Source organism: Poecile atricapillus, chromosome 1 (genome assembly GCF_030490865.1).
Source record: "Poecile atricapillus isolate bPoeAtr1 chromosome 1, bPoeAtr1.hap1, whole genome shotgun sequence".
In the NCBI taxonomy this organism is placed as follows: Eukaryota; Metazoa; Chordata; class Aves; order Passeriformes; family Paridae; genus Poecile; species Poecile atricapillus.
In genome coordinates, this window is record NC_081249.1 from 86,677,601 (window position 1) to 86,797,038 (window position 119,438).

General features: G+C 46.6%; 6 protein-coding genes across 10 annotated transcripts in view; 2 read left to right on the plus strand and 4 right to left on the minus strand.

Moving 5' to 3' along the window:
* LOC131590420 (killer cell lectin-like receptor subfamily G member 1) overlaps positions 1 to 6,000 on the minus strand; it is a 9,335-nt gene extending 3,335 nt beyond the window's left edge. Inside the window, exons 1-3 of the mRNA XM_058860490.1 lie at positions 5,883 to 6,000; positions 1,062 to 1,154; positions 253 to 404 (exon numbers count right to left, since the gene is read on the minus strand). Of these exons, the coding sequence (XP_058716473.1) occupies positions 253 to 404; positions 1,062 to 1,154; positions 5,883 to 6,000 (363 nt within the window). The remainder of the gene's footprint in view (positions 1 to 252; positions 405 to 1,061; positions 1,155 to 5,882) is intronic.
* Positions 6,001 to 9,551: 3,551 nt separating this feature from the next.
* On the plus strand, positions 9,552 to 15,163 carry M6PR (mannose-6-phosphate receptor, cation dependent). Its single transcript, XM_058860476.1, has 7 exons — positions 9,552 to 9,730; positions 11,166 to 11,336; positions 11,508 to 11,680; positions 11,771 to 11,880; positions 12,079 to 12,209; positions 12,760 to 12,886; positions 13,418 to 15,163. The coding sequence occupies exons 1-7, from the start codon at positions 9,666 to 9,668 to the stop codon at positions 13,538 to 13,540; spliced, it is 900 nt and encodes a 299-aa protein (XP_058716459.1). The 5' UTR covers positions 9,552 to 9,665; the 3' UTR covers positions 13,541 to 15,163.
* PHC1 (polyhomeotic homolog 1) lies at positions 14,555 to 33,502 on the minus strand. 3 transcript variants are annotated; one of them, XM_058860447.1, is made up of 16 exons: positions 33,386 to 33,502; positions 29,597 to 29,758; positions 28,898 to 29,008; positions 27,637 to 27,714; positions 27,113 to 27,154; positions 26,755 to 26,904; positions 25,646 to 25,801; positions 24,208 to 24,706; positions 23,128 to 23,891; positions 21,344 to 21,491; positions 21,043 to 21,251; positions 20,344 to 20,458; positions 19,644 to 19,752; positions 18,807 to 18,957; positions 18,041 to 18,272; positions 14,555 to 17,719 (listed from the first exon to the last, which is right to left on the minus strand). In XM_058860447.1, exons 2-16 carry the CDS (start codon positions 29,708 to 29,710, stop codon positions 17,565 to 17,567), a joined length of 3,033 nt encoding a protein of 1,010 aa, XP_058716430.1. In that variant the 5' UTR covers positions 29,711 to 29,758; positions 33,386 to 33,502; the 3' UTR covers positions 14,555 to 17,564. The 3 variants fall into 3 exon arrangements, with proteins under 3 accessions (XP_058716430.1, XP_058716439.1, XP_058716447.1); XM_058860456.1 differs by having other exon boundaries at positions 29,597 to 29,753; positions 33,386 to 33,468; XM_058860464.1 differs by lacking the exon at positions 27,113 to 27,154.
* Positions 33,503 to 39,750: 6,248 nt separating this feature from the next.
* Positions 39,751 to 67,635, minus strand: LOC131590384 (alpha-2-macroglobulin-like protein 1). The gene is made up of 37 exons (XM_058860423.1): positions 67,469 to 67,635; positions 66,674 to 66,857; positions 65,410 to 65,460; positions 64,929 to 65,073; positions 64,225 to 64,277; positions 63,892 to 63,912; positions 63,200 to 63,359; positions 62,508 to 62,592; positions 62,002 to 62,113; positions 60,636 to 60,744; positions 59,987 to 60,096; positions 59,015 to 59,179; positions 58,497 to 58,721; positions 57,514 to 57,577; positions 56,930 to 57,075; positions 56,210 to 56,356; positions 54,851 to 55,024; positions 53,749 to 53,854; positions 53,087 to 53,195; positions 52,767 to 52,992; positions 52,422 to 52,548; positions 52,160 to 52,281; positions 51,934 to 51,985; positions 51,540 to 51,623; positions 50,787 to 50,963; positions 49,506 to 49,587; positions 49,250 to 49,406; positions 47,918 to 47,992; positions 47,020 to 47,173; positions 45,429 to 45,610; positions 44,813 to 45,028; positions 43,467 to 43,588; positions 42,624 to 42,714; positions 41,912 to 41,980; positions 41,555 to 41,657; positions 40,343 to 40,384; positions 39,751 to 39,955 (listed from the first exon to the last, which is right to left on the minus strand). Exons 1-37 carry the CDS (start codon positions 67,534 to 67,536, stop codon positions 39,930 to 39,932), a joined length of 4,341 nt encoding a protein of 1,446 aa, XP_058716406.1. The 5' UTR covers positions 67,537 to 67,635; the 3' UTR covers positions 39,751 to 39,929.
* A 1,562-nt stretch (positions 67,636 to 69,197) lies between these two features.
* LOC131590368 (alpha-2-macroglobulin-like protein 1) lies at positions 69,198 to 94,183 on the plus strand. Of its 3 annotated transcripts, none has more exons than XM_058860393.1 (36): positions 69,198 to 69,437; positions 72,046 to 72,232; positions 72,571 to 72,733; positions 73,164 to 73,216; positions 73,523 to 73,543; positions 74,810 to 74,963; positions 75,379 to 75,463; positions 76,054 to 76,174; positions 76,274 to 76,391; positions 77,244 to 77,353; positions 77,696 to 77,866; positions 78,301 to 78,525; positions 78,653 to 78,716; positions 79,221 to 79,366; positions 79,522 to 79,671; positions 80,490 to 80,687; positions 81,341 to 81,428; positions 82,056 to 82,209; positions 82,987 to 83,215; positions 83,576 to 83,699; positions 83,880 to 84,001; positions 84,397 to 84,448; positions 84,847 to 84,930; positions 85,353 to 85,529; positions 85,834 to 85,915; positions 86,764 to 86,920; positions 87,511 to 87,585; positions 87,747 to 87,918; positions 88,399 to 88,613; positions 88,898 to 89,113; positions 89,513 to 89,628; positions 90,285 to 90,375; positions 90,655 to 90,723; positions 91,946 to 92,048; positions 92,844 to 92,885; positions 93,989 to 94,183. In XM_058860393.1, exons 1-35 carry the CDS (start codon positions 69,367 to 69,369, stop codon positions 92,882 to 92,884), a joined length of 4,404 nt encoding a protein of 1,467 aa, XP_058716376.1. In that variant the 5' UTR covers positions 69,198 to 69,366; the 3' UTR covers position 92,885; positions 93,989 to 94,183. The 3 variants fall into 3 exon arrangements, with proteins under 3 accessions (XP_058716376.1, XP_058716385.1, XP_058716393.1); XM_058860402.1 differs by having other exon boundaries at positions 73,526 to 73,543; XM_058860410.1 differs by lacking the exons at positions 69,198 to 69,437; positions 72,046 to 72,232; positions 72,571 to 72,733; ... (2 more) ...; positions 74,810 to 74,963; positions 75,379 to 75,463 and adding an exon at positions 75,475 to 75,488 and having other exon boundaries at positions 93,989 to 94,182.
* Positions 94,184 to 94,503: 320 nt separating this feature from the next.
* On the minus strand, positions 94,504 to 116,103 carry LOC131590392 (alpha-2-macroglobulin-like protein 1). Its single transcript, XM_058860435.1, has 34 exons — positions 116,045 to 116,103; positions 115,260 to 115,443; positions 114,193 to 114,355; positions 113,600 to 113,652; positions 111,616 to 111,636; positions 110,973 to 111,144; positions 110,467 to 110,551; positions 109,047 to 109,158; positions 108,641 to 108,755; positions 108,138 to 108,247; positions 107,484 to 107,651; positions 106,273 to 106,363; positions 105,782 to 105,927; positions 105,350 to 105,499; positions 104,969 to 105,121; positions 104,298 to 104,382; positions 103,385 to 103,499; positions 102,659 to 102,884; positions 102,403 to 102,529; positions 101,720 to 101,841; positions 101,202 to 101,256; positions 100,504 to 100,587; positions 99,396 to 99,572; positions 99,177 to 99,258; positions 98,240 to 98,396; positions 97,953 to 98,027; positions 97,423 to 97,585; positions 96,812 to 97,026; positions 96,462 to 96,677; positions 96,233 to 96,357; positions 95,842 to 95,932; positions 95,080 to 95,148; positions 94,678 to 94,780; positions 94,504 to 94,544 (listed from the first exon to the last, which is right to left on the minus strand). The coding sequence occupies exons 1-34, from the start codon at positions 116,101 to 116,103 to the stop codon at positions 94,504 to 94,506; spliced, it is 4,110 nt and encodes a 1,369-aa protein (XP_058716418.1).
* Between the last annotated feature and the right edge of the window lie 3,335 nt (positions 116,104 to 119,438).

Genomic DNA, 119,438 nt, shown 5'->3' on the forward strand with positions numbered 1-119,438 from the left:
GGAGCAGTGGAGAAGGCTGTCTACTACCATCCTTCATAGGATGATTCTGAGTACCTTATAGTGACCCTCATGTCTCTTTTCTCCCCCTTGTTCCTCTGCTTCCTGCAAACTTTGTGATGTGTAACATCACAGCTGTAAATCCTTCCTCCTTTAAAACCAAAATATTGCTGAAGTGACAGCACTGCTTGTATGTCAGTCACTTAGGTATCGGAAAGGAAATGGGAGATCCTCAAAGCCAAAGAAAACCATTACCATCTCCCAGGTGTCACTGATCACCAGGAGGTGAGCTCCCTGTGCCCTGCAGGATTCCTGGCTGGAATTCCAGTCCTTCTTCTCTGTGGAGAAGGAATAGCAGCTCCCTCTGTAGGCCACCCACTGTTGAGGGCACTGTGGGTGGCAGTCACCTGTAAAGAAGTCAAAATACTGGTACTCTACCATTAACCAACAGAAACACTTGTCAGCAAAGACCTACTGAGAAACAACTCATTTGGATAGCTGAAAAGTAGAAAACTCAAATCAGGACAATATTCTGAAAATGACAGTGTAATTTCAAAATCTTACAATAGTCATGTGCACTCTGATGCTGGTGGCAAGCATGCACACACTCACCCCACCCCCAGGTTTCCACTGAACCACGCAGATACCCAGTGGCTCTCTGAAAAAAGATCACTCTCTGTGGGTATGGTGTGATCACGTCCCACCCTAGGTGGATGGATTTTAAGTAACAAACAATAAGCTCCTCCACATGGTCTAGCACTATCTGCATGTATACGAATATATTGCAGACCTATTTGTTCTACAGTTTACCACTACATTTACCAGGCAAGTCTACAAAGACTTTTCAATGTTTAACTGTTCTTTGCCGCAGGATCTGAAATGGGTTTCCTGGAGTCTGCATGAGGAATATATTCTTTAAATATTCTGCACAGGCAGTGGGTATATAAGGTTGGTAGAAATCTAGAACAGCTTCTGGTTTTAACCCCATATAATGGAGTTCCTGTGGTTAGATGTGTCGCTGTTCGTTGCTCATGCTCATGCTCAGCAGCCCTTTGTGAACTTACTCATCTTCCAAATCAAAGCAATTGCTAGGGAGATGCTCAGTGTCCCAAAGCCTATGGCCAAGCCCTTCAGAACTGCTGACCACAGACAGGGAGCTGTAAAAAAGAAAAGAAACCATAGTCAACAGTGGCCATATGAAAGCTATCAGTGGTTTTGCATAGTTTGTTTGTGTCCTGGGCATTTCCACAAAGAACTGCACTATTTAGAGCATCGTGTCTGTATACACTCTGCACATGATGGACATCCCTGTCCCTGCCCAGCCAAACTGGGGCCTCCCCATACCCCTGCCCATCAGCCCAGGGCCCCATTTCAGCTGGGTTTGGGGCCACTAGTTCCTGCCTGGACCTCCCAGGGGGTACCTTTCTCCACATCAGCCACAGCTCTGTCCCTGCCTGGCCACAGAGCCTGCTGGTCCAGCCTCTGTGGTGGCTGACCCCAGCAGAAGAAGCACCTACCACAAGTGAGCTGGAGCCACCTAGGAACCATGTGACACCTGTGCTGGCAGGAGCCTCCCAACAAATCCACTCCTACCTCAGCATTGAAGCTTGGGATGGAAACCACAGAGCTGCATTGCTACAGCCACCATGTTCCAGCTTACATGTAAAAAGAAATCCAGAGCTTTTTCCCCAGCTCTCCCAGCAACAACAACAGGTTTAATCTCAACATCCTGTTCAAAGGCTCAGACACATGGTCATGCTACATCTTCCCAAAGCAGTTCAACATTTTCATCTTCCATGGTGGGGTGGCAGGATGGGAAAACCAGCCTTGAAGACCTTGGGACATCTCCCCCTTTACACTTTCACCACCACTGTTTGCTGTTCATTGTCTGCCAGTGGCAGAGGGCAACTCCTTGGGGCAACTTCTGCTGTAGCTCAGCACAGCTTACTTTCAAAAGGCTGGCCAGGACTGGCCTGTAGAGGTGTGCTTATGCACATGTTAACCTACAGGCTGCATGTTACTTTTCCATTGTCATCTCCTGGAGCTGTGTTTGACTTGAGAAGCATTTGCTTTGCATAAAACATTTGAAATCTCAGCACTACAATCTCCTCTCTTCCAGACAGAAGAGAGGATGGCACTTACTGGCACAGATGAGTTCCAGGGGAGTTTGGTTTGCTTGTTTCATTAATCTCAGTATGATAGCTGCACAGACAACAGCACTTTCTATGAAGTAGTAAATGTGCAGCTAATTTATGTACCACATCCTCCTCTTGTGTTGTTCCAGAGTCTTCTACCCAAATCTAGTAACAAAATCCCCATGGATCTCATGAAATTTGAGGCACTTCTCTCTTGATCATGTCACAAGACCCAAAGAAACACATTTGATCTCTTGGTGGAGGTTGAAAACAAATGCAGATCATACACAAAGAATATTGTGAGAAAGACAAAGAAAGCCAGTGCTAAAACAGAAGGTGAAGGGACTCCACTTAAAAACAAGAGTGCATCCTTTAAACATTGGGAGCTTTGTCCAAATACAGAAAGTAGACCAGATCAGTAAATTCATAAAAATTAATTTATTTTGATCTTGAGCCGTTTGCAGGCTCACTTATGTTAAGACCAGTTTCTCATCTGTAGCAATACACTTAGGTCTGTGGTTTTACCTAGAAGATTCTAAGGTAACAAGGGAGATAATGAGGGAGCATTGTTGTAAGCATCATTCTTCTGATAGAAAGATCTTTTCTAAGATAGAGGTTTTCTCACATTTCCTGAAGCTTGTAGGCTTTCCTAGCTGTCCCAAGCATAGTTTTAAAATAGTAACATTTCTTATTTTTTAAAATCATTATTACAAAACCCCATCTATTTTCAGAGACAAAATGCAGAAGGACTTTTCAGTTACAACCTACTCCTCAGCTTCTCATAAAGGGACAGCAACTGAGGGACTGGTTCTGGAACTTAAACTTGACTCTGCTCTCTACTCCTCTTGTTTGTATTCTTGTCAGTTTGGGTTTTGTCATCAGATTAGGCCTCAAGAGAATGAAGTCAGCCCGAGGTTAAGGAGTAGGGTGGAGGTTTTTCTCTGCAGATTACAACTGAAATTTGGCAAAAGGGAATAAACATCTGATGAAACAATCATAACTCCTGGTTCTGAGATCACATTTTTACTTTTGTTTTCCTTCCTCTCTTGCCTCGCCAAAGAAGCTGTCTCCTGCATCCTTCAGATCACTGTTACATTTTAGGGAAAACTGCCAGGACAAGGCAATCAGGATGGCAGTCTGTGAAACAGTTAATCCTTAAATGTCAGCACCGGGCATGGAGCTGGTGCCTCCTGGCAATGAATAGAGCAGTTCACTCTCTATTGTTTCAAACCAACTGCAGAAAATAGGGAATTATTCATCGTCAAAACAAAATCCCATGGCACCTCCACAACACCAGCAGTGGGAGAGTCACCAAAGTTTATAAAAATGAAAAAAATATGGCATTAGATAATTTTGGAAGGGAAAAAAAAAAAAAAAGCAAAGTGAAGTGGGAAAACAGGAAGTGTTTGAGGTGAATTTAGGCTGCACTTGAACTGTAGAGATCAATCCAGAGAAGTGGGATGAAGTATTTCACAAATCAGGATTTTTACCTGCTGCAAAAAGGAGTCCCTGCAGTTCACACTTTTTAAAACAGGTTTAAGGGTTTCTGTTTGATCCTCAGCCCCGAACTACATGTGAAGCTCCTGTAGGAGTGGATGGGCGAAGTACCTAAGATGAGTTTGAAACAGGAGGAAAATCTGAATGGAACATCCAGAAATATTTCCATGTAGTTGTCTGATGAACTGTGGAATAGTGTATCCAAGCAGGGAAGTGGACTGATAGACATTTAATGTAAATCCAGTGTTATCACTTTCTGTGTACAAAACACCCCAATAGGTCTCTCAGTGCTCTGGAGAAATTACTCTGATGCTCTCCATTCATTTGCAGGCAACATGACCCAATATTTTTAGGTTTGTGAGTCCAGATTCAGTTCAAAAACTGAAAGCTGTTAGCATTTTACAATTCTACTCACCTAGGACAATCTGAAGAATGTCATGGCACTGTCATAGCCATGTCATGTACATAATGTCATAGCTCCCTTCAGCTCCTGCCTACCTCAGTATGGGAGCAGCATGACTACCTAGAGCCAAGGAGGAGACTTTGAGATACAAGGATTCTGTTCTTGGCTGTGGCACAGACCTGGTTATTGCTGTTACTACAAAGGCTAACACTATCTTACCTGACTGCTGTACTGACATTCTGGTAGTGCAGCATATCTAAGGCTTTCTGGAAGCCAAACAGAATAAACAAACCAGGGCAGCTCTTAGTTTTTGAGGAGTCCATAAGCACCAAAACCTGTTGGCTTGACCAGAATACAGATCTACACACCAGTGATACTGTGCCTACAAAGTTGGCAAGGGCAGGCATTTGAATAGAGGAAAAATACCTGAGAGCACACCTCTCAGAAGTGATGGAGACAGGGACAGAATTGAACATGAAGACCTTCAAAAGAAAAGTACTTAAAGTGAGCTCCTTAGGGATCTCTTTCATGCTGAAGAGAGCTGAGAAATAATCAAATAATATGCACAAAAAGTGTGTCCAATTATCAGCTTCCTTATTTTTGGCTGTCTGACCATAGCTCAAAAAGAGGAAGTTCCATAAAAGAATGTGGAGAGATGTTAAAAACAAAAATGCAAACATCTCAAGAGGGCATTGGTTACTCCCCTTTCAACAGGGTGGGGGGGTGAACAGGAATGGCAGGGAATGAAAAGGATGTTACAGTGTCTTCTGATGTGACAAAGAAACATCATTTCTGGTGAAAATGTATGCAAAAGCAAGACTGCCTTTCAAAGAGATGGAGTGTGAGGAACTGGGGAGTTTCTATGCTGGCTTTGTTTCCATAGTGAAGCAAGTGACCAGGCAGCAGTAAACACCACAGGTATACAAAATTATTCTGATGAGGGTATAAAAATCTTGTATTCCACAGTGAGAGTCCCCTTTACTGTAATACCTCTGAAAATTTAAGGTCAACCATTAGTGTTGCAGCCAATGCAACAGAACTCATCTAAAGCACACTGATATTTCATAGAATCATAGAATGATTTGGGTTGGAAAGGACCCTAAGCTCATCTAGTTCAAACCCCCCCCCCACCATTTTGCATGAAGGAAATATTTACAAAGAATGATCACCAATGCAAAGTTTGACTCTGAAGGCGGTATTTCTGAACTCAGCTGCCAGAGGAATTGTTCAGTCTGACATTTGCAGGTCTAATCAGAGGTAATGGAAAAGAAATAAAGAAAGAAAAAATTTAAGGAAAGTACTAAGAAAATCTTCCTGATAGCAAAGTGCTCTGAAGAACTGTTTCACGGCAAAAGCTGAAATTTGCTCACTGGGAGGTATGTAACACTAGAACACAGAAAACAGAAAAAAAAAACCACAAAAGAATACTGCATAGCCCCCATGGGAGACAGGCTGGGTGATCTCATATGCTTTCTATCTCTGATCTCTGATTAGCATGCGCCTCTAATTTATCTGTATTTGCATCTTGCCTGCCCTTCAAAGAACTATTGCTCACAACCTCCTGCTGCTGACAAGCAAACAACTTTAAATCAGTTTTGAAGAAAAGGATGCCTGGGTTGAATGGCCAAGAGTAGACACTGAAGGAGGTGGGTGAGAGGGAAGGAAAAAATGTTGGGTCTCTAACCTGTCAGCTTTTATCTCATTAAAATATCCACGGTAATTTTAGAACCAAAGCAACAGCTCTCTAAGCTGGCACTCAGAATCAGTGGCCAGTTGAGAGTGTTTCTGTCATATCTTGCTTCACTCAGAGTAAAATTTTTGGTTGACCTACCTCATCCATCTTTCTTTACCTCTTTTTTCCTGTGGAGCTTTAGCCCTCGGCGGAGGAGTCTGAGAGAATTTGACAGAAGTATACATTACTTCCTCGCTTTCATCAGCTGCAGAAATTTCTGATCTGCTTGCCTCCATGCCAAAGCAAAAGAAGTGTGCACAAAAGGATGTTTCGATCAGGCTGTTGAACAACAGGGCTCAACGCCTATGAAACAGGAAACCTGAGGCTATATTCAGAAGACAAGAAACATGAAGCTGCAACCTCTATCTCCAGCTGCTAAAGATAACCAAAATTAAAATGGAATGGAGAGTAGTGGAACTGCAGCAGCTTTCATTTTTGAACCTGACAGAGGATGTCTCAGGAACAGCTTCTAATGGAGAAGGCAATTAACCACAAAGTTTGGGGTATTCTAATTGTTGCCAATGCAAGAAAGTGTGGTTACACCGATGCAGCAACTGGGAGGATTCATGCTGCTCTGAGGAGCTCCCTTCAGGGCAGAAGCAGCGGGATAGTGACAGCACAAGGTATAAAAAAACGAATAGTGAGATTACCAGGTGAAAAATGGATTAGCAATGGCTATGGCAAACTGGCAGCCCAACTGCTGTCAAACAGGAAGTAGAGGTGGACGACACAGGTTCAAAAAAGAAGCCGTGTGAGTTCTGGAAAATTCCACTTTGGACTGAGAACTCTGTCTACACCCAATACCGGTGTGACTGTGTTGAGACACAAGGCAGGCACTGACAGCTGGCATTCCTCAAGTCTCTCCAAGTCAACATCTCAACAGCATCAGTACAAGGGAGACAGGGGCGTACTGGGGAGAATCTACCAAAGGGGCACAAAGAGGATAAGGGGACCAGACCTTCTATCCTGGGAGGAAAGACTGAGAGGTCTGGGACTGTTTGGCCTGGAGAAAAGACTTCTTGGTTAGAATCCAATTAATGTATATAAATATCTGAAGGGAGGGTACAAGAAGAGACAAACTCTTCAGTAGTACCCACTGATGGGACAAGAGGCCATGAGTACAAACTGAAAAACAGAAGTTGTTGCTTCTGAACACCAGGAAACACTTTTTTACTGTGAGGGTGACTGAAAACCAACAGAGGTTGGCCAGAGAGGTCATGTGTCCCTCAGTGGAGAATGGCCTGGACACAGTTCTGGGCTGTAGGTGGACCAGGTTGTAGGTGACCTGGCTTAAGCAGGGGATTGGACCAGATGACCTTGAAAGGTTCCTTCCCAACTCAACCATTTAGTGATTCTGTGGTCAGCAACAACAGGAAAGGCTACTTTTCTTTTGAAGTATTGACCATTGATGAGAAGAGTTCAAGTTGTGGCAGGGGAGGTTTAGATTGGATATTGGCAAAAATTTCTTCACCAAAATGGTTATCAAGCACTGGGACAGGCTGCACGGGGAAGTGGTTGAGTCACCAGCCCTGAAAGTTTTTTAAAAAGATGCAGATGTGGAGCTTAGGGACATGGTTTAGTGTTGGGCTTGCCAGTGTCAGGTTAATGGTTTAACTCAATGATCTTCAGGGTCTTTTCCAACCTAAAAAATTCTGTGGCTCTATGATGAGTACTGATGCTTCCAGCACACTGGGAAATCTCTTAGCTGCATGGTTGGCTGGTTTTTGTTTTAATCTACATTCTGATCCCTTCTGTTTCATGCTCAGAATGGGGATATTGGTCTAGCTCAGGCTGCACTTTTTCAGCACAGTACACTAATTTCCAGTAATTGTTTGAGCATGCTCAACAAAGGAATTGGAATGATTGCCACCTCCAACAGGGATGACTGTTCCCCCTTCTGGTGACATATTCTAAATTCGAGAAATTATTGCATGGGAGAACACTTATGTGACACAGAGTGGCCAATTTGTTATAATGCACATGTTGGGGAAGGGATTGGATGTTTCTGCAAACTTCTCCACTTGCCTATAAGGGTGGCATATTGCACCCAGAAGATTCCTTCCAGTCTTAGGTAGGGCCTGTGGACAGCAAGATAGGGAGTGTGTGCTTGAAAGGAAGGGGAAAGCACAAGACAGCAGAGCAAGACAAGAGGCAGAAACTCTCTCCTAAATGCTTCAAATGAATAATAGAGAAATCTAAAGAGAGAAAATTTGCTATACTCACAAGGGAGAGTTTAGCTGGGAATACAATCTGTATAGCTGAAAAGTAACTAACAGGATTCAGACACAGCTTAAGTGTCGAGATCTGATTTTGTCCCCGCTTTGTGTTTCTTTGGTAAATTCTCTCCAGTATGTCCGTGTTCTGTCATACTTTGGAATAAAGGTGTCTCTCCTGCCAGTTTTGTCACTTTTTAAGTGCCCAGGCTGCCTGCTGGCCCAGAGTGAGCACAAAGACAGCGCTATTTTGAAGAACTGTAGAAGTGAAAGCTGGTGAGAAAGAATTAAGAGCTCTGTTTTAATGTGATTTACCTCTTTTGGTTTTTTTTTTTCAAATATCAGCAGTAAGTTAAGACAAGTAAGTTAAGCAGTAAGTAAGTTGGACAGGAAGTAGAGAGGGAGAGATCACACTGTAGAAGGTGTGAGGGCAACTCTCAGTTATTATCTAAGTGTGAGTAAATAAATCTGACTTCTGTGGCTGTGGTCACAGCAGGACTAAACGGATCAGTTTTCCAGGAGCCAGCAGCACATCTTCCCCAGTTCTTCACTACTGAAGCAGTGTACCATGGGGAAACTTCCCAAATTTCTCTCAAACAAGTACCTTTTCCAGCATGCTGGTGCATTCACTAAATGCAGCATTTCTTTCTTAACTACAGGATGCAACAGCCTCAGAACTCTGGCAAAGAACATCTGTCCTTTCCAGTAACAGACTCCTGGAAAGTGGATGTGCTCTGGCAGCACACCATAAGGAGAGAGATGTCCTTTGGATAGGCCAGTCTCATATCTCACATTTATAGCTTTATTAATGACATCCAGGATGCTCAAGCACACTAAACTTGTGTGCCGGACCTGGAAATCCTCTTCAGCGGTAAAGCCTACAGGAGTCGGGGGAGGTCCTTTATCCCAAAGTCTAACAACAAAACATGGAAGGAATCCACCAGAGACACGAAGTGGGGACAAAATCAGAAGATTCGAGGCTACAAAGCAGGTTTGTGAAGTGGTCGCGACGACTTGCTCGTACAAGTCACTCTGGAGGCAGCTGGTGGGGATGGCAAATCCCAGCGACAGAGGGACTGCTACCGCCTCCGGCAGCGGCAGCACGGGGAAGGGTGATGCCGGGAAGCCTTTCATTCCTGCTGATGCGACCAATGCCTGCGGCTGCAGGAGAGGAGAGAGAGCGCGACTTCAGCGAGGGACAGTCAGAGAGCACTTGGGTAAGTTGATTTGCAGCCGGGAGCCCGGCGATCCCCAATCCTCGGGCTGTTCCCCGCAGTTTCCCACCGCCTCGGCACTGGAAGTGCGGCCCCCTCAGGCACCGCGCTCGGCGGCGACTCCGCGCCCGGAGGCCTCCTCCTCTCTGCCCGCCCTCGCCGTTCATTGGCAGAAAGGCGAGTGGGGGCGGGGCCTCCGCGCCCAGACTAATCTCCCATTGGCTGACGGAGAGGAAGTGGGCGTGACCGATTGCGCCCCCGGGCCCGCCCGCCTTTCCCCCGCCGCGCACGATTCGCTCCGAAGCGCTCCTGGGCGGGCGATCCCGGCCGCTCCCGCGCTCCCATTGGCGCCGGCCGCCAGTTCCGCCACGCTCTTCCCGGCTTCCGGCTGGCGGGGCGGGCGAGGAAGCCGGTCGGGACGCGGAGGAGGCCGGTGCCGCCCGTGCCTGTGGTGCCCGGGCCGCCCGGCATGGGATGCGACTGAGCCGCGGGTCTCTCTTCCCTGCGGGCGGCGGCGCCTGGTCCCGGGGCGGCCGCAGGTGGGTGCGCGGGGCCGGGGAGCTGGGCAGCGGGGCACAGCGAGGCCGCGGGGTGAAGCCGCGCTCCGTCCCGGGCGGGTCTGCGGCAGCGGCCCCAGGCTGGAGAGGCCCGGCCGGGCCGCTCCCTGCGCAGCGCAGCAGGTTCCCGGGAAAAGCTGTGTCTAGGGCCGAGGGCAGGTCCTGACTTTGGCCTCGGGAGAGAGCAGTCACGAGTCCTCGTGTCACGGGCTTCCTCATTTCAGTGACCGCGCACTGGAACAGATTGCCCGTGGAGGTTGTGGAGTTTCCCTCACTGGAAATATTCCAGAACCGTCTGGACGGAATCCTGTGCCCTGTGTTCTAGGATGACCGTGCTTGGGCAGGGAAGTTGGGCCGAGTGACTCCCTTGGTCACACCCTGTAGTCCCTTCCAGCCTTACCTGTTCTGTGATTTCTGCGCTCCTGACCTTCTTTTGGTGCCCCATGGCGAGCAGCTGCGAGCTGTCACCGTGGACTCTGCGGGGCTGTGGGGAAATCATCGGGTTCAGTCAAACAGGCTCTGTGTCCCCCTGCAGCCAGCTGCTTATTTAATGGAGGGTCTGCCTTCCACCAGCGGCTGGGGCTCTACCAGAATCTGTGGGACAAGGAGCAGAGGGGGATATGTTGGACTGCTCTGTTTGGCTTGTGCCATCATTGACCGTTTCATACGTGATTTTAACATGAAAGCCCAATCTTACAGATTATTGTTATTGTTGATGTTATTGTTGTTATTACCATTTTTATCATCTTCATTACTGCCTCGTTGGTTGGATCTTACATAGGATGCCTTGCTTTCCTCCTTCCACGGTGTAAACTGGGAAGGGAAAGAAAGGAAAGGAAGAAACTGTTCTGTGAAGTTGCAGTTTAACATTATTAATGTCTTTCAGATTTTGGAGTACTTGGAAAAAGGAGTACTGGAAAGATCATTATAAAGATTAAGGCACTTGAACAAACAGAGCTTGACTAATCACAGTGGCTCTTCGCTGCAAGCTCTTTACATGAGAGCTGTGAAGACGATTGATTAGAGGCCTCATAAATAATTTTCCGCTGACTGGCTTCTCAGTGCAACACCATAACAAACAGTGGATTATGCCTGAAATTTACTCCAGTATTCAGCCTGCTGGACTCTGCTCTGGCAGCTAATTAATGTGCTCAGCAGTAAAACTTTTTGTGATCTCAAGGCAAATTCAGAAAAGAGCCCCAAATCGGCCCAGTGAATTGTCTTTGGCTTCACAAGAGATTCAGATGTAGTGTCTCTTGTGAACTGTGTTGTTTCTAGATTTCAGCTTCTCCTTTTTGCAGTCAGGACTGAGGGAGTGGCTAATCATTGACTTCATGACCATGAAGTTAGTTTGCAGGGGGCTGAAAGTAATCCTTTGCAAAGTTAATCCTTCGTGTTCTCTGTGGCATGTGTCCAGGATGTCACCAGCTTGCCATACCTCTGCCTTGCTGCTGGTCTTTATGGCCCTGGCTGTAGCGGGGGCTGAGCAGTCACAAGAGAGGAGCTGTGATGTGATTGGTGATGAGAGCAGTGAGTCGCAGATGGAGAGAGCCCTGCTGAAGAAACTGGAGCCCCTGAGCCATATGAGGTACAGCACAACACCCTGCAGGCCTTGGGACTGCACAGTGAGCCAAGGGGAAGGGAAGGTTTGGGTCAGACTGCAGGATGGACTCCCCCTGTTAGTCCCTGATTGGCAGAAGTGCCCACTGCTCCAAGTGTTCTTTGTAATTCAATGGGCTGTCTCTTCTGTCCTCTACAGGTTTAACGTGACTGTGGAAAAAGGCAAAACAGAAAACTACATCTACCATTTCAGGGTGTGCAGGGAGGTCAACAGCACCTCACATGACTTTGGTGGCCTGGTGCAAACAGATATACAGAATGGAAAGACCACGGTGATAGGAAGAATCAATGAAACCCAGGTCTTCAATGGAAGTACGATTCCACTCACTATACTGCTTACTCAGTAGCTGCCTTTTACCTCCTGATCTGGATTTGTAGCCTGTATTGTTTCTTTCCTGGCAGGTGACTGGATCATGCTGATTTATAAAGGAGGTGATTCATATGGCAGGCACTGCAGTGGTGAGAAGAGGCGAGCTGTGATAATGATTTCATGCAAGCGGGGAGTTACAGCGGTGAGTGACACCTGGGGTGAGAGAGCATCAGGAGGCTGCCAGACCAATGCTTGGTTCTGGGCAGAAGGGTTTTGATGGGACAGTGAGCTGGCCTCCAGTGTCTGGTGTCCAGCTGCACCAAGAGTGATAAAACTGTCTTCTGGTGGAGTTCAGTGTTTGTGGGCATGTTTTCACATGACTACTTTTCCCAAATTACAGAGTTCATTCAGCATTATTTCTGAAGAGCGGGAAAAGGAGCAGGAGTGTTTCTACCTCTTTGAAATGGACAGCAGTGTGGCTTGTCCAGCTGAGAATTCCCACCTCAGCGTTGGCTCCATTCTACTGATCACGTGAGTCATATGAAGAGCTGTTTGTGCCTGAGTCATAATCTCCAGTGTTATTTTGAAACGTAGCAAATGCTATAGTAAGACTAAATTACTGCAGTATACTTTCCCACAGACACCGTTAGATGCTACTATGCCTCTGAGCTTTTTGGACAAAAGCTCTTGCACAAGGCAGGATGCAGGGCTGGTCTGTTCCCAGTAAACATTTTCCATCATAGCTTACAGACAAGTGCACTGAAACATGGGAGATTTGACTTCCTAAATTGTATGATGGCTCTTTGCCAGAGCTGGGAACTCAGACCAGGAGTCTTGACTCATTTTCTGTGCTTGTGCTTAGAGGCACTACTTCACATAATGCTGCTAAAAGATTTATACAAGCAGATTGATAACTTGGGGACCTTTTATGGTCTGGTTTCTGCTTATATCTCTGTTCTTGAATGGTGCTAGCATTGTCCAGTGCTAATGTGAGGCAGGTAGCTGGCTTGGAAGAGATTTTCTATAGGATTTCCTCAGCTTTGATTTTCCTTTTTTTTTTTTTTTCAATTCTGCCTTTTAGGTTTGTGTCACTGATTGCAGTATACATTATTGGTGGGTTCCTCTACCAGCGCCTCATTGTGGGAGCAAAGGGCATGGAGCAGATTCCTCACTTTGCCTTCTGGCAAGATTTGGGCAATTTGGTGGCGGTGAGTAAAAATTCTTATGTATTCTCAGCCTGGCCCATGTTAGGAGAAAATGGCATTGACTCTGTGTTTTGGGTAGACTTACCACCAGGGTGGAGTACCCTGAAGCAAGAAGAGGGTATCTGTTTCCTGAGTATGCCCTTTTTTAATCCTTGCTGCGACTAATTACCCACCTCTATCCTGCAACATAACAAACTAGAACATGTGCTCCTCAGGAGTTAACACTTTTCAGGTAGAAATGTTCACCTGGGGACTGTGAAATGCTTATTTTGGACTTGGTGAGATCTTTCCTTGGTCATGGTAGGCAGGGCTATTTATCCTTCATACTTGCCTTGGCCTGATGTTGCTGCATAACTGTCCAGAGTTTTTAAGACTGAGTAGGATGTTTTTATGTCAAGTTTTGGGAAGCTCTTTCAGGTAGCACAAGGATAGGCATAATCTCTTAGCCAAAGAGAAATGGCAGGATCTGCTTTGGTTTGGATGCTGAGTCAACTGCAAACAGTCTGATGCTGGTGCTGTGTCCTGTGCTCATAGGATGGCTGTGACTTTGTGTGCCGATCCAAGCCCCGGAACGCACCAGCCGCGTACCGCGGCGTGGGGGATGACCAGCTGGGAGAGGAGTCAGAAGAACGGGACGACCACTTGCTGCCCATGTGATAGGCTTTCCACACCACGATCTTTTCTCCCCATCTCCCCAGTGCTTGTTTAGCCAGGTGCCTCCCAGCCAGTTCTCCTTCTCTCACTTCTGATTTTCTTTACATTGTTTGCTTCTGCTGTCTCCAGTATGTCAAGTCCCATGGATGCCTCTGGATGTGAACAGCACTGGTTCCTAATGGCATGTTTTATAAATATAATGCTGGCTTAGGTTTTAAAACTGCAGCAGAGCTCAGGGGAGAAGAATTGACAGTTGAGCAGAAAACAGCAATATGAGTGTTCAGCACTGAGCAGGAATGGGAGGTAAATCACTAAGAGGAAAAAAGAGGCATGGATGGGTGCAGAACGGGAAAAAGGCTATGGGTTAAAACAGCTGACACTGTAAAAGGGATATTTTGTGTCTTTTTAATTTTTTCCCTAGGGTTTCCAGGATCTGTAAGACACTGGAATTACTTTCCTTTGAATGCATCTTCAGCTTTTCTAGCTTCTGCATTTCTTTCTTTATGTTATACAGCGTAACTGGCACAGAGTGCTCTATGCCAGACTCTGGGGGTGAAGAGGCATTAGCACCTCTGCAGTCTTTTGTTTCCCTAATGGCAGAGTGGTGTGTACTTCTCAAGTACAGTTTCTCAGTTTCCTTCAACAGCTGTAAAGGGATGCATGCCATCCTCTCAGACTGGAGAGGGGTACTGCTAAAAAAACATAGGAGTTAAATGGAGTCACATGACTTCAGTCGAAATATTGACTCAGTCTTCTCAATCAGTGAGAAGCAAAAGGAAAAGATGTGCTGCTAAGGAAAAGGAACATTTGCTTAAACTGAAAGCGACATCAAGACAAAATGAGACAGGTAGCTGCCACTTGAGTTCTGACATAATCTTCCTGAAGTGACTGCCCACACACCTCAGTCACTGTCAGTATTGTGATTTCATGTTCCCCAGAAGCTCCTTGTTTTGGGAAGGGTTTTCCTACAAAGCCGTCAGAATTTATTTTTGTATCAAATGAACCATGGAAGCCCAGGCTAAGAATGTTAACACACTGAGAACTGCATAAGGGACTCTTACATGGCCAGCTTTCATAAATCACTGTCCCCCTTAAGCATGGTGCAGGCCAGTCTTAAGACACTTGCCCTGTGCAGATGGTACTTAACATACTGCCACTGGCTGGGAGTGAGAAAGACCTCTTTGGGCCCTGGTGAAAAGCAGGTACAGTTGAGCTGTAGACTTAATGGGAACCTTCAGGAACTTTGCACCTCGATTCTGCATTGCTTTTTATTTGAGAGGCTAGACTCTGAGCAATCTCATTCTACCCTACTGTAGACTGGCAGAGAACTGCCCTCAGTCCGGGGGGCACAGACTGTGAATAACTACTATGTTAACAGCAGAGTACAGACAAGGTTCATGTATTTTTAAGACATTGAGAGAAAAGGGGTGGCCCTGCTTTCTTTCTGGGTTTGGAGTGGGCAAGCAATTCCTGCTTTCTTTGACTTTTGTTACAGTCTCAATCTTTCTTGTAACATGGGAAAAATAGGAAGTCAGTAAAGTCTGTTACTGTTTTCATGGTGGTGTCTAAGGTAATTTTTTTTGTACAAAACACAACTTTCAAAAATAAAGTGACCAAAAAACCTGGTGAAGTGTTGTGCTGATGTAGGAAGAGCTTACTTTGGTGCCAGAGCGTCTTTCTCACCCAAAAGTAAAGGGTCCTCAGTGTGTGGTGCCTTGTGCCTGAACCCATACTCGTAATGGAACATGGTTTTTGTTTTAGTTCATGGTTTTTGCTGTCACCTTGTTTTACTCCAGGTCCTCTCCGGCCTACAAGGGAAAGCTATCCACATCTTTCAAAACTGAAACTGTAGAGGCTCGGGTAGTTATGGACAGATGGATTACGCTCTATTTTGCTACAGCAATGGCAGTCAAAAACTGCTTAGTGATGAAGTTTGTACTTTCTAAACACTTGAGGTGAGGGTTAAAAAGCAGCCAGACCTGCAAAGCCTGATTAAGCATTTTTTTATTAAGAACACTGAACATGAAATGAAGTGAAGCCTTCCCATTTGACTGAAATAAAATCCAGTCCTCAGGAGTAGCTGGTAACAGTGGCAGGCTACCTGCCTGCCTACCCTGCCAAGGGTCAAACTAAACAGGAGTTTTATCACACCCAGCCCGCTAAGGATAAAATGGTTTAAGGGCAGCCTTCCTCTGCACACTGCTGATTCTAACCTTCCCCTCCCTTGTCCCCAGATTACATCAGACCAAACTGTACCAGGGTGCAAGCAAGCATGGGCAGCTTCCTTTGGGCCTATTTGCATTCACAAAGCCTCAGAAGTCTTCTCACATGAACAGGGACATCACAGAAGTGAGATTCAGCAGCACAGTTAAGACTAGGAAGCTGCTGCCACATTTTATCCATCTACTAAGCATTTTCCTTCCTCTTTTTCTACCAGGGGTCAAGAAAAAGCCCATTTCAAAGATCTCTAATGTTTTCCTACCTATGCTATTAGGCTTTCTCCCATGCCATTACAGCTTTTCTGCAACAGTAGGTGCTTAACACAGAGAACAGTCTTATGTTTCACTCAAATAGTCATGTGAAACTTCTGAAAACAGAAAAGCTGAGATACATGGTTTATAACACCATCTTGCTTTCAGGTATTTGGCTCTAGAGGGCACTTACCTCTTCACAGTTTGTGCAACTCCTTCAGGTATTTTGCCTGTTTGAAGCAGAGGTGCTTGTGGAAGAGAATAACTCTGCCCAGGTTTTCACCTTTGGCAATTTGGCTACAAAACTGCAGAATACCACATTTGGTTCTTAAAAAAAAAACAACAAACAAACAATCAAAGAACCCCTAATCAAACCTGGAGGGGCTGAGTAGGACAAAATCAGCCTATAACATAAATTCTAGCCTTCAGAAATGAGAAGTCACATTAAAAGATTAGTATTCAGTTCTTATAGGGTGTGTGTTTGGTTTCTTGTAACTGAGAAATATTTGTTTTACAACAAACAAACAACCAAAAAAAAATAAAAAGGCCTGAGGCAAGCAGTACAATCCTGCCAGCCTAAATTTTGTCCCATAAGCTCTCCTGAGGATAATGAAGACAGACACAAAAAGAAAAGAATACAAACTGGTAAGAAAACACACAAAACAAAACCCCAGCCCATTTCATGAAGAGCCTTGGTGCTTCTGGAGACTGCTTTGGATCTGTAAATTATGCTCTAGCACAATGGGAAGACAAGCCTAGTGCTGCAAGATTCCCTAATGTAAAACAATCCCCTCCCCTTTGAGTTTCCCATCACTTTGTCATAAGTACTCAGGAAAAATCCTCTGACTGGTTCTGAGAGGAGCACCTGGAGTGAATAGCTGCCATAACACTTTAGCTTTACTGTCTCCTGTAGACATGCAGAGTGAAGACAAGACAGCTCCTATTGCCACAGGCCTTCAAGTTTGGTATGCATGCTGGAATGGCTATTAAACCCAGTTCATGAGCAGCCTAGGTATCTTTAAACGTGGAAAAGCAGCAGCCCCTTTTGCTCAAATTCTTGTTTGTCACCTCTGTCACTTGCAATTTCCTAGTTCTCCTTGATAAAAGCTCCAAGCACAGGTGGTCCCAATGTCCATGTGGGGCCAGCTCTTCCTATGCCTTGAATTCTGGCAATGATATTCAAAGCTAAGATCTAGCAGATCTGCTGTGGCAAAAAAATTGAGGGCAGTTCCCTTTCAGCAGTCTTTTAAGACAGAAAGAGATCCCCTTAACATCTTTATGTGGTGTATTCAGGGGAGGCATATTCAAAATCAGGAAGAAGGAAAGTTGTTTAAAGGCCCCAGGTGGCAGTTTTCCTTAACCTTGTAGCACCATTAAGAGACCAAGAGATGGGCTTGTGCATGGCAGTTTCAATCAGTTAAATTCCTTCTCATTCTTCTTGAATGCAAGACCACAGTGGACTGTCCCATTCTTCCCCCCCCACCCTAGCAGGATGCTCCAAAACTGGCAGCTGCCCTGGGGTCAGAGCAAAAGTGAGACCTCTGGCTTCAGAGTGCTTAGGTCTCCTTGAGGACATTGATCTTGGCACAGATCTTGAGAGCTGGTCCCAGCTTGATGTTCATGGCACTCATGAGATGTTCTTCCTTCAGAAGCAACAGGGCCTGACCATCAATTTCCTGTGACCGAAATTCCTCAGCAATTTCCTGGCACCCTGTGAAGCAAACAAAAAAAGCAGTGAGAAAGATGTGTGCATTGGGCAGCTCCCCTCATTCCTACTCTGCACCTCTGGCAGGTACAGAAAAACAAGCTAGGAATCTAACCAACCCCTTTCTTTTCCGCCCCTCTAGTCCACAGTCTCCTTTAGCACACAGGCTACTCGAGAAATAAATCTTGAGAATTCCTCTCTACGATCTACTCCAATTCAGAAACATGTTCAAAAGCAGTAGGCACCACTGACACCGTTTTCTTTCCAGAAGGAGAGCCCAATCTCCCCATGCTACTGGATCACAGGAGTGCAGGAGAGGATCTTCACCTTGCAATGATGCAATGAACTCGTACACTTCCTCCACACTCCAACGACTAGGATTGCTGGACAGGAAGACTGGGTTGATGCCATGTAGATCTGGGGTAGGGGGGGCCATATTGGAGTTTGCCAGGTCCCTCTCTCCATGACTGGCCCTAACTGACAGGGGTCCTGGAGATGTAGGGGATAAAGCTTCATCATAGCTGGAGTTATCAGAGCCTCGACTTGAGTCTTCCTGGCCCTACAAGCCCACAGGAGAGAAAGAAAAAAAAGAAAAGGGGTTTTGTAAGAAATTCACAATTACAAGTTGCAAAACAAGACATTGGGAACAGCAGAAGTTGTCCCAACAGTCTGGAACAACTGTCTCAGGCTGTTGGTCCGGGGCAGCTGACACAAGAGCTCGCTCTCCCTCACATCAGAACTGAGGCTCGTTCAATTCTTCTATAGCCCAATTCAAGTCATTCATGGGAAAAACTGCTAATCAAATGGAAAATGGGATTGTTTTCTGCCAAGGCTGTCAGTTGATCTCACTCACTGAGACCTTCAAGATGCACACAGAAACGAACACAGAGTGCACAGAGCAAGTACAAACATGAATATACTTCCTGCGGTCCAAGAGAGATTTGAACAGCTCCCTGTACCTTGTGTAACAAGTGTGTCAGTGTGCCCTTGGCACATCCTGCACGACTGCATCCACTGTGGTACCACACCAAAGTAGTACAGCCAGCAGGGACAAATTCTACACAGACCTGCCTTGACAGGTTTGTGTCCTTACCCTGTGGCGCTTGCCCTGGATCTTTGTTCGAGCGATTTCTGAGCTGCTGCGCCGTGGTCCCCGCCGGCGCACACGGGCATAGTTGGCTTCCTGGAATTCCTTCATCTTCTTTCTCTGCAGCCGAAACTGATGGCTGCAGCTGACATTGTACCTCAGGTAAGAAGAAGCAGAGCAGCAGTTAGAAAGCAGCAACTATCTAAACCTACTACTTCTCCTTGTTCTAGATGGGGATAAGACTCCTCTTTACCATCAAGTCCTGTTCCTCCTCCTTCTAAGACATCTCCTTGGAAGGAACCAGTCCAGACTTCTGACACAAGCAATATTTAGACACCAGAGTCTTGATCTAACATCTGAAGGGTCAACTAAGTCATTCCCCTAAGGGAAAAAAGACCCATAACAAGCACTCTGCTATCAACAGGAGGCAGCAAGGGCTAGTCTAACTTCTCCCCAGTTTTTTATCCCGGTGCTCCCTTGTGTCTTTGTCTAGTACCAATGCATCAGATGCATTTATTTAGTCACCAGTATGCATTAATTTAGTCAGTCAAATGCACATTTCTCTGAAGAGAGGTTCTTTCTAGCCCCAGAATTTCCCCCTTCCCACTTCATTTCCTGAGCAAGCCAGAAATCCTGTTTATACTCAGCATCACATCCACCTCTCCAGACCTAGAAACATTTACAAATCGCTTATAGTGCTGAAGGATCACTGTGGCCAGTACATGCCACAGAGGGAGGATCAGATGTACTGAAAGGTGGTACACTATTTGGAGAAGGGGCACATGCTCAGTTCCAGCAAATATGTAGTCCGAGATAAGGAATATTACATCTTGCTGTTATTACCTTTTAGCACAGGTCATGGAACAAAACCTCTTGGAGCCACGAAACTGGCTTGCTGGGGCATACTTCCCACAATATTCACACTTCAACAAGTTTGCCTTCTTGTCAAGCTCTGGTGAGATACAGAGATACACACCAGTTGGTGATCTGAAGCACACCACACACCCAATGATTCCCCATTCCACCGCTCATCTTCTGAGCAGACAGATTCCAAGCACTATTTTCTACTGTATCTAATAAGTAGGTAGCTTGGGGAAACAACTGGGAAAAGAGAAGCACAAGCTCCACTTAATTAGGACCCTAGGATATCGAACAGAGCATTTTTTTTTCTCCTGGTCAGTACCACTTCATGAAACAAGCAAAAAATAGCATATTCCTCACATCCTACAAGCCTGTGAAAGTGCATCACTGCACTCTCTGCTCTGTCCACACATCCTTCACAGCCTAACAGTCATTAAAGACAGGTACAGCTCAGAATCCCCTGCTTAGTAATGACACAGGATGTGTTAGATCTTATTTACAACAACAACAAAAAGAAACATTGTTAATCTTCTGGCACTCAAAAAAACCAAGATCTTAGTTCCACAGCTCAAGTCTCTAAGGAGCTGACAGGAAGAGATACAAGTCCATAATGCATTAAGTTAGTAATACAGAACAGAAACTTTCAGTAACACTAGCTAGTCCTCCTGGTCCTGAAACTCACCCATGGAAGCACTATCCTCTCCCAGAGAATTGCTGGACAGGTTTTCATTCTGGCCAGAAGGAGCCTCTCCCTGCAGTGGTTTCTCAGATTCTTTCAGCAGCTGAGAACAACCCACCTGGATAGGGACAGAATGAGTTGATCCACCAGTAAAGGATTCCCTGTGTCCACCACCCTCTGCCAAGGTATATGTACCTCAAAAATCAACTCAGAAGAATCTCTCTGCCTAATAGGGAAGGAGAGATGCTAAAAAAAGTCATTCCTGCTTCCTGACTCAAAGGCTTGGTTGTTCAATTAAAGATCCCCAAGCACTATCTACCTTGAATAATGTCCAGTTCCATGTAACTCCATTTCCCCTTATTTACTTCAACTTCACTTGCTGCCTGCTCAAAACACATCTTTCCCTCATACAGAGGACAGCCTCCTTACAATTCCTGCGTTAATTATTGCTTTGGTGACTACTGGAGTAAGCAGTTGCTGCAACACTTGTTTTACTCCCTCAAATCCCTTCTCTTTAATGACACCTCTTAATGCCTTGCTTCATTCACGACACCTCCCTTCCCTTCCTCTTTACTGTCAGTGTCTCATGCTAAAAATGCTGAATTGGAATATGGGGAAAGATATTCCTATGCAAAGATGGAAGCCAAACACCCTCCCAAGAAAGTGCTACACCTCCTTCCCCCACAACTAAAAAATCCCTACTGGAAAGGGCTCTGCTCCCTCCTGGATGACAAAGCCTTCAATGATGTGTGTGAGGATCTGGGGCTTGACGATGGCTTGAGGAGGTTTGGAGTCTCCCATCTGACGTGACACCAATGCCAGGTTTGGGGTGGAAGCAGAGGTGGGGGTGGCTGAGGCTCCCTCACTTGATGTGGCATTTGGGGTTGCAATGGCAGCAGTATCAGAATTATCTGGAAAGTTAACAGCACAGGAGTCAGTTACCTTTGCTCCACCTACTTCAGGTCAGTAGCACACACAAGCAGAGCCCTCCTTTGTACCTCACCTCCAAGGCCACTCTTCTCCTCCATGTTTTTGGGGCTGTCTGTTACAGGAGAGGACCTGGCAGGCAGGAGTGCGGTGACACTGGGTGGCTCCTCCTTCTCCTCCTCTGACTCTGCCTTGCGCTTTACTGCCAAGGTCTGAGATTTGCCCTGCATGAATAAAGAGGAACACGTAAGCAGATAGAAAAGCTCCAAAGCAAAGAACAGGCCAGATCCAAAACAAAACAAAACAAAACACCCCAAAAAGCCCCCCCAAAAAAACAAACCACCAAAAAAAAAAAGCATCCTGTTCCATCATACTTGATTTCCAGCCTGGTTGCGTCTGGAGATGCCTCTAGCTCCCTCAGTACACACCTCTACTTGGGAGCATTTGCCTAGCAAGGAACAAAGCTTGAAAAGACTCACTACCATGCTACAGACTAGGACCTGGTGTCCCAAGTCATGTCAATACACTGGTATACGACCAAGACACTGTGTGAACATCAAGGATTATTGCAGAAGAAATGGAATGGCATTCACCCAGCAATTTCCAATCAGGTTTCTGGATAAATCAGGCCAGTTTCAACGGAGAGTCAAAATAGTAGGGGACACACATTCACCAAGAGCAGAATTGTCCCTCTGCTCTAAAAATCAAGGCAAATCCTGCGACACCTTCCTGAAGAAGCAGACAGAGTTTAGAAAGAGTCTTGGCAACTGGCTAAGGAGGTGTTCAAGGCAAGGTTGGATAAAGCAACCTAGTCTGAAAGGTGCCCCTGCCCATGGCAGGGGTGTTGGAATTATATGATCCTTAGGGCTCTTTTAAACTCCAATTATTTAGGATTCCATGATCTGAGCTAGCAAAGTGCTGTTGTCTCAGGGATTTAGGTAGGACCTAGCTGGAAAATTCACAACAGCACAGACAAGGCCAATGGAATTTTAATTTTCCACTGCATGGCCTGTTGCTAGGGGATCCTCTGAGGCCTAGAGTCAGTGGCTGGTACCACACACCAAGGGATCTGTAACCCAGAAATATCCACACTGGAGCAGTTAATGAAAAACTGCAGCCTGTGGGAAAGACTCACAATGGAGAAGTACTTTATGAGGGACTGTATCCCATGGGAGGGATTCCCCCATGCTAAAGCATGGGAAAACCATGAGGGAGAGACAAAACCTTATGAGCTGACCACAAATTCCAATTCTTTTCCTCCTGAACCATTCAGGGGAAGGAGGTAGAAGAGTCAGGAGTGAAGCTGAGCGTGTGAAGAAGGGGGAAGGTGTTTTTTGCATTTGTTCAATTGTGCTACACTAAACTGGCAGTAAAATAATTTCTATAACCTGAATTTGTTTTGCCCATGATGGTACTTGGCAAGTGATCTCCACATCCTTATCTCAACCCACAATGTTTTCACTGTATTTTTCTCCTCCTGTCATGTTCTGAAGGGGGAGTGATAAAGCAGCAACTTGGTGGTCATCCAGCAGCCAGCCAAGGTCAACCAAACCCAACTGTTAAATGGGATACTCGGTATGGGATGTGGACACCCACCCCCATCGGGGGCAGGCTCTGAGTGTCACTTGTTAAGTTCATGCATGCCTTTGGATGATAATGTGGAAGAGAAATGCTTGTAGTCAGTAAACCCCAGGGGTTGGATTGGAATTAGTGTTTTGAGGGTAAAAAAGTCTCCACATCCCTTTCCCCAAACCCCTTACCCATCCCATCCCACTGACCTGGGCCTGGACTGCGATTGGTGTCCTAGGAATGAACAAAGAGAATCCATATGCTATTCTCCTTCTCAATGGTATCACTTACTGGCAACTGGACAGACTGCATGTAGAATGCTGCTGGCATCTGAGCCACAACTGGAGAGGAAGCTGGGCTCTTCACCATGTGGGCTGTGCCTTGAACTTGTGCCAAATTCACCCCTGTGGTGAGAGGGGGAGCTTCCTGTGAGGATGCTGGAGCTGAAGATGATGATGGGGAAGCAGCATGGGTTTGGGAAACAGGCTGGACTACAGCTGGCATTCCCCGGGATGTCGGCACTGCTGCAGCAATCTGAGCCAAGCCCAGTGCTTGGGCTTGACCTGAGCCCTGCTGCCGAGTGCCCACCACCTGCACTGGGATGTGTGGAGGAGGCTGCTGTGTTGCTGACATTTTGGCAGGCCCAAGCTGAGGGGGTTTGATGGGGGTGACCAGGGATTTTGACTGAATAGGAACAGGTGACTTGGTGGCTGGCTGGCACGGACTGTCCTGCTGGAGCTGTAAATGCTGTGGCTGGGACTGTAACATAGGTTGCACCACAAGGGTCTGTGCCTGCTGCTGGTTTTGAGGGGGAGCCTGCTGCTGCGGAGGCTGAGCTTGCTGCTGCTGGGTCAGAGATGCTGCTTGCTGCTGCTGCTGCTGCTGCTGTTGAGCCAGCTGCAGATGGGTGGCTGTGTGGAGGAGCTGGGACTGGCGGTGCTGGAACTGCTGCTGGTGATGAATGGCTATCTGCTGCTGGATCACCACCTGCTTCTGCAGATGGATCTGCTGCTGCTGTTGGATCAGTGAGTGTGGCTGGATCTGCGTGTATGTTGCTATAGAAAAACAGAGTAAGAAAAAACAGAGCACAACAGTTAGCAACAATGCAGCTGGGAACAACAACAAAAATAAGGCAGCCACTGCAATGGTTTGAGATATTCAACTCCAAAATGACTGACATCTTACTTGCGGAGGACATGAGGGATTAAACCAACTTCTTGTGCTAACAGAAAGGGATAACTCCTTGAGACAAGTCTGAGAGGACAGAAGCTGGGAGATGTGTTGGAAAGCCGTTTATCACCAGGCTTCCAAATCTCATTCTTGTCAAGGCCCAATGATTTTGAAGAGAAAAAGAAACAGAAGAGCACTTACCTGAGCTGATCAGCGTCTGGCTGGGTGCTGGTGTAGCGGTCCTGGTGAGGTTCATGCCCACCGTTTGCTGTCCACCACTGTCTGTGTCACCCTTCTTTGCAGCTGCATTCTCTGTCTCTGTCTGGCTCCCCTGGCTGACAGTCACAGCCTGGGCAGCCGCCACCGGCAATGGCTGAACCACCCCGGTGCCCTTCCTCTGGCAACTGCCAGCGGCACCTGCCGAGGAGCTCTGGCTCAGTCCCATTGAGGGCTGGCTCCCACCACTGGCCACCACAGCCCCAGAGACACCATTGCTGCCCGCTGCTCCCTGGCTCAGGTTGAGGGACTGGCCCGCCCCGCTGGAGGAGGCCTGGGCCACCGCCATGGTCTGGCCCGTGCTGGTGGCCTGCGGTAAGCCCGAGGCCTGGGAGTTTCCTGGCAGGGCTGTCTTCTGAGCAGAGCCTTGGAGCTGGGCATTTGTGGCAGAGGTCTGCTGGCTCCTCACAGCCAAGTTCTGCACCTAGAGACACACACACCAAACAGAATCCGTTCGCTTTATACACGGTGCTTGCCAGAAGTGTGACAGACTACGCGTAAGCAACACGCCCTGCTGGCATGCAGGCTGAGTCGATGCCTCAGATCTCGTATGAGGAGCTGCTAACACTGCAGGACAAAGCTCAGCACAGCCCTCCCCAGGAGGCACATTATCCTGAACTCTCTTCTGCCTAATCTCTGATGGGAATTAAAAATCTCATGGCGCTTTGTGAACAGGATGTGGGGACACCATCTGTCTCCAGGGCATGAGATAGCCTCCAGACCTGCCTGCCATACCCTGGCATTGGTAGGATACAGTTCAACATGGCTCTAGAAGCACTGAGATACCCCTTTAAAGACTAGTCATTCCTTTTCAATTTTTGTGCCTCCTGCCTGCCCCAGGCCCACAGGTCTACTCGTGGCCCACACCCATTCCAACTTCACTCTGCATTTTAGTGCTGCCATATTTACTTCCGCTCCAAATGCCACATTATCTCCAAAATTTGATCACAGCTGAATTTTCTTCACAAAAATTGCTTCAGACAAGTCTTTGGCATCTTTACAATAATGAACCAACTGTATGAAGGAATGCTACCTCTGGCAAAGACTCTTAATTGCAGAGTGACTGAAAACTGCACATAAAACTCGAGAATTCTTTTCACACAATCACAACCAAGAAACTGAGAAGGTGGGATTGATCCAGCCTGTGATCACCTCAGAAATTTTAAGCAGAAATTAATCTCATCTCTGGAGGCAAAAAGCAAACGTGAAAACATGGTGGCAAAATCTCCTGCCTGCACAGGGACATGGGCTGGGGATAAAAAATAGCTCTAATCTGCCACACAAGGACAGCTTGAGACAAAGACCAGAGTGTGGAGTGGCAGAAGCAGGGGAAAGAGAGGACTCTGGGAGGGGGGTCACTGACCTGGTCTGTGTCTGCATGGACCCCAGGAGACTGTGTGGGTGGTACCTCCTGCTGGACAGCAGCCACAGCCCCATTGGGCATCAGGATGAGCTGGGAGGCGAGAGGCACATTGCGGCCCAAGGTCCGGTTCACCTGCAACAGGTTCCCCAGCTGTGGCTGTTGAGCATCAGGTGATGTGGAATGAAAGGAATGGAGGTAGAAGAGAGAAAGGAAGACAAAAAGACCACAAGGAAACAGATTATAAAGGATTATTATTAAAGATTATACTAGGCTGCAATGTCACACCTTGCAAAATCACCAACCCTCCCTGCACTGTAACACTGAACATAACCCTCCGAAGGAGGAAACTGGGAACAGCTTCCTTATGGAAACAAGCACTCCTCTATCAAACATAGGCCTGGGCTAACTCCCACAGACTGCCCAAGGCTGTATATCCAGAACTGGTTGAACAACAGCAATAATAAACATACATCCAAGATTAGTGCTGCTTGAAATGAAGGGGATTAAAATCTGTATCTGAAGTCAACTGAAAAACAGAAAATATTTTGCAAGTAGGTAACCAAACCCCAGACTAACTCCACAGTCAAGCCTAATGCTTTCTACCTAGCTGCACTTCAAAGCAATTAAAAGGATGACATTTGTTCACACTGATTTGTTTGTCTAGGCTTACTTGAATTCTGAGTTACTGAATCTCTGAGCTCAGCAAGCAGTAGAAGAGTAATTTACCATGTATCTGTTCCAGCACTGAACCAGAAGAGTAGCTTTATTCAAGAGTGAGCTACATTCAAGTCTAGGACATATATTTCACATTTAAACTCTAGTGAGAAGTACTATGGAACCTTTAACATCTGTGCAGAGCAGAGACACACACAGTTGTTAACATGCTCACCTGAGCCACACAATACAAAGCTCATCTACCCCATAGGCTGAGCCTGGAATCAAACTTGTGGTTTCAAGGATCAGAGCTTCCCCATGCAATTTTAAAATACAGTGCAACATCCTTAAAGCTATGTTAGTCCATAAGCGTTGGTAATCCCAAGCAGCAAAACTCTGCAGTGGCTGGTAAGCGGGGCTCATGGTCAGGACACATTTTGATGCACATCTCTTACCCGAAGGTACATCTGTGCCTGTGACTGGTTGAGGGGCGGTGAGGTGGTGTTCCCCAGGAGCACAGACTGGGTCAGCGTTGTGGCGCTCGGGGAACTCACGCTCTGGGACCGACTGATCAGCTGAGCAGCTGAGGTGGTGGCAAGGTTGACCTTAGAACAGAAAAAAGCTTCAAATCACATATGAAGAAATGAAGGCCAAGAAATTTGTACAAATACACTTAGTGGGGTACAGTCAGAACAGACATTTGACACTTTTTCCCTGTATCCCACAGGGGACCAAGAAGAAGAAAGTTCTTGTCTTAGAGGGCTTGTCCTACAGGCTACACAATCTAAATTAGCCAAAGCCCTGGATACTGACCTCATTTGTATGCTGAGCTTGACAATCACTGTTAGCATGCAACTGCAATAAGAGATCCAAAAAAATACATCATTTTCTCCAGTCTCCCAAGTAAAGGAAAAAACCCCACAAAACTCTCTCTACCTCATCTATTCTCTGAGCAAATCCAAGCTCCTCAACACTCACTACAAACCAGACATCCTCTCACTCAACAAACTACTGCTCTGCCTAAGACAAAAGCTGCTCACAACTCCTTGTTACAACTCCTGATCCTTTTCTAATCCATGACAATGTATCCCCAAAGCCTCAGCAGAGATCCATGTCTACCTTTCCAGCTAAGAGGCCTCTCCCACCCAAAAACATTATCTGGTTTCTTCAAGCCCCACCAATAACAACAGCACCCCAAATCCTCAAAGTTGTTTGTATCTTGTTCATTCCCAGATTACTAGAAGCTGTGCGCATCCTAAAAGACAAGGAAGAGACAGAACAAGGTGGGGAGTGGGAGGGAGACTTTGCTATGTGTGTGAGGAAGCAGTTTTACTTACAGAAGCCTGGGTGGTGGTGGTCTGTTGCGAGGTGCTAGTGTTGGGGGAGCTGGCCTGTCTACTGGCTGCAATCGTAGCCTGCAAGAGAGATTGGCAGAGAAATGAGTGCCTGAACAAATTTTTCAATCCAGCCCAATTATTTGACTCTGTCAGAACACCTAGCCCCTCACCCTCAGAGTGTATGCCCTCAAATCCTTCCACCCATGGGTACATGCACTACTCTTGCCCAGCTTATCATACTACACACTGCAACCCTCACCCCGATGCTGAAATCCACTGTTAACACCCAGACGTTCCCTGCAATATTAACGATTTGTTGGGCTAATTAGGCAGTTTAGTAGCAATGCAATGATAGCACTCCAAGTAACAAAATTCAGATTAGAGAGCATATGGTTTGTGGAAGAACATAAATATTGATAGATTTATTTCCCCCTCTCCGATGCCATGGGAATTCCTCTGTGTGAGTTTAGTTAGTTTTGTAACTAAGATTTGTGCAAAACTGATGAGAGGATTCTACTTCTTCTATACTATAAGACTGTAGTCAGGAATTTTGAGAACAATGACATTCTGGAGTAATTGCCAAGGAGTACAGCTACTGAGCTGTTGTTACAGAAACAGAATGTATTCATATCACACATAATCCATTTTGAACTGATGATTAAGTCTAGTAGGTGAGCAAAGTTGATAAAGAAAAAAAAAGTCACTCAACAATTATACACCATAAAATACATTGACTTATATTGATCTGTATATGTCTCAATTAGAAACAGCCTCCTAGCTGGACAGGTTTACCCTCCTGCTGGTAAAGAAAACATGGCTACTAAGTTCCAAGACCGAAATTTCAGAGGATGCTGCCTGAAATTTCATGCAAAAACAAACGTTTATTCTCAGAGAATTAACAACCTACTGTTCCCTTTAATACAGTTTGCAAACACTACTGCATCCACTGCTGATTTAACCACCAATCTTTGATTTAAAGAAGGTGCAGGGGGTAGTCATAGGCCTCTGAAGTTCAAGTTCCTTGATGGGGATGCCAAATTTTATCTTCCCCTGCTCTGTACCCAAAAAAACCCAAATTAATCTTTGCTTCAGGCTTCCAGCTGACTGGCTGTCTGTATTAACTCTAAATAATGTGTTTAAGGACTCAGTCTCATCGGGGATCAGGATGACTCGGTGCACAAGGCCCTGTATAAAAACAGAACCTCTGAATCTTCCCCAGAGAATGATCCAACTCCTCTCCTTCTGCCTCTTGGCAACTCACCTGCTGGACAGCAGCCAGGCTGTGAAGTTGGGCACTGTTAAACTGCTGCTGGAGCATGAACTGATGGAAGTACTGGGCTGCATTGGGCTGTCTCTGGAGTGCCTGCAGGGCCTAGATAAAGAAGAAAACCCATTGTCAAAAATTGCATGCTGTTGAAATGTGATTGAAAAGAGCAATGAAGAAGTAAATAACAGCCATGAAAACATCCCTAGATCACATGAAAAAGCAGGTACCAGACTAGCACGTCCAAATCTGTAGTACAGTTAAAAAGTTGGTAACACATTGAATCACAAGTGTATTCCAGGACAGTGGGAATCACACTTGCAAGACATTAATGAGTTTGAGGAATCTGGCGATGTGCGTGCTCACACAGGCAGACAAGTATTCCTGTGTAGTTTGTGTATGAAGGGCATAGAGGAACTGGGATGGCAAACTGATTTGCTCTAGAACCAATCTATTGGATCACAGTACGGATTACATCTAGGAGGTTGGACACCAAAGGAGTAACCTACAAAACATGAAGCCTCAGGCTACAAGAACTAAACATCAGGCCTAGCATAAGAATTTCTAAATATGAAAAAATGCCAGTCCTCTGAGAACGGTCCCACCTTGACACACAGCAAGGCAGAGGGAACACAAGAGGGCTCACCACCACCTTCCAGTGATGCAGTGCCATCCCAGAGCATACCCGTGTCTCACCTGTACTGCCTGTCGCTCATACAGAGACATCTGCGAGATCTGAGGACGGGTGCTTCCTCCAGAACTGGAGCTCCCGCTGGTGGAGTTGGAGTTCTGCTCACTTTCGGTCTCCATGGCGACAGGAACCCAGGAGCTCAGGCTGAGATGGACTCCAGATCTACACTGAAAGAATTGAAAACTAAGTCAGGCTACAGAAAGAACCAAACTGTATTTCACTACATTACACAGCCTTTGTACTAGAATATCTCAATACCAGGCTCCCTGCACAGCTCTGATACACCACAGAGACCAGGGAAACTGGGATTCGGAAATCACCCAGAAATCATACAGTGTAAATCTTTTACTACCACCATCAGAAATGTAATGCGTGTATTTTCATATTTTTATTGCCATGTTATAGTTGCAAGCTACAGTATCCTGAACTCCTAAAGGGGTAGTGGAGTGAAGAAGCAGCTGCAGCTCACAGAAACAATTCTGGTTACAGACCTGACCACCTCTCCTTTCAAGAGAGACTAGCGAACAAACTGAAGCAAATTGCTCTCTCTTCTTCTGATCACATGAACTTTCCAGCTACTTGTTGCTCCCAACAGATCTCAACTTGACTATTAGATTAGAAGCTGGTATCTGTGGTGGCAAGTTTCAGAAGGAACAGAGTCAGAAGCAGAATGGATGAAGTGTTCACTGGCAACACTTGAGAGGCAAAGGCTGCTGAAGAGGTCATGCAAAACCAGGGAGATCTTCCAGCAGCAGAAAGATGAGCTGCAGTGAAATGAAGGACTGAGAAAGGACTGGAGAAGGCTTTCATCAGCCAAGAGGAAGAGAAGTGAGACTGAAGAGAGTTCTTAGCAGAAGAGTAGCACACTGAGATGATCAGGGAGTTTCCTGCAGCAAGAAACATGAGCTACAAGGGAGTAGCAGCAGCAGGAGGGGCTGGAGTCAGAAAAAGAGAGCAAAAGTGATTATTCAACAGAATTCCACTGGAAAATAAAAAGCAACTTGACTTTTTAGAAGGTTAAAACTCCATGTAAGATTTAAAAAAATATATATTTCTGGTAAGTCTTATCACCAACAGTCTAAGTACCAGCCAGTTCCTCTGCAGAATATCTGAAACCTCTAAATAAGATCCCTGTAAATGAGCTTCCAGGAGCCAGAGCACCATCACAGCCCCTTTATCTAGTCATTTTTTTATCCAGAGATTCTGAGCTTTACAGCCTTCACCAAACATTTTCCTGGTGTATAAGCAAACAGACCAGTGCAGCAGAAAAGGAGGTGCAACAATAGTCTCAGCCAGAAAACTTTTTAAATTCTGAAATGGTGTTAAGGACAGCAGATGACTTTAAAGTAGGGCAACAGTATTAACACTGCAGAGGATGGGTGGCTTAATCAGGGAACTGCTGCTTCAAACCTGCTCCTCAAAATCTGGAAAATTCTTTAACTGGCAAACAGAGTGCTGCTGCTCCACTCTGGTCTTCCAAATACATCTTCACCTCTGCCCTCAAGCCCTGCCCAGGCATCTCCCTGCTGATCCAAAACTGGCTTCCTGCACTGCTTCAGCAGTGGCCACCTTCTCCTCAACTGAGACACACTTCCTCCTAGAAACAGCTGGTCAATAAACCTACCTAGAATATAAAAGCTCTTGGAGAAACAACTGCCTTAAAGATCTTCCCCAGAGGGGAAAAATTAAACGAAGCCTGAAAATAAACAAAGAGAAGGGACAGAATACAGACTTTTTGAAAGAATGAAACTGTGGTGGATAAATCAAGAACTTTAAGTGGGGATAAAATGCATGTGAAGCGTGCATTTTTACACCAAGTTCTCTAGTAGCCATTAGGAGACAATTTATGTTCTCTTGCCCACCCTCGACTTCCCCATGCAGATCCTCCTCATTCACCTCACTTCTGGTGCTCATTAGATCAACTTTCTAACTGCAGAAAAGGTACCCTAAAACCCTATTTTCTGCCAGATAACTGAGTTGAATTACCTTACTCATGATGCCACAAGTGCCCATGAGAGAGAAAAGGATGCAACTAATGTTCACCTTAGCTACAGCAAATACCCTTACCCTCAACAGCTTCACCAGGAGAAACCAGGCTTCTGCGTTGGTGCTCTGCTCCTCAGTGAGCAGCACCACCGATTCCTAAGATTTCCAGCATTTCTGAGAGTTCCATATTGATCTAGATCTTATTAAAATTAGGTCCTAACACAAACAGAATCTTACTGAAACACCTCTGGCATGAGGCATAGAAAAATTCTGGCCTCTGTGTAGGAAGGAGGCTTTTTGGAAATGTGGACAGAGAAGCATATGCTCCCTTTGCAGAAGGGAAGTAAGAATTTGAAGTCACTCACAGCAAGGAGAGTTATCCAGCAAAACCCATTCCAAAAACAAAAATGAAAAGGCACAGCATTTACCCAAGCAAGTTCATCTAAGGATGCAGCTCCATGTTAGTGTAATCCGATCCAAATACAAGCCACTTCTACACAAAATAGGAGAATTTGACCCTCTCCTCTCCTCCAACTGCATCCTCAAGCACCTTCCTCCTAAAAAAAACTAGTGATCACTGGCTTACCATATCACTTGACTCACCTAGCTGCTCAGTGAGATGGATAACCCACCAAAAATTATTAAACCATGAATTTTCCAATCAAACAAACAAACAAACAAAAAAAAACCAAAAAAAAACCAAACAACCCACAGTTACAATGTGGCCATTACTGGAAAGTAACCTTCAAACAACAGCTAGAACTGCACCCCTAAAGGGCAGACACAGAAAGATACAAAAGCTTTTTAGCACCATGGCAGGAATGACCACACAGCAGAAAGGATGGGAAGGAGAAGGGAGAAAACTGGCTTAGGCAGCAGTACAAGCACAAGAACATGGGCCACTCCAGAGCCTAATCCACACTTGCTGATCTCAGCACACACCGAGAACACCACAGGTGGCCCATCTACAAGTTCCTGACCTTTCTCAAGCACAAGGGCAGACAAAAGTCAAGGCAAACAATACTCGAATCACTGAGCACAAGGTAGGAGGTAGAAAAGTTTTACTTGCTCACCCCATCCATTCCCCTCGGGAGATGACTGCTGCCTACAGAACATTTCCAAACTTTCTAAGTGGTTTTATCACTTCATTCTTGAGAAACTAAGTTAGGAAACACATAAGATTTGAGGGTTTACACCACAGGTTTGCGGAAGGAAAATTAGCAGCCAGGACTACAGCATACTCGCTGCTGTTATTATATGTTCCTACAACAGTTTCCCAGACACACAAGCAGAGGTGTGGGACTGCCGGGACACGCTGACTCTGCTCTGGGATGCTCTGGAAGCAGCAGTGGGTGCACCGCAGGACCCTCGCACCACCTGGTCCCCACCCCTCGGTGCCCAGCCCGCCTTTCCCCGCCGAGCGCCTCGCCCGGCCGGTGGCGGGAGAGAAGGAGGGAGGGAAGGAAGGATGGAAGGAAGGGAGGATGGCAGGGGACAGCGCGGCGGCAGTCACCCAGGCCGCCGGCAACTCCGGCAGCAAAGTTCATCCGACACTGCGTGCGGGCGCCCTGTCCGCCCGTGCCGTGCCGTGCCCGCAGCCCCGCCGCGGCGGGAGGCGGGATGCGCCGCAGGATGCCCGAAGCCGGGCGGCGGCTGCCCGGGGGCGGGAGCGGGGCTGCGCGGGGGAGCTGCCCGGGGCCGGGCCGGGCAGACAATGGCTGCTCCGCCGCCGCTGTCAACTTCCATCCCGCGCCGGCCCCGGGGAACTCTCCCCGCCGCAGCCGCCCGCGCCCCGGGCCCCGCCTCACCTGCAGCCGCCGCGGCTCGGCTCTGCTCTGCTCTGCCCCGCTCCGCTCCGCCGCCCCCCGCCCGCCCGCGGGACCCGCGCTGCCGCCGCCGCACCGGAGCCCCCGCGCCGCCGCCGCCGCCGCGCCCGACACGCCCCCCGCGCGCGGGCAGCCGGGCCCGGCCGAGCGGGCGGGGCGGGGCGGCAGCTCCGGTGTCGGGGCGGGCGGGGCCGGGGGCGGGACCCGGCGGCGGCTCCGGCGGGGCCGCGGTCTGGCGGGGCGGCCCCGGGGGGGGCGGGACCCGCGCCCGCTCCGCCCGCCCCTCTCCCCCTATCCCTCTTTTTTAATCCCTTTTTTCCTTTTTTTGTTTCGGGTTTTCTTTTTGTTGGTTTTCTCTTCTTTTTTTTTTTTTTTTTTTTTTTTTCCTTTTAAATCTCGGCCTCTGGGGCTCCCCCGGCGCTCCGTCACTTCCTCCCTCGAGGCGCTTCCGGGCACGTGGTGCCTTCCCTGGGCGCCGCTTGCCCGTTGCCCGGGTGACGGGAGCGGGAGCCGGGCGGGACGCGGTCCGGCGGCGGGAGCGGCCCGGCCCCGCTCCTCGCCCGCGGCCGCTCGCTGTACCCGCGGGGCTCGCACCGAGGCGGCCCGCTGCTGATGAGAGTCGCAGACAGGGTCTTCGCCAGCCTGAGCGGGTGTCCCCTCTGCTGGGGCTGTCCGTCCTTCTGGAGGCTGATGGACTTCGTTAAACGTTAGTCGTTTTGTGTATCACGGAATCAATTCGGTCGGAAAAGACCTCTAAGATCATCGAGTCCAACCCGTGACTGAACACCACCATGTCAATAGACCATGGCACTGAGTGCCACATCCAGTGTTTCTTTAAACACCTCCAGGAACAGTGAGTGACTCCACCACCTCCCTGGGCAGCCCATTCCAATGTCTAATCACCCCTTCTGTGAAGAAATTCTAATGTCCAGCCTAAACCTCCCTTGACACGGCTAAAGATTGTCCTCTCGTCCTGTTGCTGGTTGTCTGGGAGAAGAATAGGTTGTAAACTGTTTGTCTTGATACATGCAAGAAATTTTGATGAACAAACAGGACACAGCAGAACGTTTTCTGCCTTCTACATGTGTAGAGCACATGTAGAGGTGCACAGTGGAAACATGCATTAACAGAATTTAAAAAGCAGCGCCAGAGCTTGCTGACAGCTTTTAGAAGAGAGCCTGTGCTGTGTGGGCACTTGGACCTTGCTTCTCTTAATTACTCTGAAAGAGCATCAGTTTGTTGCCTGTCAGTTGTCTGGCTTGGGGTGTGAGTGACTGATTATGGTGAATTTAGGAATTTTTAACTGTAATGTTTTCATCTTTAGATGGTAAGTGGAGAGGACATATGTATGCGTGTAGTGACAGGACAATGGGACAATGGCTCCAAAATGAAGAAGGGCAGGTTTCGATTAGCTATTAGGAAGAAATTCTTTCCTGTCAGGGTAGTGAGGCACTGGCGGCACAGGCTGCCCAGAGAAGCTGTGGATGCCCCATCCTTGGAAGTGTTCAAGTCCAGGGTGGATGGGTCTTTGAGCAATCTGATCTAGTGGAAGGTGTCCCTGCCCATGTCTTCTAGGTTTGGAGCTAGATGATCTTTAATGTCCCTTCCATCCCAAAGCATTCCATGATTTTGTGATCACCGTATTTGTTTCTAAGAAAATAAATGCCCATCGTGTCAGACCAGTGGCTCATCTTGATGAGAGCTGGTGAGTTTCCTTTCAGAAGGCCATCACGTGCATCAAGGACAAGTGGGATGCAGCAACAGACAAAAGGAATGAGTCACGCTCCATCTTCATGTACAAGGTGCAGAAACTCAAGCACCACTTAGGCTATAACCATCATAAATACTCCTTCAAATTGCATGTTTGAGCTTCATGTTGCAAGAAAGTTGCATCTGGCACTGTAATGACAGTGCTGGGCTATCAGTTCACAGGAAAAATATTGTCATTATGAATTGCAGTCAATTCCCACTGACTTAGAACCACAGAATGTTTGCTGCTGCCTGAAAAGCAGCAAAACACACCTTCCAGGCAGGCATTTGGTCTGTTACTAAACATACTTGCTCTAAATGCTGAGGGTTCTTTTTCAATTCAGATGGAAAGCTGTCTGGCTGATTTTCAAGGAGATATTTAAGGTTATTCAAAACAAAAGGTCAGACAGTGAACAAAGAAACAATGACAAGGCAGGAAACCCAGCAAACAGTAATCTCTGTGAATCAACCACGCCTAAAAGCCCCAACAACTGGATGAACGACTAAGCCATTTGTCCCAATTGCAAAACCCACTGAAGTGGATTCAAAGGAGGAAACTCTGGAATGTATGCAAACGAAGGGCAGTTACTGCAATAGGACTAGGGGAAAATACTGCAATAAAGAGGCTTTAGGACTGAACGGGGGGGGGGCGGGGGGGAGTACTTAGCAGCTGTGGGGGGATGTTGGAACCAATAAAGAGAATTTTAGGGTTTTCAAAACTGCACTGGTATGCCTGGGGTAAAAATCACAGGCAGGGAAATGGAGGGATCAAGGTGGATCAAATGGAGAGAAGGTAGGGATAAACCAAACCAGTCAAATGCAATCAGTATATTTGTCTGCATAAGTTTTGTGTCTGATCACTGGAGCCCACATTATATTTTTAATAAATTATTTTAATTGTTTCCCGTGTTATTGTGCTCTTTATTGTGTGCATGTGGTCTGCCAGTCAGCAAGTAGGATGGAAGGTTTATAGGGCCAAAAACCTGAGATATATGAAAGCGCATTTCTCCGCGTACTGATCCTTAGGAACAGGATCAGGCCAGTGACACTGTGCTGATATGGGTATGTCCGAAGTATTGTCTCCTGTCAGCATTAACCTGGGTGTGCATGTATTTTGTGGAGTTGCACTCTGCTGTAGCTGGGGTGTGAAACAAGTAAGCTCTCACTCAACTCCACTGACCCAGGAAAAAAAGGAAGCCACTGGACCTTTCAGTCCATCAGGTTCAGCTGCCCTTAATACTTTACAGGGAAAGCTGGAGCACCTGGCCAATATCTGCAGTCCATTCCCCTTGTTCTGCTCCCACATCCAAGCATGGTAGCAGGAATGGTGGAGAATACCCCACAACCTGTTCACTTTGGACAAACTTTCCATTAGTTTGTCTATGAGCTTTTGGAACCTGATGATATTTTTGGCTTCCGTAACTCCTGTAGCAGTAGGTTCTTATAGTGTAAGGTACCTTTGTATTTGTTTTAAATTGGTTACCAACTAGTTTTATCACACACACCCAATCCGCCATGGAAACATTTTCTGAATTTTCCATTCACTTTATCCATCACCTTCATTATATTTGTAAATACCAGTACTTCATCTTCTCAACAAATTCTGCTCATTCTGCTCACCAAATTATGAGATCCCAGCTTTTTTAGTGTCTCCCAAGAAAGCACTTGTTCAGTCTCATAATTGTTGTCACTGAGGATCATGCTGTAAATTGTAAGACTGACTTAGAGGGTCTGGCTGGAAACCTCTCAAATGCTTTGCCTACGTATAAGGCAGAATTCATTTCATAGATAGCTCACTTTTTAGGTTCAGCTCTTCTAAGCTCCAGGAAGAAACAAAAAGCAGCCCCATGTTCATTCCAATGATTTTTTTTTTTTCCCCATTCTAACCCGTTTTAGAAAAGGAGGTTATTCCCAGCTCCAGGAAGAAGCAAGAAGCAGCCCATTTTCATTCCAATGATTTTTATTTTTTGTTCCCATTCCAGGCCGTTTCAGTAAAGGAGGTTTATTCCCTGGAGAAACAGCATCTTGCATAGCAAGCCACGGAGCGATGGTGACACTCAGTGGCCCGGTAGGAAAAGTGCACCTTCCAAACTCGGTTATTTTTCCAATTTATCAGAGCGACAGTGATAGTAAATGAACCTTATACACAGGTGAATAAACAGCTTGTAGCATGAACATGAGCCTGCATATTGTGCCGTACAGATTCTTATAGTACAGGCATATAAACAGACATGTAGTCTATGTAACTGCACTTCTTTCCCACACCCATTTACTCACTTCAGCCTGGAAGTGAGACCATCACCTTCAGGTACCTCAGGAGGAAAACCCTGTCTCTGTGGTGGACTGTTCATTGTACAGACTATCTTTTTCATGTACAGATTTTAAATATTTTTTTTTTATAATTTTTAATATATTTATTTTTTGTAATAGCGACCTAACAAGGTCAGAATCCATTTGGGGCCATCCTGTAGGCTTACAGTCATCCTCTTTTTAAGGGGCCTACGTCCCACTCCTTTTAAGAGCTTCTCTTTGCAGAAAAATCCCTTGCTGTCTGAGATGCTGGTAGCCAGATTGCCTGTTAGATGCTGCCTGTACTACGCTCTTCTGAACCTTCTTTTTTTACAGATTAAAGCAGCAAAACTCTGCAGGAAATTTCCCAGTTGCCTCCAGACCATTTGAGCAATCAAGGCCCACACAGCTGCTTGTAGTGAGGTGGTAGAAGAAGTCTCCTGGCCACCAGCCCTACCTTTGCTTACACATTAAAAAGGTTCCTTTTTTGCTCTGGAAGGTATTTCCTATGGATGTCACCAAGGACAGGGAGCACTTTTCGACAGCCACAGAATTGAGCAAGCATCAAATTGCCCATTCAGCACAACTAGCCACTTATTGCATTCCCTAATATTTAATTCAAGAGGCTAACACCTCACTGACTTCTACTGTACATTCCTCTCTTATGAGAGCTTGCTGCACATCAGCTTTTTTTTCAGCTCTCTGCTTTGCCAACTTCCTCAGCCCCTCATCTGCAGCTGAATAACATCTATCTGATTTGAAACCACAGCCTAGAAATATCTGTTTGTATTCATACTTCACACACTTGTTTTTCTTACTTATCTACCCCAGGCAGGTACAAGGTACCAAGATATCCTATCATCAGAAGCAGAAGAATGTTGGTGGGTCTGCTTTTGTCGAGATCTAATTTCATGGCAATCTGATCCAGTGAACTGTAAAGCAGACCCTTGGCACATGTCCATTTAGAGATGGGAGAGCCTGGCTTACAGGCACAATGAGCACGCTGGGTTACAGGCTTCAGGTTTTATTTACAACCTCCCTCTCTGAAGTTCAACAGATCAGAGGGCTTTGACCCCAAAGCTCTTCCAGTCCAGCCCAAATATCTAGAGGAAGAGACTTGCCAGGAAGGCAACCAGGACAGGCAACAGGTCTCGTTTTGCTCCCTTTGCAGAGCATCACTGAACAGTCTCTGTTGATTCCTACAATGTCTTGGGAAGGGACAATGCTAGGGGAACAATCCTTGCAGGCCTGATCAGTCCTTTCCTATTTTTGCTTCCCTGAACTCAAACATGTCCACTTTTTGTATCAGCTGTCCACAGACTGTATCCCTTGGCTCCTCAGGTTTTCTACCTTCCCTAAATGCTTGTTAACCACTGCAGTGAGACTTTTATTTTCTCTTTGTCCCCATGTGGAAGGGCTGGTTCTGCCCACTTTATGGACCAATTGTTCTGAATGATCTACTACACAGGGATAACCCAAGCAATCCTTGTAACATCACCTCCTTCATTCGTGTTCCTTTTTCCCTTTTTTTGTCATTGCTTCCCAAACCACCCCCCCCCCCTCCCCGCTTATCTTGCTCACTTCTTTCACTTCTTTTCCATTGCCCCTGGGCTTGTTACTTCAGATTTTTGTCATGACTGTCCTGGTAATTTCTCTTTTGGCAATCAGCTCTGTAAAACTAGTACCCGTTTTTTCTTTACTATCCCCCTTTTCATGAGTGCTATCTTCCTGATGGCACTGCATATCCCACTGAGCCATCTGCATACACTCTGTTGTCTAGTTGCATGTGCTGCATCCTGAAATTCCTCAGCTCGTTGTCTTTTTTAGGTAGTGCCACAGGTAAGGATTAGTCATTTGGGTTAATGTCTTGACAGGATGGGACTAGGTGTTGTCAGAGTCTAAACATGCAGTGAATTTGGAGTGAGTGTTATTTTGGTTTCATGCCCTCCCTTCATAAGACTTTGCTGTACAGGCCTTTTCTGTCTGAATGAACTGGTAAAGTATTTCTTCCTCAGCATTCCCTAGCCTGCTCCTACTCTTCAGTTGTGACAGAAAAATTACTCACAGGGTCAGGTAGTAAACCAGATCAGGGTTAAAAATGAGAGGTTTTTTTCACATGGAGTTTGGTTGCAGATCAACTATTGTGTTATTTGAGTTAATAATAAAAAAGGAGCTCAGAAATGGGACTTGGGGAGGAGAGAGATTTAAGCCATTATGGTGAACAAATGCAAAGTGTGTAGCCATAACATGCGCAGTGTTTCCCTCTTTTTCATGCACTGAAATCTCCATCAGCTGTCAAGTCACTGCCTTCTTTACAGGTTCCACATGCTTTATTTTGTTTTCTCCCAAATTAATGTGTATTAAGCCAGTTTTCACATAGAAACATAGGGCAAATGAAATAGGGTGCTGCCAACACAGCAGGGAGGAGGAGAGCTGAAGCAATGTTTTCCTTATAAAGGCAGAAAACTCAGGTTGCAGTCAGAGCATACTAGGAGGAAACCTGCCTTGAGGCATCTGTAGAAAGAAAGAGGAAAGAAAAGGCAAAGTGCCTGATGAATTTGTAGGAAGATGTCTGCAGACTAAGAGATTTTAGGGGGTGAGTTGCTGCATCTTTTTATCACTGACATAGGCATTTCCAGTTAGATTTGGGATACTGTGAGGATTGTATGGAAATTAAATAATTAGAGATCATTTTAACCTTCCATGGTATACTCAAGCTTTAGTCTACACTGAGATTAATACCCAGGCTAGAAACTGTGCCCACAAGAAGTAGATCCCAATTCAGCCTTCAGGAAGGCTCTAGTTCACATGACAGGATGAAATGCAGAGAGAGGTGGGATGCTTTGCCTGCTTACCACCAGTCCTCTGCTCTGTTCCAGCTGGAAGCCTGTTAACACTAACCTGAACTGCAAGGGAAAGCATATTCTCTTGCCGTGCGGTCATCTGTAGAAACAAGGGGGAAAGGGTGGTGAGCTGCAGGACTGCATGGTAGGGTAGTGCCAAATTTCTTTCTCAGCAGCACAGCCATCTCACTACCTTAATTTTTCACTCCTCAGACTGTGAATGCAGGAAAAAAGACACATCTCTAGTGGGTCAGGCCAGGAATCTGTCCCCACAACATGTATCCCCATACAGCTACAAAAGATCACTTTGTGCGCTGTGACACCTTCTAATGCAAGGACACGTTTTTTAAATAAAAAACCTTTCCCCAGTGTGTCCTGATAGCCTTGCTTATTTAGTGATAATTAGTATTTTCATGTCAGATAGCACTCTTTAAATTGTATGTACTAAGCACAAAAATTATTGTACAGGATGAAATAGCAGAGAAAGAACATATTAGGTGACAATATTTAATCCAATTAATAGCTGGATTAAAAAGTGTCCTTTTCTTGCCATGGTGGGGAAGGAGCAACAAGAATGGAATTTAGTATATGACATGTTGTGCTGCTTCCTAAATCTCCAGCAGCAGTTTTTCCATTTTGGTCTCAAATTAAAAAAAAATTAAAAAAAAAAAAAATCTTAATGTTCTATCTGCTGTTTTGTCTCATACTGAGTACAGAATAATTGGAGAGACTCAAAATATCATCAAGATCTCTCCTCTCTGTGCTAATAATTCATTTAGAGCTTTAAAGAGTAACAAATTATTTTCCTATGATCCTCTGATACACGGCAGAACACAATGGATGGTGGGATTTTTACAGTATACATGAAACGCATACTACTAAATTCTGCCTTCTAGTGGATCAAGGTAGCACTACGTAACACTGATTTTAAATAAATGCCTAAGTATTCTCAAGAGAGCTAAAAAGCTGGAGAAGTCATGGCAAATTGTCAGAGAAGTCTTCTAGCTTGAAGCTAGAGGAAGAAAACAAACACAGTCGTGGAACACATAACACCCCACAACATAATCTTAGTGCCAGGCAGCCTTGTTTCAAGAACTTTTCTAAGCAAGTGCCTACTTGAATATTGAAGTTTTGTACAGAGGAAACCCAAGTTTGAAGTTGCAGGAGGACGTGCACTGGAATAAGGGAATTAAAGGGAATTAGGGTCACAGAATTATGTCTGAGTGGGAGGCACAGTAGTTACTTTACACCACTGTCAGTGAAATCTCACCTGGCTTATAGTAGTCATAGATGTGCACTGTTGCAGCTTTCAGATTTTGCACTTCAACATCTTGTTCCACTGAGATGTTAAGCTTCAGAGAACTCTCACCCAGCTGGAGAGAAGGATGGAAGTGAGCAAAAATGCACTGATCATCTCAAAATCACCTACATACTGACTTTACTCCTTCTGCATCAGAGGGGTTTTCTTCTATCTTTCCAGGTTCTTCCACCCTCTTCCTCTTCTGTGAAAAGTTTAGCCTACATGACCAGCCTAGAGATTTGTATTTCTAATCTGCAAAAGTCCCCATGCAAAAGTACATCAGTTACTACTACTTGAATGGGCAGTTCCCTGTGGCCTTCCTCTTACCTCCTCCAAGTAGATTGTGATTATGTCTGGTTTTACCTCTGTCTTTTTCACAAGGGGTACCTTCTCCAGCTGTATAGGAAGCAAGAGATGAGCTTGGTTAGCATAAGTTTATTGGCCTGCCCTGTTTCACAGCAGGTTTGGTATTGTCAGTGAACCACTGTTGACAAGAGCACTTAGCCTAGCCTGAGGACTAGTCAGGTCTGCCTTCCTCGGCACTGAGATTGTTGGGAGCACATCAAGCCTTAGAAAATATTTTTCAGTTTTGGTACAAGTGTCCTTGGGCCATGTTCCTACTTTCATCACTTGGAGCAAAGGGAAAACTGGTTGGTACAAGCCTGTGTTGGGTCTTCCTTCTTTTGAACACTGGAGCATGTAATTGAACAACTCTATGGGATTCGACACCATTTTATGGAATATCCCTAAAAATGGCACTGGTAACTGCAAAGGGGCCCAATGCACCCCAAGTGATTCTAACTAGGTGCTTTTTCATCTTCTCTCTAACCTCTTCCTGTGTAGGCAATTCTGACTATGAATGTGAAACACTGCACAAGCACTGGTGCAAGTGGAAAGTTGCCTTGTGAAATAGCCTGTTATATCTGCACTTGTAATTACCATTCTCTGACACTTCTTAAATGTTTGGAAATTTCTGACTGAGATACTTCTGGAAAATAGATTTTGATATCCTCAAGGGAAGCTGAAGGAAAAGTCTTACCTCTTTCACAGAGCTCTGAAGAGGAATGAACCCTGACAGCATCTCCACCTCCACCAGGGCCATGTTACTTGTCCCACGGTCCCCTACATATCTGAAGGGGGTCAAGAGAGAAGCACATTAGATGTGGAAGGCTGCACAGCATTTCTAGGAGATACTAATGGGCACTTCCAGACTTTGCTCTGCCCTACAATGATATGAAAGCTCAGCAGTATGTCTAACTGCTAGGACAAAGGGACAAAAAATGGTCTCCATCTACTCAATATGGAGACAGATTGTGCAGCATATGTGTATGGTTAATGTGGAAATAATATGGCATCCTGTTGTCTTCTCCAACAGGTGGAAATGACCTTTTGCTGTTACAGGCTGAGTGGTAGTGTTTGTATTGTTCTCTTTCAGTAAGGACAGTAAGGCATGCAGAATATGGATCAAGACTCTCATCCTAGACAGAAGCAGGCAAGTGAAATGTGGATAGGGACTGGAGCTTCCACTAGTCTAGTTCCAGCAGAGGTTCTCAGTACAGAGGGAGGCACCTCAGGGCTGGTTCAGCCCAGGATGCCAAGCATCTCCCAAAACGGGAGTTCAGCTGCTGGTTGCTCTGGGGACTGCTGAGCTGCTCTGTGCTGCCTGAGACAGTTGCTGTGGTTCTGCAAGACACTACCAGTGCACTGCCATGTTTCTCCAGGCCTTAATTCTCAGTTAACTATCTCCTTGGAATGTATGGAGAAGAAGAGGGTCATCCTTGTGTCCCTGATTCTACAGACAGGAGGCTTTCATGGGGTTCTAGTCGTACAACCGGGTTAATGCTTTTTTCCACTGAAGAAAGAGCCTCGAGGGGTCTCATACCTGACAGACATATGGATGTCAAACTCTTTCCTGACACCATCACATTCTCTTGGTACTGTTTCCACATCCAGGACAAGGACCTCTTCTGTTTTTGGTGGTGGGATGTTGTAATACAAAGTAGTCTGGTGGGGGAGAAAACATCTCTGTGAAGTGCCCCAGAGTTTCCCTGAGTAAAGGACTACCTGTGCCTCCAGCTTTAACAGGTTAGTAGCCAGTGGCTAACACAGGTGGACTCAGATGCACTTTCTGTTCAGAGATGTGCTGTTTAGCACACTGCATCAGATACACCTGCCAAATGAAACCCCAAACCTGGAGACTCAGCTGTCTGTGCTTCAAGGCCTTATTCAGCCTCATTAAAAAAAACCACTGTTAAGGTTCAAGGTAGCACATTAGCTAAAACACTGGCCCATAAGGAGAAAGAAGTTTAACTGCTAACTCTTGACATGCTAATAGTCAGTAGTTCTAGGTCTCAAGGGGAAAATACTGGTAAGACATTTGCAGTTCTCTTAAGAAAGAAGAATAAAAGATTGGAAGACAGCAGGCAGGATGATCACATTCATCCAAAGAGCAGCACAGACCAATCTTCGTCCACCTGCCTGGTGACTGACTGACTCCCCAGCATGTGCTCATCAGATGTCTTGTGCTCATTGACTGTATGCAAGTGTAGCCAAGCAGTGAGGTTCTAGTTACCTCCTACATGCATTAATAATTAATAATTGTTGTGTTCTCTCAACTAGACACTGCTTGCAGAATCTCTGTGTCATAAGATTCTCTGTGGGCGTCATCTGAACAGAAGTGGCCCAGCAAAAAAGGTTTTCACAGGGAGTGACTTGAGTTCTTTGCTGCATGAATGGCTCACAAGTGAACTATCAAAACTGCCAGAAGAATAAGATGTATCCTCCTAATAGATCAGTTGTGTTGCTGTACTGGAATAAGAAGACCTTGGTACCACATCACTTCCCATCTCTGCATGTGATAACAACCTAAGAATGTTGTGTCAGAAGACTTACAGTGTGCAGCTCCTGAAGCAGTGACAACATACAACCAAAATTGAAGTATGTACTCTTTGTCTCTTTACTCCTGACTTCAGATCTACTGGTCTCTTAAAAATGGCATGCCTCTGTAGGCTAGGACAGCAAAGCTGAGACATTTCTGAGAAAATACCAGAGATGATTACATGAAACCCTGTCAACAAAGTACACCTGAGTACCTTCAAGCTTGACATGATTCTGCCTAGAAGGCAGAATCCTAGTCAGAACTTGAAGCTATAGTACCTGCTTAAAGCCAAACTTCACTTCAGCAGTCAGAGGCAAAACCTGAGAGCTCTGTTCCTTGCACATACATACCTGGACGTAAACACAGCCACTGCCTGTCGCTTGCACTGTGTAGGTCCCTGTGTCTGCAAGGAGAGATGCCTGATGCAAGACCAGCTTGTTGTTCCTGTGCACATGGAACTGCAGTGGAGAAGCCCCCTTCCCTTTCACTGCCACCTTGACATCTCTGATCTCCTGAGGAATCAGGGCTGCATACTGAGCGAGGGCCTGCAGGCTGACAACCGTGTCCTGGAGGGAGAGTCAGAGTTGCTTTGCTGCGGGGCCACGCAGGACAAGAGCCAGCACACCAGTTCAGGGACTGCAGGGAAAACCACAGTCCTCATGACCCTGATTCACCCTCTGACACAGGCAGGCTCTGTAACATTAAGTGCATAGGTAAGGGTCTATGCCACTGGCAGCAGGATGATTTCTGTTACCTGGAAAAGGCAGCCTGTGAGCTCCAGACTTAGCAGTGCCAGAGACCCTGGCTAATCCCAATTATACTACACAGAGTTTTCTGATGGCACTCCCCTTCCCAAACAGGGCTCATAAACCTTTGCCTGCAAAGGATGGGTCTAGAGTGGCATGCACATGAGAGATTCAGGCACAACATCCTTCTCTTTACCCCATAAATTTCCAGGTTTGTTACCTGTGTGGAAGCAAATCCTCCAAAGGCATTTCTTTGTCCACTGAGCCAGTGCACAAGCTTGCTCACAGAGGCTTCACTGTGTGACAAGTCTGGTTTGGAGATATGAGCCAGGATGATGTAGGCTACTGTCTCAATCGTGGAAGAGGACTTTTCATCATCAGATTGTGGTGTCAGTAGCTGTGCTGATTGCAGAAGAAATATAGGGATAAGAAGAACAGTAGATCCCTGTGTATATTCTAAGTTATGTCTTCAAGCTTCAGCATTTTTGCTGTTTCTGCATTTGCCTACCATAGAGTAACAGGATCCCCTATGCTGAAAAGCTCCAGGACTCATTTCCAGTCACTTGCACCTATTGTAAAATAATTGCTCAGTCTTTAAGGGAGAATTGCTGTCAGGCTACTGGAGGAGAAGGACTACCCAACTTTGCTGGCATCCAAACTTGTGCAGTGCATGGTGAAGGGCAATTTTAGCAAAAGCTGGGCTCCCACCTCAGGTCCAAGCTCAAAACTACTGAATATTTTGCCCCAGTGGTAGTAGGGAACTAACAAAAATTCAGCTAAGGATTTAGCTAATTGTTCCGGGCTTAATTGTGTTGGAATCTTCTGCAATGGTACAAGTGTGAAAACCTGAAATGCTTTTGAATTCAAAGTCAGTTTTCAGAACAAATCTTCACTTTTGAAAGAAGAACCACCAAATCACTTGTTTGCATCCTACCAGCCTCAAGACTTCAGAATTTAGAGTTCAGAAGACTTCAGAGAACTTTCATTATGTTTATCACAGTGGAAGGTTTTTTTCCTTGTTCCATGTGTATTATCACAGAGGCCACTCTGAACAAGCACTGCACTGAATATGTGCAATTCTACTCTTTCCTGTTCCAGCTTGAGTGGCTGTGCAGTGAGCAACACCCAGTAGCTGATCAGGCTGAAAAATCCTCTCTCCCTTTGTGTTTTTTTTTAAATGTTATTTTTCAGCCCTCAAGGTAGTTCACCACATTGCCAAACAAACAAATGTGGGGAAGAACTTACTTAAACCAACTTATATAATATTACAACTGTTTAGCCATAGGCTTAGGTGCTTTGAACACCCACCCCAGCATTCTCACTCAGAAGCCTATTTTTTTTCCCTAAGCTAATGAGACAAAAGAAGGAACCAAGCTCAGTAGCGCAGCAGTAAAGGTCCACCCACCCAAGGGTCCTGAGCTGAGTAGAGCAGCAATGAGGAAGCAGTCAAAAGGTATGAATTTTTCAGGTAGATGTCCTGACCAGCAGCTGAACAGACATGGTGAAACAAGTTTGCTCTGCAAGATCTCTTGTACTATATATGAATTGCTGAAGAATGACAGGAGCACCATGACAAAAATAAGCATTTAACTGCACAATTTAAGCATGGATCTCCTCTGCTGCTTTTGATTAGAAATTGTTTCCTGGGTCTGAGAAAACTAGAGATTCTCTTTGCTTGAATAAATTATGATTTTCTGACACAAAAGCATACTTGAGAATAGCTAAATTTCCCAGAATGCTGCAATTAAATGCTACAGGTATCAGACCTTGAACACAGTCGTGATCTCTAGGACCCCAAAGCAACAACCCACCAGTTTCCTTCTCTATCATATCCAGGAGCTGCTTTCTCATCTCCATGTCCTTACTCAGTGTGAAGACGTAAGCCATCAAAGCCTTGACATAAAGGCTTGTCTCATCAAGTGTTACCTTCTTGAGGCAGTGTAAGGCATTATCCAACATGGTGTCCTGAAAAAGGAATCCAAACCAAGTGAATTTCCTCTGACCAAACAACATGTTGTTGTGAACATCTGTCCCAGACACATCCTTGATGTAGTTTAGTGCCAGCATCTCCCCCAGGACTGTGAAATGTGAGGTAGAGTGGTCAAAGCATCACTGACTGTGGGTTGGAAGCAAAGGTCTGCTGGATTTATCATTGGGATTGGGGATTGCTAATACAGTGGAGAATCCAGCAGTAGGAAGTGTCTGCTAACATACTGGCTCAGAATGTCAGATACACATGCTGTGGGTGTCTGATCCTGAAGAGTATGATGTTTTTAGAACTGTACCATTAAGCCTGGAATATCAGTTCTTTTTTTTCTAGAACAGTCTTGAAGATCACTGCTTTTATTTGGGGGGAGGGGGGACGGTGCATACCTGAAAAGCAGTCTTTTATTTCTCCTTTAGCTCTGTTGATCAGTTTAATGAAATCAGTTGCCTCACCCTGCAAGCCCTTTGTTATTTTCAGACACAATTGTTTCCCTTGAGATGAGCTGGGAAAAGCAAGTGCTCTGCTTTGCTGCAAATCAGGCCATTTATATTAAGAACTCCCCACCAAGTTAAAATTTTCCTGCTTAGCTTACTGTGTAGCAATGTGGGAATGACAGAACCATTCACCAGCTCAAGCTGGGTACTCCCTGAAGCCCCCAGCCAGGGGAGAAATGAATGGTGGAGCATGTTCCCAAGCCCTACATGAGTTCAGGTGTGACTTACATTCCTCTCCAGATTGAGTTCCACCAGTGCAGCAGCAATATAGGCTGTTAATGAGATCGTATCATCCACACCACCCTGCAAGCACACAGGAAGTCATCAGGAAAGGAGAAACCCAGCAGCAATGTGCTTCTAGGCATTCTTGGACAGGAAAGCCCTCCAGGCTCACTTGCTGAATATCCTGAAAGTTTGCTGTTGAGAGCAGTCTCAGCCATATTGTTCGCACAGCCTAGACACCCCTTCTCATAGAAGGGCATGAAGCAAACTGTAAGAAATTTATTTTATTAAATATGTTACCACTGTACACTTGAATGAAGTTTTTATGATGCAGGATTTACATACAAGAAGTTATGCAAGTTTACATATAAGTCATCTGACTTCTTATCTCAGAGAACATTCATTCTTGGGGAGGTTCTGCTTACATTCTCAGAAATGAGACAAGCATAGATCTAAAATGAGAGGGGGAAATTGGGCTAAGCATCATTCACACTGACTAGAAGAAACTTTATGAGGCAGGTGAAGGTGCAAAACCTATTCCAAAAAGTTCTGTTCAAATAGAAAGCTCAAGGTGGGAAATTAATGACAGTCAGACAAGCATGAACTGTCTACACATGTACTCTGTTTTATTTTGTACTGCATCCAAATTTTAGGAAAAAAATGTATAACCCTTTGCTTTAGTAATGTAGCAGCCTGTTTTCTTTCATAAATTTGCCTTGTATTTAAGGTGAGCAATTTTGCAATCTGACCAGTGTGGATTATTTGTACTTTTACAAAGGCAATGAACCCAAGCCTGCCATGCTGAACATGCACTGTTCAGTACCTAAGCTCTAGGGCATGTTCACCAAGAGTTTGGTGCATTTCCAGCTACACTGCAGGGATCATTTGGGGGATGCAAAGCTCTTGAAGAAGTCATATTTTTGAGGCAGTGGAGGGATCACTGTGTCTTCAGATGATCCTGTATTAGAGCACAGAGTACTGTGCACTGTAAGGTATGAGAAGAGTGAGAACCTAGCTAGGGTATTCTGGACAAGCACTAACATATTAAAATATTTTTCATTTCCCTGTGTCTTTGTAGTGCCTTGGTACAATTAGCTGTGTTGTCTTTTGGCTAGAGTGAAAATTAAGAAAGCCTAGCAGAGTCTAAAACTTCACACAGAGGAAATGACTGCTGGCTTAAGCCATGTTTTTCATTCTGCTCTGAGAAGGTGCCTTAGCTGTGCTAGGCTACGGGGAAATTGCTTTGTGCTACTGTTCACAGTGGAAAAGCCTGAGGAAGAAACCCTCTGCCTCACATGGAGCTCCTCCTGCTCCCACTCCCATGTCTGGCAGCCATACCTTCAGGTCATTGTTGAAGAGCTTCCCCACACTCTGGAAGCAGCCACTGGGCAGCTGGTGCTTCTGCAGCCAGTGCAGAGCGCTGTGCACGTGCTCCTTGTCGATGTAAATGTGAGAGCTGGCCTGTCCAAAGGACCTGGCTACAAAAGCTGTCAGCCTGTGAGCAGAGCACATGGAGGAATCCCACGTCACAGCCAGGAGATGAACCAGCAAGGATGATAGGTTTAGGATGGCAACAGAAATTCTGGTCACTCACCACGTGTTGCCCTGCTCATCCCCTTTCCCAAAGGCACTGTAGGAGCCATCGTCGTGTTTGTAGAGCAGCTGACGCTGGTAACCTGTGATAACAGGACATGACTGGTTGTGAGGACCTGTAGCACCTCAGACTGTATCCCTGCCATGGGAAGATGGCTTCACAGCAAGAGGTTTCACCAGGTCCTACAGTCAGAGCCGCTGAGACAAGCACAGCAGGCCAGCTCCCCCTGCATCCCACAGCATCAGTGTGACAAGAAGCAGTTGCACAGCACTGCTGAAATGGCCATGCAGCTGCTCTGCATTACTGGAGCTGTTTGGAGCAAGCGGTGTGGGTTCCTGCCCTTTTGCAGAAGGGTGACATGCTTAGCCATCTCATGGCTCCCCATGTCCCAGGGAGCCCTCAGGAGCTTTGCTGTGAATAAAAAGAGTGGTAGGAGTGAGGAGGAAGGCTTTTCCTAGAGACGACACAAATAAAACCCTAATTGCTTTTCAGCACTCCTCCTAGCCCTGTTGGGACTCAACAAAGCATTTTTTGTGGGATGTACAGGAAGCAACAGGGCCATGCCTTTGAGCTCTGAGGGCAGATTGCTGTCTGCATCTCCCTCCACCCTCCTCACAGCCGTACTGTCTACCCTTTGACTTTCCTTCCTGCCACCACCATTCTCTTGGGTAGCCACCCCTCTCCAGACACATGTACCTGTTCTCAGTACATGCTTGCAGTACAGAGAAAAAGGAGAAAAGTAAAGGAGTCAAATCCTGTCCAGACAAAGAGACTGGCAAGCTGAAATATGAGGCACATTACAACATGAGACAGACACTGGCATTATATTAAATTCAGATTATACTGGAGAGAATTGACATGCCCCCAAATATGTTTTCTAAAACATGGGGAAACTCTAAGCTACTGAAATCATATCTATTTCCAAAGGTCACTCTTTATTCCATGTAATAGCAGCTGATGCCCTCTTTCCACAAGATGCTTCTATGAGCCTTGGACTGATAAGGGAACAAATAGGCATCACATAATGATGGAAATCACTAATTACCTACACCTTTCTCAAAAAAGCAGACTTAGTACCTCAGTTACCGACAGAAACAAGTTGTATTTTCTTCAGAAACTTTTCTTTCCATGAGACATTTCCCTTTTCTCTGTGATACCTTCCTTTGTCACAGCTCTGGCAGTCACTCCTGCACCTGCCCTTCAGCTCCCCACCAGACCCTTTCCCTATACTCTTGATTTATTGCAGCTTCATTTTGCAGCAGAAAGAAGGACGATGCTTACCTGTTGTCAGAAATGTCAGCGCTTTATCCTTAATTTCTGGGTTCAGTTGTTTAGTCTTATTCAGGTACTGGAGTATGAAGATGTTTGGTGCAAACAGGACCATGTTCTGTTCACCACAGCCAAAGGGCATGCTTAGCAGCCTGTCTAAATTTTGAAGTGCTGGACCCATGATGTCACCTTACATTTGAGAGGAGAGACAGGAGAAGGGAAAAGCATAGACACTGAGGAGTGTGAAACAAAAGGACTGCTGCCTTCACTAGACCCTGCTGGGATCCTAGGAAAGAGCTCTGGATGAACAGACGTGATTGAGATTCCTGGTGACCCCTTCTACATTAGGCCAGTACAGAAAGAGAAGACATCATGGCTCTGGAAGGAGGAAGGGAAGCTTGAGGGGGTCAGAACAAAGGTAAAGACAGCTGTCATTCCTGAGCGGGTACCAAGGTGGGAAAGGAATTACAAAATTGGTGGAAATACGCAGGGATGGTTTTGTTTCACTTAGGTGGATGGCAGCGACAGAAGTCATAGAGGATATCCTGATTTGTGCCTTTTCCTCTAGACACTTGGGGATCACCTAGGATCATTCCTTATGATAGGAATAAATATTGGAAAATATTACTTGATCCACATTTCTGAGGCCTACATCACACCTCTTAGAGATGATCTCATGAGGAGCTGGGTCAATGCATCAGTAAGGCCAAGGCTTTGTGCAAGATTTTTCACTATGGACTCAAGAGCAGGGAAAGCCTTTCTCACCAATCACAGAGAATGTGACTCGGGCAGATCCCTCCAGCACTTCTGCAGGCAGAGTCAGGGAGAACTCTTCAGAGACGGTGTTATCTGAGGAAGGCAGAACCCAAACATTTGTCCCATGGAAGAAGCCATTCATGTAAGGGTAACATCCAGGGAGACCCAGGTGAAGCATAATATGACAGCGAGTCACAGGAGCCAAGACATGCAAACAAATGCCTCAATACAGGAACTTTTGCCAGGTAAAAGACTGACAGGGACAAATTATAGTGGTTGTTCTTCCAGGCAGGAATTTTGTTTGTTCTCTGATTAATCCCCCCCACATCTGAATATTTGCATTAACCCTGTCCCTTCCATCCTGGTCTCATGATCATGGCAGTGAGGAATTTTTGTCCCCTACCTGCAGGACAGAGAAAGGCATTTTGGGTCTTCTCTTGTAGGACACCACCTGGCTGCAGATGGAGAAAGAGTAGTTCAGATAGGGAAGACAGGAAAGGAAGTCACCCTGCCTTAGCAAGTTTGCCTGATGTCCAAGAAAGAGCTGAACTTCCTCTTAGCATCTTTCTGACTGCCCCAGGGGACAAACTCCTGCCCCCAGGGGTTCTCCACCCTGAGATGTGACCAACCTTCACAAGCAGAGATTTTATCACTGTGTCTCTCCCTCCTTGTGAAGGTGTCACAGCAGTCCTGTTACCACACAGGCCGTGTGACTCCTCTGCCACGCTGCTCACGGTGACATTCACTTTGCCTGCAGGGAGCACAGGAACATGTTGCTGAGCACTTGCAGCAGACTGCTGTGTGTATGAGCATTAGGTCCAGACATGCAGACGTGGGCAAATTCCACCCCTCCTCCCACCAGCTGCCGCACATCCCTCTGCCCAGCCTCACCCAGCTTGGTTGCCGTCACTTTCCACACAAAGGTTTCTGCTTTGTTGGCACAGAGGCAGCTGGTGAACTGGCAGCTTGGACAGGCATCCACCTTTAGTTCTGGAGTCTCCATGAGGGTGGTGTGGACCTGAGCATGGTTGGATGTACAAGCACACATTGGGTTAGTGTTAGTAACAGGCACTGCAGCCAGCAGCAAATACCCTGGGTCATAAAGTGTGAGGTTGTGCTTTATGGCCCAGATACCAGCATCTAGGGTTCCTGAGGAGCTCAGAACTTGCCTTTGGCCTCAACTTTTTGTTCTGACAGAGGCCATGTAATTGGGGAAACTCACTTGGAGGAACTCACCTGGATACAGTCCTTGAGGTAGTTGAAGACAGTGGCTTTTAGACTGAAAGTCTCTCCTTGGATCACAGAGTATGGCAGCGATACATCCACAAAGAACGGCTGGAAGACTCTAAGAGAGGTCAGAGGTGAGAAACCAAAGCCAGTATCAGCAACACAGAAGGTGTTGGCATTCCATTCTGTGATGGTGTCAGGTACAGCAACGTGGAGAGACGCTTGTCCATCGCCCCTGCAGCAGGAATCAGAAGAGGAGGACTTGCTTAGAAGCAGTGAGAATACTCCAGGAGTGACCCTGGAGAAGGAAGGCAGAGGCTGTTACCAACCCAACAGAGACCAAATCCCAAATCCAGGTCTCTGGGAAAAGTGTCCGTGGTTTTGGCTTCTCCTTGTCATCGGAGCGAGGTTTAGAATCAGCAGGGGTACCTCGGCTGCCTGGTGGAAAGCAAGTGATACCTCAGAAAACAGCATATAAAGCTACAGGTGTAACTAGCTCTTCATTCACATGCAATCTAGGACAAACCACGAATGTTTTGTGACACAGAACAAGAGTGGACAGGGCTGGTGTCTCGATGAGAATCTGCCACAGTGTGGGTATCTTTGGGGAACAGAGTTTAAGGAGACAGAGTTGGATGGAGTCTAGCCCAAGGCTCAGTCTGATGGATCCAAATTTGATCTGGATCCAGGGGGAGACAGCACGCTAAAATGGAGTCACACTCCTTTAAATAATCTGTGAAAGTGCTGGCAGAAAGCACATTACATTTTGTATGAAAAACACTGAACACAGGGACACCAAGAAAGCGTGGAGATTTGAGCTTCTACCCGTGATTTGAAAATCAGGTCCACTGAAATGGACACAAGCTTTGTTACTCTCATACACAAACAAGAAGTGCAGCAGGATGGGGGTCAGTTGTCTCAGCTGCAGGCTGGCCAGAACTGGGAGAGGGAAGACCCTTCACTCAAGAAGTTGGATATGTGTGTTCCTTACCATGAATAGACTGGTTTTTTAGATATATCTTTTTTTTAAAGTCTGGAAGCACACAGGAAACAGGTTTCTTGATTCTAGTGTTGGTAAATATTTTCATGCGCAGTTTCTGAGAAAAAAGTACAGATAGTAAATAATATATAAATAAAGGGGAACAAGGAATGTTGTAACTATCTTGTGATCATGGGTATCAAGTTGAGGCTGGTGGCCAGTGGTAAAACACTTTTAAATGCTGCTTGTTTATATCTATATGCGAAACTTTACAGGCTCAGACTCTTACCAGTGCATGAGGAACGCTGGGACCAGCTATTGAGTCTCATATAAGTAGATTTCAATTAGATGTACACTTCATATGCCTGACCCTAGCAATGATACATAGTCTAAGGAATAAGCATCTAGGAGACAGCACAGTAACATGCATTTTGAAAGGAATCAGGGTCTGCATTTGTATGGTAGAGGTCTGTCAACTTAGGAAACCCATGCAATTCAGACTACATTTTGGGTTGTTTTCAGTGTGTTGTTACCCTCTTTTCCTACTTTGAAATGCTTCAACTTGCATATATTTTATTAAAGAGCATTCATTCTGCCAGAAGCAGCACTTCTTGCATTTCAGTTACCAAACATGTTAACACTTTCTGGCTATCATTCTTATTAGCACATTAATTTATTTCATTGCTTGTCTGACAAGACAACAGTGTTAGATATAAACAGATATAAAGCCAAACTGTTAAAGACTTCCTTTTATTAAAACTGCTTTGAGGATAAGTAAGAAGACACCCAATGAAACACAGAGTAAAATAGTTTGTAAAGACAAAAATAGCCAAGTGGTTATTGGTCAGAATATGGTGAGGTGCTCAGGTATTACTGCTGTATTCTTGCCACTCCCCCTATGTAGTTTTGTGAGCCTGAAGTAAATTTGTTCATTTTCACCCTATCTTTTTCTGATCAGGTGATTTGTACTGTGCTTACTCAGCTTTCCCCGTAGTCCCCAAATGAGTGTGACTACCCTGAACAGCAAGGAACAGATGATTTCTTGTAGGCATTCAAGATGGCATATTGGAACTCACTAGCTCAGGAAAAGTTTAGAGGAGGTGTAGGCACTCACCTTAAACAGGCTATAGACATCAGCCTCACTTTGGTACCATGGTGCACCCATCCGAGCCTTTTTGTGGGGCCTGGGCTGCTGGGGCAGGCAAGGGTATGCCTCAAAGTCTTCCAAGCGGTAAGGCAAGCCTCGTCCTCCGACTGTGAAGCTGTCCTCAAAGATTTCCTCATACAACTGCAACGGAAAAACACAGGTCTTCCAACAGAGCTGGCCAACAAGAACATCTATGGGTCAAACTTTTGGGTTGTAGCCCTCTGTTACATATTTCAGAGCTTTGCAGCTGAGAAAGTTGGCACTGACCCAGCATACACTAAAAGTATAAAGGACATACATAGGATAATATATAATAAAGGACATAAATCCAAGCAGTGGAGGTAGACAAGCGGTTTTTAGGCTGCAAGACAGTTTCAAGCCTTTCAAGACCAGGGTACAAAATTAGGATAAAAATGCTTCAGTTTAAACACAAGGCATTGGCACATCTGACCTACATATTTAAAGATTATTACTTAAAATACCTGTTAGTAGATTATGCAAGTGCTCTGCACTAGAACAGCATCCCTATGAAATGGACCAACAGCTCACACTGTAGGCCCTATCAACAGGTGTAGTGCATCCCCCTGGATTTGGTGAGGCTTCTTTGTAACACACTCTACTGCTATAATTTAAATTACAGCTTCCCATGAGGCATATACCTGTTTTATCTCTGGTACACATTGTGGATTTATGTTAGGATTTTCAATTATTGCAGTATTTATGCTCCAAATTTTAAATTCATTCCTCTGAAAGGCACAGCTGCTTTAAGGTAGGTACCGCCAACTCTTCTGATTCTCAGAATCCACCTGGGTGCTGACAAAATACTGACCACCAACCGCTGTGTGCTCTGGGTGCTCTCATCTAGCTACTGTTTTCTAAAGAACTTCTCCCAACCACTGATCTGTCACGTGGTTGTAACTCTGAAGTGGTTGGGGCACAGCAATAGGAGGACACTGCCAGGGCAAAATTCCATTTTAAAGGCTTAACTTTACTGGTTGGTGGAAGATGTTAGAGCAGAGATGTGGATGTGAGGGAGGCTGCTAAGCGCCCTCCCTCCAAGCAGCAAGCACCAGCATCTCCTTGAAGCAGCTCTCCCTGCAGTGCCATGTAGCATCCATCACCCTTCAGGCAGAGGCTGACAGCACAGAGCTGAGGATGAGGAAGATGATCACCCCATAACTGCTCAGAAGAGGCCAAGGAAGGGAATGACAGGGCAGCCACCCAACACTGCAGCTGTCCTGGGGTGTACTGTGGGCTTCCTGCCACGCATGCACAGAGGGAAGGCAGGCAGACGTCAGGGGGTTGGACATGGTAGGCTGCACTCACTCTGTCTGCTGTTAGGGTTTGGTTCTTCTTCAGGAGGACACTCTTATCAACAGCTTGCACAGAGCACAAGGACCCTGGGGCAGCCTTGAGGTTCAGTCTGACTTTTGATCCTGGGACCTCCTCCTTGTGTGAGAATTCCAGTGCCACCTGCAGAAGAAGACAGGGTCTGGGGGCTTAGCCTTGGAGAGTGGGACCCTGTGACTCTTATATGTCTGGGTAGCAGAGAGAAAGCCTTCGAATAAGGTAGGGAAGGGGAATGAGGTGCTGAATCAGGCCATCCTGGAAATCCTTTGGGAAGGTTGAAGAGGCTGCAGCACACACAGCCTTAGCCAGAATTCCTCTACCACCACACATCCACAGCCTTCTGATCCATAACTGCCAAAGAGAGCTAAGCAGACAGGTTTCTCTTCTGCGTTAGGGAGAGTTTGAGGGACAGTGTGTTCCCAGGTCAGTAAAGGGGAACAGGGAGAGAAAACAGAGTACAAGGGGACCTGGTTTACTTCTTGAGCAAAGCTTGGCAGTTGGTGTTGTGGAGAGCAAGACTAAGCATTCAGGGAGAAGGAGGTTACCTGTCTTGTTTCCCAGCCAAAAATACTGGGCATCTGGTTTTGCATATATCCAGCTTTCACCATTCAGATGAGGATAAAACAGGACCAGGAACAGCAGCAGACCAGAGCACATCAGTGATTCCATGACACTCCTTGTGTGATTTCTGCTCACCTTATGTCTGAAGCACTTTTCTACTTCAAACTGCTCCACATCAGCCACCACCTCTCCATCTGAGAAGACGGCATACACCAGAAGCTTGATGCCAGGTAGGAACTCATTGCCAACAGGCAGAGTCAATGAGAAGGAGCCCTGCAGATCTGCACAAGACAGCAGCAAGGAAGAGAGGGATAACATCCAAACGAATCAGCTCATTGGAGTGGGACACACATTAAGAATCAAAAGAGGGACTTAATAATTTCTACCTGCAGATAAGAACACCCCACACAGACAGGGTCACAAACTAACAATAAACCAAGCATACCAGCCATTTCTTTGACTCACATTTCTCCAAAGGTACAAGTTAGCAGCAAAGTCATAAGATTGGATATTAGATCAATTAGACAAGAAAGAAAGATAGTTGCCTATAAAGACACTAAATTGAGAGGAGATTGTGTTTGTCTTATGAAAAGGATCACCACTAAGAACTCAGTTCTTTATTTCCCACCTGTGGATAAGAATAACACCTGCAGACAGTCATTGGAGAGCTGTCAGTTTTCTGGGGTGTGTTATGAGACACTTCTCATATTTTTACTCACTCTCGTGCTGGGTAATTGGCACCTTCTTCGCTCTGCTGAAAAGGATCTTGCCTTTTGCTATCACCTGAAGAACAAAGAGAGGCGCCATTCAAGGGTCTGAATCCCAGGAGTATGAGAGTGTGAAAAGAACACAAGAAGAGAGAATTATGTCTGACAAATGTTGCCCCAGAAGTTCCTCTGGCGGGATATGATTTCCAGAGTTCTGCAGCAGAGATGTTGATGGTATAGCTTGGTAGGATTTGAGAGGTGTTGGTTAGGCCATGAGAAGGGGGCTGCTTGCAAAGCCAGAGGTACTTCTGAAGCTATGGACAGCTGCTCTTAAGACCCAGTGAACTCTGATCTTTGCATTACTAGGATACAGTACTTTTTGACTGTACAAGTGAATTCAGTCCAGTAACCAAGACAGTCATACCCTCTCAGCTAGTCTTTAGTCACACCCTTGTTTTGACTCACTTTCTTGAAAGTGGACTTCATCAAAACACAATTACATACTTCTGATGTGGGTCAAGGCCCCGGATCAAGGCAAGGGCCTTTCAAGCTTTTCCCTGCACAGATACAGGCGGGGGAATGTCAGCTGCCCCAGAGATTGCCCCTTAGCTCTCAGACAGATTGCCCCAGACACAGATAGACATCTGGGGAACACCTTCTGGGCAGAGTTCAGGCTAGCCCTCCACTGCCACCCATGTGGACATAAGAGAAAGTAGGGCAAATGGCAGGCATCTATCACCCAAGCTTAGGTCAAGACATGGATAACAAAGCAATGCAGCTGGGGGCTAGGAGCAGGTCCAGGAACTGGAAAGCAGGCACAGGTTTGGGCAAAACAGAAGTCGCAAACTATCTAGTTTAGATAGATAGTTATCTATCACAAACTGACTGTCTAGGAGTAGCTTTACCTTTCTTTGAGTATCTCTCTGCTGTGAGGAAAGGGTAAAATGCCAGTAAGCATAACCTTGCCCTGAGAATCAGCTGTCTTCTGTGCTCACCAAGTAGTAGAAATCAATGTGGTCTTCTTCAGAGCTGAGTTTATTCTGGGAAAGGATATAATCCACCTGCACTTCCTGCTCTTGATCACAGGACATCACATCATCCTTGGACTTGATCTCAAGGAAGCTGTTGCTCTCAGAGTAGAAAGGTTTCAGCCAGTGGAAGCTGTCCTCTCCTTCAATCTCAAAAGATGGTCTGTCATCACTTGGAGGGTTGTAGGTACCCTTCCGAGCACATAAACACAAGGTGGCAATACAGTTAGTATCAAGTCATGCAAGGGAACTTGTACACCTGCTGAAGCTCTCTTATCACCTGAGCTGATGGCAGAGTGCACATCTGTATGCTTAAAATAATTTGCTGAAATGTCATTTTAAAGTCTCTTACGAGATTTCCTCTTACAAAGTTTTAGCAAAAATCTAAGCCTAGTAGATTTGACCACAGTCTCATTTTTCCTCCTTTATCTTTTCATGGGACACACCCCACACCAGACAAAAGATTTTCAGTGGCTGATACTCACCCTCAGAGAAACCATCGTGCTGTTCCAGCTGGTGGTATCCAGTGTGAAGTGAGCTTCCCCGTTCTCATCTGTGAGGAGTGACAGCTGTGTCTCCTCATCATTGACATCAACTATTAGATGGATTGTTACATTTCTGAGGGGAGACTCTGCACTGTGGCAGAACATCTGGAAGTATGTAGGGAAGTAGGGAAGGAAGTTAATACCCTGCTGTGCCAGACTTGGAGGCACTGCCAGTGCTTAGTATTAATTGCTTCTATCACTGGGTTCCCTCAGCCCTTCTAGCTTTCAGACCGGTTGGAAGGATCCAAATAAAAGTCCAATAAATGCATGAAACCAACAATCTGAAGCTGTTCAGGACTGGAACAAAATGTAATACAGGCAAATGAGACATCTCTGTTGTGGGAAAAGGTGAGTTCCTCAGGTCCTGAGATGTTTCTTGGACAATGCTGCAGGATCTTTGATGATCAGAAAGAGATTTGTCCCTAACAACTTAACTCTTGCTGTTCCTTGCCTTCCATGCTGGGGTCAGTACTGGCCCATCTGAAAGTGTTTCTAACCTCAGGACAGCAGTCCTAGCTTCACCCAGGGGACCTGAGTCAGAAAGGACTGCCACTGAACTGATATGCAAGGCTTTAGAGATTTCTGCCAAGTTACCATCAGCTTTCATTCAAAGGGAATGTTATGTGCCTGCTGACGCCACCCCCATCCCATATGCACAGACTACTTTCAGGAGATGCTCCTAGGGAAGCCTCCAGAAACTGCAGCTGGCCCCACAATTCCAGTCCAGGAAATAGACTATGTTAGGATGGGGAGAAAAAAACTTCTTCTGCAGGATGCTTCACTCCTAATTTCTGGGTGCCAGCAGAACAGCATTCACTTTCCAGGAGTGAGTTCAAGAGACTGTTCCTTTCTTCCTACAAAAAGTTATATCTGTGATGCATTCTCAGCAGAGAAGGAATCCATGAGTGTTACCTTCCCTGTGTATGGTATCCCACGTTTGTAGAACGGATGGAGGTTGATGAACTCTACAGATTTCATTGTCGTTGCAACAGGAATTAAAGCAGTTTCCACAGAATGGGCTCCTGGGTGGGGAGATGAAAAATTGGTTGAATTTGAAGCAGTGGTCTTAGGGAAGCAGAAGAAAAGAAGCCACCTCAACACTACCTACAACACTGAAAAATTCTGAATTTAGGAGAGAAAATACATTCTTCTAGGATATGATTCCCTCAAGCTTTCTGGGCTTCCTGCTTCATGACATGATGCATCATAGCCTATAAGTATTTATTTATATGTTTATTCATTTATGTTTTTTTGTAGATAAAGGGAAACTAGATGATTGTTCAGTTATAAACAGTCCAGCGCTTTGCAGCTGGCTGGGAGCACCCTGGTGTCCAGGCAATCACTAAAAAGTTAGACACATGCAAAGGGAGGTGAATGGTGGAGAGGATTAGGAAATCTGGTGAAAACAGATGGATGAGATACTAGAATAGAGACTATTACCATGACAGAAGATTTGGGAACCATCAAGTTACTTTTTCAAAAGAAATTCCACTGCCACAGAAAGACCAAAACCAAAAATGTTGCCTGTGAAGAAGAGAATGATCTGCATATTATCCAGTACCTGTTCCGTTTTCCACCATTTCTCCTACTGCAATTATGTGTTTGTCAGCTTCATTTATTTCCAGAGCTTCTGTCTTCATTGTGAAAGTAGTGCAGCCATCCTTATTTGTCTGCAGACAGAGAGGAGAACAGAAAGAAGGAGTGTGATGTGAAGGAAGACAAACTGTTCCATAGATGTCAGGCAATCCTAAAGAAGTATTTCCATATATTATTGGAACAGAAGAAAACTCCCAAATCGAAAATGCAGAAACCCATCATGGATAGCTTAGGCAGAAAAGAAAATCAATATGCTTGGATTAAACAGTCACAAAAGAAGTGGCAAAAAAAAAAAAAAAAAAAAAAGGCACTTAAGGCAAATCACGTAAGGGTTAATTATGTCACAGAGAAACTCAGGAGGCTGAATTCAGCCCAAATCCTGTAGCTGAGAGAGTGTGAATTTCATTATGTGAGCCAAAGGTCCCCCTGAAATGCTATGGCCCTGATGAATAAAGCCTGACAGTGTGGCTTTCCAGACATGACCATTGCTGTGATATGGCCATATTAAACACAGGCACCCTGCCAGGTACAGATGGCAAGAGCTCTGCCAATCATTGAGGCAGAGCCTGGGTACAGCCCATGTTTCTAGCCATGCCTGTGAAGTGCTCCTCAGAACCTTTCAGGGTCTCTTACATGCCATGTGGAGCTGGCATTCAGCTGGTGTTTTGCACAGCATTCCAGCTGGAATGAATTTTAAAAGATGCAGAGATCCAGCTAGATTTTTATATTCTGGCTCATTGATGGCTGGTCTGACATTTAGAAATGTTTTCCTGTGGCTCTCAGGCCAAAAGAGCTGCATCTGAAACCCGTGGGAAAAAAACAAATGTGAAGCCTAACCACAAAAAAATAATGAACACAGATGAGAAAAAAGTGTAACCAGCAATGGACATCATTTCAGACCAGACACTAGCAAGCTTAAGATGACCCATTGTGCAGGGATAGAGCAAGAAACAGGGCAGGGATCCACAGCCCATGGGATGCTCTGATAGCCTGCTTATTGGTGGGAGTGGTCACAGGGCTAAATAGCCCCATCTGATGGGTGCTCTGGTTGCCTACAATATGATACAGACCCTTGGAAAAGGTCCCAGGCACCACTGCTTCCCATAGCTTACACCTTCTCCCGAAGCACGGAGCTAGGGATGTGCAGCTAGAGAAGTAATTCAAGCAACAGAGTTATGGGAAGAGGAATCAATTATCTGATCACGTCCAGAACCGGGAAGACACCAGACTGAACAGGTTGGTGCCCAAGTGAGGTGCATTGAGGCAGGTTAAGGGGGCAGAAACACATTTCCAGCACATGATACTTTTTGATCTCCTATTTGTTCACCTACCCAGCTGTTTTGCCTCTGAATCGCTGAACTTGTAACATCGCCTCCCATGGCCTGGGACGGTGTCGTAACAGTAATGTTTACTTTCCCTTGAACAGGCTTCCCGTAAGTATACCTATGTCAAAAGAGAGAAACATTCACCAAAAGACAGTCTGCTGACTGTTGGCAGAAATATTGATATAGGACACCTCCCATCCTCATCAGGGGAAGTGGAGCCTAGAGAGCTTTGCTTTGTACCTTGTTTGCTCAGGAACTTTAGCTCATACTTTAAAATCATTCTGCATCCCTCTCCACCCACTATACCCAGAATCTTCAGTGTCCCTTCAGCCTCACAGTAAGTGACCAGGTGTGAAAAGGAGCCCATTCCAGAGAGTGATCTGTCTCCCGAAGACACAGGGAAACGCAAAAAAGATCATACTGACAAATGGAAGACCACTTACTTTTTATGAGCAATCTGGAGGTGACAGTGGAGTCAAAGAGCAGAGATCACAATGGTATCATGTACTCACTTGCCACAGACATCCAGCTGAAATTCCTCATCTGCTGTAGTGATATATGGAGGGTGCTCAATTTTCATCTCAAATTTTTTCAGCACTGTTTGGAAGACAGTAAGATAAGGATGGAGGAAAAAAAAATGGATGGTGTGGATGAGTATGGACACTGTCAGAAGTTGTGTTATAGCTGCAGTCCAGATGAGGGAAAGACAGTGATGCCCCCAGTTCTTCATCAGCACACTGCAATCGAGTTACTCCCTCCAGCCACACCACCCTGTATTTGCTGCTGAAATTGCACATGGGACTTTCTACTCCAGCTCAGTCAAGCTTAACACTTAAATGGCACAGGGTTTTTCTTTACCAATGCCAATTAGCGGGACTAAGATGTAATTACACTTCCCATTGTAGCAGCTGACTGGAGTGGATGACAAGCCTATCCCAGAAAAGGAGTGACAATGAGCAGCAAAATGTGCTCATTACAGGGCTCAGATGCAGGTAGAGTGAGATGTCAGCCCACAGCCTCTCCTTGGTACCCTTTGCAGCTGCAGAACCCCCTGCCCCATGTGAGGTGTGCACACAGACCCATCCATGTCCCCATTCTCTTGTTCTCCTGCGGCAAAAGGTGGGATGAACACAGCTGCATCACCCTGCTCTCTCCTCCAGCTATCCACACTGCTTTTCCTTCCCCTCTGACGCCGGAGTCTCACCATATTCCTCAACACGGAAGGTTTTTTGAGCCATGCCCTGCTGCACTGAGATGGTATATCTCCCAAGGGATGCTTCAGATGCCAGGGGGAAAGACAGATCCACAATGCCATGATTTGACCTTACATTCAGCCACTCAGCAACACGGTTGTATTCAGGATCCTATTTGGGAAAGGACACGCAGAGCCACAAGTCACGTTGGGAGCCCATGTACCTGGCAGGTCCAGCCATGCTCAGGCACGAGAAGTCACTACAAGGGCTCAAACTTGACCCAGTAGAGAGGACTCCAGATCACCAGGAGAGAGACCTTTACTTCCCTCCAGTATTATTTTAATAAACTTTGAACTACAAAGGCTGCCAAGAACAGTAAAGCAGTGCCACTGAGAAGTGGCAACATCATAACACCATGGGAAGGAGAAGCAGCTGTGCTGCATCTCTTGAGCACCTGTCGCTGTGCTCTGTGCAGCCAGGGTGTTGGGCAAAGATTGGGTGCTGCCTTGTCTTTTGGAGAGCTATGTGCACCACAGAGGTATTGGTGTGAGAAAAGCCCAGGCTGACTATGGAAAAACCTTTGGCTGAACCTGAACTATTACCATAACTTCATGAAGTTACATTTGTGGCACAACTCTGGGAGCGAAAGATCACAGTAGAAGTGACAGATATACATCCCTTTGGTCACTTCTTAGTCACTTACCTGTAGCCATATCTGGGAGTACTGTAAAAACAAGAGAAACACAATCTTAGTTTTCTAAAACAGCATCCACATGAACCAGTATAAAGAACTCTGCCTGACATGGGTCTCTGAGAAGAAATTTCTGCCCCATCCAGGCCCACAGTACTTCTCCTCTTCCCTCTGTGTCAGCTTACGCTGGTCTTTCTCCAAAGGACCAGTGGTTGAGTGGTTTCCTCCTAAGATAATTTATTCTTATGGTTTAGCAGGCATGAAGGGAGATATCTTTCTCATCAGACTCTCAATGTATCTCACACTGAAGCTCCTACTTCTAGAAAGGCACAAAGTGATACTCACTTCATTTTTGATGACCTTAAGGTTCTCATCAAGGTTCACAATTCGAAATTTCACTGTAGATAAAAAGAAAAACATAGTAAAGCATTCTGGCTGCAACATATCCTTGCACAAACCTGCTTCTTCTTTCCTATGCCCCAGTATTCATGCCTCTCTGTTTACCTCAGAGGTACTCAGGTCTTTTTCCAAACAGCCCTCCACAGCATCTCCCACCCCAGGGCTTTGTCTGGGAGGTTTATACACAGCTGTGTGCTGCAGAAACACAGTGCCTTTACCTAGATAGGTTGAAAGTTAAACAGTGGGGTTGTCTATAGTGGGGTCTGTCTGCAGTCCATTCATATGGTGAAGACTGTGAGGACTCTGTAATTCTACAGCTTGGAACTGACACCCTAGGTTTTACTCAAATATGAACAACAGCCTTCAAGGCTGTCCATTGTCCTGCAGAGTCCTGGCTTTCTCTTTAGGTCTCACTAGAGATATGACACCAAAACAGCACCCAGGGGCAGCAGGCTGGGAACTTGGTGTAGCACACCTTGGAGGGGAACATTCTGGCTCAGACTGTTCCTAGAAACACTGGATAATAGAGATTTGCTTCCTTCCATCTCCAACAACCTTAGCTTGCTGCACTTGGTGAAATCTTCCCTCCAGCCGTGGCTGCTGTCTTGACCCTTCCCTCCCCATTTCCATATGCCAGCTTCTTGCCTTACCTGTTTCTCCAGGTTTGTATAAGCCCTTGTCTGTCTCTATCAGAATTATAGTCTTCTGGGGCTGAACCAGAACTTTCTTGTGACCCTCAAGGAGCACATTGTCTCCGCTGTGGATAAGGACATGCAGAAAAGCCACCTCCTCTGACTGTCAGGTTAAAAAAAAGAAACAAATTACCTCAGACTACCAAAGAACTTCAAAGAGAACCAGAGGCACTTGTCCTTCCAAAATCTCCAATGTCCCCTCCTCCTTTCATCTCCTGTGATTTAAGTCTCTCCCAGTCATAGTCTTCTTTCTGTTGTCCAGCTTCTTCATTCTCTTCTCTTTGCCTTTCTTCTTGTCATGTTTGCCTCTTTGCACATTTATTTTTCCTCTTTCCTATCTTTCCCACCCTACATCTCCAACATTAACATGGCTCAGGCACAGGAGAGGCTGAAGCCCTCTAATTTGTAAGACGAGAGGAAGACAAGAGATATATCCTACCTGTGTCCCAGAATAATCTGTTTTCATGGGAATTAACATGAGGTCTGGTACCTAGGTTGTTTGACACAAGGAAATGGAAAATAAATTAATCAGAAACTTTGCATCTGATCACAGATATACAGCATCATCTCACTTTTAAAAAATCCCCAAACTTCCATCCAAATTCTTCTGTATGACTCTGTAACCCACTTGTGATTCTAGGGAGAAGCAGTCACTTGTTCATGAGCTTAACAATGAACTGACCAACATGTCATTCTCCCACTTAACATAAATGTGAGAGTTTTATGGAGCTAAGTAAAACCGTAGGAAAGCCAGATCTGGAGTAATGGGAGATGGGATACCGATGAGGCAAACACAGGACATCTCAGCATCAGAAAGATTGAGCTCCGCAAGAAAAAGATTTCTTTGGTGGTTTTTAATTTTTTACTAACAGCAGACTTCCTTGGCTTTCCAGAACCAGGACTCGCTCTCTCCTAAGGGCTGGCACCAAACTCTTAGTTAATCATTTTCATGTTGATGTAAAAACCAAAAGTGACTACAGCCCCTCCTTGAATTCTGCAGAGTCTGCAGGGCAATCAGGGCATAGGCACAGCGACTGTGCAGTGCTGAAGAAGATGGGGCAGTTTGTAGAGCCTCAGCACCACACACATCTCCATGGCTCTCCAGAAACATAGCTGAAGGTTCTGTGTGTCTACATAAGCTAACTACAGCAGTTAGCAATGACAGGAATTTGAGCCACTCCAGAAATATCCAGACTGCCTCGGTGAAATTCAGTTCATTGTGGGTTCAGTGCCATCACAGCTAAATTAAAGCAAGCTCAATGTCTATGCAGGCTGCAACTACATCTGGCAATGTAGATGCAGCTTTAGAGCAGAATGGTCCTCTTAGAGCTGAAGGGGCAGGCTCCTGAGGAATCAAGGATGAAAATAATGTATTTCCAATGCATTGACTTTTGCTGTGATATATAAGCACTTTTAGGGACAAAACTATGAGTAAATTGAAAATAAATGCTTAACACCACACTTCAAGTGGGATGAAATGTGCTGATACAGATCACATGAGCAGATTTTTTTCTGCCCAGGAAAGATTCTCTACTACCTTAGACTCCAGAACACCATTGTATTTTGACTAGCACTGGTAGGGAAATATACTTGGCCTGCTTGGAACCTACGGCAAGGAAAAGGACAGTGTACCCAGAGAAGTGCCATGCTCTTGTGTGAACATGAAAGCATCCAGCCAAATCAGTAACCACATCTACACTCACCTGGAAGGTGATGCTCTGAAAAGTGCCTGGCTTCTCCACATCCTGCTCCACCAGGGTGTGATTCTGGGTTTCTGTCTGCAAGGTGATGGCCAGGTGGACGGCCTCAGTTAGGGAGCTGAAGTGAATGTAGAGCTTCTCCTCATGGGACTGCTGAATGATAGCAGGGAACACCACCATGTAGTGACTAGAAGAGAGCAGTCCATGTTCAAAAACAAGTCAGAGGCTGAGGTGGACAGGCCAGAATGCTTTCATGAAGAGGTAGACCAAGGGTGAGAAATATCTGGAGGATTGCATTGAAGGAAGTTCAGCACTTTTAAGCTCCTTTCTAAACAAGCAAGGAGGAATATGCCCAGTATAGAGAACTCCCAATTTCTCTGTGTCACCACCCTGCCACCAGCCAGGACACAGCTGCCCAGTCCACGATACTCCCAGTTGCAAGCACACAGAGCAAGGCTGTGTGGGAAGCCAAGCATTCAATGGCAGAGGCATAAGGCTTCTGTCTTCACACCAGACTTCACCCCCACCAGCACAGCATGAAGAGAGGCAAAACTCCTGTGGTCTCTGTAGCTTTGTGGTGTGTGCAATGCAGTTCCTGCACAAGCCAACACCAGGGGCTGCCCCTGCAGCAGTGCACAATGCCCAGGACTCTGCAGGAGCTGCTTCTGCTCAGCCTCCCTGGGAGCCAGGCCCCCACAATCCAGCCCTGTGAAGCCAAAGAATGCAGCCCCTCAGCACCACCCTTCAATGACAGGCCCTTCCACCAAGCCCCCCAAAATCAAAAGGAGAAATTCTCACGGTTCCAGGCTTTCTGCAGCTGCAGCTGGGAATAGGGTCAGGGCTAAGAGGAGCAGTGGTGCTCCCATTGCTTGGGCTGGGACAGACAGCTGACAAGATCCACGCTGGAGGAGAGAGCTGCAGGTACTGATGGGTTGGAGCAGTCCTAAATACCCCCTCAGATACTCCTAGGTTCAAAGAGTAGGGGAGTTAATATATGGAGATAATACCTTTTCTAGGCTAATGACTTTAGCTAATATTTACTTGCCCCCACCAACAGCAGAGTGAAGGTCACACAGCACAGTTCTCCATCCACATTTACATTCAGGTGGTATTCCAGGCCTAGGGTGCCAGGACACTGAAAAGGGATATGTGGAAATACATATCTCCAACTCAGGCTGAAGGGGACTTGTGAGTGTCTCATCTCACCTGTAGTTGGTCTGGATCCTGGCTGTAGCATCTGATGAGAGCCAAATCTGCACATTAGCTGCTGTCCTCAGCTTGTAAAAAGCAACATTAGTGATCTCCCCCTCATCCAGTCATTACTCCAAGCAAGTAAAAACCTTTCAAATCACCTCCATTCCAAGCATCACTACCTCTGTCCACCTGTCCATCCCAGCCATGTCTGATCCTCCTCAGTACAGAATCTTTTCCAGGGCAGTTCCTGCTACCTATGCCAACTCCTTTCATAGTCCCGCTGTTAGCCCTTTCTAAATAAATCATGACATTTTAAGTCCACACATATTTTATCAAATCTCTACTTTACACATGCCCAAGCTGGATGCCCAGTCTTCTGACAGATTCGCTCAGGCATTAGGTGATTCTGTGCTGACACTACCACCCATCTCCTCCAGACTCTTCCCAGGCACTGCACCTTTGTGTTTCCGTCTCCTGAGGGGCAGCAGTGAAGTGCTTGGATGAACTTGCCCCCTAGTTACAACCTCACTTGAAGGTGGATGTCCTCATTCTGTCCTGGCCCCTGCTGTGTGTTAGCAGAGCACAACCCAAGGTACACAAGCACAGAGACAATTTGCCATCCACCCATGCCCTGCTCCCAGCTGAAGCAATCCCCTGGATTTATTTTGGCACAGTCTCCGTCTGTGTGCTTAGCACCCACTCTCTTAGACCACAGTCTGATGTAACAGGGACACTCCAGCCTTTAACCTAGACTGACACTGCAGATAAACCTCAGGTTTAAAGCACTGTATGTCACTGATCTGGGAACATATTTGAGCCTCCAAAATTAAAATGTGGTTTGAGTTCAAGTCTAAACTAGCAAGACAAAAAACAGATTGTTAAATAAATAAATAAATTTGTTAAAGTTCTTCCCTTTCTCTAGGGAAGAAGGGGAACACTGGCAGAGCTGCATGTGAAGCCCTGGGCTGATCCAGCTGGAGGCTGCAAGTTAGGACTGAAATTTCAGTAAGAAGCAAATACTACCTAAGAAGTTCTGCAGAAGAAGAACCACGGAGAAAAAATCCACTAACATCACAAAAATTTAACTTCTACCCAAATATTTCTGATGACATCCCAGTAAAAAATTGGGATTTTTTTTTTTAAAAATTAGGTCCCTGTACCAAATACAGTAACTAAGTACTCCTGCTGCCAGAAGCTGGGCAGACAAGCCCTCTCCCAGAGAAACACCAACAAGCCTTACAAAGTCTGGAAGCAGCTGCCTCTGGTTTGTAGGCAGTAAACAGTGTCACCACCCCTTTCTCCCGCCCACATTCCAGCCACCAGCAGCCTGATCTCCACCTTGGTTTTGAAGCCAAGGGTGGAACAGGCGTCTAGTCAGGGCAGGAGTTGCGTGCTCCTTCGGCTCTGGATGAGGGGAAGAAGGAAGCCAGCAGGAGCAGGGGAGAACTGGGTACTAAGGAGTGGCTAAGCTTTCCTTGGAGGAATTCAACCTGCAATCAGCTATGTGGAGGATCATTTTCCTGTGGGGCTGTATCCTTCTCCTGCCTAGCACAGCTGGAATGCCTGCAATGCTGTAAGAACTTCACTGCTTTGCAAATGTGCTCTGGTTTGTGAGGGATCCTGGCGGGGGGTGGCAGCATGACAGAAATGGGACAGAAGTCTTAAGGTGAGGAGTGTTTTTCCAGAGAGGCATAATTTCTCATGTTCCCAAGGTTTCTCTTGGTTTCCATGTGCCCTTTCCCCACATTCCCCCTGATAATTGGCTCTTCCTTTAGTGCCTTTCATGTAGACCTCGTATTTCAGCAAGGACTCAGGCAGAACAGCACTGCCAGCTTTCTGCATGTGCTTAATTCTGACCTGCCAATATCTCATGTCTCCTACTGTGTTCCAGAATATGTTTCCTTTGGACTAAGCTTTTCTTCCCAGAATCATAGACCACCATTTAACACTTTAGCCAGCAAAGCCGAGTGTCTCCACAGAGTGAGCAAACATGAGCCCAGATACATCTGATAGGGATGCTCTTGGTGAAGCAGTGTGTTCGTTCAGGCTTGGCTGGCCATCTGCTCCCACCACGCCTTTTCTCAGACCTCTGTCAAGGACAATTCCCAACACAGCTTCTCTTCATATACTTTGTCAGGAATGCAACTCTTGTTCCAGCAGGCACTGCTGTGATATCCTGGCTTCTAAACTTGTTCTTGCATTTTTCAAGGCGTTTGCTTTTGCGGCCATGGCACAAGTGCAAACAGAAGCATGACTGTGCATGAACAGTAGATGTTACAGTGAAAAATATGGCAGTGGGTTGTAGCTGGGTTCCCTCCTGCTGCATGTGGCATGGTGTGCCCATGACTTGTTTTAAAAAACTTCTCCAGTGGGAGTATTTCCTCTTGGACATGTTCCATAGGCTGGCAAGCTCCCACACAAAGGATGGGCTTTACTGCTGTCTGTTTGCCACTGTTACCTTCAGCATGAAGCTTTGCTTTTTGGAAACACCACTTGCTTCAATGTTATTTGCTGTCCTGCCTGTATTCCAATTTTTTTTCATAGATTCATGATCCAGCTTGGATCTTGAGACCCTTGGATAACAGCCCCAGAGATGTTCTTTCTTACTTTTATAGCTCAGAAGCCAAGGGATGAATTTTTAAAGGGGTGTAAGAAAATGTTCCAGAGTAAAGGATCATTAAGAGCAAGGAAGATATGAGAGGTTTCAAATAGTGAATTTTTAGTGTTCATCCCATCCTTTGGCACGAGTGGCAGGAGGGAGGTGCCATGAGTCAGCTCAAGTAGGAAAAACAAAATGTTGTTGAGATGTGTTTTGAGATCCTCACAGCAGCTTGGCAGCACTCAAGTGTGACAGCAGTCAAAGGCTCCCAGCCAGCAGGACTTTGATTCCCTCTCGCCAGGGAGCTGAGCTCCAGCTGAGAACTGCCAGCAGTTCCTCCTGCTTTTCTGATCTTTCCAGGCCCTGCCCTCTGCTTCCTGCAAAACATGCTGCTGGCTGAGCCTGACCAGAGGCAGTGAGTGGGAGGAGACAGCAATAAGAATTTTGAAATCTGCTTGAATGTTGGCTTTTTGTTGGTCCTAGGTGCTACAGTACAGTAAAAGATGAAAACAAACAAATTGTGAACAGAGTTTTGGTGTTACGGACGCAGCTCAGAGTAGATGCAGGGATGGGAGAGCAAGTAGACAGCAAAAAGGACAAGAGTGTCAGGAGCTGAAGTGAAGGTGCTCATCACTCTCTGTGGCTGGGTCATGGAGCTGGGATACTGGGTCCCTCACATAGGGCACTGTTTCTGAGCCCAAGAGTAGTAGGAAAACCAGCCAACAAAACTGAGGGTGATAATGTAGTGTGGTTCAGTGAAAATGTTAAAGACTTGGGAAACCTGCAAGAGAGCCAAGCTGCTGCTGATCCCTTGGGTGATGTGGGGAGGTCCCTTCACCTTATTTTCACTTTCAATTTGTAAGGCAGTGACTTTCTAATTTTATATGTGCATGAGCATATAGTGCTGCCTCACTCTCAGTGTCTGCAGTACCCGTAGATGAGAACAGTATCATGCGCCGCTGGTGTCATGACAGCGGAATGAAGACACCAGAGGTCTGTTAGGAAGTACCTAAATACAGGTCAAAACCTGCCCTCTTAGGAAATCAGTTTAACCTGACTTCCTTTCCTTTCCTTTCCTTTCCTTTCCTTTCCTTTCCTTTCCTTTCCTTTCCTTTCCTTTCCTTTCCTTTCCTTTCCTTTCCTTTCCTTTCCTTTCCTTTCCTTTCCTTTCCTTTCCTTTCCTTTCCTTTCCTTTCCTTTCCTTTCCTTTCCTTTCCTTTCCTTTCCTTTCCTTTCCTTTCCTTTCCTTTCCTTTCCTTTCCTTTCCTTTCCTTCCCTTCCCTTCCCTTCCCTTCCCTTCCCTTCCCTTCCCTTCCCTTCCCTTCCCTTCCCTTCCCTTCCCTTCCCTTCCCTTCCCTTCCCTTCCCTTCCCTTCCCTTCCCTTCCCTTCCCTTCCCTTCCCTTCCCTTCCCTTCCCTTCCCTTCCCTTCCCTTCCCTTCCCTTCCCTTCCCTTCCCTTCCCTTCCCTTCCCTTCCCTTCCCTTCCCTTCCCTTCCCTTCCCTTCCCTTCCCTTCCCTTCCCTTCCCTTCCCTTCCCTTCCCTTCCCTTCCCTTCCCTTTCTCTCTTAATTTTTTTCCACAGAAACTATGCCGTGGCAATACCATCTCAGCTCTACTACCCCTTCTCAGAGACAGTGTGTCTCCAGCTCAGCAGAGAGCAAGCAGTCCCGATCCATGTGTCGGTCACCTTGCAAAGCAGAGCTGGGAATGAGACTCTGATCACTCAGTCCATTTCCCAGTTCCCCTTCTTCCATTGCACAAGCTTCCAGGTGAGGAAGATACTTTCAAGGGTTCTCACTAGAGTGGATATTGCATGAGTTCTGCTCTTGCTGGACAGGAATGCAAAGAATTGTGTCTTCCCATGAGGACATCTTAATTGGCCAGTAAATCTTCTGCTTAAGCCTGCATAGGTCTGCCAGTGTCCTTCCTGCTATGTAGCCCCACTAATATTTTACCCTTCTAGAAAACTTTTTAAAATGTTCTGTGAAGTCTTTTCGGGCAAGAAGGGCTAGAGCAACCCAAAAACGATATCATAATTGTTATTCCAAAAATCTTGGGATCACTGAATGGGAACCACCCTGAATGATGGTTATAACTATACCTGCAGGTCCCTCCTCCTGCTGGAAACCCTGATGAAGTGGCTTTTGTTGTTATCACAGTCATGGAAGCCAACTCAGAGTTCCAGAAGAAACAGAAAGTCCTCATCAAGCACGGAGAGAAGAAGACTTTTATCCAGACAGACAAACCTGTGTACAATCCTGGACAAATTGGTATGGACAGAATGCCGTGTCTTGTGAGGAAGAGAGTGGTCCTCAGGCCACAAATGTGGGGTACTCTCTAGTCCTCTGAGCAGGACCTGCTCAGGAAGGGAGATGGGCCATAGGCTTCCTTCTAGGCTTTGAGGGGTTTGGGAATATCTCTCTCCTATGTCACCCTGCTATATGCCACTGTGAACAGCACAGCCAGCCCTCCCAGAGAGCCCCACACTGCCTCTCCTAACACTTTTTTTGTTTTATTTCCTAGCAGGCTGCCAGCTCTCGGAGGGCTTTGGGCATAGGCCTAGGAGTGGATGGCTCTATCTGCTGCCCACATCCTCTCAGAGAAGCATGTGTACACATCTTTCTTAGCCATGTGTTCTTGCTAATTACTATTGAGTCCTGATTTCATTTCAGCCACTCCTGTTTTCCTTTTGCTTTATAGTCAAGTTGCGGATTGTTACCTTGGATCAGAACTTTATTGCCAGCAGTGAAACAGTAAGTCAAGAGGGAAGATACCTGAAGTCTGGAAATGTTGTGAGCTGCCTGCATGTCTTTTAGATCAATGCTTGGCTCAGGCAGGAGATGTGCATACAGCTGGTCTCAAAATTGCTTTTGGTGCTTACAAAGGGCATTGGGCACCACCTGCAAGACAGGAGCTGCTCAGGATGTTGGGTTATGGGCAGGCCCTGGGAATTGCATAGAGAAGACTGATGGATGGTTGGGGAAATAAAAACTACCAGGGAGGTGGATGGTAACTTACCTGAAAGCATCCCACCAGTAACTGTTGTTTCCTCCCCACAGCAGCGCCTGGTGGAATTGAAGGTAAAGCTCCTACTTTATTGAAAGTGATGAACTCTTCTCACCTTGGGGAAGACACAGGTTTGGAGATGGTGGCAGGGAAATATGGATGCAGAAAGTCAGTTATGTCAGAATGAATGGGAACAATTCTTGACTGCTTGTCCTTCCTTCATTCCATGTCCACAAAAGTTTGGCAGAGCAGCATCATGACACTAATCACACAGGTATCCCTGGAGTAAATGATGGGTGCCACTGAAAACCAGCAAAGCTTCCTGGAGTGGTTACTGGAATTCTAGTCGCTATAGCCTATGAATTGAAGACTTGTGAAAATCCTGAAGTTTCCTTAAGGAGAATTTTATATTTATCATATAGGAAACAAAAGTTTCGCCAGCTAGTGTTGTGACTGCACAGCTAGAAACACTTCCTAAAGCAGCTTTCAGGCTATTATTCCTAAAATCTGTTCAGTGCAATCACTGTGCTGAGGAAAGACAGCTGAATGTGGTGGTGGGGTTTGTAATACCCATGCAGAGAGGTCAGAGTTCCCACTATCAGTGGGCAGTAGTTAATGTACATGTCATACCCAGCAAGGAATCATTACATAAACACATGGTTTCTGAGACATCTATGTGATACTTTATTCCAGTTTATGCAAACATAGCACTCTGATCTGGCTTCACCTTTTCCAGCAGCAGTGCCCACTTGTTCCACATGAAGCACCCATCAACTTATCACAAAGCTCCTGGTGGCTGAGCAGTGTGGCTGTACCCAGAGCTCTGCATCCTGCCCTCCCAGAACCAGCAGTGGGAGAGGACTGTCCTTCATGACTGGGCCTCAATGGTTCCCCTGCATAGACTCCTAGACTTGTTTCCCCATTCTTTCCTGGAGATTCAAGACATCACTGCCTAGAAATCACTCCCCCATAGCTCCTGCCTTAGGCAGAATGTCTCCATGGTGACCTTGTGGGCTGTGCCAGCTCAGGTGACCACAGAGATCTCTAAGAAGGACCACTTCCTTCTCTTAGTAAGACAGGCAGGCAGTAAACAGCAGTTTTGCAGCAGTCAAAGATGGCAGTGCAGCCAGGGAACAGTGATATGATAGATTTACTTTGTCAATGAGGGGAGAAAAGTCCTTTCCTCTTTGAGCTTGGACTCACCTGAGCACTGTAGCTGTGCCATAGACTGGGCTCTCAGGACAAGAGAATATGTGGTCAGACCACGCCCTGGAACCTTGGACATCCTGCAAGAGTCTTTTTGCACTGTAAAATAACTACTGTCTACTCCACCTGTGCAGGACCCCAAAGGGAACCGAATTGCACAGTGGCTGGATGTTACACCTGTGGGAGGCATTGTGGATCTGTCCTTCCCGCTGGCTGCAGAAGCACCGGTTGGAGAGTACACCATCAAAATGCCTGACCTCACACGCACCTTCAGGGTAGAGGAGTATGGTAAGAGTCTCAGGAAGCTGGTGGCAGCAGAGAAAGAAAGGTGTGTTGCCATCCCCCCCTCACACAGAGCTGGAGGGGCCATGCAGCTGTGACCAGCTGTGCTGGTTGTGCTGTCTCCTGGGAAGTGCAGCTGCCTGCCCAGACCCCCCCAGCTTTCTCCTCCCCCATGTCCTGAGGATGGGACTGAGACAGTGTCCCACAGCTGTGCTCTGGGGAGGAAACTCAAGCTGCCTTCTCCCATCCCATTCTCCTAGCTGGGCTGTTGGTGTTGGTGTGTTCTTATCAGGCCCTGTGTGCTGGTAGTCAGGGAACGAGAGGAGAGCTGTTTTTTTCTGTAAGCAATCACTTAGGAATGATTGTAGCAAATTAGGTCTTTCTATTTTCACTGAATTATATTTCTCTTGCTTTCACACAGTGCTGCCTAAGTTCAGTGTCTCCATCCAGATGCCTCAGGTGGTCACCATCCTAGAGGAAAGCTTCCCTCTCCACATCTGTGGCATGTGAGCTGACTTATCATGGCAGAAGGTGCATTTTTACTGGTTTGGAAAATGCACAGTCATCAATAACTGAGATCAAAATGGTCTCTGCCAACCCTACGCCCACCCCAAGAACTGGTACCCTGGCATCCTTTGCTAAGCAGTTCTCCTGGACTCTCACCTTTCTCCATATTCTCTCTCCCTACTTTGTGAGTCTGAAGGTGTGGCAGTCCATTCCCACAATGAAGCGTGTGCCTACAATACAGCACATCTGCTGTATTTGTTAGTGACAGTGTCATAGGAATAATGGCTCAGTTTGTGGCCAGCACAATGTCCTCTAGCCCTGCCTGGTGGGACTGGTGTTGACTTGGAGAGAACTCACCCACCACTGCCTTCTGTCTCGATCTGATGAGGTCATTTGTACTTCTTGGCCTCCCCTGCTGAGCTGATGACCCATCAAAATATTGCAGGGTATATTTACTATATGTATCATATATATACAGCTATATACTATAGGCTGCTGGGCTGAATAGCTGGAAACCACAGGATAAAGCTGACATTACTCACTCTTGAGCCAATGTTTCTGTATGAGTCCTCTGTGCTCCCTTTGCCAGGTACACCTATGGGAAAGCAGTCCAGGGTAGCGTGAAGGCTGTGGTGTGCCGTAAACACATCCGCTATAACCGGAAGTCTTCCAAAGCCAAGCGCAGTATTTGTAAGGATTACACTGGCCAGGTTAGACATCCACCCCTCTTACAAAAGGGAGAAAAAAGGGCAAACAGAATACCCTTTTGCCTTCATGATTGGTTAACAAATATAATTTCATGTTCCCAGACAAACGAGGATGGCTGCTTTTCCACTGAAGTGAATACTAAGATTTTCTACCGGAAGCATGGTGATAATTATGATTTCAACCTGGAAGTTGAGGCTTTTCTGAAAGAAAGTGGAACAGGTATTAAAAAGAGATTCCAGACTTTGTGGAAAATCTTCTATTTTACACACATAAAATGTACTTGTCTTTGGGTTTTTATCTATGAGATAATTGAGTTCATCCAATCTTGATGCCTGCTCTGGCAGTCATTTTGTTTTGATAGAGATGAGCAAGAGGTGCTTTCTCTTGTCTTCTTATCACATTAAACATATGTACAGAGGTGGGCCTGGCCAGGTTCTCTTGTTCTTACACCATATTTTAGGACAGTCCATTAGAGTATAATATTCAGAGCAGCTAGAGATAACCAAGGCCCTGACTGTGTACTGTTGTTAGATCCTCATTAGATTTATCTCCACATCCCAGCTACGGAGATAAGGTTTCTTATAAGGTTCCCTCTCTCACAAGATTTTGCAAAGCCTTCCTTACAAGAAAATGTTTTGCAGCCCCTTGCCAGAAACAGTGACACACATTCCATTAACAAACAACTGCAGTGATTTCAGATGGGCACACAGGACAAGACATCAGACTTCAAGCTGACATGGGAAAGGCAAGGAAAAATGCTGCCTTCCAGTGACTGCTGTAAGGAGGGAAGGAGAATGGAAGGGGTCAGTTATGAGTAGGACCATCTTAAAGTGGGAAAGACTGACTGAGATCTGTCTGACAGAGACCTCCAGATAAACTGCTGTTATTCTGTCATGTTAGAATGTAGGAGGCACTATAGCTGAATGTGTGTGTGTGTTAAATGACTCCTGAAGTTGCATGGAGAAACTACAATCCCTTATGAGTTACAGTCCAGCCCTTAACTGGGTTCATCCAGTCCTGATGCCTGCTTAGACACGATACTCACCTGCATGTGCCTCCTGTCTTTCCCAGGGGTGGAGTTCAACACCACTGAAAACTGCAAGGTCACTTTTGATATCACAACTCTCCAGTTCTGGGGGACAAGCTACTACTATCAGCAGGGAGCTCCCTACTATGGAAATGTGAGTGAAAAGGGAAGAAACATGGAAAGCCCAGCGGCTGGGCCTAAGCAGGTGGTAGGCACAGAAGTGCCCAGGGGTCCCCTTGTTCTGAGCTGCCCAAAGCTGCCAGCACAATCCTCTTTCCCAGTCCCTCCTTTGACATATCTACCAAGAGATTATCCAAATGTATGACTGTGACTTTGCCAAATGAGATGGCTGCTGCGTAAATGGGTAAAGGTTTAAAATGGAGAGGTTAAAATTCACATGAGAGTCCCTCTGCAGAAGGGCAGACTGGGACTTCTCCTGGGAGGTGGATTTTCAATCCTGAGGCCTCCAATTCTCTGAGTGCTCTCTGCATTACAGCTGAAACTCAAAAGTGCCAATGGGACGCACCTGAAGAACAAGAAGGTGATTCTTACAGTGTCCTATGGGAGCAGGAAGCAGACCAAGACCTACCTCACAGATGACACTGGGATGGCTTCCTTCATCTTGGAGACATCAGCATGGGACAACAGCAGTGAAGTTATACTACAGGTTAGGAACCAGTTACTGCAAACCAGTCTGGAGCTAAGCAGGTAACTAGAACTGAAATACATTATAAGGGCAGATCCACGCTAATACTTTATCCGCATATACCAGACAGAAGCAAAGGGCTCAGTGGCTTGATCCAGGGCTAATAAGCCACTTTACATAGTCAAATGATTTGACTTGCTCCCAGGGTAGCAGCAGCATTGAAGTATTTCAGACTTCAACCAAAGCCCTAGTAATGTACAGCTCCCTGCTCCTGTTTAGGCACTAGTTATCCCAGAGTGTGCTGCAGCAGGCAATTCCAAGCTCCACAGAAGAGGACTGATTGTAGGTGGAAATAGACACCTTACCCTGAGATAGTTCAGAGCCCACTGTTTAGACAGTCTTTTGGTGTAGGAAGAGCTGCAAGAAATCCTCAGACACTTTTTTCTGTGCCAAAGGCGAAGTCCCAGCCAGAGGACTCAAGCGGTCGAAATGTGAAGGTCTCTTACGGCACCGCATCGCTCCCGCTGAGGGCCTTCTACTCCTCCAGCCGCAGCTCTGTGAGGATCCAGCCGGTGCAGGCAGTGCCAGCCTGCGGGGATGTGCAGCAGGTCACTGTGCACTACCACATATTTGCCACAGAGCTGGGCCATGGGTCTGCCAGAGCACACTTCTACCACCTGGTGAGTGCGGAGCAGCGCCAGCGAGGTCAGCTCTGTGCTGGGTCTGTGTCAGCACAGGCCCCTTTGCTGGCCCAGAAACATGGAGCAGAGGCACTCTCAACCCTCTGTTCTGTCCATTACCCTTTAGGTTATGGCCAGAGGGTCCCTTGTGCATCATGGCCAAACAACAGTGCTTCTTGATCCACCATCAAGTAAGTGCATCTAACTACCAGGAACAGATTAAGAATCCAACAAGAAAGTCTTTCCAGCCTAGATGGAGAAGGAGAGAAAAGAGATCTAACAGGAAACCACAGAGATGGCACAAAAAATACCTGTAGGAAATATGCTTTTTTTTTCAATTTCCTTTTTTTTTTTTTCCTGCTGATCAAATGATGAAACTGTCAGAGTTTATCTGCCAACCCAGAAATTATCAGAGACTTCTAAGGTAACTCATGGAATCTTTCTGGGTTCAAGTGGGAAGTAATTTCTCTTCCAAGTGCTCACTGTAACCAAAGTGTGTCATGATATAAGGTCATGGCTATAAAAACCTCCATCCCGCCCTAGCTGTGCCCTCCCCAGAAGCAAGGCAGAACAGTTTTTATCCAAGAATCTGTGCAGAAGTATTACAGAGGAAGAGCACGTTGCTGCTGTAATCCTTGAATTGCAGAGATCTTTGCATCTTGCCATACTTTTTCAATTTTTCCTTCTTCCTTTAGGTCATTACAGTGGGACTTTCAACATCACTCTGCCCATTGACCTCATTTCATCCATGGCTACCCTCTTTGTTTACATTGCCTTCCCTGAGGGACGAATGGCAGCTGACACCTTCCGTCTGAAAGTCTCCAGCTGCTTCAGGAACCATGTAAGCAGTGCACAAAACATAGAAGGGCAAGTGAGCTAGAGGGTGGCTAATGATCTGCAAACTGGCAGTAGATATCCAGCAGAATCCAATAACCAGAGTTTCCCCTTTCCTTCACATCTCGATGTCTGCAGTCCCCCTTTCTTCTGCTGTTTCAGGTGAAGCTTGGCTTCTCAGATGCAGTGTCTCTCCCAGGATCGACTGTCCATCTCCATTTGCAGGCTGCACCAGGCTCCCTGTGCAGCATCCGTGCAGTCGACAGAAGTGTCCTTCTCCTGAGGCCAGAGGCTGAGCTATCCAAGGATAGTGTGAGTCACTTCAATGTTGAATGTTGCTGGTTAATAAGGCATGGTGGTTATTCCAACCAGTCCTTGAATGGGGACAGGGCGTGGTTTAATGAGAAAAAATGGCGGCCAACATCAAACACCAGCCAAAATTCCCAGTGTCTACAGAGGAGTGTTATTTTAACAGAATAACCCACTGTCATCCCCAGCTGCAGCCTGAAGTCATATCCTTGTTAAACTTACAGTGCTTTACCACAGTGGCAAGCAGAAGGCAAGAGATGTCCATCTCCTGAACAGATTCATGACAGTACTCTGAAAGAAGTCGTGTTAAAAAAATGCCAAATATGGGATAGGCTCCGTGTCTTTGTTACAGCTCACATGAACCAGACAGTCCTTCCATCCACGGAGTGGGCTCTAAGTGGTGTACTGGCACTGGAAGGGTCCATTTTCTCCTCTAGATCTTGGTCTAAGGACACCTGAATTGCCCTTGACACTGTCTTGGTGGATCCAGGATGTCTTCAGTCAGATGAGAAGCCATCCAGTGTTCCCCCTATGGAGGGAAGGTGTCCTTAGTGTTTGCATTGAGTTCACAAGTACAATTATTAAGCTAGAAATGGCCACAGCTGTGCAGCCATACCCCAGAGGGGCTCATGTTCTTCTCTGGTGCTATGCATCCAAAATTTGTAGAGGCTCTGCATAAAATTCAAAACCCCTTGGGGCTGTTTTTTTATGACACACGGGATCTGAGCTTGGCCTCTGAAGTCACAGGAAATCTCTGGATAGAAATGAAAATTTTCCCACCTTTCACACTGACCTGTACTGTTTTCATTCTTTCTCTACAGGTGTATAATATGTTCAGCTATGCTCAGGAGCAGCTCAGCACCCTCACAGATGTCTACAGTGACTACTGCACTATCCACAAGAGCCCAGGAATCACTGATGCCTCTAAGACCACCCTTTCTCCAGGAATGATGTCACCATTCATGTACAACAGATACTCTTATGCGGTGTCCCAACCAGATGTTTATGAACTTCTGAAGGTAAATCTAATTTCCAGAAAGCCTGAAATACCAGAGCTGAGCCCTTCTGTATCCCAGGTCAGCACTGGGTAGCTTCACAGATTGTCTTTCCTGTAAATGCTGGTGACCTCGTGATCTGAATTTGCTAAGCTTCTGAACTAAGAGATCAATGACACTCTATGCTTCCAGCATGATAAATTCCCATTGATCAGGCAGATTCCTAGAACCCCCATTAGTCTCCTTTAGACTTTCAAGGGATTGGAAGCAGAGTGGATTGTCAGTCTGTATCAGAGAAAATTGGAGGTTGGAAGAGCAAAGCACCTGAGAGAAAAGGGGCACCCAGGGAAAGGAGAGAAAGAATAGTAGAGAGGAATGGCAGTGAAGGATGAAGAAAAGTCTGGGTTAGGGTAGGCAGCAAACTGTGGTGCCAAAATAATGACTTTGTGTACAGGCATGCACATGTGAGTGGTCACCCCTACAATCCTTTGGCATGAGGACCAGGCTCTGGGAACCCAACAGTTCTGCCTTCTCTCCTGATATAAGTTTGCAGGTTGTAGTGAGGTGCAACAACACAGAGTAGCTGTGATACGCTGGGAGGCAGGATGAGAAACAGACCCTCAGACACAACAACCCCTCCACAGAAATATACCTTCTTTTCTTCCTCTTTCCTCCAGAATGCAGGTCTAACATTTTTAACCAGCCTTAAAATCAAGTCTCCAATTGAGTGCCGCACCCAGACCACTTTTGACTACGACTACATGTGTACATCTCGATTTTTCCTGTTTCTTTGGAGATCACGGGTAACATATAGGCTGCACATGGGCAGCTGAACATGCAGTGTGCTTAGGAGCTGGGGATGGCTTACAGAGATGAGTGGGAGGCTGCACAGGAGATGTGCTCCAGAGGGAGAGGGGAAAGATCCTGGCATGAGTGTGTGTCCAGGGCACTGGAGGGGCAGTGGTGTAGCTGCAGGGTTTGAACCTGTTTGGAAGCTTCAGCTGGTGAGCAAGAAGATAATATGATCAAGGAGGGAAATGGGGCATCTGTCTCAGGAAAGAAAATCTGTTTGTAAGACTAGGAAAAGTCTTTCTGGAAATCAGAGAATGAACCAAGATTGGCATTGGGCAGTATCTAGGCTTTTCTGCAGAGAGTGAGAACAAAACTGTAAGCAGGTAAAATGTCTCATGGGGGAGCACACACATATTGGAATCTCCCTGGCCTCCCTGGGTTGTCTTGTGGAAGACAATAATGAAGTTGAGGGCATCTTGGAGAGGACAAGGGGGTTCAGGCTGGGAGTGGGAGGGATGGAGAACTGAGCTTTTCCTGGCTGAACTCTGTCCTGGTTTCACAGTTGCTCTGCCTTTGAATGAATGCTTGTATTCCCAATAGCTTTTGATGAGCTGGCAGACTTTGAGAGCTTCTACCCAGAAGCAGATGCTGCTGTGGAAGCTGCTGAGGCAGAGCACACCGAGCTGGGCAGCGAGTCAGCACCAGCACGTACCTGGTTCCCAGAGACATTCATCTGGACTCTGGTTCCCATCAAGTGAGTAATCACAGGCTGTGGCTCCACAGGGATACAGACTTTCTACCAGACACAGTAGAGGGAATGGGCAGGAGCAGAGGCAGGGCGCTATTGCCTTCTGTGCAGAAGCTAAAGGAGGGAGAAGTGGATAAGGACAATGGAGTTTTGGCTCAGTTCCTGTCTCTGCTTGAGATTTTCCAAATGCTTATAGGAATTTAACATCACACACTCTTGCAGGATTTAAGAGGCCTCCACAGACCCATAGCTCAACATTCTGCATAAGGCAGGTGCTGTTATATCAAGCTGTAGTAAACTACTCTGTATCCCCAAGGATAAACATTCCTCAAACTGTGTTTCTATGTTTGACCATCCTTGTGGTATTTTCTTATGTCAGGTCAGAATCTCCCATGTTCCAGCTGTGTGTTACTTTTGATCCTGTCAATATGCACCTTAGAAGAGACGTGTTCTTTTGTCTCCACACATTCCCAATAGGAAGTGTCACTTTATACTCCATGGCACAGACTGGGTGTATAACAAGCACCCTTGTGAGCCCTCTGTGCCCACACAGAAGAATTTCAGGTGCAGCACTGCTCAGAAGCAAATTTTGGGTTGCATTTTCTTGACATCTCAAGTCGTTGCTTGCCCACCTATTTGCTATCCTTCCCTCTGTCATACTTGCCAGGAATCCCCACGCCTTCACATGCACTTCCATTTCATAGTCTTAATTTCTGCATTTGTCTTCCCAAGAGAAATCTTTCCAGGGTGGGGACAACTTCTTCCACTCTGTTTTCTCCACAGTGATTCAGGGGCTGCTGAGCTAGCTGTCACGGTACCTGACAGTATCACAGACTGGAGAGCCATGACCTTCTGCACCTCAGAGAGCCATGGGTTGGGAATCTCAGAGACCACCAGCCTGCGGAGCTTCAAGCCCTTCTTTGTGGAACCCACTTTGCCCTATTCTGTTTTCCGGGGAGAGTCATTTCCCCTGAAAGTCAAAGTCTTCAGCTACCTGAAGCAGTGCATGGCGGTGAGTGGCTCCCTCCAGGATGGTTTGGAGCAGGGGAATGTGTGGAAACTACTTTACTAATAGAGACCCAAACAAAGGGGCTGCCTGCTTAGGCACTGGGCAAAAGACACTAAAGAAGTTATCCAATTTAATTCCACACAGAGCCATCACTGACCAGTTTATCCCTCCCCAGAAGCCAAACCTTCCATGATTGCATGTCCATGGGATACTGCTGGTGTCCCACCAGCAACAGGCCATCATCATACTCACCCCTGGCTTCTGGGATTGATTGTTATTTGAATCAAGGACCCAAATGGAAAAGTACAGCAGCAGCAGCAGCAGCAGCTCTGTAACCTGAACTCCCTTTTGTTTTACCTCTAGCTCCAGCTTAGCCTAATGGACTCCAGGGATTTTGAATTTCTGCATGAAAATGTCAGATTCACTCTTTGCCTGTGCCCTGATTCAGCAAAAACATTTTCCTGGGACGTGAAGGCTACAAAATTAGGTAAGGGCTCAAGGGAGGGGCAGGGATGGGAGGCACTGGCAGAGCTGCTTGAGGAAGCCAGAGCTGTGCTGGAAGGGAGACTGGCCTGCTGTGCGAAGCACAAGTGAGCAGCCCAAGGCTGAGTGAACTAGAATGTAGGCTTAGATGTGCTAACCAGCCCCTTGATGTTTTGTTTCTTAGGGAAGGTGAATTTCACTGTCACTGCTGAGGTGATGGAGCGGGAAGATGTTTGCACGGAGCGTACAGCTGTTGTGCCAGAGTCTGGAGGGAAGGACACAGTGGTGAAACACCTGCTGGTGAAGGTCAGGCTGCACTGCAGGGTCCTGGCACGGCTGGAGCTGGGTTGGGCTCAAGACAGTCTGGTGGGTGGCTCTGGGGAGGTGACCACATTTCTCAGGGAGACTGGTCAAGGAGCGATTCTAAGAGTAGAATTGGATTAGAGCTCCTCCACTGAATGAGACAGAAATGTCAGAACTGCTTGCTGGCAGGGCAGTGGGGTCAAAGGCCATGCAGCAGCTTAGAAACCTGCTTCCCAGTACAGCTTCACTGTTGGCATGGATATCTCTGCTGTCTGTGTCTGCCCTTTGCCAAGGCCCACAAGGATGAAAAAGGTGCTTGCACAAAGGTGGGGTGCTGCACAGCTGCTCTCTGATTTTACTGCACTCCCTTCTAAGCTGACCAGCCTTTTCCCCACCAGGCAGAGGGACAGCTGGAGGAGAAGACCCACACTTCACTCCTGTGCCCTGAAGGTAGGTGCAGAGACCCCCAAATACTGTCTTACAGGGGCTGTGCTGGTGCTGGTGCACAGAACAGGGAGAGCAGATGGATGTAGTTTGGTGTTTGAGCGACTCTAGGACTCTCTGGAGGTGCATAGGAGGCAAAAAGCCAGGGATTTTGGAGCTTTTATGGGTAGGCAAAGCCATTCAGCCCTACCCAGTACTAAAAGCTCCTGGCAACATCCAGCCACAATCTAACCACATCACAGACCTTCATCAATAGGTGGCTGGATCTCTGTGTCATCCTCTCTTTTGAATGCTGATTTCACCAGCTGGTGAGGTGATCCCAGAACTGTTTACACCACCTCCTGGAGGACATCTGTGACTCTGCCATCTTCCTCATGCCTGTTTGATGTTTTTGCCATTTGCAGGAACTTCAGCTTCAGAGACAATCTCTTTCACTATGCCAGAGAACATTGTCCTTGGGTCAGAGAGAGCCCACATATCTTTCTTAGGTGAGTTTTTAGAAGAGTCTTGTGCAGTAATATTTTTCCCTGAAGGACACATCTCTTCTGGTGCCACTGTGTCTTCTTTAGGAAACAAAATAATGAAAGGGAATAGGAACAGCAAGGTGTGGTACTATCTTCCAGAGCAGTATCCTATCTCTCCAAGTGGCGATGGATGGATGGATGGATGGATGGATGGATGGATGGATGGATGGATGGATGATTTCACCAAGCCAGAGGAAAGAAAGCCAAGTACCATATCACTGTCCCTACAGTCTGTAGACTTCACATGAGCAGAGGTGAACTGAGATCAGTTTTAACAAGATTAGCAGGAGAATTTAACAAGATTAGATCTGGAGAATCTGCGAGACCAGAATTGTTTCACACACAAGAATACGTATGTCTCTCAAAGCTGCGGTTCTGTCCTACAGGTGACATTATGGGAACAGCACTGGACAACATAGGTGAGCTTCTCCAGATGTCCAGTGGCTGTGGTGAGCAGAACATGGTGCATTTTGCCCCAAATGTCTTTATCACACGATACCTTGAAGAGACAGGACAGCTGACTCCAGAAATCAAACGGAAGGCAATTGGCTATCTGGAAAGCGGTGAGTAGATTTCTACTTCTTAAGTTGGTGATGTCCACTACAGTACTTGTGTGGAAGGAACCTTGGCAGAGGCCTGGTGCTGAGCAGAATTTGTGCAGCATCACTTGCCTGACATTGTGGTAATCACAGCAGTGTAAATCAGGCTAGGGGATGTCAGCGGAACAAGTGGCACATGGCACCCCTCTGCTAAATTCCCCAGAGATAATGGTCTCTGTAATGATCAGCAGGATTGGTGGGGCAGGTTGGCACCTGGAGAGCAGGACAGGCACACAGCATCTTCACTACCCCCAGCCTCTTCCTGCAGGATATCAGCGGCAGCTCCTGTACAAGCACGCAGATGGCTCATACAGTGCCTTTGGGGAAGGAAGTGAGCCAGGAAACACTTGGTAAGCAATGATATCCAGACATAACTGAGGAACAACAGTTTGACCTGCTCAGGCTCGAGCTGGCTTGGATTTTGGTCTGGGGAAACTGAGGCTGTGTGAAGGTGTGGAGTTTTGAACAGAAATTGCTCCTGAGACCTTTTGGACAGTGTCATGGCTTAAGCCCAGATGGAAATTAAGCACCACACAGCTGTTCACTCAACACCATTCTCATGCCAAATCCAAAATATGGCACTGTAACAGCTACTGGGAAGAAAGTAACTCCGCCATAGCTGAAACCAGGGCAATATCCATCTCTTAGTCCATAACATTAATGTCATGCCAGGTTTCATACTCCCCAGTATGCCATCACTTTCCCTATTTATCTGTTTGGATAAATTTCGTCTATGGAACACCTCTGTCAGAGGTGACAATGAACTAACTTGAAGTACCCCATTGGATTGCTTGTTCTTGGGCACTCCAAACAAGTCTGATTCTGAAAACTCGGCAGCAAAGGCACCTTCTTTATAGGTTTTCAGAATGCTTGGTACCCAAACAGGAATGGGAATGGGTCTGAGTGAGCTCACTAAATGTCAGCCCTCCAGAGCAGCAAAGCACCCTGTTGGAATTAGCAAAGCTCTGAAGGTCTGAAGAATTGAATTTTTTCTCTCTTGCTGCAGATAGCTCTGACCTCAAGCTTCTTGAGCTCATGTGCATTGCTTCCAGTTCTCCATCTGCACAGGGGCTGTGGCCTGCTGGTATTTCTACAGGGAGAATGTAGTAGAAGACACAGAGACTCAATTTCCTCTTGGAGATGTGTATCAAGTGACAGTTCAGTTCTGTTTCCTTCTTCCTTCCTTCCTTGGCTCTAGGCTTACTGCTCTTGTCCTGAAGACCTTCAGCCAAGCCCAGGACTTCATCCACATAGATGAACAAAATATAAAGGATGCTGCCAGTGCCCTGATTAAAAGTCAGACTCCATCTGGCTGCTTCAAGAGTGTTGGGAAGCTCTTCAACAATGGTCTGATGGTATGACATGTCTTGGTGGTTCATTAGGTACCTCAGAGCTCCTTCACTTTCTGGTCCAGTTTGGGTGCCAAGAACAAATGAACTCTGTTGCAGGAGGAAGGCTCTGAAGTGCCCAGGGTCACCCTTGGGTGACAGTCAGGGTTGCCTAGTCACAGTGGCACTTGTTCAAGCTTTGAATGATGAAGGTTTGAATTTGATGATGTGCACTTGGGAACTGAAACAGTGCCCTGCCCTACGTCCATCTCAGAAGCTGACACACGCCACCTTGCAGCGTGGTTGTGGGAACACCACTTTCCCCTGGCACTGAAATCTGCCACAGAAAAATCTTACATTTGGGAGGGAAAAGGGGAATGTGCTCAGCAGAGGAAGGGAATCAGCTACCCAGAAGAGATTGGGGAACCCTGGCAGAGAAGTGCTCTGGTAAGCAGGACCTTTAAAAGTGGATACCAGTCCTGTCACTTCCTTAGGAGAAGGAATAGGACCAGCACAGTTGCCTGTGCTGGCATTTGCTAGGGGACCAGAAGGCACTGGAAAACTTTCCTCTCTCCCTTCTCATAGCATCCCCGTTCTGTGTTTTGTGGTGTCTGCAGGGTGCAGTGGAGGAAGGCCTGGGGCTGAGCTCTGTGATCGTGGTAGCTCTCATACACTCAGGGATGCCTCACTCCGTGAGTATCAGCAGCAGGAGCGGGCTGGGCTGTGTGAGCAGCCTCTCGCAGGCAGTGCCTGGGCTCTGCCTTTGTTTTCCACCCTCTTCTGCACACATGAAATCTGCACTCCCTTCCCAAACGCCCTGCCCATAACGAGAGTACTTTCAATTGTATCCTAGGACCCAGTTGTGGGGAAAGCTCTGAGATGTATAAGGGACCTGGTCAATGCTGATACTGGCAGTCCCAACCTCTACAGCCTGGCACTGGCTGCAAACGCGTTTGCAGTGGCAGGTGACAAGGCTCTCAGGCAGAAAATCCTCAAAAGATTGGATAAGGCTGCCATAATATCAGGTACCAAAGACTCTGGGGCAGCAGGGAGGGCATCTGGCAGAACTGTGTGGAAATCCCTGGGTTGAACAACCATGGGAGTGGAGGGCAGGAGTGGGGGCAGGGGGGATGGAGCTGCCAGAGCTTTGTGGGGAGTCCAAGGCTTGGCTATGCAAGCCTCAGTTTGCCAAGCTGTCCCAGGTTATATCCACACCATGAGACAGATTTTCTCTATGAATGTTCTCACAGTCCTGGCCTCCCAGTCACCCAAACCAGGGGAGCTTCATGGATATTGTGGAACTCCTCCCCAGCCCGCAGGCCTAAGGTTTTGCTGGGAAAAGCAAGGTGTGGGGAGCAAATAGGAAGCTATGCACATATATCTTGTCCAACTGTATTCTGCCCAGTGTACATGTTTGTTTAGTACCTATATACAGGGGCTATGTAGAACTCCAGGGTCACTAGATACAGCTACACACTCTATAAATGTTCCCACTCCACCTCTAGATGACCAAATATTCTGGAGTCAACAGTCCAAACAGGAAGAAGATTCCCTGTCTTGGTATCAGGCTCCATCTGTTGATGTGGAATTGACATCTAGTATCCTCATGGCTCACCTTACAAAGTCAAGTTTGTCATCAGATGAAATCAAAAAGGCATCCCAGATTGTGTCTTGGCTCACCAAGCAGCAAAACCCATATGGAGGCTTTGCTTCAACCCAGGTAATCCCCTTGAGCCACCATCATCATCATCATCAGATTTGATGCTGGATTTTTGAGAGCAATGGGTTCTAAAAGCCCATGGTAAAAAAAATAAATAAATTAATAAATTAAAAAAGGACCTATAGATTTACAGATTCTGGGAGTTGTGGATAATCCCATGCTAAAAGTCAAAGGGAAAAGTTCAACCCTTATTGTGCTGTAGCTGCAGTAGGAGGGAGGGAAAGGCTAAGGACTGGGCATGCATAGGAAGCAGGAATCCTACTTTTCCCAATTTTTTTCCTCAGGACACGGTTGCTGCTCTGGAAGCCCTAGCCCTGTATGCAACCAACATCTTCAGCAATGATAGCCCTGATCTTCAGGTTTCTCTCACTTCCAAGGGATTCAGACAAAACTTCCGAGTAGACAAAAGCAACCGCCTCCTGCTACAGACAGTGGAGCTGCCAGCCATTCCTCAAGATTATACCCTGCGTGTGCAGGGCCATGGGTGTCTTTTCCTGCAGGTAAGCCCAGCCAGGAAGAAAATGTCTGCCTGGTGAAAAGCCTTGAAACCCAGAGAACATCCTACCTTGCTGCTTAGCCAACAGTGAAAACAAACAGCTGTAGTAACTTTCTGGGCTTCAAGGCTGGTGGGGGTAACTGTGATCCAACAGGAAGTAACATCTACTCCCCAGATGAAATCTGGATCATCTCCATCCAGCCAGAGCAGCTCCTCTCCTCCAAGAAATCCACCAGGAGCAGAGCACTGCTAGCAGGACCTCTGTTTCTGCTGCATAGTTTTCTCTTACACCAGTACAAGAGAGACAAGAATACTCATTGCTGGAGAGAAAAGAATGCTCTCCAGCAAAAAAACCCCACAAACCTGCTATTCTCTGCCATCCAGCTTCTTTCTGTCTGGGCAGGCCACCCTGAGGTACCACATCCCTCCACTGAGGAGCGAGGCCACCTTTGCTGTATCCGTGCAGACGGAGTGCACCGTGCCTGACGCCACCCGGTTCCCTGTCACCATTCGTGCTCGGTAGGAGACACTCAGCTGCCCCTTTCCTCCCCTGTGCTGAGAAGCTTCTGACACCACACCAGTCTCTTGATGGCAGGGTTCCCCTTCACCTGTGGGGTCCAAGCACTGAGGTGACCCCACTGTGCTCTCCCCAGCTGGGTGAGAGGCACAAGGCCCCAGAGGGGTGGCTCAGGCTGTAATTCTGTTTTGTCCCATGCCCCTCTCCACAAATTCACCCAAGGTCTGTGGGTCTCACCCCCTTCTAGGATTAGGTTTTAAATCACTAATCATGTGAAGGTCCTGTGGGACTGACACACACTCCTAAGTGATCCCTCCTCTGCTCCTGGTTGACTGTCACACCACTCTCCTCTGCTGTACTCCTGCCTGGTTTGGGACAGAACTGCCAAGAGAGCAGGCATAAGATGTGATATTCCCTGCCATGCCTAAAGAAGGTAGCACCAGAAGGCTTCCAAGGATCTTATTCTCCTTGGCACAACTAAAAGCGAGATCAAGGGAAGCACAAAGATTTATTTCAGTATAGAAACAGGTATGCTTACAGGAGAAACACTGGAAAGAAAGGCACATTCCTCCACCTGAGTACCAAAGCTGGGGTGGAGTATCTGGAGATCATGGCTCAGAAAGTAACATTAGTGCTGTCCCCTGGGTTCCTGCTGCAGCTACACAGGGAACCGTGTGTCCACCAACATGGTCCTGATCCAAGTGGAGCTGCTGTCTGGATACAGCCCCGTGGCAGGTTCACTGGAAGAGGTGAGACCACAAATTTGTGTCCCGCTGGGATGGGAACAGTGATGGATGCCCATCATGCAGGACTGTATGCTGAAATGTGATCATTCCTGTGGGCAGAGAAACAGGCTTATTTTCTTCTTAAGAAATCCTTAGTCTTTTCCAAGCTGCACCTTGCCTTTCCCTATATCAACAGCTTCCCTGGCCACGTAAATATTTTGCCCATACTCCCACAAGGACAAATACCCCTGAATATTTCTGCTTTTTATTAAAACCTTTCTGATATTTTCCCCCAATTTTCAGCTAAAGAAAATGCCTTTAGTGAAGAAAGTTGAAAGCAAAGCTGACCAAGTCGTTCTCTACCTGGAGGAAGTGAGTGTAATTTGGGCTAACATCATCATTAAAGGGGCTATGGGACTGACAGCTTTGTTCTTGTTTACTGGTTTCATTACTATTTTAACTATCCAGAGCTGTTGTTCCTGCATACCAGCTACATTTGCTGATTGGAGAAGGGTCAGTTGGCAATTTATTCATCTGTAGAGCCACTTACAGGGCTACTTAACTTGAGTGAAACAAGGCAAACTCTCATGTTAAGCCTATGTCAGATGGCACTGTTCAGAGACTATTGAAAGTCCATATATATGGTGCCTGATTAGGACTGGGGACTAGTAATAAGATGCATCTAGTAAATCCAAGCAAGCCTGAAATCTTCGAAAGCTCTTAAGCAACCTGAATGCAACAGAGAGCATGCAAAATTCCTCACAGATTTTTCCAAGATCATTTGAAACTAAACCAGATGGTTGTGTGAACAGAAGTACTCACTCCACAGTCTCATGAATCAACAGATTAACAACCACTCCAGCGTTTTTCCAGCTCTATGAATACCTGAACAGCACCAGAAATGAGACCTGGCATGTTTTTAAAACTCCAGGATTTCTAAGGAGCAATTCTGTGATTCCTCATTCTCAGTTTCTGTCAGTAGGCTGAGCTAAGCTGGCCCCGTAGGAAGTGGGTTAGTGTCACCTGGATGCATTAGGCTTGCAGAGCTGCTGCTTTCATTACATCTACAGCACAGAACAGAAAGGCAATACAGAGAAGTATTTCAGCTCAAGCTGCCAGGTAACACAAGGTACACCCCAGTCAACAGCAGTACTACCCCACAGCAGATGTTCATCCACAGCTTGTATTTGTCTGCTTAATGATGAGGGTTATGTGAGACTGGAGAATGAGAGCTGATGTCACTGTGAATAAGAAAGTAGCCACTCAGGCAAGGCGCATGAAGGAGCTCAGAGCAGAGCTGGATGGGAAGGTGGGATTGGTGAGGAACACCAGCACTCCATTTAGGTAGTGCACACTGACGCTCTAGGTTTTCGATGTTCCTCAGGAGCTGAGTTAAATTTGGTGACCAAAAAGGGGAGGGAGATGGTTACAGAATGGGAAGTAAAAGATATTTCTGAGATGGACTGGAAAGCAGAACAGACCTGTTATAGTGGTGAGGTCTCCACAGAACCTGAGTGCAAGCAGGTGAAAGGGGTTGTCTTATGGGACTTTTCTGTCCTTTTCTGGTTTTAATCCTTGCATTTCTTGGTCTTAGCTGACTAGACAGCCTCAAACCTACACTTTCCTGGTGGAGCAGGACACACAAGTGAAGGATCATAAACCAGCTAACATCAAGATCTTTGATTACTATATGCCAGGTGAGCTCAGATGCTGTACTGCAAAAACTACCCAAATGTACTTCTGGAAAGAAAATTTCTGAATTTTGTTAAGTCTAAGACAATACCATCTCTAACAGGGTTATCTGACTGTCCCTTAGAAGTTCTCTTGGCATGAAAACCTGTTGGTTTTCAAAATGGTAGGTCCTCCTCTCTCTGGCTCCAGAACTCACAGGCCTGAAGCTGGCATGTAGAACCACTGAGGATCTGGCTCTCCCAACGAGAGTGGAGCAAGAAGCTGTGCTTTTGAACACTTACTTTGTGGGAGACAGCACAGGCAGAGGGACCATAGTGAGAGGATGACTCAGAAGAGTAAGGGCCCTCTTAGAAGAATAACACCAAAACCAACTTGTCCTCTGTTCTGTGGGATTCCTAGTGGGAAAAAAAGCTAGAAATGTGTCAGAGGTTGCTATTCCTTCAGAATGTGAGGAATTTATAGTTATAAATTCCTATATTTATATAGGAATATATAATATATATATAATATATATTTATATATTCCTAATTCATAATTTATATATTAATTCCTAATTCCTAATTTATATATTCCTAATTCTATGATGGAGCTCTTCGGGACTTGCAGACTCATGCCTTGGGTGAATCCTGACCAGCTGCAGAGTTGTGGGCACACACCAGTGGTTTCATGTGTCAGGTAGAAGGGAGTTGTAGCCTGTAAACTGAGGGAACACCTCTCCTAGGAACAGTGGCACAAGGCTGGGTTGCTTTCATGGGTTTTTGTCAATGTGTCTCACCAGCACTTTATTTCTTGTCTTCCAGAAGAAACTGCAGTGATGAGCTACAGTGTCCCGTGCAAGTGAGGTGAGGGCCCAACACATCTTTTGTTATCACAGGCATGGTCCTGAAGAATATGGAAAGGGAGGGAGATGCAGGCAAAGGCCCTTGGTCAGGAAACTTTCCAGACTGCAGATCCAGTGTAGAAAGCAATTTGCAATGCCAAGTAAGGGTGAGTTCCTATATCCCAGTGGTTAAACTGAGGGAAAGAGAACTAGAGTAGTAGATTTGATGTGACAAGATCATGACAAAGTTGGAGATATGTTCCAGAAAACAAGGACTGCACGTACCAAGTACTATCACCAGTCCTGGCCCTTTGCATCAAATACACTTTATTCAAGTCACCACAGTTCCCTTTCCTGACACTTTCCCTGTAGTTTTGCATCCCTCCAGCCCTGTGCACACAGTGTGCCATGCTCACCTCTACTGCAGGGCCTGGCTCCATTTCAGTGCCAAGCCTTTCTCCACCTCAGCCTGGCTTCTGAGCCACACTAAGGAACATACACCTGCCCATCCTTCCAGGCTGAGCAAACACAAAGCTTAAGCTTGACCAGTGCCTGCCCCTGCTCTAAACTTTCCTTGCACCTGTGTGCTTTCCTGCCCACATCCCACAAGACTGGGAAAACCACCTGCTCCATGAATCACCTGCAGGGAGGCACACAGCCCTGTCCTGGGATGTCTGCCACAAGCTCCACACTCTTACTGGAGATTCTGACAAAGGTTTTGTATAGATAAAATGAGAGAGAATCTTAGGTCATAAGCTATTCTGAGTTGGAAGGGACCCATTAGGATCATGGAGTCCAGCTCCTGTCCCTGCACAGGACAGCCCCAAGAGTCACACCCTGTGCCTGACAGCATTGTCCAAATGCTTTTTGAACTCTGTCAGTTTTGGTGCTGTGACTGCTTCCCAGGGAAACCTGTTCCAGTGCCCAGCCACCCTCTGGGTGATAAGAGCTCTGTCCTTCTTGGCCTGACAGTACCATTTGGTCACAAGGTGCAAAAAAGGGCCCTGAGTTTCCAGTGATTAATTTTAATACTTCAGGAACACTTTTTTTTTTTTTTTCCTCTTTTTCTTCTTTTTTTTTCCTTTCTTTTTCTTCTTTTTATTTTGTCCTTTATTGTCTTCACAGGAACAGGGGTAGATCCCTCCTCTGCAGTCTCTGTCCGTCAGTCCTTTGTCACCCCTGCCAACTGTCACCACATGGAGATATGAAGGAAAGAGAAAATGCTTGGAATTTTCTGCTGAGCAGTTAGTTTCTGTAAGGCTCAGACTGTGTGTGGCATCTCATTAAAAGTAGAAGACTAGAACTGTCTGATTGAATGATTATTCAGGTTTACTGTTTTTCTCCCAAACCAGGAAAACTGCATTTAAGAGCAGCTGGGAAAAATAAGTTCTCTACCTCTGCTCTTGTACAAAACTCTTCCCCTCCAGGTGCAGACATGCAGAGGAGGGAACAGAGCATAAAAACCCCCAAAAACCTGATCCATAAACCTAGAAACAGATACTTCCTGTTTCTAGCTGGGTACATGTTCCCCACTGCTTACCATTCCCCTTCCTGTCTTAGCTTACATTCCGTGCTTCCCACCCAAGACACACCATTTCCTGATGCCACTGTTGATGTCACACAGGAACTTTTTGCCTACCTCAACTACAGACAGCACTGTATTCAGCCAAGGCTCGCTCCTCTGCAAAAGGAAATGAGGGAGGTGATTACACATGGATGCATGCATTACGCAGAGAAGACTTCACATCTTTTCCCATCCAGAGAATCAGGAACCCAGCTCCCCACCCCAGAAGAGTATGAAATCTGCAACCCACCGGGCTGGTAGTAATCATAGATCTTGACGCTGGCTGGTCTCAGGTTCTTCACCTGAATTACTTGTTCCAGTTGCAGAATGAAAGTCTGAGATTCATCATTGAGCTAGTGGAGATGGAAGGAAATTAGCAAGGAAGGGGAGAATCTTCATCTTCTCTGATTTGAATGTTTTCCTGCACTACATTTCTCTAATTCATTAGAAATTCTGGACTTTAAAATGGAGTATTGCATGAGGAATAGCACTATTCTAATCCAAAGACAATGAAATTGGGCAAACTTCCTCTGCCCCCAATTCTACCAGTGCTCTTTTCTTACCTAGACCATCCTCAGGTTCCTCACACAGCCCCTTGCCCTCTGACCCTTTGCTCTCACTGTGCCACACCATATGTTTGGTTCTAGCTTACCTTCTCCAGATAAATGTAGACCACATTAGCTTTCACTTCTATTTTCTTAACAATGGTTCTGTTCTCCAGCTAGGATAGGAAACAATAATACAATGAAATTTGTGAGCATTTTCCATAGGGATTCCTGACCAGAGAGACCCAGTGTTTTAGTGAAGGTATAGAGCTGGCCTCTTGTGTGGAGCTATGCCTTTCTCATTCCTAAGGGCTTTAGTGGTTATATCTTTGCTAGTCCCTCTTGGACATTCCTTGTGAGCATCTCATGTATGAACCACACTAACCCTGCCCAGGGCAGAGGAATCTCCCCCGCTGGGGACCAAAGGCTGTCTGGGTAGTACATATAACTGATAAGTTGGTCAGCAAATGGGTGCAGGCACCAGTAGAGACTCTTATTTCATCTCACTGAGTGTTCAACTGCTTTTAAAGACCTGCATGGGGGCTGTGATTTAATTGGGAAACAAAAATAATATTTTTAGCCAGAGCTTGAGTATCTCTGAGAAATCCTGTCTTAGAATTTCTGACAAACAAACCCTGGTGTCAGCACACCCAGCAGTAAACTTTGTTCCTGGCCCAAGTCCATATACTGTCAGTGGGAGAAGCTGGACCACCTCTGATTTCCCTTGTGGGGGCTATAGGAAAACAAGAAGTTTTGGTGCAATTTCAACAGTAAAGGTCCCCTGCAAATTTAGCTACTGCCTGGCCTGAAATGAACAATAGGCAGGATCCATTTACCACAGCTGAGTTTTCTTATTCCAAAGTTCTTACCAGCATTCTGGATCTGGGAGTCATGATGAATCCAGATAGCAGGGAGACCTCTATGATCACCATGTTGGATGTGACTCTGCTGCCGATGTAACTGGAGATTAAAAAACAGACATAGGGCCTGACTCTGTGAGGATAGTGCCCTCCCAGCCTCTCTTCCACCACATGCCCTGAACCAGATATCCCATCTGGGACTGGGGGCACAGCAGCCACTGCTCCCTCTCCCAGGAGCTAGCCAGCACCTTCCCCCTCCAAGCCTCCCACCCGTCCGATTCACCCTCTGCCCTGTTCACCCCAGGGGCTGGGTCTCTCCATCAGAGCCCCAAGAATTTCCTAGCTGCTGTCCCCAAGCTCACTCCATCTTGCTGGAGGAGGAAACGGCCCTTGGAGTCACCTGGCGAGGATGCGGACGGTGAGGACACGCGGATTCACCCGGCTGCAGTTGGTCAGCTCCGTGCTGACACGCAGTGTGAAGATCACAGGAGTCCGTGGGGAAGGCTCATGGTACCTCAGCACTGTCTGCAGGATAAGGGCGAGGAGTAGGAAAGACGGGCCAGTCATGATCCCATGCAGGAGAAAAGAGGCAGAGTCCTCCTCTCTCCACGCTGATTCCACCTCCTCACCTGAGCAAAGACACAGCTGCTGCCGTGGGCCTGCAGCAGGAACTGCCCCGGGATCTCCACCAGCGCTGCCTGCTGCACCAGCAGCCGCTTCTGACGGCTGACCAGGAATGCCTTCCCAAAGGCCCTCTGGGACCTCACCCTCACCACTGCCTGGCCTGATGTGCTGAACGTCCTTGCTGCGTATTTCGCTAAGGCTTGCAAGGCAACAACCGTGTCCTAGAGAGGGAGAGGCAGTCACTCCTCTGAAAGCACCAGCAGGAGTGAAGCTTCCTGGAACAGGAAGACCTCAAGAGGACTTGTGCTGCCAGCCCAGGGTACAAAAGGATCCATGGGGTAATCCTGCTGGTTACCTGGCTGGAGGCAAAACCCCCGTAGGCATTTTGCTGCCGCGTCAGCCACGCCACAACGCCAGCTGCAGTTGTCATGTCACCTGCGTGCACCCGTGGCTTGGAGAGGTACGCCAGGAGCACGTAGGCTGTCAGCTCTATGTCCACTGACTGAGTACCAGGCCAGAAGTCTGTGGAAGCTGGAGAGCTTGGCTTGGGGCTCCAGTGGATTTGTCCTCCTGCAGAAAGGAAAGGATTATGAAAGCTATATAGGGAGGACATAATTTGGGTTTCAGAGAAACAAACCCCACAGTACTTTCAGCCCTCCTTCTGTACATTCCCTGTACTTGGGTCAGGATTGCTTTCTTGAATTTATTCTCCAAGGCTTCATCTTGTTTTAGCTCACAGACTCCTACCTCCTCCCTCAAATGATCTTGAAATCTTCCAGTCTGAAGAAACTATTTCTACATCACCCTCACAGCTTGTGGTTTTCGTATTTTCAGTCACACAGTTTTTGTAATTTCAGTCATACAATGCAGTTACTGTACAAATACAAGGAGTATCTATAAATACACATATCATTTTTGACTGCTGTAGCTGGGCATACATTAGTCCAGAATCCCAGCAGGCAGAACCTGATTTGATGGCCTGTTCCTCCAGTTTGTACAGCAGCTCCTGGGTTGTCTCATAGTCCCCAGCCAGGGCAAAGGCGTAGGCCAGCAAGGCTTCTGTGTAGATGTTGGTGATGTTGTGAACCTCCTTCTGCAGGCAGCGGAGAGTAGTCTGCACCAGCTTACCCTGTGTTGGGAGGAGACACGTGCCAAACTCTGACAGGTGAAAGAGGGGACTGGGGAACTCATTCCAGGGAGCCACACTATGTCTTCCCCATGTAGCTCCAGAGGAACCCATTAAGTTACAGACTGTCTTTGGAAAACCCAGTGCAGCCCCAGTGTGCGCCATTGCCACCAGGCACTACTGCATCAGGCCAGTTTCACAACACTGGCTCTTTTGAGGAATTACTTCATCATGTGACCAAACATTGACTCATTCCCAGAAGTTCCCTCCCAGTTCATGGCCTGGAGAACATCAGAATCACAAGCTGACGTATCCCCGTGGTGGTGCCCAGGAGAGCGGGAGGGAGCGGGAGGGAGCTGAGTGTGCTCACCTGCAGTGGCAGACCCATCTCCAGCAGTGCTGCAGCAACATAGGCCCCCAGAGAGATTTCATCATCCGTGCTGCCCTGTGAAGGGAACACATCTTTCACTCTTTTGGGGTGTTAGGAGGGCCCAATCCGCAGAAGGAAAAGCATTCCCCTCATGTTTTCCCTCTCTTTAGGGCTTGCACAGTTTGCAGAATGACCTTCTGGGATCCTTTGGGATCCCACAATCTTCTGCTGTTACAAATCTGTCCAGTCATTCCTCAGCAGTGCTACCTGTCCTGGCCCACCATTACCTTTAGAGAGGAGTGAAAAAAGTTTCCTTTGGTGGCAAAGCAGCCACTGGGGAGCTGGTTTTGCTCTAGCCAGCGTAGGGCATCATGGATGATCCTGTCATCTACATAGATGTATTTTCTGGCTTGGCCAAAATTCTTGAGTACAAAAGCTGTCAACCTAGGAAGAGGATGAGTTATGAGAAAAAGAGGCAAACAAACAAACAAAAAAAAAAAGGCAAAAAGAAAGTCAGAGGTCTCCTGGTGCTTGTCCCTGAACTAGTGACATAGTGGGGGTGCATAAAAGAGTAATTTTCATAAAGAAAGTCAATCTAAAAGTGGAAATGGGCCACAGGACCCACCCCAGTGGCTCCTCTCCCTGCCCATCTCCATAGATATACTACTTATGTACTACTTAGTACCCAGTCATTTCACAGGTGAAAACCCTCCTAATCCTTCTACTTTTACCTGTTCCACTTCATCTCCCCCACATTACTAGAGACAATCTGGAATTCCCCATTTTCTTCCTCCCTTCCTTTCTCCATTCATCTTGGCCAAGCACCATAGGTGTAAGCTGTGCCAAGGCAGTTCCTCTCCACTCTGAGGACAGGATTTTTTATTGCTCTCACCTGATTTTTTTCCAGACATGTGTACCCCTCTTGGTTGCCAGGTCACCAGTAGCATGACCTGGTATTGTCTATGGGCTAACAGCAGGGGCACAGAGACAAAAAAAGACCTTTCATTCCCTGGGACCACATCTTTGCTGTTTTACTTTACCAGAAACTCTGCTGCCCTGCCTGACTGTTTTTTCAAGTGACTCAAGTGCCTCAGATTCCCCCTGTCAAACAATTCCTTCTGTCTCCATCCCAAAGAAGGAACATCTTGTCAGCTTTCTCAGATACATTAGGTGCTCTGACCAGGACAGGAATAATCAGAAGTGAGGGATATTTGCAGTGCTTACCAAGTGTTTCCTTCTCCATCCTTCTGCCCAAAGAAACTATAGGAGCCATCTTTGTGCCTGTAAAGAAGTTGTGTCTGATACCCTGGGGAGATGGGAGCAGTGATTAATATGGCACAATTACACAGAGGGGACAGTGCTGACAGAGTGGGTGCCAGAGCAAGAGTTCCTGGTATGTTCCTAGGGCAAGGCAGAAGGGCAAGGTGGGTCTGTTGTACTCACCACTGCGCAGGAATCCCGTTGCCCTGTCCTTGATCTCAGGGCTCAGCTGCCTCGTCTTCTCCAGGTACTGCAGCACATAGACAATGGGGGCAAACAGCACCATGTTCTGCTCCCCACAGCCGTGGGGCAGCTGCACCAGGTGGTCCAGGTTCTGCAGTGCCATCCCCATGAGGTCAGCTATGCAAGGGTGTAAGAAAGAAAGTGCAAGTATGATTTGAGGTGCCTTTTCAGCCAGGCAGGATAATAGTGCCTCATCTCAGCAGGGAGAAAGCGCTGAAGAAAGGAGGAAAGAGGAGTAAACAACTGAGTGTAAGATGGAGAGTGGTGACTGTTTTGTTTCCTTCCAGCTTGGCATCATGACTACACTATGGAGACCCTGGAGAACTTCCCCTTATATCAGCTTTTGCATTCTGAAGAGCTCCAGATATAAAAAATACTGTTTGTAAAAGGCTATGAGCAGAGCTGCACCTGCTCAGTCTGTGTCACATAGACAAGCAGATATAGCAACTCTCAGGGAAAGGTTGAAATACTTCTGGTCTTTAGCCAGGCCTGTTCTACCTGGCCATATGTCAAGCATCAAAATGTGAGGAAGCCAGCAGGGGTGCTAGTCAGATGGTGTGAAGGTGTCCATATATCCTCCAGCCAGTCAGAAAAGCCTTGTGTTGCTTCCTCTGTTGGGGTTCTGTTAACAATATTATGCCAGGCCTGGCTTCCTACCAGTTCTGGCCTGAAATACAAATAGATGTATTTAATGGTAGGTTTGGCCTCTCCAAAGTGTTCCTTTGCAACTTTTTAATGCTGAGAAATGCTTTTCTCCAGGAGTTTCTGCTGTAGCATGGTTTTGAGCTTTAATGTTTCTACCTACACAGAAATAGCCAAGGTCCTAGAGTCCCTGCTCCAAGGTCCTAGCTAAAAAAAAAGGATTATTCTCCTGTGTGGATTACTCTTCCCATGAAAGCCAAAAATCTGAAAGCCTGGTGTTTGCCGGGCATAGAAACACAGCATCCTCTCTTTTGGGCAGTTTCATGTCAAGCAGATCCTCTGACACCAAGTTAAGCCTTGCTCTTTGGTACCAGCAGTCTATGAGCCCACAATAGAAGTCACTTACCTGTGGTAGAAATTGAAGCCCTGGCAGATCCCTTTACTACATTGTCAGGAAGGCGAAGGGACACAGGTTCTTCAGCCATGTTTCCTGATAACAGTAGGATAAAAGGTGTAGCATGAAAAACCAAGCCAAAAGGCTCTAACTGGAGAGACTGGCCCAGGTAAGTGGGACACTGCCTACATCCCGCTCACACCAACTCTCCTGGTCATTGCACCAAGGTGCATTGCATGGAAACTTTTCAAATTAGAAACATGAGAGGTGCTGGGGGACTGAGGGTCCACCAAGCTTCACTTCAGCTCAATTCACTGCACTTCAGAAGGCTCACAAGAATCGCAGCTGGACATCTCTCAACCAGAGGACATCCTGGCTAGACTTGCAATGCTGCAGGAATGGGGTGGGAGGGTTGGAGCACCTCTCACTAGTGACTATCAAGCCCCAGGAACACCCAAGGATTGCACTGTGGGAAGGAGACTACAGAGCAGGATTTTGACACTTAGCAGCAAATTCAGTAGGACAGCACGTGTGGGAGTAATATTTCTTATTCATTCGTGTCTGATAGAAAGTGAAATTTCCTGTATGAAAAATAATTTCAAAACATGCTTTCATGAGGCCTCCCACAGTTTAGTTCTGCTTTCAGGTGTAGTTATTTCAGGCTGCAGAACCCATTCAGGCTGTGCACATACCTCGTCTCAGGCACATACCTCCTCTTGGGCACAGAAGGGAGCTGTAGGACTTCTCCACTAACACACCCTCTGGCTGCCAGGGCAGAAACATGCACATGGGACAGGAGAAACAAAAATACACATAAAATTCCCAAATGACAGCAACATTTCAGAGCAAGTTCAAGTCCGAATTCAGAGGTCAGGGACTCCACCCTCCTCATTTTTGGCAGCTATGCCTGCTTCACTGCTCAAAGGATCAAGAGTAAGCCTGAGGGACAGGGCTCCCTGGCCAGTGAGCACTTACAGAAGCTCAGGTACAGCACAAAAGCAGGGAAAGGTACAGGGAGAAACACAGATGTGGGAATGCAGCTGTAGGAAGAGTACTGCAAGAACTGGCTTGGCTATGTCCTGGGAGAAATAAAGTGAACAAAGCCACAGCTTTGGTATACTATTGCTGGCCAAAATTTGAGGTGATAAAACTATCTAGCCCACCTCAGTCTGCCTTCTCCCTTGGGCAGGGATATCACAGACAGAAGTGAGGCTGTTCTCATACTGACCTGTACCAGCAAGTGTTTGGTCAGTGTGTGCCTCCCCCTCACGGCAGCCGGCAAGGGCTTCCTGCCCCCACACCGTGACGTGGTGTCCAGTACCTCTGTCCTCACTGAGATATTCAGAGTCCCTAGCAAATAAATTCAACAGAGTCCTTTTCTTACACCTGTGGCCAAACAGAGTAAACTTCCTTTAACCAATAGTGGCCTGAGATGATTTGGGTTGTTGGTCTTCATGGGCTCGGTGGTTTGGCCAGTAAAGGTGAGCCAGCCAGCGTTGACAGCTTGTCCAGACACCTTGAGCATGAGGAAACTCAGTAACATCTCGCCAGCAGTGACTTCACTGCACTGCAATTTGGCTTGAACAACGAGGGTCCAGCAGCCCTTGGACCCCAGCATACCCTTCCCATTGCATATGAAGCACAGGACCAGCAATACAAAATTCCCCCACCCACATCCACACAGCCTCTTCCTCCCCAGCTGGTCCCACAGGCCTCTCTTCAGGAGTTCCTGCCCTCTCTGGTGAGTCTGAGAGAGAAAGAAAACAAACAGAATGGATTGCATGTTTGCAGCATTAAGGACAAACTTCGGGATTCAGTGGAGACCCGGGTCTGCCAACTTCTCTTGATCTCCCACAGCCTTTCACTTCAGTTGTAGGGTTCCCCATCACCAGCCCCTTTTTGCTGCCATACCCAGTTGGACTGCTGTCACATTCCACATGAAGGTCTTGGATTCCTCTGCACACAGACACTCCTTGTCCCTGCAAGTCTGACATGGCTCCACCTGCAAGTCTGAGGATTTAGCCAGGCCCACTTGGATCTGAGGGAATGACAGATGCAGGTGAGTAACTGGGCAGCTCTAGTGAGATGGCTTGGCACAAGGAGCTCTAGAACTGGAGGGCAGAGTAGGTCTGTCCCACACAGCATTGCCTGTGGCACAGGCACACACCTGTATGCACTGCTGCAGGTAGCTGAAGACACTGGCTTTCAGCAGGAAGGTCTCTCCACGGATGACAGAATACGGCAGCGTCATGTCCACAAAGAAGGGCTGAACTGTTCTGAGGCTCATGGTCGGGGCAAGGCCAAACCCCCTCCCAGCCAAGCAGAACATCTTGACTTTCCACTCTGCAGCAGCAGCAGGGGCTGTGACTGAGACATTCCTGCTGCCATTGGAGCTGAGAGAAAGAGAGAACTTGCATGAAGAGATTCATTTGCTGGTGGAGAGGGAAGGAGATGCTGTGAGGAGTGTTCATGGGCCTGCTGAGGGAGGTGACACAGGTTCTCATGTTTGCATCAACCTCTGCTGTACTGCTAATGACTTTTGCTCCAGTGGCTCACAGAAAGGCACAATTTTTTCTCTTGAGCCATAAAGCCTATTTAAACACCATCAGTAAAGGCTTTATGCCCTTCTCCTGAGCAAGACACTGCCCAAGTATTCCAGCTCTGTACACTCATGGTGGTTTGGTTTTGAAGTATACTCGTGTTCCATAAATCTGTGTACACTTCAGTCCTGCACTCAAAGTCTACTAGTTTGGCACACTACAAATGCAGAGAAGAGCAATATAATTTGCATGGAGAGGTTTCCTTACACCTTTTTCACACAAACTCAAGTCAGCCAAGTCTCTATAACAAAGGGTCATCCTTCTGTCCTTTTGTGAAGTCAGGAATCACTTACCCAATAGGGTACACATTCCAGATCCAAGTTTCAGGGAAATAGCGGTGAAATCTTCTGTGAGTTGTAAATTGGGGTTGTTCCTCAGTGATTCTTTGGTCTTCTATAGAAGGCACCCCTGAAAGAAAAAGTAAGGAGTCCCACCAGAGTGGGAGGGGTGAACCTTGCCAACCATAGGCAGCCTAGCAGTGGGGCTGGAGGCAAAGCAAGCAGTAAGAGAGACATGAGGAGAGTCTGGCAGAGGAAAGTACAAGGGACTGGACTGATTTCATGGGAGAGATTAGAAATGAAGGGAAAAGAGAGTGACAGCAGGAGAAGCAGCTTGCAATGAGCTAACTGCAAGGTTTCCAAGACTTGGTTAGACAAAGCCCTTTCCTGACCTGACCCAGAGTTGTTGCTTAAGAGACTAAGAACCTCCAGAAAGCCATTTAAACCAACACTTCTATAATTCTGTGAGTAACAGTACTGTTTGCTTGCTGCACAAAACTCACATTCCACAGCAAGCAATGGTTTAAATACAGCAGGCACGTGAGCCAGCTTAGTAGAAGTTATCAAGTGCAAACTGAGACACAGAGGAAGAAAATTACTGTCTCTGTGACCCCAAGTGGGGACAGAAGCTGGGTCTCAGTACAGCCTGGGGAAACAGATCCTGGGCTCCACTTGGGATTGTCTGTGAGGAAAGGGAGTGCCATCCTTTAGTGTCAGGGAACATCCAGGTAGTGACATTCTTCAGAGCCCTTTTTTATAGGGACAGGGTCACTTCTATTGAGTCTGATGGACTGGGCAGCTAGACTCTGGCAGCAGCACCTGATACTCCTAAAAGAGGCAATATCCACCAGCAGCAAACCCCAAAGATCAGAGGGCTCTGCCACCTGATGTGATCTCATGTCCCAGGTAGGCTCAAAGTGCAGCTCACCTATGACTGGCTTCCTATCCGCTCGACGAGGGCATGGAGAGGGCTTCTTGATTACAAGGTTTGAGAAGACTTTCAGACCCATGTTCTGTTAGGAAAAGAAGGAGGGCAGAGGAGGCAGAAAAGCATCTGTGAGTGGGGAAGATTGACTGCTTCTCTTCAAAATTGCTCTGGAAACCGTGGGGGTCAGGACAATCCAGTGCCCAGGCAGCCCAGAGCAGCACTGGTCCAAGCAGACACTCTGCTGAGGGAGGCATGGAGGAGATCTGCCCTAAAGACACCAAGAGCTCTGCCTGGGAACTGCCCAAAAACAGTGGAAAAGAGCAGGCTAACAACTAAGCCACATCAACAATCTGTGATCTAATTCCCTGTCTCTCTCTAATACCGTAGACAACCAATACACACCCCAGGACCTCATTCCTCATTCCCACTCAAGTCTAAAAAAATGGAATTTGATGGTCTAGGATTTCATGACCTTGCTTTGTGCATGTGTGGAGGGAAATACAGGTATTCCTACTCAATGGGGTTGTACATCTTTTGAGACAGCACAGTTCAGTCAGAGCAGACAGCAGGGTCTGGCTGGAGGAGGAAAGGCTTTCTCAAATTGCTTGGGGAGAAAACACCTCAGATCCTCATAATTGCAACAGCTCTGGGAAACATCACGGGGTGATTACCCGGAAGAGGTTGAAGATGTCAGGCTGAAAGGAATTCTGTGGCCTTCCTCGTAGCAGAGATGACATGGACTGGGGCTGCACACAGCGATCTGAATGCTCTTCTACTTGGGCAGGGTATCCACGTTGGTAGGCAGCAGGGAACAAACCATAGACCTAGGGAAACTCACAGGGAGGGAAGGATTGGGCAAGGAGAAGGTACCTCCAGATGCTTCTCTCCATTGTCCCCTAGCATGCACATCAGTTCCTGTCCTTCTTCCTAGGCAGGCCCTGCTTTCTCCTTCACACACAGACCTCCTCATTCATTGGCCTCCAGTTCTCCACAGCCCCTTGCCCAGCTCATCCATCGCTCCCGAGGTCTTGCCTGGTTGCACAGACACTCACCATTTGGCTGGTCAGCTCACGGTCTGGTCTGGTGAAGAGCATGTTTTCATCCACTGCCTGGACTGCACACAGGGAGCCGGGTGCTGCCTGCAGCTGCAGCTGCACTGCTGACCCTGCATGGGCTTCTTTATCTGGGAATCCTACCCTGACCTGTAGCAACACACCAGGAAAGGAATATGAAAAAGGAAGGGGATGGAGGAGGGTGACAGACAGATGGCACAGGCAGAAAGAGGAAGACTAGCTGGAATCTCCCCTGCTCAGCCACAGCTATCAGAAGTTGCTGCTGAAGCTTTCCTAGTCCCTGGCACTGTGCTGCAGATACCCTTTCCATCTCTTCCACCCAGTTCTTTTTTGGAAGGATCTGATCTCCTTCCCTCAAGCCTCCTGACTTCTGCTCATCAGCTCTCTCCCAGCCACAGAGGTGAGTCTCACCTGGTTTTGGAAGCACAAGGCAACATCCAAACGGATGCTGTCAGCTGTGACCCCTCCATTGGGGAAGATGGCATACACCACTAAGGAAGGTGATGGGGACAAGTCGGCACTGAAGGTCAAAGGGATGAAGAATGAGCCCTTCAACACTGAAGAGAGAAAGGCAGAATATTTTTGTCATAGGCCACCAAGACCTTCTTGTGCCCTTATCCTTTTTGTGCTATATAATCCCAAAATGTCTAATCGATTCCTGCTGCTGCACTGTCTGCCCTCTCCCTCCATTCTCTGAGCCTACGCACTCCATTTTCCCCTACATCCTCCCAGTCTCTCTTCCCATCATTGTTTTATTCTGTCTTTTTGCCCTCTTCCAGGTGACACAATTGCTTCCTCAGCCTCCCTCTGTCCTGTTGGCTGCTCTGGACCATTAGAATGAGGGAATTTGGGAGAAACTATGGCAGGCCTCATGTCCAACCTAGAAACTAAATGGGTGCAACTGTTTCCCCTTCTCTGCCATGACTTACTGTTCAGTTTCCCAATCTGGATATTCCTTTGGCCTCTGACAACAATTCCAGACTTGCCAGTGACCTGCCGGAGGAAGGACATGGGATGAGCACACTGCTGTTTGCCACCAGAGCACACCCACACTTACCTATGTGCATCTGGCTCTCAAAAGCAAAATAAAACCCCCAGAATTAACTGTGGGCTCAATCCAACCCCAGACTTGAGGAGACTTGCAGGCGTCACAGTTGGGAGAAGAAGCTTTAACACAGGTGTCTCTGGTTCAGTCTGTTCAGTGAGGACAATGGATGGGTAGTGGGGTCACTGCAGATTAGTGAGTGATAACTAAAGTGTTTCTCCTCTAGCAGGCTGGCTTCCAAACCAAACTAAAATCCATTTCCACTGAGCAGCTGCTTGATAACCAGAGTGAAAAAGGGATTCCCCATCCAGTTTTAAAGGGAGAAGACACTTCCAGTTGCAGCCTTGGCAGAGGCTAAGGGGGTGATGGGCTACAAAGACAGAAAATTTCTCCTGTCCATGGTGGTGACTGAATCCCCAGCATCAGGACCATGATGTGGCCAGGCTGAGCCCTACCAGGTGTAGCATTTACCCAGTCCCCTGAGAACAAGGTTTAGCTGTCATCCCTCCAGGGATGACCTAAACTATATCCTCAATTTTTCATTGGGGTCTGCTCCTGACAGTGCAGTCTTTCCCCCCAGTCTTATCTACTACCCTTACTCACATAATATGAAAAACTTATACGGCTGGTGTCTTCTCCCAGATCATCCCTGCTGAGTGTGAAGGTCACCTGGACATTCTGCTTCAGCCCACAAGGCAGTGTTCCCATGGGTGGATGTATGTCCAGGAAGCTCTTGGTTGTGACATGGAAGGGCTGCAGGTGATGATAAGCGTTTGTGTAACTGAAGTCAGTCCTCCGAGGAGTGCGCATGAGCTCCTCCAGTGTGAACCTCCCCTGAAAGGGCACCAGAGACACACAGAGATGGAGAGTTGCATGCTTCAGTGCTTTGTTAGGCTGTCATCAGCTTGGTTTGGGAAAGGCTGTTGGCTTGGTGCCTTCCAGCTGGCTCTGTGTAGAGCTGTGTGGTGAGCCCAGGCCTGAGCTGGCAGGGGGGCTGCAGGGCAGGAGAGAGGAGCACAGGTAGAGCTCAAGGGTTCTCACTTTCCCATATGCAGAGGTGGTGTTTACCTCCAAAGAGACTGATGAGCTGTTCCAGGCAGTTGTGTCGAGGTTGAACGATGCTGTTCCACTGTCATCTGTGATGTACGTTTTGATAAACCGACGCCTCATGAACCTTATCACAAGATAAACTTTCCTGTTTTTCATACCAGTTCCATAGTGATCCTGAACCTTAATCTGGTGACAACAAGGTGAGTCAGGAAAGCCAAAGTCAGATATTTCTGCTAGTGTCATACCCAAAACCTTCCTCTCTCTGAAAAACATAGACCTTCCCATGTAGGTCACCTACAGACTTCAGTCTGCCCCCGAGAAACGGGAGAATTGTACAACTCCCTCATCTCTAATGTGAAGCTGAGCACAGTTAAAATCTGTCTGGTCCAAAAGGTGTGTGTGGCTAGAACATGAGGAGTTTCTCTCTTAGCCAACAGCTGAGACATCCTTGCATCCCAGCATCCCTGCTGAGACACCACTCATTGCTCTCAGCAGATGCTGGAGATGTAAACACAACCTGAAATGCAGCAACAGTAGCAACACTGTCAAGCAAGGTGACACAGTGCAAGGTAACCTACTCTGTCTGAGGAGCAGGAAGTGCTTTGGGTCAGCTAGATTTACCAGTTTCCTTGGCAAATGACAGGGAGCAAAAAAGCAAGGGTAGAAAATCACCTTTCCCCTGTATGGTACTCCAGGGATGTAATATTCATTGGGTGTCTCAAATACTGCCCTTGCAGCTGTCCTGGAGATGAGGATTTGGCTGGAGGTGTTGATCTGCACCCCTGTTGGAATGCAGAGTGCAAGGGAAGCAGGATCAGTACCAGAGGTGATTACTGCACTGTAGTTTAATCTCACTTTGTTATTCCCAAACCCTCTTAGCAGAGTGTCTGAAACTTCCCAACACCAGCATTCTTCAAGGCTTAGAGGCTTCTCCTGTGGCAGCTCCTTCTTTAGTTAAGCTGTCTGCAAGCCTCTTCGTAGCCTCATGGACCCACACCACTCATCCAGTTCCCAGCCACTCCCCATCCTCCTGCTGCTGGCAGAGTAGCTCTCCATGTCCTGTGATGATCCCAGCAGCAGGGAGGAGGAGAGGGGGATGTGTGCCCTCTCTGACCCTCAAACCCTCAGAATGGTTCCTCTTGCCCCTGTACCTTCCCTGCTGAGCCCCTGGGTACCTGTGCCCGTCTCCAGGAGAGAGGCTTCTGCATAAAGTTTGTTGTCTTCCTGGCTGGGAGTCAGATTGAAGACTGATGTGCTGACAGAAGGGGTGAAACACCCATTGCTCGCCGTCTGCAATAGGGAGTGATGGGTATTATTTGGGGCTGGGGAGAAGGGAAAGGGTCAGAAGTACAAGGGATTAGCCATTCTGTCATAACTATCAACTACAACAAATAATAATGCAGAACTCATGAAACATTGGAACATGTTTCCCAGCGAGGTGGTGGATGCTTCATCCCCAGAAACGTTCAAGGTCAGACTGGACAGGGCTCTGAGCAGTTCATTCTGTTCACTCAGCCCCTGACACTTCATCCTGTGTGGTGCTTGTTTTACTGCCCATATTCCTTCCAGGATTTTACTCACAGGACCGCTGTATTCCCTACAGATGTCCTTGCTGGCATTCTGGAGCCACCTCCTTGCTTTCTGGCACAGCGTCACGTGCATGGTCCCTCGCACTGCATTCCCATAACTGTACCTGCAGGGAAAACACCACAGGGGCTTCTGGGCAGCACCACTGCGTGCTCTGTCCAGCACATTGCTCCACACAGGTGCCTTTTGTGACAAAGGTCTTACTGCAGCTGGCCAGCAGGCAGGCTCAACTTAAAATATATCACTTTGGCTACTTTGGGAATGCAATAGAGTGGTCTGGCATCCAACAGATGCAGAAACAAAGGAACATAGTCAGAAATGGACAGGAACAGACCCACACCCTCTGGAGTTCTCCCACTTCTGGGCACTTGCTATCCTGGAATTGCAGGCAGACACAGAGAGTGGACCTGATTTATCCACTCAGTGAAGATACTAGTTTGAGGGGGGAAAGCAGCAGAAACAGGCATCCCTGCAAACAGCAACAGCAAATATCAGTAATAGAGCCAAAGAGTGACCTCAGACTTGCCTCACTATGGGCTTATCTCATGATCAGGGCTCTTGTTTCCATCATCAGACCTGCTCTGATGATTTAGACATTTTGGTATTTCCTCTGCCTGCCTTGCTGCCTTTCCTTGCTTTGACTCCTCTCTGACCTGCCCTTTGAAGCAATGCTCCTGATGGTATCAGTAAAAAGATGGCATCTGTGACCCATCCCGGTGATGTAGAGAGGTGTGTACCATTTACTACTACAGCCTCATATGACCTGATTGTAACTGTCCCGATTAATGAGAAATTATGTCAGACCAATCAGTGGCAAGAGAGACACCAAAAGTCTCTAGATAATGGAGCCCCAAATACAAATGAGCTCACCAGATTTTGAGTGCTTTGGAGCTCACTGTCCTCCCTTCTTTGTGTTTATACTGTCAGAGGTCCTGCTCTCCTTCCCACCCTCATCTGCTCATTTTTTGCTGATAACCACAACTAGAGAAATTTATCTACTGGGCCTAAGAAGGCAGTAAGTTCAGTAGCATGTAAGTGAGAAGGAAAGGCATGAACTCCTAAAGAAATGCTAGCTCCTGCTCCTTTACCTCAACATATCTGTCCCATATCTGGTGTTTTTTCCACATAAGATCTTTCAATGCTGGACAGACATTTTCCAGAGGAGGGTATCTGTTGCTAGGGCAAGTCTCCCTACAGCTGTATGTTCTCTCATGTGTGGCTGAGGTACCTCTTCCCCAAGGAAGAACCCATTAGATCGACTCTTGAACTATTTGGGATTCATTCTCCAAAAGGAATGGCCCTGTGAATTGGCCCTTCTCGAGCCACCTCTCTTTGATGGATTGAAAAGATAAGATATGGAAGGAGAGACACAGTTTTGATAGAATCTTTCCTTTCCCCTGAACATTCTCCTTACCTGCCACACACTTGCAGTGGGAAGGTTTTATCTGAAGCATAAATCTGAGCTGGTCCCTCGAAGAAAACATCAAATTTTTGCAACACTGGAACAAAAACCTCAGATTTACTTCATCAAGGGCAAAAGAATACCTGGGCACAGGATCCCAAACACGAAGAGTATGATCCCAAAAGGGAAGGGTATGTTCCCATGAAGGAACATGTTAATGAGGTAAAAACAAGCATTAATTAAAAAACAGGGAAACCAAAGAAAGAACCCCCTTTTTTTTCTCCCCAACACTCTTGCAGAGGTCTTTAGTTTATTCTCAATCTGCCAGAAGATACCTTCTCCAGCAATCTCCAGCACAATCTCCCTTGTGTTCATTTCTGATGTTGCCCACAGGTTTGTGTTCAGTCATAGCTCACAGTCAGTAAATCCTATTTTACAATATTTGGCTTTACACTGTTATACAGACAGGCAAGCAACAAACAAGCAACTTCTTCCATCCCTTTCTTCATTTTCCTTACCACGTTCCTCCACCTTAAAGGTACTGGACTGGACTGAGCTGGACTTAAAGGACTGTGCACTGATGGTGTAAGTCCCCAGGGAGAGTTCAGCAGCTAACTGGAAAGAGAGATCTGCAATGCCCTGTTTTGGTCTCACGTCCAGCCACTGGCCAATGCAGTTTTGGTTCGGGTCCTGTGGTGCAAGGGAAGGAAAAAGGCAGTCATTAGCAATGCTTGCTCTTCTCTACCCAGAGCCCACTGGATTCAAAGGTGTATAAGACATTTCAGAGGCCTTCACAGCATCCTGCCAGTTTTAGCTCAGATGGTGATGCTGAAGCATCAGCAGAGGTGAACCCAACCCACCCAGGTTTACTCTGCTCTGTAGAGCCACAGAAAAAGAAGGTATGGGACATTTAGACTCTCCAGTCTCCAGTAAAGATGAGCTGTAAAAATTAGCTAAAGCCTGGCTGGCATTCCTGAATGTAGAAATGGATGAAGTCAAACCGTTTGTATCATCGAGTCCTGTTAACAAGAAGCATTTGGACAGAGAATGTGCATGCATAGAGCTTAAGAAAAGTAACTTGAACCAGTAAGAAAGCATCTTAGGTACTATCAATACTGAAATACCTTTCCTCATAACATCTGAGGAGTCTGGAACACCCACCTGGATTTCCACCATGGAGTACTGCAAAGCAAACAGACAGCACTGTCAAAAACTGGCATGACATAGCAACCTGCATATAAACTTCTCTTACCCACCCTGTACTGTGACAAACCTTATGATACAAGAATCCTACTGAAAGCAGGACAATGACTTTCGAATAGTAAGAAATAGTGAAAATCTATCCTATTCTTCAGATTTGTTTGTTGATCCCTGAATATTTAAGATGCATTTTGATAGGTATTCTACAGCCATGAAAGCTAGAATTTGCTGTAATATAATGGGGAAGAGTAGGAAGATTCTCAAATACCATCATCCCAAGTTCACAAATATTAAATGGGCTCAGTTTTGTAACATATATCTCAATAACTAGCAAAACTGCTAGTAATTGAGATATACTTCCCAATAAATTTCCTATAGGAAGAATAATCCACACATCTTCCTTTAAAATCCCTGGCAGGAGGTAAGGCTGGGAGTTAATGCTGACTGCAACTGACAGTAACAGGGAGGGACAAAGGAGGACACACTTGAGCCCTTCTAGGCCCATTAATTCTCTGTTTGTTCTTATATCACTGCATCTATTATCCAGGAGGCAGTACTGGTGAGGAACACCTAATCTGGGAGCACAAAGCATGAGGTGGCAGGAGCAGGACTTGGGAGAGTAACCAAGCCGTAAGCATGAAACTGACATGTAATTCACATTATTCATTATTCTAAGCTTTCATACAAGTTATCAGGGGCAACTCTGTTTTCATTTAAATAAAAAATTGTGCAGGTTAACCTGCTGGTCAACAGCATCCATATTAACTTCAACTCATCTAATTTACAAACCAGGTGTTATAGCTTTAATGCTGTGATGGACTAAAGCTTTATAATAGCTTGGGCTAAACATGATGTCTCTGAATTTTCATCACAGCATAATTAACAGAATATGTTACAATGTTAATTTGTTTATACTCACACATAGACATCAACAATTTACAGTCAAATATGTACATGAACCAACTGTAGGCATGGAAGCAAATGCATTATTTATACTTTATTATCTAATTAATATAAGATATATGCCTTCCCTCTGGGGAGAAGAAAGGAGTATTTATTTGATGCTAGGATCACACCAATAGCCAAAAAAAAGAGGAAATTAAGTCAGCAATAAAGAACCTGGAAGGATCTCTCCCTTTATTTTTGTCTAAAAGGATTTGATCCAAGTCCCCTAATGCGTACCCTTCAGATTTAATTGTCATGGCATGAATTCCTGTTGGCTCTCCTTAAATCTTCTTGAGGACTGAGGAGTGAAATAGCTATAGCTGCTGGCTGCAGATATAATTGCTTACTGGAGAAAGGCAAAAGCCATGCAGTTTCCTGGCTACCACATATGCAAGTCTCTGGCAACTTCTCACTCCCTTGACATGTGGACAGTGCACTGCTGCCAGCAGCAAGTCAATATAATTTGGTTATACTGTTTTCTCTCCCTTTTTTTTTTAATGATCATTTCCTGTGTATCCATCCTCATATTAATTAATTTTTATTAAAATTTTGCAGCTCAGTTCAGGCTCTCCTGCCACCCTCAGGTGACACACAAATTTGCACAAATCACTGAGCTTTCCAGGGCTCTAGGAGGGGATCTTCATGCCCAGCAAAGTCTGTAGGCAATTTTGCCTGATAATTATGGCCAGCAACCCACAGACTGGTCCCCAGAAGCCCTGCCTGCTTTTTTAGCAAGGGCATGTGCACTCAGCTAGCTGGGAATGCTGGCACACTCCCCAAATACCATCCAACCCTCCCATCAACCAGCAGCCATCCTACGAGAGCAACAGCAGAGCCGTCAGCCAACAGGAATTGTTGCTCAAATGTGGTTTACTCGAGGGCTGGCATTGGCCACCCTGGGTGCCGGGACTGTTCCAGCCTCCCTGGCGTGGGGCTGGTAGAGGAAGCAGAACCATCTGAAGCCTGGAGACTTCCTTGCCTCTACTTAGACAGGCTTTACCTTGCTGTTAACGGGAACAAAATCTTCAGTCAGTGTCACAATCCTGAATTTCACTGGAGGGAGAAAATGAAGTAAAGCACATTACAGACAGAGGGCACATGGGAACAGACTTGCCCCACACTTGTCTCACCCCAGAATCCTAGCTCCACACCCAGTCCTACTGGCAGCCCCATGCCTGTCCTGCAGCCCCTCTTACCCTTTTTGTTCAGCCCCACTCACCTCTGCTTGCCCCAAACACGTGGCAGCAGCACAATTTAGGGGTTTTCCTGTGGACTACACCCAGGGTTACCCATACATTTCCTTGTCTGCAGTGTAGGCAGACCACTCCTACTTGGCCCTGGCCAAGAAGACCATGTTTAGGTCTGCTCCCTTTTCCGAGCTGCTCTGCTCCTAGAGCATGTGAGGCCTCCCCTCCCAGGCCCGTCCTGCTGCTAAAGCATGGGTCATGGATACCTCGCTGCAGAAGGCAGCAGTCCCCCTCTGTCCCCATGGAGGCCACAAGGCACAAAGCGCTCAGCACTCCACTCACAGGAAATTGGGAACAAAGCCTGGGAGGATCAAGGCAGTGTCAGGGTGCTCCATGCGTTGCTCACCTGTCTGTCCTGGATTATAGATGGGCTTATCCATCTGAATGAAGGTGCCTGTTCCAGCCCTGCGGATCAGGACCTTTTTCTCTTCACTTGCACTGAAGTAGTGGCCATTGGAGACGTGCAGGTGCACAGTGGCCACCTCCTGGCTGCCAGCAGGTCGGGGCACCTGGGACGCAAAAGAGGAGAGCCACTAGGTCAGCAGGCATCAGAGAAGTGCTCTTCTCACTTCAACTGCACTGCAAGGCCAGGCTCTTTGCCATCTTACTCTGGAGGCCAGCATACTGTGTCCCCTCTGTGGCTGAAGGCTGTGTCTGTGGAAGCACAGGGGACAACGCTTACCAGCTGGGATAGATCCTGGACAAGAGAAAAAGGAATTTGCTCTGACACAGAAATTTTGTTTACTCCTTCATGGGATCACTATTAGAATCTGCATGGAGAAAGATGGAGAAGGCTTAACTCAAGGGAGGGAAAGGTCTATGGTGATGAGAGCTCTGTTTCCTAGAGTGTGTGCATGACAGAGACTGAAATCCCCTCTTATCAGTGCAAACTAAAAAAATAAGGATCATGAGTTTGACAAATAAGAAAGGTTTGTACTGAGCTTGTGTGTATACCCTCCCATGTGTTTCCTAGTCCTCCAGGAGATTTTCAAGCCCAGAAAGAAAAGCTTGGGAGGAAGCAGACATGAGGGAAACTGTCTGAGATGAGAGGTCTGGCTCTTTCTGCATCACAGATTCATAAACAACATGCTGTGACAGTACATCCTCCTCAGGGAAGAGAATGAGCTGCACAATTGCCATTTGGGTGCTTTTAAGCTGTTCATCCTCCTCAGACCTTTGTTGCCTGGCCAGGGAACCTTAGTGTGCCACCAGGATATCCCACAGCAAGAGTACCACGTGGGCAGACAAAGCCAAGGAGCAACGCCTGCCACTAAACACTGCCCCTGCTTTTGCATTCACTCCTTTCCAAGTCCTCTTATCTTCTGTCTTCCTCATTCTCTGTTTCTTTGACTAGAGGCAAATGAGCATGTTGGGAGCTGCCAGCCAGGGGTCCCTGCCAAGAATGACTCTGACCTGAAATCTGGTGCACTCGAAGATCCAGTTGTTCCGGACGACCTTGCGGTAGAGGCTGAGGTTGCCAGATGGGTGCACAAGAGTCAAGGCCACACGAATAGGCTTTTCAACCCCACGAAGGTCCAAGCATGCCCTCTGGGAAGAGGGGTAGGGCAGGGCAGCTGGAATGATGATCAGGTACCTCCTGCAGTGGGGAAACAAGATATCATCACATCTCGGGAGCCCTCTCGCCCACCCTTGGCACTAGAAGGCTGGCTTGAAGAAACAGGAAACAAGAAACAGAAGCCCCATCTCTCTGAGACTAGGAGGTGCTGCTCTGCTAGAGAGACTGGGATGGATTGCCAGAGTGAGAACCTCGCACAGGGGGATGGAAGGTATAGAGTTCATTTCAGATAAACACAAATATTTTCAGATGACAGAACAGAATTTGCCCTTCTTGCTTTGACATGGCTCAACTACCCTGACAGCAGACTGGCTCCTGCTTACCCATCCCCTGCCTTGCAGCCCTTTTCATTTGCCCTTCACTTTATCCTACACCTTTCCCTTCATCCCACCTCATGCTGCAGTCCCTCACTCTTGTTCCCACCAGCAGTGCTCACCTAGGTCTTGTACTGCAGCCATATCTGTGAGAGAGGCTCCCACCTCCAGGAGGGCCCTGCATTCACAGCAAGGCTCTGCACCCCTCCTCATGGCTAGGTGAGGGCTCACAGGGTCCCACACTCTCTCCCTGCTATCTCCCTCAGCATTCACAGCTAGCAATCACTAGATTTTTAAACGGCACTTACGGTTGTGCCACTATCCTCAGGGTGTAGAGCAGGCAGCTTAGGAGGAAGGGAGTCCACATTTTCATGGGAGAACCCCAAAGGGCTGGATTCCTGTTGAGGGCTGATCAGGAGAGAAAGTAGGGTGCTGCTCCTCTCCTTCCAAAGTCTCCAGGACACCTGCTGTTGTTGCTGTTTCTCCCAGGAAGCAGACACGAAGCCTCAAGGTTTCCTTCCCCCCACCTCATTCCTGCATTTATAATGCCACAGGCACAGGGTTGAACCATCCAGGATGTTCCCCAGCCAATCCAAGTCCTTCTGGACTCCAGCCTCACTGCTCTCCTACTCCCCTGTGGATGGACCAGCATCATTCAGACAAATGTGCCTTTTATTTTGCTAACCAACAGCCTGTTTCCTGTTCACTTCACTGCCCCTGCTCCCTGGGCCAGTTGCAGCCCAAGTCCCATTGTTTTGCCTCTGGCTGGATTGTCCCATGACCACCTGGCATGTGCACCCAGCTGGAGCTCACTGTGAACTCTTGTGGTCATACTGTCCCAGGCTTTCTGAGTCTGTAGCACCCAAGGAAGGTCTCAGTCCTGAAATGGAGATCAGGCTTTGTACAAATTCTGTATATTTGCACAGTTCTCCTTCACACAGAGGGAAAGCACAGGGAACAAACAGGGCTGAAATCCTCACCTTACCTCTGCCCTATGGGTATTTGAGTTTGAAGAGAAAATTGAACAGCTGCAACTCACCCCAGCTGTATCACATTGCTCTGTGCTCCAGTTCAAGGCCAAACTACTCACACCCTCAAAAGTGGAGGAAATGAGGGCTAAACATTGGTTAGGCAGGTCAAAATCTGCATGGATGAAGTCCTACAGGGTCTTGTCTAGCTACCAAAAGGCTGTGCTTGAGCATGGGAACACACACTATCTGGTTTGAGGCCTTCTTTCCACATGCTAATTTTATGTATGTTAGTCCACTGATTGTACTGAACTTTTCCCTGAGTATCATACCATAATTGAAAAGAGAATCTGGTTCTTGAAACTACTTATTCTCAAAATAAGAAGTAATTCAATTTTAATATCAAGGTCATTTAATATAAAAATGTGCCACTAACTTATTTGTCAGTACCAAGCTCAGCTCTTAAACATGTAGGGCCTAGTAATGTTTTCCTTTGCTTTAGTACAGACTGACCATAACAAGGAAACTAGGTTTTGAGGTTTTCTTTTACCCATTCATGTATGCATGTATAATGGGCAGATACAACTCCTCTCTCTCCTTTCCCCCTCTTGGGTTTTGTTCAGGACAGAGCTGCTGGTGCCAGCAATTGGGAAAAATGTATAAATGCACCTGGACAAACACGAAAACAGGAACCAGAGCAAGAACATGAATCATTCTCTGACACTAAGCTGCCCTTCATTTCTTTCCATGGGCCTCAAAAAGTACAGGCAGTGCCTGTTGAACAATCCCAGCTGACATTTGTTTGTTCACAGTAGATCCACAGCAGTTCCAGGGGACAGCCAGATCCCAAATGACAGCACAGGGGCTCACAATGGCAGAGGTATTGAGTGTCCTGACTCCTGCTGACTCCGGCAGCTGTTTTGTGAGAGCAGACATGTAAATACCTCTGAAGTGCTGGCCTTGACACTGATTGGAAAACTACACCCTGAGCACCCAATCCAGTCCAAGTCCCAGTGAAATACGATTAAATAAATGTAGGAGCAACAAAAACACAGCAGCAGGCTTGGTGTGTGTGTGATTCATCTGCCTCCGTCCTATCTCCATTTCCCACCACCAGCACAGTGTCCAGTTGCTGGCGAGCAGGAGGCACTGGGGAAGGGAACACCTCTTAGCAGGGCTCCGCACCCCCTGGGACTTGGTGACAGGGCACACAGTACCTGGGTGCTGTCCTGGGCTAAGATCCTTCCCCAGCCCACAGATCTATTCATCACCTGGCCCAGAGACAGGCAGGAGGCACATCCATAGGGGATCTGTGTCCTTGGAGGCCAGCTTGTGAGCTGATCACAAGCTAAATCTAAGGATGCACACCACCAAGCTTCAGCCTGAATCACGACAACCCCTCAATTTTGTGAAGGATAAAAAAATGACTGGGATGTTTGACATCTGCTGCTCTAAGCAGAGAAGGGGATGTTTAAGCCAGAGAGAAATAAATGTGTTTTGTACAAAAGTGGTTTTTTCCCTGTCTAAATTCTCTTGGAAGACAACCACAACCACTCCTTCCAAATGCTCTCTAGTAGCCAGACATCACAGGTATTACTGTTTAGATCACATAAAGAACATTTTAAAGCACACAGAACAGTTGTTAAGAAAGTGGAATAGAAATTACAATGGATTATTGAGTCAAAAATGGCACTATGTGTAATTTTTACACAGACTGTGTAAATACACATAGGAGTAGCAAGGGGTTGTGTGTGACCTCCTTCTGCAATAATGGGCTCCTGCATAAGCTACTCCTCATGCTGTCAGCAAGGGGTAGGTTGGATTCCTGTGTGTTATAACCATCACAGAAGTTGTTTTCCCAATAAACCTCTATGCTGGGGATTTTTCTCAGACCAGTGCTCTGCTAAGCTCTGCAAAACAGATTATAAGAACATGGTGGCATTTGCATAGAACACAGGTGGAGTTTCTCCCTCTCTGCAAGACTCTAAGCTCTAGGCAATGTACTCTCCAAGTACCAGTACCAGCTGCAGACCTGGCTGGCACCAGTTCTGCTTTTTGATAGCAGCAAGGACAGACTTTGCCAGTGGTAAAGGCAAGGGGAAGAGAAGACATTTGCAAAAAAAGCAGAAATATTTGCAAAGTGTTTTTTAAAAGTTTCAAAGAAAGTAATCAAAAATTCTGATCTTCAGAGTTGAGACCTGCATTGCTCATGGACTACTGAGAAAATTGAATAAAGAGAGGAGGAAAAGCACCTGTTTAAACAAAAGGGCAAGAGGAGAAAGTGGCACCTGCAATATCAGCTCAGCCACTTCTGGCACTGTACAAGGTATTGCTACCATCCAGTTGTGCTGAGCTCATGCTTTCATTCCAGCCCTGCTAAACTGCACATGAAGCACAGAGCAGGCTGTCAGCAGCCTGCCTTGCTGGCACATCTCCTCACTGTGCTTGCTCTTAAACAAAAAAACTTGTAATGCTCATGTCTTTGTCTCACAGACAGGACTTGCTGACTCTTCAGGATTACTCTGACACATCATAGTTAAAATTTAAACACAAAATTCCAAATCCCTCCCATTAAACCAGCACAAATCCCAGCCCTGTTGCAGTGTGTGGAGAGCTTCCAGGGCTGTAACCAAACCCTGACCCTCAACCTTCACCTGTCTTCCAGACCATCCACTCTTAAGCCTGCCTTTGCATTTACCCATCACACTCTTACAGCCAGCTCTAGGGAGGGTCT

Excerpts from the sequence above, each read along its gene's own strand:
- M6PR (XM_058860476.1), top strand. The coding sequence starts at position 9,666 with ATGCGACTGAGCCGCGGGTCTCTCTTCCCTGCGGGCGGCGGCGCCTGG. Across the intron at positions 9,731-11,165 it reads TGGTCCCGGGGCGGCCGCAG|GATGTCACCAGCTTGCCATA; the intron begins GTGGGTGCGCGG and ends GCATGTGTCCAG. Across the intron at positions 12,887-13,417 it reads ATTTGGGCAATTTGGTGGCG|GATGGCTGTGACTTTGTGTG; the intron begins GTGAGTAAAAAT and ends CTGTGCTCATAG.
- PHC1 (XM_058860447.1), bottom strand. The coding sequence starts at position 29,710 with ATGGAGACCGAAAGTGAGCAGAACTCCAACTCCACCAGCGGGAGCTCC. Across the intron at positions 19,753-20,343 it reads AGAGGATAGTGCTTCCATGG|AGCTTGACAAGAAGGCAAAC; the intron begins GTGAGTTTCAGG and ends GTATCTCACCAG. Across the intron at positions 18,958-19,643 it reads TCCATGACCTGTGCTAAAAG|GTACAATGTCAGCTGCAGCC; the intron begins GTAATAACAGCA and ends TTCTTACCTGAG.
- LOC131590384 (XM_058860423.1), bottom strand. The coding sequence starts at position 67,536 with ATGGGAGCACCACTGCTCCTCTTAGCCCTGACCCTATTCCCAGCTGCA. Across the intron at positions 51,624-51,933 it reads TGCCTTTCTCTGTCCTGCAG|ATAACACCGTCTCTGAAGAG; the intron begins GTAGGGGACAAA and ends TGCCTTCCTCAG. Across the intron at positions 49,407-49,505 it reads GATGAGCAGGGCAACACGTG|GCTGACAGCTTTTGTAGCCA; the intron begins GTGAGTGACCAG and ends CTCTGCTCACAG.
- LOC131590368 (XM_058860393.1), top strand. The coding sequence starts at position 69,367 with ATGTGGAGGATCATTTTCCTGTGGGGCTGTATCCTTCTCCTGCCTAGC. Across the intron at positions 89,114-89,512 it reads ATGGGTGTCTTTTCCTGCAG|GCCACCCTGAGGTACCACAT; the intron begins GTAAGCCCAGCC and ends CTGTCTGGGCAG. Across the intron at positions 90,376-90,654 it reads TGGCAGGTTCACTGGAAGAG|CTAAAGAAAATGCCTTTAGT; the intron begins GTGAGACCACAA and ends CCCAATTTTCAG.
- LOC131590392 (XM_058860435.1), bottom strand. The coding sequence starts at position 116,103 with ATGTGGACTCCCTTCCTCCTAAGCTGCCTGCTCTACACCCTGAGGATA. Across the intron at positions 102,885-103,384 it reads TGGAATGTGTACCCTATTGG|CTCCAATGGCAGCAGGAATG; the intron begins GTAAGTGATTCC and ends TCTTTCTCTCAG. Across the intron at positions 100,588-101,201 it reads CCTTCTGTGCCCAAGAGGAG|GAAACATGGCTGAAGAACCT; the intron begins GTATGTGCCTGA and ends TACTGTTATCAG.